The sequence below is a fragment of the Hydractinia symbiolongicarpus genome, chromosome 3, assembly GCF_029227915.1.
Source record: "Hydractinia symbiolongicarpus strain clone_291-10 chromosome 3, HSymV2.1, whole genome shotgun sequence".
Lineage (NCBI taxonomy): Eukaryota > Metazoa > Cnidaria > Hydrozoa > Anthoathecata > Hydractiniidae > Hydractinia > Hydractinia symbiolongicarpus.
Genome location: NC_079877.1, coordinates 22,113,308 through 22,249,913, shown reverse-complemented (window position 1 = coordinate 22,249,913; position 136,606 = coordinate 22,113,308). Strand labels below are relative to the sequence as shown.

General features: G+C 33.2%; 9 protein-coding genes across 26 annotated transcripts in view; 4 read left to right on the top strand and 5 right to left on the bottom strand.

Moving 5' to 3' along the window:
• The first annotated feature begins 4,230 nt into the window (after positions 1–4,230).
• Positions 4,231–12,524, top strand: LOC130636217 (alpha-(1,6)-fucosyltransferase-like). Its single transcript, XM_057445871.1, has 3 exons — positions 4,231–4,726; positions 8,824–9,738; positions 10,519–12,524. Exons 2-3 carry the CDS (start codon positions 8,853–8,855, stop codon positions 11,169–11,171), a joined length of 1,539 nt encoding a protein of 512 aa, XP_057301854.1. The 5' UTR covers positions 4,231–4,726; positions 8,824–8,852; the 3' UTR covers positions 11,172–12,524.
• Positions 12,525–18,780: 6,256 nt separating this feature from the next.
• Positions 18,781–33,586, bottom strand: LOC130636210 (uncharacterized). Its single transcript, XM_057445855.1, has 9 exons — positions 33,431–33,586; positions 32,927–33,277; positions 27,711–28,001; positions 27,333–27,617; positions 26,778–27,029; positions 26,291–26,410; positions 22,936–22,957; positions 22,028–22,067; positions 18,781–21,640 (listed from the first exon to the last, which is right to left on the bottom strand). Exons 1-9 carry the CDS (start codon positions 33,474–33,476, stop codon positions 21,056–21,058), a joined length of 1,992 nt encoding a protein of 663 aa, XP_057301838.1. The 5' UTR covers positions 33,477–33,586; the 3' UTR covers positions 18,781–21,055.
• Positions 33,587–35,383: 1,797 nt separating this feature from the next.
• Positions 35,384–98,384, bottom strand: LOC130636213 (uncharacterized). Of its 2 annotated transcripts, XM_057445869.1 has the most exons (8): positions 98,017–98,384; positions 52,536–52,626; positions 52,042–52,392; positions 49,406–49,696; positions 49,023–49,307; positions 44,605–44,895; positions 44,408–44,497; positions 35,384–35,875 (listed from the first exon to the last, which is right to left on the bottom strand). In XM_057445869.1, exons 2-8 carry the CDS (start codon positions 52,579–52,581, stop codon positions 35,631–35,633), a joined length of 1,599 nt encoding a protein of 532 aa, XP_057301852.1. In that variant the 5' UTR covers positions 52,582–52,626; positions 98,017–98,384; the 3' UTR covers positions 35,384–35,630. The 2 variants fall into 2 exon arrangements, with proteins under 2 accessions (XP_057301852.1, XP_057301851.1); XM_057445868.1 differs by lacking the exon at positions 49,023–49,307.
• Positions 38,175–100,684, bottom strand: LOC130636211 (uncharacterized). 16 transcript variants are annotated; one of them, XM_057445859.1, is made up of 10 exons: positions 100,543–100,671; positions 98,378–98,488; positions 71,450–71,571; positions 70,764–70,854; positions 70,337–70,678; positions 68,241–68,531; positions 67,863–68,147; positions 60,909–61,199; positions 60,712–60,801; positions 54,089–55,144 (listed from the first exon to the last, which is right to left on the bottom strand). In XM_057445859.1, exons 4-10 carry the CDS (start codon positions 70,837–70,839, stop codon positions 54,900–54,902), a joined length of 1,620 nt encoding a protein of 539 aa, XP_057301842.1. In that variant the 5' UTR covers positions 70,840–70,854; positions 71,450–71,571; positions 98,378–98,488; positions 100,543–100,671; the 3' UTR covers positions 54,089–54,899. The 16 variants fall into 16 exon arrangements, 11 of the variants coding, with proteins under 11 accessions (XP_057301848.1, XP_057301842.1, XP_057301840.1 ...); XM_057445857.1 differs by lacking the exon at positions 98,378–98,488 and having other exon boundaries at positions 100,543–100,675; XM_057445860.1 differs by lacking the exons at positions 98,378–98,488; positions 100,543–100,671 and adding an exon at positions 96,780–96,874.
• A 1,211-nt stretch (positions 100,685–101,895) lies between these two features.
• Positions 101,896–116,872, bottom strand: LOC130636214 (ATP synthase mitochondrial F1 complex assembly factor 2-like). The gene is made up of 9 exons (XM_057445870.1): positions 116,753–116,872; positions 106,276–106,345; positions 105,866–105,913; positions 105,423–105,568; positions 104,852–104,949; positions 104,210–104,290; positions 102,898–103,010; positions 102,638–102,753; positions 101,896–102,268 (listed from the first exon to the last, which is right to left on the bottom strand). The coding sequence occupies exons 1-9, from the start codon at positions 116,855–116,857 to the stop codon at positions 102,143–102,145; spliced, it is 903 nt and encodes a 300-aa protein (XP_057301853.1). The 5' UTR covers positions 116,858–116,872; the 3' UTR covers positions 101,896–102,142.
• A 3,472-nt stretch (positions 116,873–120,344) lies between these two features.
• Positions 120,345–127,306, top strand: LOC130636207 (double zinc ribbon and ankyrin repeat-containing protein 1-like). The gene is made up of 2 exons (XM_057445851.1): positions 120,345–120,450; positions 122,967–127,306. Exon 2 carries the CDS (start codon positions 122,989–122,991, stop codon positions 125,164–125,166), a length of 2,178 nt encoding a protein of 725 aa, XP_057301834.1. The 5' UTR covers positions 120,345–120,450; positions 122,967–122,988; the 3' UTR covers positions 125,167–127,306.
• LOC130636208 (actin-related protein 8-like) lies at positions 126,807–135,053 on the top strand. Of its 2 annotated transcripts, XM_057445853.1 has the most exons (14): positions 126,807–126,936; positions 129,064–129,161; positions 129,267–129,443; positions 129,613–129,723; positions 129,875–129,979; positions 130,131–130,415; positions 130,602–130,717; positions 130,999–131,059; positions 131,391–131,483; positions 131,924–132,028; positions 132,163–132,276; positions 132,632–132,797; positions 133,849–134,012; positions 134,313–135,053. In XM_057445853.1, the coding sequence occupies exons 2-14, from the start codon at positions 129,108–129,110 to the stop codon at positions 134,475–134,477; spliced, it is 1,716 nt and encodes a 571-aa protein (XP_057301836.1). In that variant the 5' UTR covers positions 126,807–126,936; positions 129,064–129,107; the 3' UTR covers positions 134,478–135,053. The 2 variants fall into 2 exon arrangements, with proteins under 2 accessions (XP_057301836.1, XP_057301835.1); XM_057445852.1 differs by lacking the exon at positions 126,807–126,936 and having other exon boundaries at positions 128,965–129,161.
• On the top strand, positions 127,456–128,497 carry LOC130636209 (uncharacterized). The gene has a single exon (XM_057445854.1). The coding sequence runs from the start codon at positions 127,822–127,824 to the stop codon at positions 128,287–128,289; it is 468 nt and encodes a 155-aa protein (XP_057301837.1). The 5' UTR covers positions 127,456–127,821; the 3' UTR covers positions 128,290–128,497.
• Positions 135,054–136,433: 1,380 nt separating the features above from the next.
• LOC130636205 (uncharacterized) overlaps positions 136,434–136,606 on the bottom strand; it is a 2,963-nt gene continuing 2,790 nt past the window's right edge. Inside the window, exon 1 of the mRNA XM_057445848.1 lies at positions 136,434–136,606. This exon is cut by the window's right edge and continues 2,790 nt beyond it. The gene's annotated coding sequence lies outside the window, so the exon portion shown is untranslated.

Here is a 136,606-nt window from a genome sequence, read left to right as displayed (position 1 = left end):
GTACGCATTCCCTCGTTGTATTTAAAAAAAAAGTTCTTTTTCTAAGTTTTTACCCTTTTTTGACTGGATTTATTAAACTAGTTTGTCTCAAAATAATCACAAAAGTACATTGCAAAACTTTTACTTTTTTGTTTGAATGGTTTTTAGGAGTAGCGTCACACACTTCAAGTAAGCTAAACGCTCGTGCCTAGGACTGTTTTGTCTTTTTAATAACAGAAAAAGAACAGAAAAATACATACATTGAAATCATAACTGTTCTCGGACTGCGGATCGAATCCCGCTCACTGCTTGGCAGTATGTTAGTGATGAACAAAGTAGTTCTTCTTCGATATGACTTACACGCAAAATGAAAATTTATTACATATACTTTAATTTCTCCAACTACCTCTTGGACTCCCTTTACCTTTCAACCGCCCCACCCACCCTTGGTGAGATTATTACTGTGCGATATACTGAGCATGAAGTTAGTACTTCGCTATTTCTAAAATAAATTTCTTTTTATGACTATAAAAAATTACGAATTGGTCAACGAGGCAGTGCAAGAGCTTCTTGATACAGGTCGAATTGAGGAAGAGTCTTCTACTTTTAGTCAGTCCAAAAGGAGGGAAAAAAATAAGTTTGAGAATTGGAAAGTAGTAAGGGAATTTCTAACTTCGCAAGGTTACATGTTTAAAATTTATATTATATAATCACATAGATATTTCAGAAGCACATCAGAAATTCCTAGGGTTTTCATAAGTCACGAGGAATGGAAAAGTACTTTGTTTTTACAGTTTTACCGTTTTACCATTTGATCTTTTACCAGCCTCTTTACAAAAACAACAGGTGTTCTTATAAAACATCGGAGAGAAAATCTATTCAAAATTGCGATACTTATTGAAGATGGTTTTCACACTTATAAAAAAGCAAAACAAGATGCCCTATTTGGTCGGAAGTAATTAAAACTTTCAGGTTTTGTAGAAAATGCAGAAAAATCAGTGTGGAAACCTAAACAGATGGAAAGTATAAACAGATGTTTTATAATAATTTGAACCAACTGTGGGGTCCTTTTACTGTTGACATATTTTCTGATAACTACAACAAAAATATAAACCGGCATTATTCAAAGTTTCATTGTACCATAAGAAGGAGTAAATGCGCTAAATTACGACTGGAAAGGCGAAAACAACTATTAAGTATCTCCAACAAGGATTAAGAAAAGTGTTGACACATGAAATTGTCGAAAATGCAAAAAAGTGGCTGTTTTACCTTAATGGCCTTCTGCTTATTCCTGGCCTTCTGCTTATTTCTGGCCTTTTTTCAGAAAAAAACTGCAATTGACGATCAAAAAGTCTGTGTAACACAGCTGTCTATTTCAATTTCAGTTAAAAATGTTATAGAACCAAGGTGTCTGCTGAAACTATGAATATTTCAAGCAATATACCACAGGATTTGATTACTTGACAACTGGAACTAATTTGAGTAGAATTAATTGTTAAACTTTCTCTTTTTTTAGAATTGATCACAAAAGAATTGAAATGCAACAGTAAAAATGAATCTTTAAAACATTTGGCTATTGAGTTACTGAACATATATGTCATTCTGTAGAGAGGGGAATACTCTGAAAACGTATCAATCGCCGTTCAATCTTTTGGAACGTTAGTGCACGTGTTTTGAGGTATCAACTACGCCAGTCAAGCCAACATCTGTTGCGCTGTTTATATAATCAAATTGGTCTTTGTTAAAAATCAGAGGTGTTTATTATGCTATAAAGTTTTTTGTTCATCTTTTCGGAGGGTACGAAAACTCATGTGAGAATTCTGTTGTAAGTGAAATGCTTGAGGCTTCTAAAATAAATATTTCGACCAAGAAAATTAGAAAACAGTCTATTACAGTTAAACATTTAAAATTATTGCATACAACACTTCATAGAGTAAAAACATTTACAATATGTCAGAGACGGTAATTCGACTTTTATTAGTAAGACTGAAAACGAATTATATGTCAATTTAAAAACCTAAGTAAATACTTGGAACTTACAAAGTTAACGGTTTGGAGGAATTTGTTTTAGAGCATTTACTGTGACAAAATCTAATCCGCTTGGAAGTTTGAGAAAATGAAAGAGATTATCATACACATGAGTAAAAGTAATACGCTTAGAAAAGTTTGGCCTACCGTATTTATTCTAATTTAACGCGCCGGTAAAAATAATTATTTTAACCGCCCCGCGAAAAAAATTAGAAGCGATAGATTATAAACTTTTGAGCATGGTCAACCTGCGTTAATAATTAGAGGCAAATAAACTAATCCGCTCAAAAAAAAGAAACATTTCTTTGAAAATTTTCCTTAATTTTTTTTTTCAAAATAATTTTTTTACAAACCTATTTCTTCTTGTTCTTGTTTCCCTTTGTTGCACGTTCCCTTGCATCTTTGTACTTATTAAGAGCTTTCGCAACAACGCCCGGTAATTTTGAATGCATCTCTGAATTCGTCGACTTGAATATGTGCAAGACTGGGAGCTCCATTCTTCCTTGAGAAAGGTCTTTTGAAAATTTCCTCTTCCCAGTTATTCTCACTAAAAGCTTACCGCCATTCTTTATGTAAAAGTACGTAATTTGTGACCAAGAACTTTGGTACGTGCCCCACAGTTACACCGCTGTATTTCAACGCCATTGCGTACTTATCTTCGACAAGTGCACCAGGTCGTGAAATTCACTATTCTTGCACTATTCTGTTAGTGGCAGCTTTGCCAAAACTGCAGGGGTATTTGATATCAATGAGTCAACAGTCCGAGGAATGGTCAATACTCGCCTGCTACCTGATAACAAAAAGCTATCCAGCAAATGTAATCTTCCTGGAGCTGGTAAACCGTTAACTTATCCTGCTGAATAAGAAGATCAACTGTTAAAGTGAGTTTTTGTTTTACGGGATTTGCATTTTCCAGTTTCAGTAAAAAGCTTTCAAGAGAAAGCAAAGCACGTCATCCAACCTCACAATCCATCATTCACTGCCAGCAGAGGTTGGGCTCAAAGATCTTTCAAGCGACACAACCTTTTGCTTCGTGCTCGTACTTTGATCAGTCAGAAACTTCTAAATCAGTTGGAAAACGTCCTTAGCATATTTTATCAGGATGTTGCGCGTTTAATGCAGATTGGAAAATACCCTTTGACCCTAGTTGGTAACATGGACGAAACACCGGCGTTCTTCGACATGGTTCCAGCCAAGTGCATTTCGAAAAAAAGAGAGAAGGAGTGCGTAGTTCTTCAGGAAGTGAGAAAAACATTTGACGGTCGTCCTATCAGCTATGGGAGATGGCAAAATGCTCCCACCTATGATTATCTTTAAAGGTAAAAGTGAAAAAACTATCCGTGATTTAGAAATTCCTGCTGGATTTGTTGTCGAAACGCAGAGTAAAATCTGGATGGATGATGAATTGATGAAGATCTGGGTTGAAGAGATTTAGCTAAAGCATGTACCCTAAATGTAAAAAGCTTGGTATCAAAAATTCCTTGTTATCATTTGATGCTTTCTCCGCTCATTTAACTGACGGAGTCAAGGCCCAATTATTGGAAAATAATTCTGATATTCTCCAGATACCAGCAAGTTGTACTTCAAAATGTCAACCAATGGACGTTTGCCTTAACAAGCTATTTAAGTCCGTTTTGAGAAAGTGTTGGGTCAATTACGTTGCAACCGTCGTTAAAAGTTTCCCTGATGGAAATAGCAGTAGCAGCAAAATCCCCGTACCAACTCGCCAGCAGATGATTGGGTGGATAAAGGAAGGATATGACTACCTTGCTCAGGACAATGAAATGGTGAAACGATCATATGAAGTGTTTGGTATTACTTCCTCAGATCCAGTGATGATCCGCAATGGAGCATTTTACCAAAAATTTATGGAAAAAGCACAGGACGAGCTTGACATGGACGAAGACAAAAATGATGATCCCTTCGCTTGATCTCAGTATCATAATATATCGAAATATATATGTTCATTTAATCTAAACCACTGCTTGTTTGTTTTTTTTTAAAAAATACGATCAGTGTTAAATTAGAGGAAAATAAAACACGCCAAATTTTCGACCCGCGTTAATAATTAGAAGCGATAAGCGATAAATTACAAACATTTGGCCATTTTGTCCGTCCGCGTTAGAAGCAGCGTTATATTAGAATAATTACGGTACATAGCCTAAGATCCGGCGATACAACCGCGGCGGCACATGGCAGAGTCGCAAACAGGTTATTTAAAAGACACGGGGGTTGGAAAACGGAATCAGCAAAATATGGAAAAGTGCAAGTTGATCTTAACTTGTTACTTTTGGTCTCAAAAATATTAGGTTCTAATATGATATAAAAATCTTAGTTTTAAAATCATAATACGTAATACGACTACGCTACATTACCCTACTTTTAAGTAAAAAGCTAAGACGACCCCCCTCTCAAAACAACTTGTTTGCCAAGTCTGTCTAACGGAAAATAAAAAAGTTTAGATTCGCTTTAACAAAGTTATCGCTACTCCGGCACCATTTTGCTCAAAGGCTGACAAAACACGGGTATTATCAATACAGAGATAAAGATTTCTTTTTATTTGACATAATGCAATAACTACTATAGGGTACAATTAAGTTATTGTGCCATTGTGTGCAACATTTTTTATAAAGCTTTTTTTTGTTACGTGTCCTATAGTTTCTAAATTATGATTTGAAATAACACATAGTTTGTTATGGTTTTTTAATGCACATAAAATGTAAGTAAATATTTTATTTGCGTAGTTTCGAGGAATACGTAGCATTTGTTTGTGTTTGTTTTTTTTTCATTTACTATACTATCATGGAAATGTAATCTTGCTGTGAGTTAGCATAAAAAGGAGTTAAGTAAACAAGTGAATGTTTTTTCTTGTTTAAATTTATAAGGAATCAAAATTTAATGAAACAATATGATGCAATATATTTTCTTTTTTTTTATATACTAATTTAAACAACACAGATACTTTGCCTAATTAATTCATTTTATGCATGTGAAATCAAAAATTTTTAGCTTTCGGATAACTAGGGATATCTTTTAATTAGGCTGTAAATACCGTAAGCAGGATATTGAAAGATGTAAACTTTTTTTATTAAAAATTTCTTAACTTTTTCTGAATTATTTTTATTTTGTGTTTTACTGACATCAAGAACAAAGAATCCCGGTACACAAAATTTATTGTTTGCTTGATTAGTGCTGTGTATTGTATAATTAGCTTGTAATTATAACATATTAAATATGACTCATGATCGCACTTGTAAAGAGAGTGACAATGCAAGGTATTAAACAAACGAGTGGTGAGAAAGGAAACAAGATATTAATTCGTATTCGTATAATCTATGTTATACGGTAACTTTCAGATTTTTTCCTTCAAATTCTAACACTGAAATTTTTCCGGCCAAACAAGCTCTTGTAAATAATTACTAAGGCCTTCATCTAATTCCCAGCTAAATTTTATTAACATAATCACCTTTTCCAGATTAATTTTTTGAAAAAAATGAAGGAAAACGGGTTTTTTTGCTTCAAAGCAAACAAAATTTTTAAAATAAAAATGGCTGATACATTTTTGTTCTCCTTGTGTAAATTTGTTAAGTGAAAAACTCTTTTTATAACAGCTCAACACTGAAACTGAAAGCATGCAAGTTTTCTATTTTTGACGCATTGTCATTCTTAATTTACTAAAAAAGAAATAGCAAAAATTGGCGAAAAGTCCAAAAAAAAATTTTGGACAGTAAAAAATATATTAGTCACTGAGCCAAAATTTGTTCAACTTTCACCAGCAAGGTAGGAGACTTTGTTTCGTTGAGACAATTGATTTAATTCTCACAGAAAACCAAGTGATGGAGAACCACGTGACGCCACTTCCTCCATGTATATCTCGCCACCTTAATTTGAAAAAGAGAAAATAAGTCGTGGGAGCTAGGTTGCTTCCCATGCTAACGTACTGGTTTTAAATGTTGCTTCAGTGTTTTGGACGCCATAGCAATACCGTGCCATTCTTGTAAATCCAGGTATCTGAGCATTATTTAATTGAACTTTAATGATTTCCTAATCTTAGCAAAAGCACGTGTTTTTTTTAATTCTGTTTACGCTTTTTGAAATGGAAAATAGTGGATAGCTGTTAGATTCTTACGTTTCGAAATTCTAGGAGAGCTTCAGTCTCGATCCCCAGTAACTATACACGAGTATGCAAGTTCGGGTTCATTAAATGCCGAGTAAAGTGCAAGACAAGTACGAGTAATCGGCGAGTATACTACTCCATACCCTCGAGTATAGCCTCTTGCGCATGCGAGTACAGTAAGTGAATGGTTTGTGAGTACATGTGCGAGTATAAGATAACAACGGGAATTCGTCGTAGCGTAATTTTTATCGATAGCTCACATTTGTCTGCTACCTTACACATTGTGAAAACTTTAACTTCGTATTCGCGTCGTAAGAAATAACATTTTATTTTACATATTTTTTTTATGTTGCAACAAATTCTCTTTAGTTTACATAAAAAATGTATACGTTGCTGTAATGGCTCTTTATAACTTTGAATTTATATAATTAATTTCTTACCGACGAGGAAACCCTTTGCTATTTACATCTGTTATCTAAATGCTTTTTTCTCCTAGCTAAATGTTTTGTTGCTACATTCAAACATTATTCCTTTTTCTTCACAAGCATGAATTAAAGAATGAGACTAAATTAAGCCAATCGCATTTAATTTTAGTGTTTTGTAATTAACCAAAAGTAAAAACGTGCCCAGCAGGGAAATCCTGGATCCAGTTGGAATGATGTGCACCCGAATTTTGAGTGAGTTCCCTAATTACTTCAAAATGGGTTGTCATAAATTATAAGTAGCTTTCAAGTCTATCGTGTAGCTATCAGCATTTCGCCATTTTGAAAGTTTAAAGGAGCATTTCAGCACTAAATTTTAGCACTAAACTTTGTTTCTATGAAGCTTTATGTTCTTATGTAAAAAATATATTAAAAAATAACGTTGTCAAGGATATGCGACTTAGTTAAAATGCATAAAAATAAACAAAATAATGAATTATTACAGATCGTCTGTAAAAACGATGTACGGAAGATTCTTTCTCATGTTTTTATAATTTTATTATCCATTCTCATCTTACCAATCATAATGTGCATAATAAAATAAGCGGCAGTAATGGGGAGGACAAAGTTTTATGTGTCTTATTAATTGTATTTTTAATTTTTTTTACATTTTTTGTGGGCACCTGTTGTGTGAAAGTAGCGAATATAAAAAAGAAAAGAAAGAATGAATATCATTCAAACTAAATTGTGACATTTTTTACTGTTTTTTAACAGCATTTATCAATTTAGTCCTGGGCACTAGCTTGTGAAATAATGTCAATAACTTGTAAACACGATACCTGCTATGTTGTTCTATTACCAGAAGCAAATTATTTCAATATTCTCAATGTGATTGCAAAGATATAAATAGATTAGAATAACATTCAGCACAAAAGAAAAATTTATCTCCAGAATCGTATTTTAGAGGGAGTGAGGAGATCTTTATAACGCAGACAACTGAATTTCATTCGGTATTTTTAGAATTAAAAATCATTTTTCAGAAATCTGTCAAAATTGATATACCGTTAAAAATTACTTATCGGTGTCCCCAAAAATGCCTAAATTCAAAAACTGAGTAACTATGATGATAGGTTAATTAAGTTTTAGCTCAATTTAATAGAATCGATCTAAAACTATACCAAGTTTTAACTCGTTATTTTAAATTTTGAGAAGCTATAGGACAAAATTGAATTTGACACCGGGACTAATTGGTTATTTCACAATATTCGTTATTCCACAAGTGTCTTTGTTTGGAATAAATATACAGGCTGTCAAGCTTTACATATTCTAAATTGCTATACCAAGTTCATAATACACTTAAAAGCCTACGAAGGCACATCTCGGAGTGAAAAGCATAAGAATCACAAAAACAAGCAAGAATTATGTGGCTTGTTAGCTAGCTAGGTATTTTTACCTTCAAACAGAATATAAAATGAAAAATAAAGGTAGCTAAAATCACATTAAAAATTTGTTACAGTCAACTGTATTTGGCTACTTTTAGCCTAGGGTAGCTATAACAACCCACAGTTGCAGCTTGTAGAAAACAGAATTGGTGAGGATAACAGAAATAGAAATATTTCTGACTAGGATAATTTTTGTTAACAAACTGAATAATAATGTAGACTAGCTAGTTAGCTGGCTTTTTAGGATGCTTCCGAAAATCAACGTTTGTAGGGAAAATCTTAAAATTAATTAGTTAAAGATTTATACACGGATAAAAAACGTGTTATAATATTAATCCTAACATGTAAAAATATATACGAACTAGTCGTTAGCCCGTGGAAAAATCCACGGGTTCGCCCGTCGCAGCTAAGCTATCATTTTGCGTGACAGACAGACAGATGGACGGACCGACGTATGCGGACATTATAATATAGATTAAATATATACCAACACTACAAAACACTTTAGAAGGGAAATAGGTCCAAAAAAGCTTCAAAATGGCTACCGCTACAAACACCTTCTCTTATGCATCTCAAAATCGGCTAGAACTTTGTGCTGTTATCATCAACGGAATGGGCGAATAATATTTCAGGGGTAACTATTTTAAATTGTGTATGACAAGAATAGAGTTTCCGACTTAATAAACCCTCTGGTTTTAAGCTACCATTTTGGGTCACAGACATACAGACAACGAGTATTATAATAAAGATCAAGAACTAAGACTGTCATAGAATTTTAGCTGTCAAGGGTTTCTAACGGTTGAATTTATATTCAAAAACAACTTTATTTTTTTAGATATATAAATCTTTAAAACAGGAGGAAAGATGTTGGCTTCAATGCGCTCTGGAAAATTAGCCAGGTTATTTTTAAACCTGATATCAGTGTTTTGTTTGATAGAATTGCTGTATTTTCTAATGATAATGACCATCAACCAACCAGCGTATGATAATTGGAATGCTGATTTAAAAAACGAAATCATCGCATTGGAAGATCGAATGTCACGAAAAGAAGTATTGAAAGTAGAAAAAGTCGAAGAAGGGAAAGTTGGTCGTGAATATTTGGAGAATATGCTTAAAATTCCAGATCACATGGATGCAAAGACACGAAGGCTAAAAGACATTCACGATTTTATATACGAAACTTTAGATAAACTTCAAAATAAAGGCGATTGTGAGGAAAAAAAGATCGTCCAATGTCATAACTCTGTAATGAGTGGTTTTGGATCTACAATACATCGACATGTGATTTGCTTGCATATTGCATTTGCTTTAGGACGTGCCTTTTTTATCGAACACGATTACTCTTCTTTTAACGGGCTAGCTGCATTTACAAAAATGGAATCTGGTAAATGTGCTTATTTGAAAAACAAAATTCCAGAAATAAAAAGCAAATGTAATTTCAAAGATCCTAAATGCTACTTAAACAAAGACAATTTTGAAATCGATAATTCTTACAAGGTTTTAGAGTTTACGCACGAGGCAAACTTTCCTGCGCCGAAGTACATACCTGGCACACTTCCCAAAAATATGGAAAAGGAGCTGTACGATCTTGGCGTAAAGGAACCGTGGCATTGGTTTACATCTCAATTGCTGGGTTATATGATATTGAGACCAAACCATGCATTCAAAGAGAAATTGGCTCAGTCTTTAGATGTGATTCAATTTCAAAAACCGGTAATCAGCATGCATGTGAGGAGAGGTGATAAAATAGGTGAGAACTTTCCAAAGGGCGTTTTTCTTGTCGTGTGTACTTTCAGTAACCTCCGGATACTCTTACGTTATTCCGAAAAGTAAAACAAGACAATTCAGAAAATAACTTTGCACAATAACCATTTCATGCAAGTGGACACGCAAAACTAGAAGATAATTCCCAAATTCCTAAACATATACCATAAATAGGACAGCAAAATACTAAAAAAAGAAACATGCAATAACGGTATAAGGTTTAACGTAAACTAACTTTATGTTAACAAATAAGGAGGTGGAAAGCCTTAAATAAAAAAAATTGCAAGATGTTTTTTCTCTCAATGAAACAGCACGAGGCTTCTAGATCTTCGTATTTTATGGCTTGGTTGCACCAGATTTATTGTTGAAGATATCTCTCAAGCTAAATTTTGCTTCCAAAGTGACGTTAGCATTTAAAGCCCCATTTTTATATACATATATTTTTTTGTACAAACCTTGACTATTAATTATAGCCAGAAGTTCACTAGGCTACAAAGTTGAACTTGAATATAAAAGACAGAAAGAGCGCGATAAAGGAAAATTCTATCATTCCAGTCATACCAAAGGCTATAAAAGTGTGAATAAAATTCTCTCATCGTTTAGCATAAGGATGGGAATAATATATTAGGCGATTATCTAATTGAGCTGTTTTCCTCTCTCTGTATCAGTACTTTACATCCGTCACATAACCCATAATTTCAGATGTGATTTTAACAAACAATTTATTTTACTGCTATTTGTAATCCAAAATTTGTGTTTCTTTTAGGTTCAGAATCGCATTTTATAGATGAGTCTACCTTCGTTAAAGCTGCATTAGCAAAATCCAACCATACATACGCGGATTTGTATGTTGCTAGTGGAGAAAAATCTGCCATCATGAAAATAAAAAAGATGGTCACAGGGAAGTTTCGTGTTCGTCAATCGCCTGCTAATAAACTGAGCAGTATTTTGGTCAAACGAGACGATAAAAGCAAAAATACAATGGAAAACATCTTATTTGATTTATACATGTTGGCTCACGCTGATCACTCGATTGTTACGTTCAGTTCTAATGTTGGGCGACTGGTATGGGAATTAAAAACCGCCATGTATCCTTATGACGCGAAAGATACTGTGGTTTCGTTAGATTCTAGACTCTTTTATGGCTGGTATGATTACCACGCAAGGCAAACATATTATCTGTCAACTAAAGAAAACAAAGCCAGCTACCCAGTTGGGAAGGATAGCATTGTGATGGAATATAATGTCGGTGAATTATTTTTACATCATCATAAAAGACGAGTAACAGATGACCATGGGAAATTTGTTAACTTGTCTCTAGTCACCAGTCGTAGTAACCACAAATCAAAAGGTTACGTTCTGTCTGATGACTTTACAGAATGGCCTGGAAAGCCACATTATAAAAATGATATTGCTTAACTGATCTATTCATTTGCAATTTTACCACTCGTAGGTTTTTCAATCGTTAAATTCTAATATAGGCAAATTGAGAAGAGTGTTAAAATTTGCCAACATTATATTTTTAAACGTTACAATATTTACCATAGATCAAAAATAAGTCTTTTTCAAACATTGACAAAGCTTGCTTCTTCTTTTTGTGAGTGAAGCTTACTGATTGGTAAAATTTAGACTGTCCATCATATACAACTTTTAAAATGTTTTTCACTTGCATTTTCTGCGTTTTTAATAATAATAATTCCCATGTTTTTGTGTTATATTATCATAATTTTCATTTCATCCGCCGAAGATGCTTGTTAATTTTTAGCTCATGTTTATGACTATGATACTTGATGACGTTTTTGTATTTATTAATCCTGGAAGGATAGAAAACGTTTCTAGATGAGACACAACTTCTTTGTCAAATCATCAGTTACCACAAAATTTTCTTTATAAAGAAGTGGCGTAAGTAAGTTGTGTTATAATAGTTGAGGAAATTAGTTAATAATTTAGTACACAAAACAGCATACCTCAACCTTTTTATACCGAATTGTGATTAACTAGTGTATTGACAAGTTGCTATATTTGCTACATTGAATACAACCCTACCCTATTTCATGACCTTTACTTTTTAGGTATTTGGTCCTTAACATATATAATCCTTAAAATATAGCTAGTATTGACAGCAGGACAATAGTCATAATTATCCTTAAGGAGATTCTCCATTATTATTGATCAATTTAATCTAAATAATCCGAGTAACAGTGTGGAATAACAGATTTACGAGTTCAATTTACGAGTTCAAGTTTGAGATTGATGGACGGGCTGGACAATTGTCAATGGTAAGAGCAATTTTTCGATCATGTGTACGAAACGCTCAGTCGAGTTTACGGAACTACTTTTGAAAGATCTCACTATTCACCCAACTCTTGACTGAAACAAAAGCGGTTTCATGATTACAAACATGGGCGGTTTTCCTTCTGTTCCACCGTTCCACTTGCTGCTGTCATTTCTTGACTTTTCTTATCTTCCCCCATAAACGTTTTGCAAATTTAAGCGTCTTTTCTTAAAGCATTGGGCCATTAATCGGAAAGTTTTTCAACTATTTGAAAACATATTGTGTTCGCTTGTTTATACTAACAATATCTTTCCAAACCTTCAAACAGTTTATTTTCGTTTTTCATCCACATGGATATTGTGTTTTTTGGAACACCAAATTTTTATGATGTCTCCTTGTTGGTCATTCCCTTCTCAATTTGTCCAACGTTTTAACTCTTTTGTATATTTTATTTGCAGGCAAATTTTCAAACCCTTTGATTACATTTGAATACTGAACATTTTTGTTCTGTTTGCTACGTAAATTGAATAGGGAAATAGTTGCAATGGACCAAGGCTTTGGCTTGAGATACAGTAAAGTTTATTGTACTCTCGGATCCAACCCTGTTCGGTCCGGGTTTTTTTCGAACATATTATGACCGGAGTGAGGGGAGCCCCCCTTCCCTCACTCCGGTGATTCCGCCTCATGCATAACTTTTGATAGGCTTGTCCAAATTACAACAAACTTTGCACACTTATGGTATGCCATGAAAGGAACATGTTAGCAGCTAAAATATTTTGCTTATGTCACCTTTTTCTGACGTCATTGGAGACTTGGAACTTGTCCAAAATACCACTATCTGCCTAAAATTTAAATTACTTTAATTCTACAGCGAATTTTTACATTCTGTTTAAAGTTTGTGACAGTTAAAAAAAAGTTATGTAACATATATTCTGGTTTTTTACATAATTCGCATGAAAAAATTCCAAAAAGTGCCGGAAAATCCTATTTTTCCAAGTATTCGGGTAAAATCCGAAAAAAAAGTCAAGCAAAAAAGTGAATTGCATTTAGCTCAGGAAATATATAGCCAAACATTGATCCCAGAGCTTGTACGGATAAATATAATGAGAGATTTTCATAACATTTTCAACGATAATCTTAAATCTAAATAGCAAGTAAAAAGATTTTGTGCCTCGGACCTCATAGCATTGCAGTCTTAATGAAGTGAGGAAGATAAAGAGTCCGAGAAATTCAATCGCAGTTTTCAAAAGTCTCATAAAACAGGGTCTCACTTAACGCGAGTATACTGTATTAGGAAGGAAATTACCTTAACGAATTGCACCTTAATTTATCGACGAGATAACCTTAATATTAGAAATCCAAAAACAGTAATTCATAACGGTTTTCTATTTGAGAATGGTGGCAAAGCTAGTAGATATAAATTTTCTGATGATAGAAATCACTGGGGTTAAAAACTACTTGTCGGTTATTTCCCTACCCTCAATAGGGTTCTAACCCTTATCCTGGATGGACAATGACCTACAAGTCGCGGTGTTACAACAAGTTCTTTAATCTCGAATATTTTGATGTGAAAGACTATTTAAGGAGTAGCTGAGAAGATTCTTAAAATACGAAAGCAAAAATATCTTCGATGAACTTTTTAACAGCCTGGTTGAAACTATTGATGATATTTTGATGATGATATAAGAATCAGTATAATTTTTCCTGAAGCTGCTTGTTTTTAATTTCCGAGAATTTCAAATTCATTTGCTCTTATTGAAGTTATTATTTCGGCTTGTCTATTTAATATTCATGTTATTGTGGAAAGTTTATCGTTTCTTGAGCATGATAGTTTAGTAGGTGAAGTTTCGGGAGATCCTTTTCCCATCATTGGGTCAAGAAATAATATACTTTTTACAAAAATTATTTATTCCTATTTTATTCCTTATAGTAGGAACACGTCTTCAGAATTAATTTTATTTTGTTCTGATATGGGGCAAAAACCTGCGGGTCGTGGTATAAAATTGTTCTTATAAAGAAAGCGTGTGTCTTGAAAGAGAGCTAAATAAGAATTCACATTCAGCATTGTTCTTATTTTATGACAAATTTCAGACTCGGGTCTAACACTTCGTACTTTCTTTAATGAGATCGCGGAAAGTAAATTTAACACGATTCGACTGGTAATGCTTATTTCCATGCATGTTGTATTATAGATTAATATTTTACCCTATGTTATAAATAAGCAGTGAAACAACTTATTTTTGTGTACTTGCCCCTATATTGTTTATAATAAAGGATTTAATATACCGTTGAAATGATGTTTTTTGAGAGTATCAAGAAACAGAGTTTGCGAAAAAGTCATAAAATTCGACAAAGTTTCTCTCGTTTTTACGAAAGTGCAGTAGCTTTGTACTTATTTCAAACTAGGTAAATTATCAATTTCCTTGACTATACGTGACATAACAAAATTAACATTTATTTGAAATTCTGCTAAAGTAACTTATGAACGCATATTTGACTAAAAATCGAGTTGTAACCTACATGCTTCTGACGTAAGAGTCCCATATCTCATATGCAACTCTTATACAATCTCGGAAAAATTGAGTCATGTGTCCATCAAATCAAACGTCATGCACCACATCAAGGGCTTAACTTCACTTTCTTTTTACCTAAATAGTTTCAAGAAAAAAATGTTATTGTATTTGGATGATTCCTGCAAACGATCCATCTTCCTATAATTTGAACTAAACTATAATTTTTCCGGTAAACGTGCGTTTGCACATTTCCTTCTCATTTTTATATTTTTATTTATATCCAAGACGACTACAGCAGTGTCTTTCATGCTGGCTTTATGAATGAATAGCTGATAAATAATGAGCATAATCAGAATGAGAATTCCACAGCCACAGAATTCAATGAAATAGGAGTTTTTTTCAATTACTGATTTATTAATTATCGAATTATTATCAATTAGAAAAAGATAAATGAATAGATGCTAATTCTTTATTAACATTATACATACCGAAGTTAGTCTATATTCTAATTTTTAGTTATTAGATTCGATATATCAAAATATAACGGACAGTTTTAACTAGAACTTTAAACAGCAATGGAGGTGAGAAATAACCTGTCAATAGCTCGGCTGAAATCTTCCATTTTTCCGAATAGATACGATTCTTTCGAAGTATATAAAAAAATTGAAGAAATATACAACCGCATTGTGCCAATTGATCAAGAAATTCTTATCTTGCGAGCACCAAAAAGAATAAACTACCATGGCGTCGATTATTTTATAACAGACTTTATTTTTAAATCCAGTAACTGCAGCACATCAAAGATTTCATTTTTGTTTTTCTTTGTAAACACGAACTGCGATACATCAAAAAAGTGGCAAATGTATGCAATTTTATCCCACCACCACAGCATTCTTGTCTGGAAACGTTTACTGGACTATTATGGCGATATAGAATTTGGTAGGGAGTTCGCCATTGCAATTTTAGATCCAAGCAGTATTGCAGAAATTAATGGTGCGTGCGTAAATGGAAAGAATGTTGGGGAATTTTATTTTAGATCGGATAAAGAATCATTCTCTTCCACTGAGTTATTTCAAAATTACTGTTTGTTCAAAAGAATGAAAGCAAAAGCATCACCTACAAAAACCATACTGCAGAATCAAATTGTGGAAGTTTTGTCATCAGAAGTGAAGTTAAAAGTTCAGTTGATAGTTGAAAAAGACATGTCGACAATTGATCTCATTTCAACCATATTTAAAACCATGGAATGCAACAAACTGCAAGATTTTGACCCTAGGTGGAAATTTCTTTTATATAAAACAATCGTAGAAGAGAACGAAGTACATATGCTAGATGACGAATTAAAAAAAGACATGCAACAAGCTTATCAATCAACAACATCAAATCATTTCTTTGATCAAGACGACTACTTAATCATCTCAAATGCATACTCGGCGCAGAACTTGATGCGTATTAAAATGATTTATCCTTCAAATGACAAGCTTCGTGTTGTTGACCTTCAAGAAAGAGTTTTCATCAAAGATATCTTCAACAATCTAAGGCAAGGGAACGTAACTTGTCCTGTTTCTGACGTTCAGATAAAATTTGAACACATGGATTCACAACAACAAACGCCTCTTTACCATTGTATTAAAGCTAAAATCCTAAAAAAAGATGAATCCGGTAATATATCATTGTACTACCATTATGGTCCACACTGGTATAAAGTGGCTTTAGAGCCAATGGCAGAGGTTTACTATAACTTTATAAATATTGTACAACGGACATTGATGGCTGGCAAAATCAACGGTAAGGAGAATCAGTATGTAAATATTTCTCCGGAAATCTTACCATGGTGCACGACACAAAGTCCATCATTTGAATGGAAAGATCTTTTGAATTTTCTTCAATATGACGATTCCATGGGATTGCTTCAAAAGATACTAACAAAAACCATTAAAGCTCCTTCTGATTATACGAACGTATATGACAGAAATGTTTTGAGCCAACATCATGATGTTTTCCACTTAGATGGATACATTCATAAAATTGAAACCAGGGTTCAATATCCATGTCTGATACAAAACTCGGATGGTACTTTCCAAGTACGAAGGCCATATTTAACTGATTATATTGTGGAAAAGATTCAACAAGAGAAACTAAAATTCTGTCCATTAAGGCTGCTTCAGTTTCTTCTCACATATATTGTGAACGGTAAACAGCAGTACAAAAGTTTATATTCCCTCTCAAACTGTAAATGCAGAAGCGATGGATGGTGTTATTTTGTAAAGGAAAACGCAAATCAGACAGAAGGCGCGTCTATGCCTTTTGACATCATGGCGTATAATGCTAAAAGAAAAGAGACACACGCTATATTTGTGATTGAAGAATCAACCGAAGAGAGTTATCAAAGAGTGTGTTCAGAAATATATTTAGCTGCACGCAAAGTGGCAAATGAAACGAAGAAGTGCTGTAAAACGAAATCACCCGATGCTGAAATGGAAAATTTAATTGCAAAAACCAGCCTGGAATTCTATAGTGATCTCACAAGAAAGCAAGCCAATTTATTTTTTTGGCTGGCTGCATGCAATGATTCAATGAATAGTTTTGGCTCAATCTGTCGAAGCAACGTAAAGTACAGTTTCACGGAAAGAGACTTTGATGATGGTAAATGGGAAGGAAAAAGTTGTTTTAACATTCTAAAAAAGACGGGCATTCTTCATAATGAATTAAACACAATCACGTCGAAATTTTTCAACACAGAGGATTACTTTATGAATTTGTTGAAAGAAAACAGATGTAAGCCGTCGGGAGCAGAATATATGTATGATAAGATCAAAGAGAAAACACGCACATTAACCATTGCTGCAGACGACTACGCAGTTATGATGCCAGTTATTGAGCTGTATCAAAATTTTAAGGAGAGCATGGCAAGCAAGAGAGTTCACTTCCGAATAATGGACATCGAAAAAGTATAACATTCAAGGAAAATATAATTGAACTTCCCTGTTATCATGATTGCTTTATGCTGCTACATATAATACACCTCAGAAATCCTAAATCATCACTTATCAATAGAGATGAAATTTCTTTCATAACATTTTCTTGTGAGGAGGATATAAGCAGTAACTAAAGTAGCCATTTAAAGGAATTTCTAAACTCTGTCAACATTAACCCGCCGGAGGGCCGAAGGAGGGGTGGGGATATTTTAGCCTCACTCCCAACATTTTTGTATTACTTCTGAAGCGTATCGTTGTATGGGGTTGAAAGTTGGTGACTTATCATTCTTAGTAAACATCAGGCTAGTCAAAATAAGTTTGGTGTGACGTTACATCTGTTGCCATGGTAACTCATTGGTTAACAGGTGATCAAAAAAAATTTGGAAATATTCTTATCAACACTTCAAAACATTTAATTTCTCTTATTCCGCATTTTTTGGTCTATTTTTGCTTCAGATACGATGACGTCATTTGTGACTGGATTTTTTTATTGCAATTGTCCTCTAAATGTGCTAACAAATACCTGTCCCAAGTTTTATGGCAATACAATGTCTCCTTTATAACTTTGGGAGTCTAAAAAGCATCCACCCTCCCGAATTCTCAGATCCCCAAAAAGATCGGCTTAAAAATAAAACTAGCAAAATGGCCAGTCACTTCAGACTTTCCACCATCGCTTCTTACTTATTAAAAAAGCACTATCCATTGATTTATTGCACGTGTTTTAAGGTTTGTAAGATTTGGTAAATATATAAATTGAAACGTATCTCTATTACTGATCATTTTCGTTATATCTTTTTCTCATATTAGCTATATTTGCCTGATTATCTGTTACATGAAGGTTTTTGTACTATAGGAAATGAATAGATGAGTGCGGTGGGTGGGTGTTTGGGAAGTACTAGATTTGTTACGATGCGTATATATGCAGGGGTTGAGGGGATGGGGGTAGTAAAAATAACGAATTGGTGTTTTACGTAATTATTGAATTGACCTCTTTAAAGATCTAAGATGTTCTCAAACAAACTTTTAGAATGAATGTTGCTTTTTGTTTGATGCTTGTACGGACGCCATGTTGCCCAAACTACATTTTCGTCGTGTTCGTCATCGCTGGCGGAAGGCATATTAAACAAAAATAGAAACAAACAAAAAAAAAACAGGAAATACTTCTTTTACTATTCGTACAGAAGCGAGTGCCTTAATTCAATGTGGAATATTTCAACATAATTCTGGAAGGGTCGGATTACATCAAACACAGCAACAGAAAATCAACCAAGATTAACAAGATATTTGCTACTAACTACTACACGTTACATAATAATTAAACAACGACTCTACATACAAGGAAGTTTGCCATTGACTAAAACGTCAATAAATGATTGGATTGGCAAATACCGAAAAATGTATTTAACAGGCACAAACTAAACGAATTTATGTCTAAAATTTGCCTTGCTTTTTGTCTTGCATTAGGAACTTGCAACTTTCAACTGCGATTTAAAAAATAATATCGGAACATTTCTTCTCCAGCAAAAACAGGCAGTTGAGATCGAAGCATGTTAAGGAGATATAAAATTTCGTAATGATTGTTGCGGCAAAATCTTATTAAAAGAAGATTATTAAAATTATAAATAAAATCTCTTTTTATTTTTTCTTCTTACTTGAAATGAAGTCTTATATAATTCAGAATCAGAATTACTAAAAAAAGATTTCATATATCGTTACGTTCTTTGAGAAAACTAAACAAGCCTGATCATCCGTTTGTTGATAAAAATTATGTGTTTGTGCTATATACAAAACCAAAAATATGTCGTTTAATATAATAACCCCGTAACCTTACACATAAAAGTATTCTAGATAAATATCACATACACCCTTTTAAAGGAAAAGTGTGATGTTCACAGCATATATTCTATATACAGGTGTACATGTGTTTATGTGAGCCCACGCGTTTTTTCTACACGAAACATTTAGGAAATATAAAAATTTACTGACAAGTGTGTTTCTATTAAAAAAAATGTGCAAGTGCAAAAAAAAAAAAAAAAAAAACGATAGATGTTTATATATATTTCAAAGCGATAGGTTTGGGAAAATATTTAACAACAGGGTAAAATATTTTATGTGACACCACAACACAAAATAAAAAAGAAGCAGATCTAACTTGCTATAATCAATAAAGACAAATTCGAACGGTAAATTCTAACGTTGCTAAACATTAAATAACTATATTATGTATTAAAACGACTCGTTGTGCAAATATCTACAACAGCCATGTTAATTCTTTTAAAGGAACAATATTTGACTTTCCCAAAAGATACATCAGATATATCATTAAATGTTAGTTACTAGTCTGCAACACAACAGAAAATATCGTTCAATAAATAAATAAAAACAACAAAAAAACAAAATGGGTAAAATTTACTGAAATGTTTGATGCTTGGAAAAATATGTCAACAACAGCTACTTTATCAACAAGACGTTTAAATGGCCCACACACCCCTTCACAGTAACGTTGCAAACTATTTCTACTGTTATAAAAATATGCAACTATTATTCTGAACTTCCAAAATTTGTTTTGTTGTTTATGAAGAGAAATAACGTACAATTAACTAGCTATTTTAAACCATTACCTCTCGCTTATTAAAAGTTATGTGTCGATTTTAATTACGCCCTTGATTCTTTTTTGATAAACACATTGTTGCTTACGTTTCCAGTGAATACCTGGTATCGGTGATTGAAACAGCTTTCAATCATCGATACCAGGTTAAAACATCGACATATAAAATCACTTCAATTTAAATCAGCATAATAAAAATTCGGCTCGTTTGGGCAAGATTTAATGAATTAAAGTAGCTTAAAAAAAGACAGAAACTGATCTGGCGTCAATATGTATCAGTCTACTGGCAGTTTAACTTTTACGTACAATTAAAATACTAGAATTAAACAGTTTTAAACTTACGTCAAATGTAAACCAGACTTTTGCAATAGTTGCATAAAAGGTGGCAGTAAAACTTTCAAATTCGAATTTTTTTTAACATATTCTTTTACTAAATGTTATTTCTAGGCTTCTTATCCATATATTTCCTCATAAAACATTGCTATCAAGACTTTCTAGTTATTATTATTTACTAAAATTTGGATAATAATTCAAAATAAATTTCACGTCTTAAGGTCCATATTTTCAAGAAAAAAATGCTTTTATAAGCGACATTAGGCTCATATATTTTAATAACGAACAACTTATAAATAACAACTAAACCGAAGAAGTAATTAAGAAAAAGAAAAACGACACAATCATGGATTATAAAAAACAGAATTAGTTTTTGACATTTTACCTTTTTCTTCATACGATGAAAAACGTGATACAACCTGAAGTTTGAAACATATAAAGTAGATAGTCAATAAGCAACAATCTGAAAGTTAAACATTATTAATACTCAGCCAAAATTTCGTATTTCTAAAAGTGCAGCAAACAAATTTGCATATATAAAACAAGAAAATGGTGCCGCTCTTTGGATAGCTACGAAATGATGACTGCCACCACAATCACTTTTTTTGTTTCTTGCTTTTATCTATCTGTGCGTACATCTGCTGTATATGCGCCGGCACTTCAGGAGGGTCACAAACTTTGTCATAATGCTGAGGCTGATATTTCTCGCCTTTACTCGGTTGCTTCCTATCTTTCTCAACTTGAGCGTATAAGTTCGGGTTCGCTGCTCCAGATTTTCCAGCGCCCAAAGGTTGTTCGGGAGATGTCTGTCTTTCAGGTTCTGAGTATAAATTTTGATTCGTTGATTTTCCGGCGAGCGGATTCACTCCATTATAATCACCCGTGTTTCTCGGTCGTGAATAAGCATATACTTCCGGTTTTTTCGGTTGTTTATCGACAGCATTCGCAGCAGAATCGTAAGTTTTCATGTTATTAGGTGGATTAGCCTTAGCAGCAGCATTATCAACGCTAGCTCCGTTCTTGATGTAGGGATTGTCGTTCATTACTTCGAGTTGGTCGTAAGTTCCGTCATCTAATTGTGCTAAACTTATTCCTTCTGTGTTATTTTTTCTTTCTACATTATTTTCTATAAGATCATCAGCAATCGCATATCCATCAGCATCAGAACGCTGTGGGAATGGCTAAAATATCAAATGTCAATTGATAGACATTGATGAACATTAAATTTACAGCTGATAAAAGAGACATAGAACGAAGTAGTCTCTGAAGATAATATTATTAAAGATAGCTACGTCAAAAAATATTTGAAATTTGAAAATATAAATTATGTTACAATCCGATAGTGTTTTTTACTTGAAATTTCTTTAGAAAGAATTTTCAGATAGCAAATAAGAAGCTTGAACTTTTACACAAGTTAAAAATTTGGTTCCCTGTTTTTTTTACATCAAAATCTTCATTATAGCTAGGTTATCCAACAAGATTTTCAAATGCAAAATATTTCGTTAGTACATTGGGAACACAAATGAAGGACATGGTAATGAATTATACATGAAATAGTATCAACTTACAGTTTCTTCATTCAATGGCCTCCTTCCGCTTCCTGTGCTTCTAAAGAAAATGATACTTCCTTGCATTCGTGAATTGACAAAAAAAATTCCATGGTCTTTAAATTCCAAATTAGTTTATTTCTTATGCTTTTTCGTTTTTACTATACACAAAACGCGTAGATAATAGATATTATTCGTAAAATCCATAGTATCATTACTAACAAACAAAGTTTGAAATAAATCGTTTTTGAGTAGGTTGAAATATACGAATAAAATTTCCAAAAAGTCTGTACTTTTTAACCGGAACAGTTTACTTTATTTCACATCATAATAAAAAAGCCATGTGATTACTTTGAGAGCAGTAAGTACAAAAAGGTACTTAGCCAATCTTAAATCTACCATACATAGTCCCTTTTAAAAATAATACTGAAAATATAATACAAGTCCTGCAGGGCTAATTGTTGTGAAATATTTTACTTATAAATGTAGGTCCAAAAAAGATAAAAATATAATTATTTTAATCCACAAGCTTTGGTCCATATAAAGATAGACAGGTCAAAATTCTTACTTCGGCTTCTTCTTAACAAAAGCAAATGAAACACAATTATTTATTTGATAATATCAAACGGTTTTTTAAAACAGTATTTCCGTATTAGTCAACGATTAGTTTGTCAAAGCTATGTCACGCTCTTTTTCTATGTTATGCACTCTGTACTGTGCTGTTATACCAATTTTCCATAAAATGTAATTATCATTTTAAAATTTAATCCACATATCTCTCGTTCATCGCAAAACTGTATGTCACATTTTACAGCGACTGGTTATTACGTGAAATTCCTGTTATCGTTGCCAAAAACGCAGCAAGGGTACAACAGGAGTATTATGCTACTGTGCAATGAAAGAAGTGTAGTGCAAGGTAACATTCTTACTGTTTCTCAGAATCTTTCTCACCTGAAATATAAAATAAAAAATAAAAATTGGTTCTCTTCAAATGGAAATTCAGAGAAACAAAAAAACAAAAGAAAGACAAGACAGCAAAATATAGAATAATACATATTTTTACCTGATAGAATATTTTAAATGATGGAGAGATCTGATCTAGAGAGATTAAACTGGAGCTTCTTTTATCTACTTTAACTGACGTCGAGTAGAAGTGATTAATGTCGTTAGTATTAATTTTAACATGTTATATTTCATTGTTTTCTAGTAATATTTCATTGATTTAAAATGTTAGGTGAAGTTACGTCTGAGTGATGTCTATAGTTGTGGTGTCGTGTGATCGTTAGAAATTATACAGAAGTGGACGGAGTATGACAAATATAACTACGATGATTATATAATTTCCTGAGCTTAACAATAAAAGAAAAGCTCCTATTATGGTACGTCACAAAAGAAACAAAATGGCAGCAATAAATTTTTGCTTGCGTCAGCACATTTTTTGTGGCGTCATCAAAAGCTGGGAATTTGTTCAAAATGACACTCTTCTACTTAAAAAAGTTATTTAACATATTTTCCGATTTTTCTAAAATTGCCCGAAAATCTAGTTTTTATTTTTTATTTTTGGGTCAAATTAAAAAAAATAGGAAATCGGATTATTCATGTGTCCAAAACATGCACAATGATGAAACAAAGTTGCGTTGTAAGTTTTAAGTTCTAAGGATAATCCTAACAAGAGTTATTGTATTTTCCCCATTATAAGGATTTCATAGAGATTTAAAGTTATGGGACCTAAAAATTTGGCATGCAGGTGTCAAATAGATAAATATTGAAACTCAGTAATTAATATAGCCATGCAACATAACATTAGGGAGTTATTAAACTATTTTGAGCTTCAACTTTTTTGGCACAAATAACATTCTTATTAAAAGTGTCTTATTAGTACAATACTAGTCGATAAGGCCAGTGGAAAAATCCACTGAGGCAGGACAGAAATTTTGATGACGTCAGTAACCCATCCACTAAAAAAATATAGAATTTTGTTTTCACGCCGCCTCTATTGTGAAGAGCTTAAAGCGCTGATCAAAAAAATATATATGATCATGTGCTATTGATCAGCGGTTAATAAGATATAAAGGTTTAAAATATTTGCTGACGTCAGCAATGGCCCCGTCAAAACCAAAAAATGTTTTTTTAGAAATTTGTATATCTGCTGCCTTCATGGTATAGATCTTGAAACGCTGATCAAGAAAATGTATAGGATTATGTACTTTTGACAAACGGTTGCAAAGATATTAAGGTTTGAAGGTCTTTTGGTGACGTCATCAACCCGTCCATTCCGAAACGGATTTGGGGATCCAGGTTTGGGAAACTTACCCAAATTGGTAATGGCTTCATTAATTTAATATAGGATATTGACGTTAAAGTAATGTTTGTTATTGACGTCGCGCCGTAACGTCAGAAAATTTAACATATTAGACATGCATTTTTCGGCGACATCAAAGAAAAATAAGCATATCAACTTTGCCTGTTACAGACACACGGAACTGGCGTATTATTACATAGACTAGTCAATAAGGCCCGTGGAAAAATCCACTTAGGCAGGATAACAGAGAAAAACAACCGTCATTTAAATTTTGCTGACATCAGCACTGACCCGTCTAAACCGACCAAATTTTTTTTTTAGAAATTTTTATACCTGTTGCCTTCATCGTATAGATTTTGAAACGCTGATTAAGAAAATGTATAGGATCATGTACTTTTGATAAACGGTTGCAGAAAAGTTATTTGGCCTCAAATTTTTAAGTGCACTGTAACGGCTTCATTAATTTAATATATAGGATACTAGTCGATAAGGCCCGTGGTGAAATCCACTTAGGCAGATGGGCAATAGAAAAATAGGTTGTTTTAGATGTTTTGCTGACGTCAGCAGTGAAGATCCCAAAAAAGTTAGAGAAATTTATTTTATTATTTTATTGTAATGTGTAGAGGTTGAATCACGCTGATCAAAATAATGTGTAGGATGATATGTTTTCGAGGAACGCAAAAAGAGATATAAGTGTTTAAAAATTGTGCTGACGTCAGCAAAGGCCCGTGAAAACACAAAAAATTTTTTTTCAGAAATTCATGTACCTGTTGCCTCCCTCGTATAGATCTTGAAACGCTGATCAAGAAAATGTATAGGATCATGTACTTTTGACCAACGATTACGGAAATATTGTGGTTTAAAGGTTTTTTGATGACGTCATAAACCCGTTCATTCCGAAACGGATTTGGGGACCCAGGTTTGGAAAATTACCCAAATTGGTCCCAGGTGGTCCCTAGTTACCCACGCGGTTAAAAAACATTGACGTCACCAACTCGTTTCCAAGTTATTTGGCCTCAAAATTTTAGGTGCACTGTAATGGCTTCACTAATCTTAATTAACTTTCCTTTGACGTCAATACTATTTTAGCGTTAAAGTTTGGTAAATTACAGAACAATTTTATAGGCGATGTTTTATAGAATTTGTTAAAGAAAATTGTGAAGAATATAATCCACTTTGCAAAGGTCACAGACAGACAGAATTGGCGTATTATTATATAGATTGACGTTAAAGTAGTGCTATTGACGTCACGCCGTAACGTCAGAAAATTTAACATATTAGACATGCATTTTTCGGTTACTTCAAAGAAAATTTCGCTAAGATCAAAGGAAAATGAACATATCCACTTTGCCTGTTACAGACACACAGAACTGGCGTATTATTATATAGACAATACAATTTAATGATTATGTGTTTTAAAAAAAATCGGCTGTTACTATAAATACTCTTGATCATGTGTAATTCAATTGCAAATTTACTAAGTACTAATCCAATGACGTAGACAAGGAGTTCAACATTAAAAAAACACATGTAAAAAAAGTTGGAAAGCAAATTTCAGAACAAAACAACTAGGAAATGCAAAAAAAGTCATCATTCATAAAACTACCATAACTGGATAATATTAATCCCAAATCTCCAGTATTTTATGGAAAAATAACGTTAAAAAATCTAAGGAGAAAATTTAAGGCGGGAATTTTTGAACAATAACACATTCTCAACATCATTGTTTCTGACAACGTAAGTTTATAAATCTTTACCATAGGGTCAATTGGAATGGGTAGGATTGGCTAAGTTATAATTATAGTAGTATATGAAAAAGAAAGAAAATTTCTGTTTATTATGATTCTCTGCTCAGAAATAAGTTAACCGAATCATATAACAAAATAGCGTTGTAATGGTGACCTAAATCATTAAATGTTCCTGATTATCTTATTCACGTTTGTTAATTATTAAAATGTTTTTAAAAGCTAACTAAATCTTACTGTTTCTTTTATAGTGGTACACAGCGAATGCTACTACAATGATTATTACAACAACCACAGCAACAACAATTCCAACAATTACGGCAACCGTATTTCCAGATGTTTCACCATCGCCATCACCTAAAACGACACAGCACATCTTTAAAAAGTTTACCGAATCATTGTATTATTTATAAGAAAACTATTTTTCCTACTTTACTGTCACAAATTTTTGAAATTCTTGCGAATTATAAAAATTTGCAAACAACGGAAAATAAAATTGCAAGTTTGAAAAATTTTTGACGAAATGGCCATTTCATAACGGAATATTTTTTAATGTTACGTTAAAATGTTACGTTAAAATTGAGGTGGAATAAATTATGCTGTCGCAAAGATGATAATTGATAGCAGTAGTATTTTGGGGGGAGAATTTATTTCCACAAGTACGCCAAAATTCGCAAAAATATTTAACTAAACTAATTCTACCACATAATATACTTTTCATTACCTGGCTCCACTCTCGTATCATTTGATACGGCTGTGACTCGTACTGATATAGTATTAGATACAACTTTTGTGTCACACGATTCTGCTTTTAGTTCTTTGTTATGAAACACCTTAGAATGAATTGTTACATTGTTGCTGTCTAAATAATCCACTTTGTATGATACATCACATTCACCAGTGTTTGGAGCACTCCAGTTTGTATCTATACAGCTACCTACTTTTCTCATCGTGCTGTTTATTGGAATAGGAGATACTAAAATGTACAGTTTAATTTTCATGTCAATAGTTTTAAAATCAAATTTCATGAATTCTTCAGAAATGGTTAAGCCTCAACATTTAAGTTAACTTTTAACTTTTATGTATGTCCTTAACCATATAATGAAGGTACATCTGTAACCAATAACATAGGATAAAAAATAATTCAGTCTTGGTCATGAATATTTGCACCCGCGTGCGGTGGTACATAGGAAAAATATAATTGATGTATAGGTTACTAAAGTAAGTATAATTGTTAACATATACAAATACAAAACTCTTTGCAGTAAAAGAAACTTACATTTGTATTTTAGCACAATTCTACTGGTTCCTTCACCTTTATTGTTTTTAGCAGTAACGATAAGCTTTTTTCCACATCTACTCGGTAAAAGGTACGGTGTTAAATTTACAGTGTATTTGTATTTATCCTTTTCTGCATCTAGGACGGCAGCAACAGGTTCACCATCAAATTCCATAGAGACAGTGGGAATTGGATTACCACATACACGTGTAGTAAACATAGCAGAGGCGATATCAGCGAATTCAATTACTTCTTTCACAGCAGTGTCACATAATGTTGGAGAATCTTTAAAATTTATAATACCGTTTAAAATTTAAGAAAATCTATATCCAGTCTGAGCAGAATGACTAATTTTTAATATTTTTAGTCTATACTTACACGTAACATTTAGCTTTGTACTTCCAACAACTTTGTTATCATTATAACCAACTGCTTTATAACTGAGAACTTTTCCATTCATTTCTCTCGTGATCATTGGTATAGTAAGAATGTATTTGTATTTTCTCTTTTTTTCATCAATTGTTTCCATCCTTACATTCTCATTTCCATCAAATTCCCAAGTAACTTGTGGTTTTGGATGTCCTTGTAAAATGATAGGTACCTTGTAATTTGTTGTATTTTCCTCTACGGTATAGGTTGATGAGAAGTTTGATATTATGCTTGGACCACCTAGGGTAAAGCAAGGAGTACGTTAAATACCTTAAATAACCCAAGTGTGAAGAACAATAGGTATTAAAGAATGGGTTTTTAGTTTATTGTACTTTACATTGATTTAAAAGGTTAGTGTTATGTGTAGAGGGATCGCGAGATAAGAACTGCATGTTTTATGTTCGTGTTGCTTATTCACGATCTTCAGATAACTTTTTTTAAACAACAAGTGTATCGATACATATATACTAAAGGCAAGCGAGGCAAGTCTCACTTTTCCATACAACATTAGCCGCTTTTTTTAAACGATGCATACTTTTGAGCACATAATCATTAAATTGTATTCTAAAGAAAATCACACATTTCTCACACCGAGTTTAACATTAAACCACACAAACACCAATTAATTTGCCAACATATAACAATAATACGAACAATTCCGAATTAGGATAAAATCTTGAATTTATTATCATGGTGGAGCAAGTTCTTGGTAACTAAGGATACAAAAAATGCTAAACCGAGGCTCTTTCGAAAAGTATCGTCCAACTTGGCACGTTCAGTATTAAATCCTAGACCACAAGACTTTGTATCGTGTTACAATTCGCGAGTTTTGAATCAAAACAAGATTTTAGAAATTTAAAAGGGAAGTTAACCCAAGAATTATTTTTTGATAGGTGGTAAAACTATTCCATTAAATCATAAAAATATATAAAATTAAAAAAATATATAACTTAGTTCCTGAATGTTGTGTTTTCATAGTAAACTAGCTGCTGTTTCGCCATGAAAAATTGTTTTTTTGCGGAATGGGTTTTATAAGGATGGTCTTGAACGGAACAACAATGACGTAACTGCATTCAGAAACAAAATTTCAAGGCACGCGTAGAGGTAAAAGGCATAGAGTGGAATAGGGTTCTGCTTTCATATTTATTACTATCTCGCCTGCGAGGATAGTATGGGTTTCCAACTCCTAACTAACAAACTAACTAACTATGTCCCAAATGGCCAATTGCAAAGTCATCAACGAGCTTTTTGTACGCTATTCTTTTTTTAGAAAAATTGCCTGCGGGTGGATTCGAACCCACAACCTATGGGTTCAAATCGGTTTTAAAAGTGAAACGATTGACCGTGATACGTGAGTAAAATGTTTTGAATTTTAGCGTAATAACTGTGCCCGCGCAAGCGCAATAATAACCTGGACAAGTTAAGTATTAGATTTAAAGTCTAGAGGTTTTGCTCCTCTAAAGAATGTGCTTCTAAAAAGACACAATTCTTCCTTTTTCCAAGGAGCCAATTCTTTCCCATGAAATGTGAAGTTTTGATCGATTTTCCTATTACCTGCATGAACCGTTCAATTGCGCCATTAGCCTGTGGATGAAGATCAAAATAGGAAGAATGTTGAACAATGTATAAATTCTCTCAATTGTTATATCATGGTTAAGAAAGAGATGTATCTTAGGTCAAGTAAGTAAAGATCAGATGATGTGAGCGGCTTATTAAAATAGTTATTCACTTCAAGATGAATTCATTTCTAGAAAGTGACATATCGGTACAAGTTTCTCAAATTTTTGTGCACATCAAGACCCCAAAACTCAGTATCCCAATCTATCTTAACTAATTCTTTATCCAGTTTTTTCCAAATGATTGAATCATGAAAATAATTAAATTTTTTAAAAGTTGTATTCAAAAACTTTTCATTAGGTAGAGAGGAACATAAAGGGATGTAGCGTAGTTTTACTTCTAATAAACGAGGAGGTTGTTTCGCGTAAAAGTTTTATACACCGTGTATTTTCTTTGACTTTTTTAATTTTTTTTATAGAAAATACTTGGCGTTGATTAAATTTGGAATTTGGAAAATGTTATCAACAAAAACAAAAATAATAATTTATTAATTCATTTGACTTTTGTGTTTGTGGGAAGTTAGGTATTTACTGTTTAACGTTACAAACAAGTTTAATAACAACAAATATATCCTAATCAATATAGCTATATAAACTCAAACATCACCTGTAATAAAAAATGTGTCTGATCAATAGCTGCTTTGTGTGTTTGCAAAAGAACAAAAATCTTTGAGCCATTGATCATATATTTAGAACTAAATCAGTTCAACAGTTAATATAGCCTTAATTATTAGACATATTTACGAACTTTTTTGACTAAATATGTTTTTTTAAAAAGAATTAAAAAGAGCATAATACTTTACTTAAAAACAAACAGCTTTCTTATTTCTGTCAAATGATTGCATTTACTTATTATAAAATTTAACACAGAAAATGATTACATTAGCAGAAAAATATCGAGTTTAGGCTTTTTTTTGTAATGCAAGTAGGAAATTCGACATACATTAATAATACCATTTTTTCAGATCTTCATCAAGCACATTTTAAGGCCGTGGCCATCTACACATTCTGGAAGCACTTGCCTTGCATCCAAATGTTATTTCACTCCATTTTTTTAAGCCTGGTTTTCACCATTGCGCTTATTGATAAACATATGTCTTTTTTAAAGTTTTAAAGTTAAACTTATAGCTGGGAATGCTAAAAATAAACGCAGGACGATTTTACATGCAATAAACATATGTTTATTGCATGCGTTTAATATCAAAAAGTTTTGATATTAAAATCATGCGTTTAATGAGTTTATTCAACAACAAAAACATCTTTTGTTTTTACCGCTAATGCTCAAAGTGAGAGTGGCTTTCATGAGAGCATTGCACGAGTAGAAAAAATGACAGTGGCAAAAAACGAAACTAATATGTGACGAAATCTAAAATAGGAATAGTAGCAGAGAAAGCACTGTCCGAGCTGTCTTTAAGCTGATAATGGATATAAGGAAATAGTCAGATAAGAGAATTCTTGGAGAGAGGGAGATTAAAACTAGGGTATCGACAAGGTTTAGTGTTTATTTTTTTTAAAAAAGAATTAGTTTTTGTGAAAAGTTTAAATTTCCTCAGCCATAATTAAAAGTCACAGATCTTAAATTTCGTTCAAAAATTAAGTTTCAGTGTGAACGCATTATCTAACTGCATAATTAATTAGATGAAAATAAACTTCTTCATGAGTTTAGTAATAAACATGTTAAATAATAAACGCATTTGGTGGGAACTAGGCTTTAGAAAAACCGCTTTCGGGTGGATTCGAATCCACGACCTATGGGTTCAAGTTACGATGCCTTAGCTAACAGAGTTACTACACCTTGAGTAAAAAAAAATATTTGACGGCTTTTATATTAATCATTTGTGATACCGGTTCGAAGACTGGCGAATTACCGCAAAATGATTTATTAAGACAAAATACAAAAGCTTTTTAAAATCTTTTACACGAAATGATTCCTCTCAACGAAATAAAGTTGTTTTGCGACTTTCAAGTTGAAAGAATAATCCTAATTAATTTCCCCATTATAAGGATTTCATAAGAATTTTTGAGCGGTATTTTTCAGAAATAGCCAAAGGCTCTCAGAGGTATGAAACCTAAAAATTTCACATGCAGGTGTCTAATAGATAAATATAAAATGTCAATAAGTATTATAGGCATGCATCATATCCCTTACGCCACGAAACAGTAAATCAATATTTAGGTTTTGTGAAATGACCCCGTTAATAAATTAAAAATATATTGTTGCAGTGATGTGTAATTGACATTGACATAAATTATACCTGGGATATATACTCATTTTGAGTACAACAGCGAAAAAATCATAATACTATAATAATGTAAAAAAATCATGCAACCAAACTGAATGATACTGGAATAATTCAAGGGCAAATTAAGCGGAGTCAATTAAGAAAACATTTTTTTCGAAAATGTATTTAAAATGCTAAGCTTTCCTTCTCTTGAAGTTTATTTACTGCCAAATATTTTTTAAAACTTTCCGAAGCATGTTTTTATTTCTCACATGTGTAGAATTATAGCAGTAGTTGTGTATATATTTGTGTGTATATATATATATATATATATTTAAAAAAACGATGCGACGAACACAGTCATAAAACTAGATCTTTAAAAGCGTTCACATTTTATGTTTGTTCACATAATGAAAGAAAAGTTAAGATGTTTGCGTCCTGTCAAGTGTCAATTAAATATAAAAAAAAAATTACTAAGTTTAATACCCAACACATGAAAAATCAACTAACTCTCTATGTATAATATCTTTTTAACTTAATAAAAGAACAGAGAAGTTTAAATGTGCACCCAGAACAATCATTAAATGTAGATTTAGGAGAAACGTCTAGAATGTGTGTTTATTCAGACTGAACTTTACAGCTTTCTGCGTCCGGGAAGAAGTTTTAATACATTTAATGATAACTCAGGCTCGATCCAGCTTTTTTTACTTTCAAGGGGTCGAGATTTTTACCGAAATAAGAAAAGTCTTTTAGGTTTTCTGGTTGGAAGTATAAAATGAAACAGAAAATTCAGAACTTGTTGTCTGTTCCACGAAATATCGAAAAATAATTTTTGGTTTAACTTTCCCTTTAACATACGATGTCCACACACTAATAAGCAAAACAGCCAAGGACATCTGTAACTTTCTTAAAAGAGTCTCTAAATTTTAGCACTTTTTATAGGTTTTGCTACCGAGAACAGAGTTTCCAACTTGGATGCGCAGGCAATAACATTCTTCTCATTAAAAAATTTGTGAGATTAAAAATTAATGTTATGATGATAAAAATAGTGCATCGATGTAAGTCATAAGTTTAAGTTCCAGGTTGATCCAAGATATTTATTCTTCCACTCTGAAGCATTCACATAAAGAAGTGCCATTGTATTATCTTCTGTTCCTAGTTCTTTTTCAATTTTTACTGTTTTGTTTCAGCTTTTACATGCATTGCAGTGGGAGTGTGTGTGACAATTCATTTCACATTGTATAGAAATTTTCACTTTTTGCTCAGTTACATCTTTATAACAACAAAAAGTAAAAAACAAGTATTATAACCAGCAAACTAAACTTACCATAAATAATCAAATTCGTAGTGCTATTCGCTTTAAAATTTGGGTCAAAAATTCTGATTTCTGCGAAGAATAATCCAGTATCGTTATATTTTAAATTATCTATAAACAGACTATACTCCTTTTGATTTTGTAACGTTGTAGATGTACGTAGTCGATTACCAAATGGTGTGGGAGGAGTTTTATCAAACAATCTATCAGTACCTTCAGCAATCCGAGAGTCATTATATTTAATTCTAAAATTTACAACAACATTATCAGCAACATCAGTAATATCAGTAACATATGTAATGGTAACAGATCTACCAACAACTTCTTCAATTATAGCAGGAGAGGTGAGAGATAAACAGGACACTAGAATAAATAGAAGTCAGTTAGAAAAAAAGAATCTACAGATATATAAACAATGCTTGTTAATGCAACATAAAAAAAAAAGCAAAGGTAAGTTTTTCCCAAATAATTTTACACCTTTTTAAACGGAAAATTTGTATTGGCGTCAACACTTACCATAATTTACATAATAGCTCAAACACAGTATTGCAATGTTCAGCATATTTTCATCATTTGGTATTAACAATTTAATTCTATTAGTTAAGATCTAAAAACGTAAAATGAATCATATAAAGGAAGTAAGCATCTACATTTTTTCAGGCCCTAAATTTAAAGAATTTAAAAAAATATCACTTTTCATGAAATTATCAACTAACAAAAATTTCAGGACAGTAAATTAAAGTAGTTGTTCCCTTTCCGTATTAGTTATGCTAGTTTCGCTGTTTTTACTTATTAGAATATTATTTTGTATTATTCCAGTATTCATGTAAACCAAACTTCTTTAATGTGAGATTGTGTCACGAAAATAATGACCTGCAGAAATTCAGTAAATTGTGAATTTTAAAATTAAAAAACCTTTTTGGGCCTTAGTTTTTCACTCGTAAGTTAAACAATGCTTGTTTTCCAAATTCCAAATTTTTAAAAACCAATATCATACATTGTTTATAAGGACAGTAAGACTGGAAAATAAAAGCAAAACAAAAACTGAAATTTTAATGACATATTTTAATTTGTCCTGAAAAATAAACAGAACAAACATAAGGAAATACATTTTTCAAGGCAGAATTTTACTAATATTTTATTTTTTTATTAAAGACACACAAAAACATGGAAAAATACAACTCTCAATGGATAACTTTTCCACAAATACTCATAAATTTAAAAATATATTTTTAAGTATAGCAAAATAAATAAAAAGAACAAATTCAGGCTGGATATGTCAAAAACTGAGTGTAAGATACCTTAAATCACACTTATACACTGATGTAGCTGACACAAACTGGTTAACAAAAGAGTAGGGATTTTTCTTGGCTTCTTACTTAGAAACTTGTGCAGGTTTGTAAAGCCCCTTTTGATAAATTTTTAACTTGAATTGCATTATTACAGCACTAAAAAGCAGAAAAAATTTCAAGTACTACTTAAAAACCATAAAGTTTCATTACAACATACATTAGATCTGTTGCAATAAAACTTATTACGATTTTAACAGACAATGGATATTGGAAAATATAAAATATATGCACAAAAAATAACTTTAAATCTACTAAAATTATACGTGTAAAAAAACACTTTTATTATATTGAAACCTATCTCTTATAATAACACAGTTACTGTGTGAAGGGCAAATTCGATTATATTTTCTACAATTTTCTACAATATTCTCTATTTTATAAAACTTTTGTTTAGATATTTAATCATGAGAACTGTATCTTGTGCTAACTTAAATTTACCCGTGACGAGTTTTGAAATCACAGGAAATATGATTTAAAATAATGTACGGATAACGTCACAGACAATTTAAACATTTGTTGAGTGGATTTATAAATTTAAAAAAGTAGTAATTTTGAATGTGGTCATAAAAGCCAGGTTTCATTATTTTTATAAAAAATCCCTTTAACAGGTTACATGTGCACTAAATATAAAAAAAACCCATCAAAAGGCGAAAAAATAAAACAGATACCCTACTGCTCTCCCTTTTCAGCTAGGCGTTTTCTTTGAAAATAACAAAAACATGAGATTTTTTGAAAAAACGGTAACTTTACCAACTTTGAAATATGCACTAAAACCATTAATATGAACTAAAGTTACTATTTTTTCAAACACAAAAATAGAGAGTTTTGTTAAAAGCATTTGTAGTGATTTGCAAAAACTTGATCATGTTTAAAAGTGTACAAAATGGCGCAAATATTAAGACACAGGTTTTGCTTTGCAAGAATTAATGCTCTATGTGTTTCACTTTAACAAAAAAAATCAAACACCAATAATATTAACGGCAAATTTAATGTATTAAAACAATAGCTCAAAATGTGTGTCACAGAAACAGAAAATATCATATACCTTCATCAAAATTTGAAAAAAAAATGTTTCAGGATTAACACTTCTAAGCTGTTAACAATTAAAAGACAGTGATAAAGAAGTATATATTTAATGCCATTCAAAATAATAAACTATTCACTCAAGAGAGCTCAAAACTCTTGATTCCAAGAGAAACTACTGTTAGGTTTATATTAAAAAAGTACTGTCTAATCGACAATGAGGGTAAATAAAGGCTACATTAATTTTTTAAAATGTCTATAATGAACTTGAAGTATACTTTGTCTGGGTTAACTGCTTAAGTTCTACGATCTTGACGAACATTTAAAAACTTTGTACCCATTTACGTATCATTATTAAGATCAGTATATATATTTTCTGTGATATCTTTCTTCTTCAAATCTTCATAATGACTTTCTTCAGGTGTCTTTGTTAGACCTGTGTATAAATCATGTTGAACATTTATAATGTTCAGTTCTGAATATTCTGCATTTAAGTTTGCTACGTTGTAATATGTGTCATTAGGATCTGCTTGGCCAGAGTTTTCCCCTGAAAAGGTCTCCTGCTTTCTACAACCACAATGCTTCCCTAAAATGAAAATAAGATGCGTAAAAATTAATACGTGCAGAAATCAAAACTTTAGGACCTTGTTAGAATTTACCTCATAAACATAATTTTTAGGCATTTGTGTAAAATAAAATATAAAAAAATACACTTCACTGTTACTACACTGATTTATTATAACAAACTCTTTTTAAAGTTTTTTTAAAGTTCTAACCCCTTTATTAATAGTTTTTAAAAATTCACTAGCACATTTTATAATCCAGACATTTTAAAGGGATTACAAAACAAACGTTTATGAACAAAACGTTTTAATCAATTCAAATGTTATATTCGACACCCTAAATAAATGAAAACAAAAAAAGTTTTCTATTTCATTTTAAAGGCCACTACTGATGGTTTTAATGGACTGTTGACAACTAAGTCTTGTATAGGGATGGAATGGGGGAGATATTCGTGTTATATTCTGTTGCAAAGGTGGAAATAGAAGTATTTAAAATATAAACTGAGCAATCTTTCTTTTTTATTTTTTTTATTTTATTTATATTTTGTTTCTTAGTTACTTTGTGGTTGCTCTTTTTAGTTTCAAAATCTTGCTTGTTTCTCTCATAGGCATTTTGCGATGAAAACAAGCTCTTGAAAAAGTAGATTACCACATATCGATGTATCAATTTTTAACAAAACACAGTCTGTTTTTATATGTAACTCCTTTGTTATGTTTAAATTTTTAATTTATAGAGAAAGCACAACCTTAAGGTAATCCATGCAGCCGTAGTACTTTTATCCCCTTCCTAACTGTCAGCTTTCTTTCCATCTGGTTTGGTGGCACCTGTTATACAATATGCAAACAACATAGTTTATCGCAAAGGTTTGTGCATTGAGCACAACACAACATAATGTGTAACGTCCGTCCAAAACTATGTGTGTATCTGTTTCGATTATCTGTCAGAATGATTCCAGTTGTTTTATTGAATCTTTTCTATGCGAACCTAAAATTATGCAAAGTTTTTCAACGTTATTAACATCACGTGTACTGCAATAATTACAAAATTCATCTGCACATCCCTTTCAGATTTCTTTTAGCTTCAAACTTACGACACCACCCATACCAACCACCGATCAAAGTGTAGAAAGCATTTGATTCTTCCATAAGCTGCTTTTATCCAAGCTCTGCAATATATCTTGTTAGTGGGCACTCGAGGACTTTTTCTGGTGTTTTAACTTTGTCGAAACGTAGTGCATAATTGTGCTATTTTTATGTTTGTTTGTCTGTCTTTCTTATGCCAATCCAGTTGAAATCTTTTGTCTTTGAGTAATTAATATCATACAGCAGTCATACAAGTATATAAAAATATACAAAAATTATTTACAAACGAGTTCTGTGGCTTAAACAAAAATAAATGGAAAAGTTAAAAACTTGTGTGCTAGGAGTGACGGAATAAAAGCACAAGGGTACATATGGAAAAGTATGCAGAAGAAGTTAAAGAGTAAGAGGAAAGGGACAGTAACTGCACAAAGTAATCAAAGGTTAGGTTTAGTTAGGAATAATGCTGACTAGTGTAATTATCATGAGACATCAAAACGTTTTCTTTTCCGATGTTTTTATGCAGTGGGTTATATATAGTTTGGCGCCAAAAAAAAATATTTTGGCAGACGCATTGACCTACCGGAATTGCATGTGTTCTGCCAAGTTTCCATAGTTACAAAGTTATTTGGGAAATTTCCTGGTACTATACGAATAAAGCGTGATGAGATGACTTTAGCAGCTCTGTGATCTATTGATGCCAGCCTGCGCTTTTGCATCTGAGTGAGTGAAAAAAAGACTGATGGAAAATACGTCAGAACAGGTAAAACTAACATCATGTAAATTAAGTTGTCTGTTTTCAAGGTTAACAAGAAACACATCTTTGAGATTAGCTTCAAATGCCCTGAAGATATTTTGTAGGCATTCTCAAAATGATACGTAAGTATTTATGTTTACTTGTTTTATTGACCAATATTCTATGGGAAAAAACATCTAAATTTTTATTTGGCAAATTTTCTGGTTTTTTCTTTTTGCATGCTCGATATATACCAGATCTTTATTAAAAGCTTTTCAATTTGTTCCTTATCTTTTGATGAAACAAAGATACTAATATCCATCAGTATAGCTTAGGATTTAACAATTCTTATATATTATACCATAGTCGTCCAATTTTGATAGATTACCACTTTAATAAATTCAATGTAAACAACAGCTGTTGGTTCGCCTTCATCCATTATCTTTCTAATGCGATAGAGAATAACAGCTTGCTCAGTTGACCGTGAGGAACAGAAACCACACCGATATGTTAATAATAATTTTTTTGTTTCTATGTAAGTCAGTTATACATGTACACACTTTTCCAGTCCATTGGATAAAGAGACAATAATTTTTGTCGTGATTAGATTAGCTACCAACTTAGATGTGAGTGTGACTATTGCAATTTTAAAGCCACTAGGTATAACACCTGTCGACAGCAGCATATTGATGGGATGTGTGACTGATTTTGCAATGACAGAGTATGTCCTTCAAAAATCCAGGCGGTATGATGTCTAGTGCATTTGTTGCCCTTGTGTCCATGAAGATGACGCTAAACTTTGCTAACAGCAGACTGGTCTGAAAAAAAACAACCAAAGTTTTGAGTACTTACCATTTGATGCACGGCTCCGTGTTTATGTTTGTTCACCAAATTTTTCTGGAGGTCCAAAATTTTTAAACGGAGAAGACGTGTTCACTGTCTTTTTCATTAAAAACACCTCCCTGTTTATTTCAAAAACTTTATTTGAGTTACTGGTAAGCACTTAATTCAAAGATCAACCTTCTGGTTCATATGATTTGCGAGCTATCTGTAAAGGGCTGTCTCAATTGCTCATTTTATCCAAGGTAACTATCAACCCATTGAGTAACGTCTTTTTGCAAGATTTACATTTTACGCTCTCAGTAATAACATTTGAAAGATACTCAGATTTAAAAACTACTAAAAAATCGTTTACACTTTAAAAATTTTTTGAAATTCTGAATCTTATAACCAAAATTTTGTTTCCTCCAGGAAAGACAAGAATAATTAACAAGCAAAATTATAAATTAATACGGGACCTGGGTAATATAATATTCCCTCACTCACCCCGACCACCATAGAAAATTTCAAGACAACTTGCTGCTCTATGTTGTGTATTGTTGAATATCCAAAAAAATTGTTAATGACACTGTTTTAAGACCTGGCTTGATAACACTGATTAATCCCTATTGTAAAAATCAGCTTTTTGCGGAACGTCTAAAAAGTAGTGTAAAATTCATACACATAACGCATTCCCATCTAAACTATAATTTAAGAATAGATAAAACATAAATTTATATAGCTTTCAGCTCGCACCACTTAACAACATACTTGCTCATGTAAAGATTCAGGCATTTTCTATCGAGCCAGATTGGAAAGGAGAGAACAGAAACAGAAAAAGAATCTGATAGAGCAGTCACAAAAAAGTGCGCATCTAAAATAACAACATTTATCATTTGTGATTCCCAGATTTGCTTCTGGTTTAGATGCCTTACTAAGAAAAACGCAGGTTTTCGAAAAATTGCATAACTACCTTATTCCATAAAATTAACAAGTCAAGAAATTAACGCGAATTAAATTACCAGCCATGAAATTAACGCGGTTCAATAAAATTATTTTGAAAAAGGCATTTAATTAACTCGGTGGAGCAAGGTTTTTTTCAAAAATGCATTTAATTAACGTGAATTTGAGAATACGCGATATCACACAAAGTAAAAATTACGGCAACAGTCGAATCCATGGTAGTGAATAGGTCTCCTCTGTTACAAAGCGGTTTGGAAATTTAAATAAAAGTTTTTGTTGTTTGAAAGACAATGTTAAATATTTAAAAATCATCATCATCATCATCATTCTCGGCTTAACGTCCGTTTTCCATGCTAGCATGGGTTGGACGGGGTATATTAATGACCCTCTTCCAATCTGATCTAGACTGTGTTAGATCTAAACTCAACTTCCTCTCTATCAAGTCTGTCCTTATAACCTCCTGCCAAGTCTTTCTCGGTCTGCCTCTGGGCATTGCCCCAGGAACTATCAAGTCTCTACACTTTCTTACCCAATTATCCTCCTCCATTCTTTCCAAGTGCCCCAGCCAATTCAATCTTCTTATCTGGATAACATCTTTAATTCTACAGAGACTTAGCCTGCTTCTTAGCTCATCTGAACTCTTTCTGTCTCTCAGACTGGCATTACACATCCACCTAACCATTCTCATATCATTCCTTTCTAAACGCTCAAGATCTTCCTGCTTCACTGCCCATGTCTCACTACCGTACAACATAACACTTCTTACACAGGCCTCATACAACCTACCTTTTACCTCAATTGACAGGACTCTGCTAGTCAATAAAGGAAGTAACTCTCTAAACTTTTTCCAAGCAGAACCTATCCTGCAAGTAACACTTCTTCCAACACCCCCTTCACTGCCCAACATATCACCTAAGTAACAGAAGTTCTTAACTATCTCTAACGAGCCACTGTTGTACATCATTAAAGCTGGAAATACTTCATTCTCTATAATCTCACCTTTGCAACGCTTGCATACAAACTGTATGCCAGCTCTTAACCTTCCACTAATACTACTGCACTTCTTATGTACCCAATGCTTGCAAGTCTGACAAAAAATTGAGTTACTACCAACCCCTTTCCTGCAAACTCCACAAGGCCACTTTCCAACTACAAGGTCACACTTGGCTGCAATGCTACTTATCATGACTTTAGACTTTGCTGTGTTTACCTTCAGCCCTTTTTCTTCTAGTCCTTTCTTCCACTTCTCAAACTTTTCAACTAATTCTTCCATCGACTCTGCTATGAGAACCAAATCATCTGCATACAATAACTCCCATGGGCAACCTGTTCTGAACTCCATCGACAGCGCTTCTAAGACTAGAATAAACAACAAAGGACTAAGTACAGAACCCTGATGTACACCAACATTTACACTAAATTCATCACTAAGTGAATCGTTAATCCTGACACGACTTCTAGCATTGCTGTACATAGACTGAACCATCGTAACTAGCCACTCATCCACACCTAATTTTCTCATAGCCCACCAAATAACTTTACGTGGCACTCTATCAAAAGCTTTCTCTAAATCTACAAAGGCAAAATAGAGATTCTTTTTCTTTCCTAAATACTTTTCCTGAAGCTGTCTGAGTAAAAATATTGCATCTGTAGTGCCACGCCCTGGAACAAAACCAAATTGCATCTTATCTATATCAATTCTTTCTCTAAGTAACTTATCAATCACTCTTTCAATAACTTTCATTACTTGATCAACCAACTTCAAACCTCTATAGTTACCCCTTTCTAATGCATCACCCTTGCCCTTGAAACAATTCACTATTACACTCGACTGCCACTCACTCGGAATAGCACCATCCTTTATAATCTGGTTAGCAAGACTTGTAATAAGCTTAACTCCAATATATCCAGATGCTTTTACCATCTCTGCAACAATACCTGATACTCCTGCAGCCTTGCCAATCTTCATTTTCCTAATAGCCTCCACTACCCATTCTGTCTTGATCTGCATGGCTGGCCCTTCTACGACATCATCATCAGACAAATTACCCTCGTCCCAATCAAACTCAGTGTTAAGCAACCTCTGATAATGATTCTTCCAAGCTACCCTTTTCTCCTCCTCTGTGCTAGCCAAAACACCTTCATCATTACGTATACACTTCTCACCTACAATATCTTGATTAGTCTTCTTCATTTGCTTTGCTATCTTGAATACCTCATTGCGCTGGTCTTCCCTTCTTAACACATCTGCAAATCTGTTTCTCTCTGCTTCTGATTTTGCCTTATACACTGCTGTACGAGCTCGACGCTTAGCTTCTAAGTAAATATTTTTACTACCACCTGACTTCCACTCTTTCCAAAGTTTCCTCTTTTCCTTTATACACTGGTCAACCTCATTATTCCACCACCAGGTCTGTCTATGTCTAGCTGGTCCTTTCGTCCACCCACAGGTATCATCAGAAGCTTCTAGAAGACAATTCTTCAAAGTAGTCCAAGTACTTTCAACATTGTCACTATCACATTGACTATTGTAGGCTAACTGCTGAACTTTTGCACTAAACTGTCTTGCTACAATCTCTTCCTTCAGCTTCCAGACTTTTCGACGGGGCCTGTACTTTCCCTTGGCTTCTCTGACACTCTTCAAGATAATATCACAAACCAGCAACCTATGCTGGGAAACACACTCTTCCCCCGATATAACTTTCACGTCCTTCACCACTTTCTTGTCTGACTTTCTAACCAAAAAGTAATCTATCTGTGTCTTACAACCACCTGACAACCACCTGATTCTGGAAGAAAAAGTGTATTCAGTTAATTTTCCACTTTGGACCAGAGTATGGTTAAATTGGTTATTATTGGTTAAAAATATGTCAGACTTTTATTTCCTCATTAAAATAATTCGTCGGTAAAAATTTCGTCACCTGGCCGAAATTTCCTCACTTTTAACTGACGAAATGTTTTACCTGAGAAGAAAAAAATTTTTATTTCAAATTATTTACTTAAAATAACGTCTTTGTCCACTATTCTCGCTGTTAATTTGTTACTAGTATGTGTTTAACATCCTCTTCCACTCTATCCACATCTCCTACTGTGATGTCGAGATCAATATCACACTCTTCATCTGATGAACTCACGTCATCGTGAATTATTCCCAAAAAGTCAAATGAACAAAAATCTTCGATGAATTTTCTCATTTGATCTCAAACCCATTTTCAGGGACATGAAAAGTTTAACAGTAATGGAACCTCAACAAGTTCAACGATGTTAGAGTATCTCTCAAACTGACCGATTTGAAGCCCCTTCACACCAAGTGGATCGTAGACGCGTACAACCACCTCAAAAAGCAAAAGGATTCAATAATCAATGGCTTTGATTCTGCTGGCATTTCTGAGGCAATCAAATCGGCGAACGATGTTTTTGCCAAAGCTGAAAATCCTTTTCGAGAGGAAATAACCTCCTGTGTGATTATTTTATTTTTTTGTGGAAGAAAACTAAATAAATTAATTCAAAACGCAAAATTTGATTTTGGTGTTATTATTTCATCTACCCTGCCGCAAATCGCACATAAAATCGCTAATTTTAATTAAAAAACAATTTAGGTATGGTAGGTAAATTTCCATGGACTTCCCCCATGGGCTAACAAGTATTAAACAATGCTTTAATAACACAGACGTCCAGAAGTTCACGTTCCCATTAAGTTAACGTTAGGCCGAGAATCACGTGATGACGACTTGTTCGTTTTTATAATCTGAATTGGTTCTTTTTTGATCAGCATAAAGTTTCATAGGCAATAGTAATCATCAGTGTGAAAACCATCTTTAATAATATATGACCAGAAATAAATTTTTGGTGTCCCAATCTCTCATTTTTATTAAAGTTCAAGTTCAAACTCGAAATTTCAAATGTTAGAATAATGTATGTACCTGTCTATACATGCAACATTGCAGTTCTGATACACACTGATATGAATTAGTGTGTAAATTTTACATTTGCTGGTGATGAATTAATGGTAAATGAAATTTTATAAAAATAAAAAAATTTTGTTAATGTGCAGTGCCAGATCTAGCCAATTTCTCAGTGTCAGTCTTGGACATTGCCAGACTCCGATATAGCTGAGAATAAAGCTATTCCAAACACCACTAATACCGCCACAACCAATTATTATTACTAGTATTTTAAGAGAAGTAAATAAAATGCCATTAGTCTACAACATTTTAAAAACGTTGAGGATAGCTTATAAGCCAGAAACAAATGTCAAATGTAAAGCAAGAAAATGGCTTACATGTTGTTCTGCCCTAAAATATTTTTTATTGTTGACTATCGCACAAAATTCGGATTCAACAAAATTGTTTAGTAGAAGCTATCGCACATATTCAAAAGGCTTTTTGATAATAAGGTGTTTTTATTGTTTTTGGCAATATCAAAACGTATTGTCACACACTCTAATAAGTGTAGTATTTGTATCTCATACCTATGGCTGAAATAGTATGGGAAAGAGTAATAATAGGAAACATCACAAGAACATTATAAATGTTTCTGTATCCAAGGATAACCATCAAGTAATTAAAATAGTATCTGGTCCCGCAGTCTTAAATGTTTAAAACAAGTTTGAATAACTTTTTAGGCAAAGTTAAGAGTAAGAACAACATTCTACGTGAGGTAAAAGTTTCATTTTTGGTTTTTCTGTCTCACACAATCATTTAAAACTTATTTTTCCCTACCGACTCCCTATTGTTCAGTATCAGCATTTGTAATCAAAGCTAACGCAATACCATAACCTGGATTCAAAAAATCTTAGATAACACTAATAGCACTGAGACTTGGTTCCCAAAATATGCAACTCTTTCCAGATGCACGTAATAACTACTAACTTTCGAGATTTCTTATATACTTGTGCAAATATTATTATTTTGCACAAATTACTACGAATTAGAAGATAGTATTCGATTACACTTACTTTTAATCACAACAAGCACAACTAATAATATTGATATTAAAACAGCTGCAACAATACCAATTCTTATTCCTATGCCTGCACTGTCATTATCTAAATAGTAGTACAAAATAGTGATCACAACAGAATTAACACATTTTCCTGCAGCCTGGGTAATTTTATGTAGCGGTTAATTCCCTAAAGAACAAAATCAGGCTCACCTGTTGGTTTATCAATTTTGACAATCGTTCCATTACCTTGCATTTTAAATATACTGTTGGGTACTGCTATAATTCGCAAATTGTTTACCTTTGAAATGATAATTTCGTCACACATTGATGCAGTATATATACCCTCTGACATATTTTGTGAAAACAAAACCAAACCTCTGCTATCAAAATAATCTATTCTGTATGATACAGCACATTCACCAGTATTGACTTTCTCCCATGTAGTATATATACATCCATCCTTTTCTGTCGAATTAACATTTTTCACACTTTCAGGAGTCACTAAAACAATAAGTCCATATAATTACATTTTTACAACTATTCTATAACAATGAATACAATGGACAAAATACCATAATGGGAAACAAGACTATATTAGGTAACAAATGTGTAATAATGAGCAATGAAACTAAGGTAAGAAATACTCTATGGTCAGCCAAAAGGGTCTAAGGAGTCATTCGCAGTTTAAATTTATTTTTAGATAAAAACAATTTAAATGGTCTACTTTACTACGAGCAATGGCCACTTATATCAATGTTATGTTTTTGAATTTCATTCTAGACAATGTGTGTTTAGCACAGAAAAATCGTCATCAAGAAAAATGGCAGCTTTAAATTGTAAAAAAGCAGGAATAACAAGTTTTAAAAAGCATTGGAAATGGTTATTTATCTAACTCCTACAATACATTTATTGATAAAAACATTTTTATAGGGTAGAAACAACAAAAACGTCAAGTTTAACTGTTAAAATAACCAGATTCAGCAACATTCTGTCTGGATGCTTTTTCACCATGGCTAGTTATATAACTACATCGTCCATTAAAAACGATGATCTAATATCCAGTTTTATCAAAAATACTAAATACAGGACGACTAAAATATAACAAATACTTCTCCTCCCATTTTCAGACTCGTTCCTTCAGCTTTTTGGTTACTCAATCAATATAGACCTCGTTAAAGCGCATGTTATTCTTGGCTAGCTAGCGTAGCTAGTTAAAAAAATTGCTTCAATATTCGCTGTAACTAGATTTTAGTTGCACATTCAACTTTTCACATCCTTCTGTTAGTGTCGAACGTAATGTTTTCTTTACAAAGATTTATTCTATAGGGACTTACGAATTCTACATAGAATGTTTGTTTTTAGACAGGACTGTTTGGAATTTTGACTTCGAGTGTAAACGAAAGTAGTGCTAGTGGATTATATTATTATAAGAATATTAAGCCAAAATTCTTCTTTTTTTATCTAACTTAGACGGTTAACAGATACAATAATTACCGATTACCCAGTGCTGTACCGAAAATATCGCCCTCAGTCATTGCACCGACCTTGCAAGCTCGGTTGGCACTCAGACCTTGGGTGATATTTTGTGGTACAGCCCAGGGTAATCGGTTATTATTGTATTAATATACTGTTAAAACAACCAACAATATAACAATGTATTGATAAAAGCTTATAATGGTTCGCAATATTCTGCAATATTTTTTAAATCAAACTGAGAACTTTTTTTCTGTAAATAGATTTCGATGGTTTTATTGAAATAAAAACAAAAGAATTAGCAGAGCAAAACAAAATGTTTGGCAATGTGATCAGCATTCAGCAACAATTTACAATATATTGAAAAATATTGCTGCCAATATATTCCTGTAATATGAAAAGGCCTTAAAACATGTTAATTCTTAAAATCTGTTTAATGAAGTTAAGGAAACAGGTCTGTTAACGTATACATTTGTTAAGCTGTTACTTCTGTTGTGATGTTGAAATGCTGATTAAAGTAATGAATAGAATAATGTGCTTACAACGAACAGTTAAAGATTCATTTAACATTTTTTTTAATGATGGTACCAGTTCGCTCAAAACGGATTGGGTGAACCAGGTTTGAAAAACTTACTAAACTTGGTCCCAGGTAGTCCCTAGTTTCGTACACTAGAGATGACGTCAGTTATTTCCACCTGTTTCCAAGCCATATGGCCTCAAACTTAAACAGGCAATGCATTGGCTTCTTTGACCGTATGCCGTGACGTCAGTAAAATGCTAAACCAAAGTTGTCAGTGTAGTGGAAGATTCCACTTACCAAAATCTCCAGCATTTCTTTATTTCGTCTTTATTTCTTTAAATGTAAAAAAAAACAATCATTTAAACGCTAAAAATTTTATAGGGGATGTTTTATGCACAAAACAACTATATTATTATAAAACATTATTATACACTTTCGATATCCTTTAAACGTTTAAGTTCGATCTTCGTGGGTACTAGTTCAGGCCAAAAGTATGACTTTGAAAACAAAAAGTCAGTTCGCAAATATCTCCAGATTGTAGAAAAAAACCTCTTTGCAGCTGTTGTTTGGGATAGTTTTAATCGATCCCTTCATAATTATCATAGAAACAGGTATTACAAAAGATTGATAAGAAAATGGGATTTACAATTTTAAAATTTCCTTCATAGAATGATTCGCAAAGGCAGCATTTCCATTTTTTAATTTTGTGAACTGCAAATTTGTACCCTGGATTTAATCATAAGTTTAACACAATAATTTCAGAATTAAAACACATTTGATATATTATCCTCTAAACAGACTTTAGTTTCATTGCTTCAAAAAAAAACAAAAAAAAATTGACCCAAAAAAAGATTTTAAAGGATGCAATAAATAATTAATGCCTGCAATCTCTATAAAACCGTAAAATGGTATGTCTGATATAACCTTCAAATAATAAAAAAACAGGTACATCTCTGCTGGGATGAGAGAGGGTTTCCAAAGTTATCGAAAACAGCCAGACAGTGTCTGGAGACACAATCACACCATCCAGATCTAAAACTTTTATTAATAAATTAGCATAATAATAAATAATAAATAATAAATTAGCAATTTAAATCTAACTTTCGTATCTATTTTTGTATTACTCTTGAAACCAGACCTTTACAGTGAAGGTACTGGCCAATGTAGCAAAATGGGCTGGATTATGCTATACTGATCCCATTCTGCTTAACAAAGTTCTAAGGAAGGTTTAATAGAAGAGGCTAAAAAGGTTGATTTTTAAAACACCAGCAGCACAGCCAGAACTGGTACCCAAGTATGTTACAATTATTTATCATGACGCCTCTTCTTCCAATCAGAAATATATTATTGAGAAATCTTGGTGGTCAAAGTCCCCCCCCCCCCCTTAGTGGAAAAGAAAACATTGCATTCTGTATCTTATCGACCTAGACTAGCTGGTGGTAATTGGCAGGTTGATTGATTTTGATGTGATTTAAAATTTATTCTTTACTTCTTAGCTGTCTTGATTAATTCAGATGTATAAGGGTATATTATACAGATATACTTTCCAGTTTGTCATTAACAGTTGGTCAAAACCTTTAGTGCGCTTCCTCTTATAAAGCAATGTGTTGCAAACCACCATGGGTATTGCCATTTAAACTTACGTAAGTTCTCCCTATCCTTATTCCTGCTCCTACACCTGTAGCCCCTATGCAAGCAAACCTGTATAACCTTTAGAAGACTTCCTAACACAATCAGAAAAGTCATGGCCTAGTACAACAGGTTATCTCCAAACTTATGATGTAACTGCTATTCAGTTATAGTCTAACAGAACGGAAAACATAAACTGACAAAAAAGGGACAAATCTATCAAATTACTACAATACAATCATTGACACATATAACATCTATTATACGCAACGAATATGCCAACTCCATATCAATCACTAATACCAATCCAAAAAAGCTTATACCTTGGTATTCTAACTTCCACAAACCTATAGCTAAAATAAAATCAAAAGTTTCTATTTAATCCAACTGTATTATTTCAAAAACATTTTTTAAACAACTGATGACTTCTAGGGAAGGGCAAGAAATGTTTCATTGAGCAGCATGAACAGGTCCTTTGGTTGTGTATAGCTTAGCCTTACAAACCATATATCTGGTCACGCACCTTGAAAAGCCGAATTTGATGTCAGAACATTTAATTAGTCCAAGGTCTGGCTATATAACTTACATAGTCCAATGTCTGGCTATATAACTTACAAGGGTACACATGTTGTCACAGTACTTTAAGGGAAAAATCTTTATGGAAAAAAACTTCCACGGTATCAAAAGAAATTGCAGACTTTTGAGGAATTTTCAAGGCGTGAGTATACAAAAAAGGTGTGATATTTAAAAATGCTTTTAATTCACCAAAACTTTATATTGATATATTAATGTATATATTTTTAGAAAGCCTATATGATTACCTATATAATGGTATAACAATTATTAAGAAAAAATAAAATTTGAAGGTTTAACAAACACGGAAAAAAATGGCCCCTCTCCTACAAATGCGATCTCTTTTACAAAACTACTAATTTCCCAAGTGTGCTAGTAAGTATAATTGTTAACATATACAAATACAAAACTCTTTGCAGTAAAAGAAACTTACATTTGTATTTTAGCACAATTCTACTGGTTCCTTCACCTTTATTGTTTTTAGCAGTAACGATAAGCTTTTTTCCACATCTACTTGGCAAAAGGTACGGTGTTAAATTTACAGTGTATTTGTATTTATCCTTTTCTGCAAGTAGGACGGTAGCAACAGAATGACCACCAAATTCCATAGAGACAGTGGGCATAGGATTACCACATACATGTGTAGTAAACATAGCAGAGGCGACATTAGCGAATTCAATAAATTCTTTCACAATAGCGCCACAGAATGTTGGAGAATTTATAATTTAAAATTTATAATACCAATGAAAGTTTAAGAAAATCTATATTCAATCTGAGCACAATGACTAATTTTTAATATTTTTAGTCTATACTTACACGTAACATTTAGCTTTGTACTTCCAACAACTTTGTTGTCGTTATAACCAACTGCTTTATAACTGAGTACTTTTCCATTCATTTCTCTCGTGATAATTGGTATAGTAAGAATGTATTTGTATTTTCTATTTTTATCATCAATTGTCTCCATCCTTACATTCTTGTTTCCAACAAATTCCCAAGTAACTTGTGGTTTTGGATGTCCTTGTAAAATTATAGGTAATTTGTAATCTGTTGTATTTTCCTCTACGGTATAGGTGGATGACAAGTTTGATATTATGGTTGGACCACCTAAATAAAGCAAGGAGTACGTTAAATATCCTTAATAACCCAAGTGTGAAGAACAATAGGTATTAAACAATGGGTATTTAGTTTATTGTACTTTACATTGATTTAAAAGGTTAGTGTTATGTGTAGAGGGATCGCGAGATAAGAACTACATATGTTTTATGTTTGTGTTGCTTATTCACAATCTTCGGATAACTTTTTTATACAACAAGTGTATCGATACATATATACTAAAGGCAAACAAGGCAAATCTCGCTTTTCCATACAACATTAGCTGCTTTTTTAAACGACGCATACTTTTAAGCACATAATCATTAAATTGTATTCTAAAGAAAATCACACATTTCTCCACCGAGTTTAAAATTTAACCACACAAACACCAATGAATTGACCAACATATAAAAATAGTACGAACATTTCGGAATTAGGACACCATCTTGAACTTATTATCATGGTGGAGCCAGTTCTTGGTAACAATGTATACAAAAGATGCTAAACAGTAGAGACATGTTCTTGTTTACTTTTGTGCATCAGTATTATATCCTAGACCATGAGACTTTGTATCATGTTATAATTCGCGAATTTTGCATCAAAACAAGATTTTAGAAACTTTAAAGGGAAGTTACCCAAAAACTATTTTTTGATAATTGATACAACTAGTCCATAAATTCATGAAAATATATAACTTATTTCCTGAAGGTTGTGTTTTCTTTGTAAATCAGCTGCTGTTTTGCCTTGAAAAATTGTCTTTTTTTACGAAAAGGGTTTTATACCGATGGTCTGGACTTGAACAACAAAAACAAAATTTCAAAATTTCAGAGCACGCATAGACTGCAATTAGGTTCTGCTGTCATCTTTATCATTTCTTCCAAACATCATACGCGGTAAATAAATCTTATAAATTATACCTGGCATATATACTTATTTTGAGTACAACAGCGACAACTTAATAAGGTTAAAATAATGTTAAAAAGTCAAGTAACCAAACTGAAAGGCCACTGGAACAATTCAAGGGAAATTAAGCTAAGTCAATTAAACAAAAAACAATATTTTTTTGAAAATGTATTTTCTTGTATGTACATAAACAGATCTGCTTTCTTTCTCTTTTAAGTTTGTTTACTGCCAAAAATGCTTGTATTATCACCACAATAAGACAACAATTAGTATAGAATTTTAGCGCTCAAACATGCTTGTGTTTAAAATACATCTTGTCTATTGTGAAACTAGCATGTTTGTTATTTAATTTATCTTATTGAGAGAACGAGACGAACAACAAATTGTACAGCTAACGAGAAGAAAAACTATCACAACTAAAACCGGTTGTTTTTGAGCAATAAATAAAAATACGAAAAATCTTGTTTCATATTGTTAATATGTCAAACTTAACGAAAAAGTTTTTTTTATTTCTCCCATTTTTAAAATTATAGCAGTAGCTCTCAACTTCTTTTTTAGGATATCATTTTTGGAGTTTGTTTAGACGTATTTGGCACGTTTCTTAAAAAATGATAGCGACGAACAAAGAAAAGTTTGAAAACCAGTAAGTAAAATGATTGACTTCTACCAAGTATCAATCAAACATAAAGAAAAAAATATTTGAAAAGAAAAAAAAAGCTAGATACACAACACATGAAAAAGAAAGTAACTTACTTCATATAATTTCTTATTAACTTAATAAAAGGTTAGAAAAGTTTAAATATGCACTCGGGACAATCACTGAATGTAGATTTAGGAGAAACGTCTAGAATTATTGTGTTTATTTAGACAACTTTTTGAATACATTGACATGGTAATCCGTGTTCGATCCAGCTTTTTTTACTTTTAAGGGGTCGAGATTTTGACCGAAATTGTTGAAGAAAATAAAACGAAACCGCAATTTTTTAAGTTGTTGACTTTCGTTTCATGATATTAACTTCCTGTTTAAAATACGATGCTTATACACTAATAAAAATCCTATGGAAATCTGTAACTTTTTTAAAAGAGTCTCTAAATTTTAAATGCTACTGAGAACAGAGTTGCAAATTTAGATGCTAAAGGAATAACGTTTTTCTCATTAAACCATTTTGTGAGATTAGAAATTAATGTAATACAGTACATTAAAGTAATTTACAACATTAAGTTCCAGGCTGATCTAAGAGTTCCATTTTGAAACACATTCATATCAAAAAGCTCGATTGTGCTATCTTCTGTCCCTCGTTTTTTTATTTTTAATTTTTTGTTTCAGTTTTAAATGTATTGTTTGACCATACATTCCACATTGTTGAAATTTCCACTTCTTACTCAGTTACATCTTTAAAACCGCAAAACGTAAAGACCAAGTGTTATAACCTGCAAAGTAATAACGATCTTACCATAAATAATCAACTTCGTAGTGCTATTCGCTTTAAGATTTGGGTCAAAAATTCTGATTTCTGCGAAGTATAATCCAGTATCGTTATATTTTAAATTTTCTATATGCAGGCTATACTTCTTTTGATTTTGTAACGATGTAGATGTACGTAGTCGATTACCAAATGGTGTGGGAGGAGTTTTATCAAACAATCTATTAGTACCTTCAGCAATCTGAGAGTCATTATAAATAATTCTAAAATTTACAACAACATTATTAGCAGCATCAGCAAAATCAGTAACATATGTAATAGTAACAGATCTACCAACAACTTCTTCACTTATAGCAGGAGAGGTGAGAGATAAACAGGACACTAGAATAAATTAAAGTCAGGTAGAAATAAACAATCTATAAACAATGCTTGTCAATGTAACATAAATAAAAAGCAAACGTAAGTTTTTCCAAATAATTTAACACCTTTTTAAACGGAAAATTTGTATTGGCGTAAACACTTACCACAATTTACATAATAGCTCAAACACAGTATTGCAATGTTCAGCATATTTTCATCATTTGGTATTAACAATTTAATTCTATTAGTTAAGATCTAAAAACGTAAAATGAATCATATAAAGGAAGTAAGCATCTACATTTTTTCAGGCCCTAAATTTTAAGAATTTAAGAAAATATCACTGTTCATGAAATTATCAACTAACAAAAATTCCAGGACAGTAAATTAAAGTAGTTGTTCCCTTTCCGTATTAGTTCTGCTAGTTTCGCTGTTTTTACTTATTAGAATATTACTTTGTAAACCAGTATTCATGTAAACCAAACTTTTTTAATGTGAGATTGTGTCACGAAAATAATGATCTGCGAAATTCAGTACATTGTAAATTTTAAAATTAAAAACCTTTTTGGGCCTTAGTGAAAGAATTTTTTTCACTCGTAAGTTAAACAATGCTTGTTTACCAAATTCCAAATTTTTAAAAACCAATACCATACATTGTTTATAAGGACAGTAAGGCTGGAAAATGAAAGCAAAACAAAAACTAAAATTTTAATGTATTTTAATTTGTCCTGAAAAATAAACAGAATAAACATAAGGAAATACATTTTTCAAGGCAGAAATTTTACTAATATTTTATTTTTTTTTACTAAAGACTCACAAAAACATGGAAAAATACAACTCTCAATGGATAACTTTTCCACGAATACACATAGATTTAAAAATATTTTTAAAGTATAGTTAAATAAATAAAAAGACATACTGAGTCTAAAACTGAGTGTAAAACTGAGTCAAAAACTAAGTGTAAAATACCTTAAATCACACTTATACACTGATGTAGCTAACACAAACTGCTTAACAAAGGAGTAGGGATTATTTTTGGTTTCTTACTTAGAAACATGTGCAGGTATGTAAAGCCCCTTTTCTTAAATTTTCAACTGGAACTGGATTATTACAGAATTAAAAAGCAGAAAAAATTCCAAGTATTACTTAAAAACAATAAAGTTTCATTACAACATACATTAGATCTGTTGTAATGAAACTTATCACGATTTTAAAAGACAATGGCTATTGGAAAATATAAAACAAATATATGCACAAAAAATAACTTTAAATCTACTAAAATTATATGTGTAAAAAAACACTTTTATTATATTGAAACTCATCTCCATAATAATAGCCGTCGTCTGTCTGTTCGTGCGTCTGTTTGTCTTTTTGTTACGGAAACACGAAATGCGATATATAAAGGACGGGCGACCTTGTGGATTTTTCCACGGTCTAAGGACTAGTCTCCTATAATAACACAGTAACTGTGTGACTGTCCGTCTGTGACGGGCAAATTCGAATATATTTTTTACATTTTCTACAATATTCTGTATTTTATAAAACTTTTGTTTAGATATTTAATCATGACAACAATCTCTTGCGCTAACTTAAATTAACCGTGACGAGTTTTGCAATCACAGGAAATATGATTACTTTGTTTTAAAATAATGTACGGGTCACAGACAATTTAAACATTTGTTGAGTGGATTTATGAATTTAAAAAAGTAGTAATTCTGAATGTGGTCATAAAAGCCAGGTTTCATTATTTTTATAAAAAATCCCTTTAACAGGTTACATGTTCACTAAATATACAAAAATCCCATCAGAAGGTGAAAAAAATAAAACAGATACCCTACTGCTCTCCCTTTTCAGCTAGGCGTTTTCTTTGAAAATATAACAAAAACATGAGATTTTTTGAAGAAGCGTTAACTTTACCAACCTTGAAATATGCACTAAAACCATTAATATGAACTAAAGTTACTATTTTTTCAAACACAAAAATAGAGAGTTTTGTTAAAAGCATTTGTAGTGATTTGCAAAAACTTGATCATGTTTAAAAGTGTACAAAATGGCGCAAATATTAAGACACAGGTTTTGCTTTGCAAGAATTAATGCTCTATGTGTTTCACTTTAACAAAAAAAATCAAACACCAATAATATTAACGGCAAATTTAATGTATTAAAACAATAGCTCAAAATGTGTGTCACAGAAACAGAAAATATCATATACCTTCATCAAAATTTGAAAAAAAAATGTTTCAGGATTAACACTTCTAAGCTGTTAACAATTAAAAGACAGTGATAAAGAAGTATATATTTAATGCCATTCAAAATAATAAACTATTCACTCAAGAGAGCTCAAAACTCTTGATTCCAAGAGAAACTACTGTTAGGTTTATATTAAAAAAGTACTGTCTAATCGACAATGAGGGTAAATAAAGGCTACATTAATTTTTTAAAATGTCTATAATGAACTTGAAGTATACTTTGTCTGGGTTAACTGCTTAAGTTCTACGATCTTGACGAACATTTAAAAACTTTGTACCCATTTACGTATCATTATTAAGATCAGTATATATATTTTCTGTGATATCTTTCTTCTTCAAATCTTCATAATGACTTTCTTCAGGTGTCTTTGTTAGACCTGTGTATAAATCATGTTGAACATTTATAATGTTCAGTTCTGAATATTCTGCATTTAAGTTTGCTACGTTGTAATATGTGTCATTAGGATCTGCTTGGCCAGAGTTTTCCCCTGAAAAGGTCTCCTGCTTTCTACAACCACAATGCTTCCCTAAAATGAAAATAAGATGCGTAAAAATTAATACGTGCAGAAATCAAAACTTTAGGACCTTGTTAGAATTTACCTCATAAACATAATTTTTAGGCATTTGTGTAAAATAAAATATAAAAAAATACACTTCACTGTTACTACACTGATTTATTATAACAAACTCTTTTTAAAGTTTTTTTAAAGTTCTAACCCCTTTATTAATAGTTTTTAAAAATTCACTAGCACATTTTATAATCCAGACATTTTAAAGGGATTACAAAACAAACGTTTATGAACAAAACGTTTTAATCAATTCAAATGTTATATTCGACACCCTAAATAAATGAAAACAAAAAAAGTTTTCTATTTCATTTTAAAGGCCACTACTGATGGTTTTAATGGACTGTTGACAACTAAGTCTTGTATAGGGATGGAATGGGGGAGATATTCGTGTTATATTCTGTTGCAAAGGTGGAAATAGAAGTATTTAAAATATAAACTGAGCAATCTTTCTTTTTTATTTTTTTTATTTTATTTATATTTTGTTTCTTAGTTACTTTGTGGTTGCTCTTTTTAGTTTCAAAATCTTGCTTGTTTCTCTCATAGGCATTTTGCGATGAAAACAAGCTCTTGAAAAAGTAGATTACCACATATCGATGTATCAATTTTTAACAAAACACAGTCTGTTTTTATATGTAACTCCTTTGTTATGTTTAAATTTTTAATTTATAGAGAAAGCACAACCTTAAGGTAATCCATGCAGCCGTAGTACTTTTATCCCCTTCCTAACTGTCAGCTTTCTTTCCATCTGGTTTGGTGGCACCTGTTATACAATATGCAAACAACATAGTTTATCGCAAAGGTTGGTGCATTGAGCACAACACAACATAATGTAAGCGTCCTAACGTCCATCCAAAACTATTTGTGTATCTGTTTCGATTATCTGTCAGAATGATATATTTTGTTAGTGGCCACTCAGGGACTTCTTCTGGTGTTTTAACTTTAGTAGTCCAGAACTGTGTTAATTTTTTATGTTTGTTTGTCTGTCTTTCTTTTGCCAATCCAGTTGAAATCTTTTGTCTTTGAGTAATTAATATCATACAGCAGTCATACAAGTATATAAAAATATACAAAAATGTTTTACGAACGAGTTCTGTGGCATAGACAGAAATAAAATATAGAAAAAAAATAAATGGAAAAGTTAAAAGCTTGTGTGCTAGGAGTGACGGGATAAAAGCACAAGGGTACATATGGAAAAGTATGCAGAAGAAGTTAAAGAGTAAGAGGAAAGGGACAGTAACTGCACAAAGTAATCAAAGGTTAGGTTTAGTTAGGAATAATGCTGACTAGTGTAATTATCATGAAACATCAAAAAATTTTCTTTCTCGATGTTTATATGCAGTAAGTTATATAGTTTGGCGCCCAAAAAAAATATTTTGGCAGACGCATTGACGTACTGGAATTGCAGGTGTTCTGCCAAGTTTCCATAGTTACAAAGTTACTTTGGAAATTTCCTGGTATATTTTTAATACACTGATGAACCAGTACTTCAGCCTTCTTAGCGTGTTAATTGTAAACGGAACTTTACGAACAAAGCATGATGATATGACTTTAGCAGCTCTGTGATCTATTGATGTCAGCCTACGCTTTTGCATCTGAGTGAGTGAAAAGAAGACTGATGGAAAATATGTCAGAACTAGTACAACTAACATCATGTAAATTAATTTGTCTGTTTTCAAGGTTAACAAGGAACACGTCTTTGAGATTAAAGCTGTTTTGTAGGCATTCTCGAAATAATACGGTGTACATCTAAATGTTTATTTGGCAAATTTTCTGGGTTTTTCCTTTTTTCGTGCTCGATATATACCAGATCTTCATTCAAAAGCTTTTTAACTTGTTCCTTATCTTTTGATGAAACAAAGATACTAATATCATCAGTATAGCTTAGGATTTAACAATTCTTATCACATTTGTGAATGCCGTCAGCATAGGTCAGGATTTTACAGATTTTAAGATAGGCAAGTAGCGGTCCTAGAAGTGAAAGTTATCCTTAACGTTCACTTCTAGGACCGCTACTTCACAATATGCGAATTTATTATTTGACAACTTGGGACTACACTGCATGTGTTACTTTCGCCCAAAGAAGTAGTTTGTGAACCATCCTTTGTGGTCGCCTTTAATGCCATAGTCGCCTAATTTTGATACTTAGATTACCACTTAAATAAATTCAATGTAACCAATACCTGTTGGTTTGCCTTCATCCATCCATCCTTTCTAATGTGATCGAGAATAGCAGCTTGCTCAGTTGACCGTGAGGAACAGAAAACACACCGATAATTTAATAATAATTTTTTTGTTTTTATGTAAGTCAGTTATACATATACACACTTTTCACGTCCATTGGATAAAGAGACAATAATTTTTGTCGTGATTAGAGCTACCAGATTTGATTATCAGTGTGACTATTGCAACGTTAAAGCCACTAGGTATAACACCTGTCGAAAGCAGCATCTTGATGGGATGTGTGACTGATTGTGTAATGACAGAGTATGTCCTTCAAAAATCCAGACAGTATAATGTCTAGCTTAGTTCATTTGTTGCCCTTTAGTCCATGAAAATGACACTAAACTTTCCTAACAGCAGACTGGTCTGAAAAAAAAACCCAAAGTTTTGAGTACTCACCAATTGATGCACCGCTCCATGTTTATGTTCGTTCACCAAATTTTTCTGGAGGTGTTGGCACCATGAATTTTGAACAAAGAAGATGCGTTCACTGTCTTTTTCATTGAAAACACCTTCCTGTTTTTTTCAAAATCTTTTAAAAATTATTTGAGTTACTGCCAAGCACTAATTCAAAGATCAACCTTCTGGTTCATATGATTTGCGAGCTATCTTTAAAGGGCTGTCTCGATTGCTCATTTTATCCAAGGAAACTATCAAGCCATTGAGTAATGTCTTTTTGCAAGATTTACATTTCACACTCTCGGTAATAACATTCGAAAAATACTCAGATTTGAAAACTACTAAAAAATCGTTTACACTTTAAAAATGTTTTGAAATTCTGAATCTTATAACCAAAATTTTGTTTCCTACAGAAAAGACAAGAGTAGTTAATAAGCAAAATTATAATTCTACATAGAATGTTTGTTTTTAGATAGAATTTTGACCTCGAGTGTTAACAAAAGTAGTGCTAGTCGATTATATTATTATAAGAACATTAAACTGAAATTCTCCTTTTTATTTTTATCTAACTTAGACGGTTAAAAAATATAATAATAACCGACTGCCCTGTGATGTACCGAAAATATCGCCATAGTCATTGCACCGACCGAGCTTGCGAGGTCGGTGCAATGACTATGGCGATATGTTCGGTACAGCCAAGGGTAATCGGTTATTATATAACAATATAACAATGTATTGATAAAAGATTATAATGGTTCGCAATATTCTGCAATATATTTAAAATCAAACTGAGAACTTTTTCTCACACAAAAGAATTAGCAGAGCAAAACAAAATGTTTGGCAATGTGATCAGTATTCAGTAACATTTTACAATATATTGCAAAATATTGCTGCTAATATATTCCTGTAATATGAAAAGGCCTTAAAACATGTTAATTCTTAAAATATGTTTAAAGTAGAAGATGCAACAAAGAAAAAAAGGCTAATTTGTTGGTGAACAAATGAGGCATAGAAAACATCTTCTTTGCAAGTCCGAATCCGAAAGACAAGAATAGTTAATAAGCAAAATTATAAATTAATAAAGGACCTGAGTAATATAATATTCCCTCACTCAATCAGACCACTATACAAAATTTCAAGAAAATTTGCTGCTCTATGTTGTGTAATGTTGAATATCCAAAAAAATTGTTAATGACACTGTTACAAGACCTGGCTTAATAACACTGATTGATTCCTATTGTAAATTTTAACTTTCCACAGAACGTTTAAAAGGTGATAGTGTAAAATTCATACACATAACGCATTCCCATCTAAACTATAATATAAAATAGATGAAACATAAATTTATGTAGCTTTCAGTTCGCACCACTTGACAACATACTTGCTCATGTAAAGATTCAGGCATTTTCTATCGAGGAAGAAAAAGAAAAAGAATCTGATAGAACAGTCACGAAAAGCTGCGCATCTACAATAAGAACATTTATCATTTGTGATTTCAAGATTTGCTAGTGGTTTAGATGCCATACTAAGAAAAACGCAGGTTTTAGAAAAATTGCATAATTACCTTATTTCATGAAATTAACGAGTCAAGAAATTAACGTGAGTTAAATTAACGGTCACAAAATTAACGCGGTTCAATGAAATTATTTTGAGAATTTTATTTTAATTATACTTATTGATAACCACTCAGCGTTATCATCCAGCTACAATGGCATATTTTTATAATTTGAATTGGTTCTTTTTTGATCAGCATAAAGTTTCATAGGCAATAGTAATCATCAGTGTGAAATCTATCTTTAATAATATCTGACCAGAAATAATTTTTTGGTGTCTCAATCTCTCATTTTTATTAAAGTTCAAGTCCAACCTCGAATTTTTAAATGTTAGAATGACGTTATGTACCTGTCTATATAAGCAACATTGAAGTTCTGATACACACTGATATGAATTAGTGTGTAAATTTTAAATTTGCTGATTGAATTGATGGTGAATGAAATTTTATAAGAATAAAATTATTCGTTAATGTGCAGAGGCAGATCTAGCCAATTTCTCAGTGTCAGTCTTGGACATTGCCAGACTCCGATATAGCTGATAATAAAGCTATTGCAAACACCACTAATACCGCCACAACCAATTATTATTACTAGTATTTTAGGAGAAGTAAATAAAATGCCATGAGTCTACAACATTTCGAAAATGTTATTGGGTATACACTGTTGGGGATAGCTTATAAGCCAGAAACCACTGTCAAATGTGAAGCAAGAAAATGGCTTTACATGTTGTTCTGCCTTAAAATAATTTTTATTGTTGACTATCGTACAAAATTCGGATTCAACAAAATTGTTTAGTAGAAGCTATCGCACATATTCAAAAGGCTTTTTGATAATAAGGTGTTTTTATTGTTTTTGTCAATATCAAAACGTCACACACTCTACATAAGGGTAGTATTTGTTATCTTATACCTCTGGCTGAAATAGTACGGGAAAGAAAAATAAAAGGAAACATCACAAGAACATTAGAAATGTTTCTGTATCTGTATGTATATCTGCTCCCTTAGTCTTTAAATGTTTAAAACAAGTTTAAATAACTTTTTAGGCAAAGTTAAGAGTAAGAACAACATTCTACGAAAAGAGTACACATAAACGATAAGATAGCTCAAATGTGAAGCAAAAGTTTCATTTTTGGTTTTTCTGTTGCACACAATCGATCAAAACTTATTTTTCCCTACCGACTCCTTATTGTTTAGTATCAGCATTTGTAATCAAAGCTAAAGCAATATTATAACCTGGATTAAAAAAAATCCTAAATAACACGTAATAACTACTAACTTTTTTATATACTTGTGCAAATATTACTATTTTGCACAAATTACTACGAATTAGAAGAAAGTATTGGATTACACTTACTTTTAATCAAAACAAGCACAACTAATAATATTGATATTAAAACAGCTGCAATAATACCAATTATTATTTCTATGTCTGCACTGTCATTATCTAAATAGTAGTACAAAATAGTGATTACACCAGAACTAATACATTTTCCTGCAGCCTGGATAATTTTATGTAGCGGTTAATTCGCTAAAGAACAAAATCAGGCTCACCTGTTGGTTTATCAATTTTGACAATCGTTCCATTACCTTGCACTTTAAATATACTGTGAGATATTGCTATAATTCGCAAATTGTTTACCTTTGAAATGATAATTTCGTCACACATTGATGCAGTATATATACCCTCTGACATATTTTGTGAAAACAAAACCAAGCCTTTACTATCAAAATAATCTATTCTGTACAATACAGCACATTCACCAGTATTGACTTTCTCCCATTTAGTATATATGCATCCATCCTTTTCTATCGAATTAACATTTTTCACACGTTCAGGAGTCACTAAAACAATAAGTCCATATATTTACATTTTACAATTATTTTAAAACAATGAATAAAATGGGCAAAATACCATAGTGGGAAACAAGACCATATTAGGTCAACAAATGTGTAAATAATAAGCAATAATGAAACTAAGGTAAGAAATACTCTCTGGTCAGCCAAAATAGCGTAAGAAGTCATCAGCAATTTAAATTTATTTTTAGATAAAAACAATTTAAATGGTCTACTTTACTACGAGCAATGGCCACTTATATCAATGTTATGTTTTTGAATTTCATTCTAGGCAATGTGTATTTAGCACAGAAAAATCGTTGTCAAGAAAAATGGCAGCTTAAAATGTAAAAAAGCACGAATAACAAGTTTTAAGAAGCATTGGAAATGGTTATTTATCTAACTCCTACAATACATTTATTGATAAAAACATTTTTATAGGGTAGAAACAACAAAAACGTCAAACATTCTGTATGCATGCTTTTTCACCATGGCTAGTTATATAACTACATCGTCCATTAAAAACGATGATCTAATATCCAGTTTTATCAAAAATACTAAATACAGGACGACTAAAATATAACAAATACCTCTCCTCCCATTTTCAGACTCGTTCCTTCAGCTTTTTGGTTACTCAATCAATATAGACCTCGTTAAAGCGCATGTTATTCTTGGCTAGCTAGTGCAGCTAGTTAAAAAATTTTAATTCAATATTCGCTGTAACTAAATTTTAGTTGCACATTCAACTTTTCACATCCTTCTGTTAGTGTCAAACATTGTAATATAATAATAACCGTTTGCCCTGTACTGTACCGAAAATATCGCCATAGTCATTGCACCGACCTTGCAAGCTCAGTCGGCACTTAGACCTTGGGTGATATTTTGCGGTACAGCTAAGGGTAATCGGTTATTATTGTATTAATACAGTGTTAAAACAACCAACAATATAACAATGTATTGTTAAAAGGTTATAATGGTTCGCAATATTCTGCAATATTTTTAAAATCAAACTGAGAACTTTTTCTTCTGTAAATAGATTTTGATGGTTTTATTGAAATAAAAACAAAAGAATTTGTAAAACAAAATGTTTGGCAATATATTGTGAGCAGCATTCAGTAACATTCTATAATATATCGCAAAATATTGCTGCCAATATATTCCTGTAATATGAAAAGGCCTTAAAACATGTTAATTCTTAAAATATGTTTAAAGTAGAAGATGCAACAAAGAAAAAAAGGCTAATTTGTTGGTGAACAAATGAGACATAGAAAACATCTTCTTTGCAAGTCATAGTCACACAGCCAGACGGAAGTACAGTACTAGTACATTAGATTAGTTGAACAGCCTGTAGAATTATCCACTTGATTAGCACACAATTAAATATCACTATATCATAAAGCTTGAAGCGCCGACCAATATAATGTAAAAAATGTGGTTTTAATGAGCAAGGAGTTAAGGAAACTCCTTGCTCATAAAACTCATTAAAAGAAAGATCCGTTAATGTACACATTTGTTAAGCTATTACTTCTGTTGTGATGTTGAAATGCTGATCAAAAAAATGTATAGGATAATGTGCTTACAACGACCAGTTAAATATTCATTTACCATTTTTTTAATGATGGAACCAGTACGCTTAAAACGGATTGGGTAAAGCAGGTTTGGAACACTTACTAAATTTGGTCCCAGGTGGTCCCTAGTTTCCTACACTAGAGATGACGTCAGCCATTTCCACCTGTTTCCAAGCCATATGGCTTCAAACTTAAAAATGCAATGCATTGGCTTCTTTGACTTTATGACGTGACGTCAGTATAATGCCAAACCAAAGTTGTCAGTGTAGTGGAAGATTCCTCATTTCTTTATTTCGTTGCAATTTCTTTAAATACAAAAAAAAGTCTTTTATCGGGGATGATTTATGCACAAAACAAATATATTATTATGAGAGATTATTATACACTTCCGATATCCTTTCAAGGTTTAAGTTCGATCTTCGTGGGTACTAGTTCAGGCCAAAAGTATGACTTTGATCACAAAAAGTCAGCTCGCAAATATCGCCAGATTGTACAGAAAAAAACCTCTTCGCAGCTGTTGTTTGAGACATGTGCAATTTTTATTTATTTTTCAATTCTCTAGTGCAAAAAGCTAATATTTTTTTCCTGATTGGTTGAGTAAAGCTATTGTTTTCTTAAAAAACAAGAACTTGTCTGGAAATTTATTCCAAATTTACTTAAATAAAATATAATTTTTATTAAAAAAGAACATAAATATTCACAGTTTAATAGTTCTTTTGTTCATACTTAGTCATTGAAGGGTCCTAAGAAAGCCAGTGGTCCCCATCACTTGAGGATGTTTATTTCACAAATAACTTCAGAAAAATTTATAAAACGTTGAAGGTGACTGGCTTTAATTTGATTATTCAAAATAAGGAAATTTATCATGAATTAAATTACACAATCACATAATATTGGAATAACTTTATTCGCTTGTAAAACAAAGATCTTTATGAACCATGACTGAAATTCGACAATAATCTGCCGAATATACAAAATACAATGGTTTATGCTTGGTTTATTGGGTTAGACATTTAGTGGCTTAACTACACTTGTTTACAATGACTCTGTCTTCGGTAAAGGGATCACAAGTTACTTTTACAAGTTGGACTTACTTGTAAGATTTGCATAAGAAATTTTCAATGATATATTCTCTTTTTGTTAAAACTTTGTGTGAGTCCAGATATAGTTCTTCAATTATTTGTTATTCTTGCTGCCTAGACTGCCACTAAAAACTTATTCTTCATTAAAACTTTCGAACTAACTGCAGTCCTTTTTGTAGCATGTGGCCCAGTTACGTAATATGTCAGGTCTGCTTCAATTATTACTGACTGTTATAGCTAAAACAAATGCTTTCTTACAGCAAAATGAAACCAAAGTTCTCTACAAACAATTATTTTAAAAAATTAATTCCTCATCAATGTTCATGTGACCCAGTAACGTATTATGTCAGGTCCGCTTTAATTATTACTGACTGCCATAGCTAAAAAAAATTCCTCATCAATGTTAACCACATAGCTAAGTAATCAAACGAAAAATTAAATACATGTACAAGACACGGTTTGTGAGATTTACTGGTTGTTCACCATGTCACGCATTTGTCTATGATTTTTATTTTTCAAAATAATTAATTTTAAAAGACAAGTTGTGAAATTTATTGATGGTACATGCCACACTGCGCTGCATATAATTGCTCAGTTAAGTATGAAAAAAAAAATCAATATTTTATGATGACTTATTACAGAGCACTAGTTGCTAACCCGTATGGAAAGTTCAGGAGATTTTTTCCATCATAGCTATTTGCAATTACTATCTATAGGTCCTTTCGTTGTGTAAAGCTTAGCCTTACAAACCATATATCTGGTCACGCGCCTTGAAAAGCTGAATTTGATTTCAGAACATTTTTAATTTGTCCCATGTCTGGTTATATAACTTACATGGGTACACACTGTTGTCACAGTACTTTAAGGGAAAAATCTTCATAGAAAAAACTTCGGTGGTATCAAAACAACTGCAGTCTTTTGAGGAATTTTTAAGTTAGGCAACTTATACATGTTTCACCAAACACTTTCGCCAAAAATGCAGTTAAAGTTCTCCAAGTTTTCTCTTTTCCTTTGTCAATAAGGGTCAGATTTGTGGCATGGTTCAAAACCGTCTTCCTTCTTTTGTTTGAGTATCAGTAATACACCAGCCGAGCATAATAGAGGGCAGCATTAAGTGCAGTTGACATTAATGTTCCATGCTATTAAAAGCTCTTATTACGACAGTGCAGTGCAGTTGAGAAGCAAAGGGCCTAGGGGCTTGGTTGGCATACTCAAAATTTGAAACTGCTATATCGCATCTTTGTATCTAAATAATGTTACAACAAAACATGCAGCATTGATGTTTGTGCCACATACACGCTTTAGTATTTAAGATTTGGCAAAATATGAGGTTGAAGTATTCTTAATGTATTCTTATTTTTCAGAGTAAAGTTTCTGTAACATGTATGCACAAGAACAACTATTTTGCGTCAGCTGAATATGTTTCTTTTGAATGAGATGTTCACACATATTTTTTAGTATACTGTTACGCATTTACAGCATGTTTATGTTTTTCTTCCCAGAGATATTAATCAAACCAAATATAACAGCTTAAAGATTTGTCTCATTTTGATTTCCCTAATTTTTTGGTTAACTAACAATTTTATTTTGAGCAAACTCACCCTGGAAATATTCTTACAAATTAGGCAATTTTCACCCTGATATTCTTATAATTCTTATAAAAAAAGGAAGCGTGTATTGGAAAAATATCATATGAAATGAAAGTAAATAATTTGAGCGGAGCCGTAAATCTTAGGTAAAAAGGTGTCAATTGCCACAAAAAAGATTAAATCTAGTGTGAAGATCTATAACAAATAAGGTTGAAGCTGTGGTCAAGCGGGAAGAAAAATAAATATTTAAAAAAATATCTGCACCTACATGAATTACATGAACAAAACGTTAAACTGTTATTAAAAATTACAGTGTTTCAGGTAAGTCCATCTTGTCAATGTACCTCTGGATCCCTTTAATTCTCGCAAACTCTTATTCACTCTGGCATTTCTTTTGTGGGATTTCTTTTATAATACTTTAATCTTTATTTTAACAATCTGTTAATCAACTCTTCGAAGTGATTCAAAATCATGTTTTTTATCATTGATAACATTTTATCGTAACTTTATATACTATTTGAAGACCTCCTTGAATATATAAAATCAACAGCTATGTCTATTGTGAAAGTTAATTTTCTAAACAATCATTGAAATGGCGATTTAAAAAAAATTTTCTTGCAAAAGATTTTAAAAGGGGCCTTCGTGAAAGTTATTTCCCTTGATTTTAGGACTTTTCTGACTTGCAAAGGTTTCTTATTTTAAGTAGCTGAAAACGTCTTTATTTAATGACTTTCTGTAAAACTGAAACACTTTCATTGGCCTTCCATTTCGAATGAGGTAGTTGGTCGTATGACATTTGTCTCCCCTCTAACTGATCCTACTTCAGTACATCAAGGTAGATATTGTGCTCATGGCCTTTCTTAGAAACCCTTGTTTCAGACACAGTAACCTGTGTACAAAAGCAGTGTCTTTGCAAACATTCACCAAGAACCTTTTTGCTTGCTTTTGTGCTAATATTTATTTTATTTCTTTCAATAGATATTTAAAGGGATTCCTGCCTCAAAAATGATTTTTTTATGTTGTGGAGAATAAAAAGTTGTTGATCAAGTTTTTTAGAATATTTAAAAAATCCTTTTTTTCTTATTCTAAAGGAAATCACACTTTTCTCACTGACTTTAACATATAACCACACAAACGTCAATGAATTAACCAACATATAAAAACAGTACAAACATTTCGAAATTAGGACACCATCTTGAATTTATTATCATGGTGGAACAAGTTCTTGGTAACAAAACATATAGAAACATGCTCGTATTACTAGCACAAGACAACAGTCTTTTTAATTCACGTTGGCACACGGTAAATACCCAGGTTTAATGCCAAGGTGATTTAAAAAAAATTCATGTTGGCAAAATTTTGCCCCAATATAATTAAAGTAGTTTAAATGTGAACATTGGCTTGCAAGAAAAGCTTGAATTTAAAAGACAGTTTACCAAAGTCACACACCAAAATAAAAGTTTATGTAACTGTTTTTGCTTACTTGAAATTCTGGATTGTTAAGGCGAATGATAAAAACAAAATTCATGTCGACATTTTTTTGCCCACGTAAAATAGGTAAATGTCGAGGCGAAACAGGGAAAAAATTTCTCACATGAAAAAATTGAATTAGAGACAACCTATCAGCATAAAATTTCAGCGTTCAAACATGATCGTGTTCGGAATACATCTGGCGTATTGTGAAACTTGTAGGTGCTTATTATTTCATTTCTCTTACCAACAACAAATTGCAACAGATGGAACAAATTATGCTGTTGCAAAGATGATAATTGATAGCAGAGAAGTACTAAACACTTAACACTTTATTTTTAAGTAGTATTTTGGAGGTAGAATTTATTTCCACGAGTACGCCAAAATTCGCAAAAATATTTGATACTAAAGTAATTCTACCACATAATATACTTTTTAATCTTACATTACAATATTTTTGGCCCTAATATCTTAACTGACCTAACTTTCGTATCATTTGATACGGCTGTGACTCGTACTGATATAGTATTAGATACAACATTCTCATTACATGAAGATGCTTGTAGTTCTTTGTTATAAAACACTTTCGAATGAATTGTTACATTGTTGCTGTCTAAAAAATGCACTTTGTATGATACATCACAGTCACCAGTGTTTGGAGCACTCCAGTTTGTATCTATACAACTACCTATCTTTCTCATCATGCTGTTTATTTGAATAGGAGACACTAAAATGTACAGTTTAATTTTCATGTCAATAGTTTTAAAATCAAATTTCATGAATTCTTCAGAAATGGTTAAGCCCCAACAACGAATTCTTAAGAATGTATGTCCTTAACCATATAATGAAGGTACATCTGAACCAATAACATAGGATAAAATATAATTGATGTATAGATTGATAAAGTAAGTATATTTGTTAATATATACAAATACAAAACTCTTTGCAGTAAAAGAAACTTACATTTGTATTTTAGCACAATTCTACTGATTCTTTCACCTTTATTGTTTTTAGCAGTAACAATAAGTTTTTTTCCACATCTATTTGGTATAAGGTACGGTGTTAAATTTACAGTGTATTTGTATTTCTCTTTTTCTGCAAGTAGGACGGTAGCAACAGATTGACCACCAAAATCCATAGAGACAGTGGGCATAGGATTACCACATACATGTGTAGTAAACACAGCAGAGGCAACTTCTGCGAATTCAATTACTTCTATCACAGCAGTGTCACAGAATGTTGGAGAATCTTTAAAATTTATAATACCGATTAAAATTTAAGAAAATCTATATCTAGTTTGAGCACAATGAATAATTTTTAATACTTTTAGTCTATACTTACACGTAACATTTAGCTTTGTACTTCCAACAACTTCGTTATCATTATAACCAACTGCTTTATAACTGAGAACTTTTCCATTCATTTCTCTCGTAATCATTGGTATAGTAAGAATGTATTTGTATTTTCTCTTTTTTTCATCAATTGTTTCTACCCTTACATTCTTGTTTCCAGCAAATTCCCAAGTAACTTGTGGTTTTGGATGTCCTTGTAAAATGATAGGTACCTTGTAATTTGTTGTATTTTCCTCTACAGTATAGGTTGATGATAAGTTTGATATTATACTTGGACCACCTAGGGTAAGGCAAGGAGTATGTTAAATATCCTAAATAACCAGAGTGTAAAAAAAAATAGGTATTAAAGAATGGATTTGTAGTTTCGAGTTAATAGGTTAGCGGCATATATACTTCTGAGCACATAATCATTAAATTGTATTCTAAAGAAAATCACACATTTTTTACACCGAGTTTTATATTTAAGCACACACACATCAATTTACTAAATAGATCCCTCTACACAAACACTAACCTTTTAAAACAATGTAAAGTACAATAAAATAGTACAAACATTTCGGAATTAGGACGCCATCTTGAATTTATTATCATGGTGGAGCAAATATTTATCACCCAATTTGGCACGTTTTTGTTTACTTTTGAGCATCACTATTATATCCTAGCCAACGAGACCTTCTATGGTGTTATAATTCGCAAACTTTGCAGCAAAACAAGATTTTAGAAACTTAAAAGGGAAGTTAACCCAAAAACTATTTTTTGATAATTGATACAACTAGTCCAAAAAATTATGAAAATATATAACTTATTTCCTGAATGTTGTGTTTTCTTTGTCAACTAGCTGCTGTTTTGCATCGAAAAATTGTCTTTCTTCACGGAAAGGTTTTTATAACGATGGTCTGGGACCGAACAACAATGATGATGTAATTGCATTCAGAAACAAAATTTCAAAGCAAGCATATAGGTAAAAGGCATAGACTGGAATAAGGTTCTGCCTGTCATATTTATTATTTGTTCCAAATATCATACGCGGTTTTAAATGTTATAAATCATACCTGGCATATATACTCATTTAGTGTACATTTTTTCCTATTTTCAGAATTATAGGAGTAGCTATAACCTTTTTTTCAGGATATCATTTTTTGAATTTGTTTAGGCATATTCAGCATGTTTCTTAAAAAATGATGCAAAGAACAAAGAGAAGTTTGAAAACCAACTGTTCGATTGTGTTTTGTACACATATTGGAAGAAAAGCTAAGTAAGATGATTGGGTCATATTAAGTGTCAATCAAACATAACAAAAATTGGACTACATACACAACACATGAAAAATGAAGTACCTCACTTTATATAATATCTTATTAACTTAATAAAAGGACAGAGAAGTTTATAAATGCACCCAGAACAATCATCGAATATAGATTTATGAGGAAGGTGTAGACTTTGTGTTTATTCAGACTGAACGGCTTTTTGTTTTCGGAAACAACATTCTTTCTAACACATTGACATGGTAACCCGCATTCGATTACTTCAAGGGGTTGAGATTTTGACCAGAATTGTAGAAGAAAAGTTTTTTGGGTTTTCTTGTTAGAAGTATTAAATGGAACTGAAATTCGGAACTTGTTGTCTGTTCTATGAAATATCAAAAAAAAAAATTGTTTTAACTTCCCCTTTAAAATACAATGCCTGCACACTAATAAGCGAAACATCCCAAGGTAAATTGAAACTTTCTCAAAATAATCTCTAAATTTTAGCACTTTCTATAGCTTTTGCTATGATATCAGAGTTTTCAACTTAGATGCAAAAGCTACATTCTTCTCATTAAACCATTTTGTGAGATTAATGCTATACAGTACATGAAAGTAATTCATTAAGTTCCAGGCTGATCCAAGAAATCCATTCTTAAACACATTCATATCAAAAAGCGCGATTGTTCTGTTTCTTGTTAGGTGCATTGAAGTGGAAGTGTGTGTGTGACCATACATTCCACATTGTATGGAAATTTTCACTTTTACTCAGTCAGACTTTTATAACCATAAAAGTAAATAACAAGTGTTATAACCTGCAAAGTAATACCATAAATCTTACCATAAATAATCAACTTTGTAGTGCTATTCATTTTAAGTTTTAAGTCAAAAAAATTGATTTTTGCAAAGAATAATCCAGTATCGTTATATTTTAGATTATCTATATGCAGACTGTAATTCTTTTGATTTTGTAACGATAAAGATGCACGCAGTCGATTACCAAATGGTTTGGAAGAAGTTTCCGCTAACACTGACTTAGTACCACTAGCAATCAGGGAGTCATTATAATAAATTTCAAAAATAAAAATAACATTATCAGCAGCATCAGTAACGTATGTAATGGTAACAGATCTATTAACAACTTCTTCTATTATAGCAGGAGAGGTGAGAGATAAACTGGACACTAGAATATATAGAAATCAGTTAAAAACTATAAGTTTTTCCCAAATAGTTATAAATGGAAAATCTGTATTGGCTTCAACACTTACCATAATTTATGTAACAGCTTAAAAACAGTATTGCGATGTTCAGCATATTCCCCTCATTTGGTATTAACAAGTTCATTCTATTAGTTAAGGTCTAAAAACGTAAAACAAGATCATGTAAAGAAAGTTAGCATATATATTCTGATAAAACTAGTACTTCAAACATTTACATTATAAGAATTATAAAAAATATTACTGTTCATGAAATTATTAATCTGAAATTAACGACTAAAAAAATGCCAGGACAGTAAATTAAAACAGTTTTTAGTTTGTCATAAAATTAATGACATGCAAAAATTGCAGTAGTAACATTGTAAATTTTAAAATCAAAAAACTTTTTTTGGCCTTAAGGTTACTGTAAAAGAAAAAACTCCCTTGATGAGTAGTCTCAGAAAAACCCTTATAATTTATCAATGCTTTTAAATTTTTTTGTTATGTTTTTTTGTTTCTGAATGCTTGATGAAAGACTTTTTTGATGGTGCTATTTCCGTGAGATGGTAATTTTCCAAAAAGAAAATACAATGAAATAAACACACACCAAAGGTAAAGGAACTGGACCCTACCCAGGTCTTGATTATTAATGGTTGCATATAAGAACCCAACATCCCACACTGCACAAGTTCTTCAGATGTACCTTACAGGTAACAGTTACCCACCCTCCCACCCTTTTATAGACTGATTTTCTTTACCTATTTCTTTTTTATTTTATGTCATCAACACGCCTACTAATGGTGGATGAGATACCAATTCAATCATCGTGTTGCAATGGACTCGAGTCGAAATGGAAATATCATTAACGTCTCCAATGCAACTAAAGACAACCACATCACAAATGTTATGTGAGCATGCAGCACAACATAACCAGACAAATTGCTTCTGCCTGTTTCCCTGACATTTCTTTTGGCTCATGTTATGTCAGGGTTTTAGTCCAGAGGTAGAAACAACAAGTAGGGAGCCTCTAATTTAATTGGTGGGTGTGTTGGGCCTCCTTCGTCAGCCGTTTAGGCAAGTAATGTGTTGATAAAAGTCATTGTAGAATAAGAACACAAGTAATTAGCATGTGCCTGACGCTCAGGACATGTCGATGCGCCTGACGCCCAGGGCATCTCTAGTGTAGTCATCATGTGAATAAGAAACATGCGCCTGACGCTCAGGGCATGATGAAGCCCCTGACGCTCAGGGCATCTCTCATACACCTGACGCTCAGGGTATGAATAAAAACACCAGTAATTAGCATGTGCCTGACGCTCAGGACATGTCGATGCACCTGACGCTCAGGGCATCTCTAGTGTAGTCATTATGTGTATAGGAAACATGCGCCTTACGCTCAGGGCATGTTGAAGCCCCTGACGCTCAGGGCATCTCTCATACACCTAATGCTCAGGGTATGGAAGAGAACACCATAATTAGCATGTGCCTGACGCTCAGGACATGTCGATGCATCTGACGCTCAGTGCATCTCATCTGTCTCATGCACCTGACGCTCAGGGCATGAAACGCCTATAACGCAAAACCTGACGCTCAGGTTATGCATTATATATTTGTGCATATGACGGAGCACGAAGGAGGCACCTTCATTCCTACCCATTCCCCAAAAATGTCTACGCATACTGAATGTGTTGTTTCTACTAATTCCAACAGAAATACATTGTTTCTATCAATTTGTGTTATTATTCTGGAACCCAAAGCAATTAAATGCATATTTTTTTCTTTCTGTCGTCATAATTCGCTAATGAGTAATTTATACAAAAAAATCCTGGAACCTTTTGTCCATAATTTATTCAGCTTTCATTACTGAAAATTTCGATGAGCCAATAGGAAGCTTTCGGAAAAAGAGACCACAAACGTAAAGGCGTGTATGCGAAAATTTACTAACAAGATATTTGTTTTTAAATATTTTCATAGGTGTTATAAAAATGTGTGAACTGAGTATGCAGAAAGATGATAGAAGTGCGAACTTTTTCTTTTTGCTGAATATGCGTGCACGCGCTCAGAATCATTAATAGACAGAAGTCAGGTTTATAAGACACTTTGATTATTTTTTTTAATTCGATAGTGAAAGTAAACTATCTAAAAAATATTATTATGCATACTTTTATACGGGAGTTCCATATTATGCATAATGTTTACAAAAAATATGCCTAACTCATTTTGCACATATTTTTTCAGGTGTGAAGGATATAACAGCTCTAAAAGGCTTTTTCCAGAAAAAAAGGATGTTCCAGATATTTTCATAAACTATAAAATATGTCATTGGAAAGAGAATTTTTTTCTATATGTCATGAATTTTTTGCAAAAAACCTAAAAAAAAAAAATTGTTTCCCTTACAGTAACCTTAATGAAGGAATTTTCTTAAAGTTTAAATAATGCTTGTTTTTTAAATTCCAAAATTTTAAAAACCAATATATACATTAAGTTGTTTATAAGAACAGCGAGGCTGGGAATGGCTAAAAATAAGAACAGAACAAAGATAAGGCTGAGATTTTAATAATATTCTATTCATTGCATAAAAAAAGGTTCAAAGTAAAGAACAATTTCAGGCTGAAAATGTAAAAAAATAAGATTATACCTTAACTCATTCGCTACGGCAAGCCGCTCACAGTGGCTCGGAGATTTTCTGTAGCGTATGGCAAGCCGCTGAAAGCGGCTTGTCAATCACATGTAATTTATTCTAAATATGCATAACCTATGCATATAATTATCGTTGTAATCAACAGCTAATATATTTAGTTTCAATTTTATAATTATACATAAGAAGTGCAGTAGGATTGGTGGAAGGTTAAGAGCTGACATTCAGTTTGTATGCAAGCGTTGCAAAGGTGAGATTATAGAGATTGAAGTATTTCCAGCTTTAATGATGTAAAACAGTGGCTCGTTAGAGATAGTTGAGAACTTCTGTTACTTAGGTGATATGTTGGGCAGTGAGGGGGTGGTGGAAGAAGTGTTACTTGCATGATAGGTTCTGTTTGGAAAAAGTTCAGAGAGTTACTTCCTTTGTCGACTAGCAGAGTCTTGTCAATTGAGGTAAAAGGTAGGTTGTATGAGGCCTGTGTAAGAAGTGTTATGTTGTACGGTAGTGAGACATGGGCAGTGAAGCAGGAAGATCTTGACCGTTTAGAAAGGAATATGAGAATGGTTAGGTGGATGTGCAACGCCAGTCTGAGAGACAGAAAGAGTTCAGATGAGCTAAGAAGCAGGCTAAGTCTCCGTAGAATTAAAGATGTTATCCAGATAAGAAGATTGAATTGGCTGGGGCACTTGGAAAGAATGGAGGAGGATAATTGGGTAAGAAAGTGTAAAGACTTGATAGTTCCTGGGGCAAAGCCTAGAGGCAGACCGAGAAAGACTTGGCATGAGTTTATAAGGACAGACTTGACACAGAGGAAGTTGAGTTTAGATCTAACACAGTCTAGATCAGATTGGAAGAGGGTCATTAATATACCACATCCAACCAATGCTAACATGGAAAACGGACGTTAGGCCGAGAATGATATGATGATGAATTTCCCGTTTCAATTTAGTTATATCTCCGTCATATACAGCCACAAGTTTAGATTTAAAAAAAAATAATGGCAAGTCGAAAAGTGTATACACCTGAAGAGGCTGCCAATATAATCAACAACTTGATCAATGAAAGTGATAGTGACACTGACACTGATGCTAACAACGATACATATCTTTCAGAAAGTGACTCTGAATATTTGCTAACTGAAGGTGAAGAAGATATAGATGTAAACGAAAGTGATTCTGATGTTGACCACGAGCCTCCTATAGCTACAGCAGGAGCAGCCAACACCAGCTAAAAAGGAAAGTCGTCACCAGAAAGAAAAAGGCTCTTCCCTCACAACCTTCTGAGGATTAGTTTTTACTGGGGATGATGATGATGATCATAGAACACACAACTTCCGGTTTATACCAAGTAAAACTCCAGGAGTTAAAGGTAACTTTGAAGAGAAAAACACTCCAATTGATTACTTTTTTGAATTATTTCCTCTTGAAGGTCAAATAAACTTAGTTGATATGATCAATGAATTTGATGTTGCTAAAGTTATAGCTAATAACCAAGCCAAAAAGACTTCTATCTATGGCAAGTGGAAGCCAATTAATCGGTACAAGCTAATCAAACTTCTTGCTGTTGTCATTGCAATGGGATTAGACAAGAAACCATCAATCAAAGATTACTGTTCAATGAATTCCTCAATGTATACACCATGGTTCCACCACAGATTTTAATCTATAATGCACACAATTCTTCATGTTTCCCCAGCCATAGCACAAACCAAAGCCAAAATTGAACCATTTATAAATGAAATTGTCAAAAACTTTCAAACGTCATACTATCCTTATCAAGATGTTTTTATCGACGAAATGGTAATCAAATGGAAAGGACAATCAAAATACAAAATGTATAACACTTTTGGTTTATGTTGTGCTACTACTGGCTATGCGTACCATATCTTACCATATTTTGGTGCCGAAACTGATTATGCCGCAAACATGTTAGAGTCCGGAATGTCAGAAAAAAATCTTTGAATATTATTACATCCACTTGGCCCTGGGCATCATATATTTGGTGATAGATATTATACTACAAAAGTTCTAGTTGAGGCACAGGCACAAATACTTTTTCATATTGTTTTTCTTTGCAAACTTCTCCAAATTATCATAAAAAAAATCTACAAACATCAAAACAAAAATCTATTCATAGCATATTTCTTTCAATTATATATGTTTTAATTTCAAAAGTTATTTTTATCTCTTGTTGTAGACAATTTATTCTTCTTCCTAATGGTGTATTGCATTAAATCTGAAACATAATACTTCTTTAGTTATGGAAATTTTTAATATACCAATAAAAAATTTGATATCATAAAAGAAATTAATTCCAGCCAGAGCGGTTTTTAATTCTGTAGCAAATAAGTTAAATCGCCCTTATACACTGATGTAGCTACTGATAAGACACTAATGCTTGAAGGGAACCCAAGGTATAAAATGATGTTGGACTTATATTGTATAGAGCTTAAAAAGTTGGCTAACAAGTCTTTTTAAATTTTTTAAAAAGCTCTTTTCGTTCTTAAGATATTCACATTTAAAGAACTTCAGATTTAAATTATGCTGCATAAATTATGATGTCATATTTAAGTAATGGTAAATTTTTCATCAGTAATTTTAGACTTGATAAGGGATGTGCATTCAAACTTTATCAATTCATAGATATTATAAACTAATTTAAGCTTAGGAAAACATACAAAAAAAGAAAATAGTGCTGCGTTAGTTTCTCATAAAATACATATAACAATAATCATCACATTTTTACTGGTGGATCTGGGTTAAGATGTTAACACCTTTTAAAACATAAAATTTGAAGTTTTTATAACCCTTTTAACTATTGCATTTATTTAAAAGCATATTGAGACCAAATTTAGCAAAAAATAAGCACATCCAAAATTAAGACAGCCAAAATTAAGATGTTTTTATAAAAAACACAGTAAATTTGATTAAATATTAAACAAAGTTCACAAAATATATTCCGAATTGATATTTAGTAAATATAAAATAATCTTTATTTTATCACAATTTTAATAAGAAATGGCGCAAGTTTTGTAAAATCATGCAAAAAACAAAATGAAAATAAAATTTTAAAATAGTGTAGTAGAAAGATGAGCTTAAGAGCTTAAAGGCATGTAATCATCCTTATCAAAAAAAATTAACATTTACATTTTTTTTATTTATTTCAAAGTTCAGTTCAGTGCATAGATATTATAAAGGTAAATTTTGCCAAAATGACACTAGTTTGCTTGTTCCAGGCCTCTTAATTTTTTTCCAATGACCCAATAACTTAGGATCTACAATTTAGTTTGCAATAAAATTTTCTCAATAAGCTTGCATAGACCGTACATGTTTATTCAAAGTTTGATTGCAAAACGGTGTACAGATTCCAAGTTTATGGGATCTACACGTATCTGCGTAGTCTAACATCATTTTCTACCTTAAGTTCCCTTTGAGCTGTGCACAGCCATTTTGAACACACAGCTTATTGCCATTAATAAATAAACTAGTCTGTAGCCTGTGGAAAAATCCACAAGTCCGCCGATCCATCCATCGTACAATTTCCTACATCAGTATTTTGTGCATAAAAATTACTCTTTAAGGGCTGCAGTCTTTTTGAACAGAATACAGCTATTTTTATAGAGAAGTCATACTGTAATTAGTTCCAACTAAGTGAGGTTTTAGTTTCACACCAGCCTATTTAGTCATATTTGCAAACTTTTATACAGTTGTTAAATGCAATGATTATTTTTAAAATGCCACATTTTTATTTTAAAAGTATTTATTATGGAAAACAAATAAAAGTTAGCAAAATTAACAAAATTAACAAAATATCCAGGTGTAACTATAGGCTCATAAGAAACCTCCTCAGCACAAAGGGTTAAGGGCAGTCGCAGCCTTCTTTGTAATTCGAGACACTTGGCATTTGTAACGTGATGGCCAACGTATTTTTTAAACCCATAACCTTGTGTCTGCAATTATTTGTTGTAATAAAATTACACATAAGTCTGTAGGACTTGCACAATCACGTGTGCAGAAAGACTAATTAAGAACAAGTCATTAGGTGAAGTGAGAGCGCTATAAATGTGTCGCTAAAAAAATGTGTGAAGGCATAAATTGCTGATAAAAGTAGTGTAGTCTGATACTTTTCCCTTTAGACAAGATATTAACTAATTAAAGTAATAACAAATCATAGCTGTGGAGGAGCTTGAGTTATACCAGTGATATTGTTTAATGGTTACATTGGAGAACATTGTTAATTGCTAATCGTCGTGTTAATGATATTAATAGTGGTGTTATTGAGAGTTAATTAATTGTTTGTTTTCACTTGGATTATTTGACTGGAGAAATTGTTTTCTGTTCAAGGTAACTAACATTTAATACTAATTTTCATGGTAGCAGAGAAAAATGGCAACGTCGGTGTCATACAATAAAGCTCCTCCTCTGCTATCCCAAAGTAAGAACTATGATGATTGGAAGAAATTAATTGGAATTTGGACGGAGCTTACAACACTAGATAAAAAGAAACAAGGACCGTCCCTTGTACTTACTCTTGATGGGAAATCACAGGAAGCTGCATTGGAACTTCCATCTGAACAAATATCATCTGAAGACGGAGTTAAGAATATCTTAAAGAGGCTCGATAAGATATATGCAAAGGATAAACTGACAGAAAAATTTGATGCAATTGAAAAATTTGAGACTTATAAACGAACAAAAGAGAAGAAGATTCGAGATTTCTTAACAGAGTTTGAAAAGAGGTACTATAAGATAAAGGCTTACATCAATTACCCAGATGACCTGCTAGCCTATAGATTATTAAAGGCTGCTAATCTTGACAGTTCTCATAAAAAGACTCATAAAAGCAACAATAACAAACTTAGTTTATGATGATGTGAGACAGAAATTGATAAAAGTATTTGCCGAAGAATCAATTGATGGTGACTTAGACAGTAGTATGTCCTCCATCAAAATCAAAGCAGAACCATCGTTTTATGCTAATGAAGCATACCCAGACGAGTGTCAACAATCATCATCAGATGAAGAAGGGATATATTACACCAAACGTAATCTAAATCAAAGATTTGCATCATCATCATCAAGATACAACAAAAAAGGGAATACATGGCGCCAAGATAAACATGCTTCTCGACCCAAAGCAGATGGCACAAGAAAACCTACTAAAAACCCACTTGACAGGAATGGTCGTGTATCTCGATGTGCGATATGCGAAAGTGTTTTTCATTGGCAACAAGACTGTCCGGAAAAGCAAAATGATACATACATGGTTCATGAAATCGTCCTTCTCAACGAAAGCGATAAACCAGGTCAACTCAAACATCTAGTATCAGAAACATGGAATTGTGGCCTACTCGATTGCGGTGCCAGTAAAACCGTTTGTGGGGATGTTTGGTTAGATCAATACATAAGCTCTCTATCTGATGAAGAAAAGAGGGAAGTAAAACATCACCATAGCAAAAGTTTATATCGCTTCGGAGACGGTGAACAAGTCCAAGCTTGTGGAAAAGCATCTATTCCTGCTATCATTGGCAACACAAAGGTAAAAATAAATACAGATGTGATACCAAAAGTCCTACCCCTGTTACTATCAAAATCATTTATGAAAAGGGCCGATATGATTCTTGACTTCCAGAGTGACACTGCAAAAGCATTGGGAGAAACTGTTCACTTGGCCACAACCTCAAGTGGACATTATACCATTCCTTTGACTCGACCGCGTCAAGTAATTGCATCAATCGACAAACCTTATGAATGCAATTTTGTTTTTATCTCAAGGGAAGACAACAACATGACTGCAATCGCTGAAAAACTTCACCGACAGTTTGCTCACCCATCTCTCAATCAACTCATGTCATTGATCAATAAGGCAGGACCACCATGGAACAACAATAAAGAATTGATATCAGAAGTAAAAAGAATTGATAAAGAATGTACAACATGCCAAATCTACCGACGATCACCACCTCGCCCTGTAGTAGGATTACCCATGGGATCTAAGTTCCTTGAAACCGTTGCGATGGATCTAAAATTCTACGACAAGAAAATCATCCTTCACCTAATCGATCTCTGTACTCGCCTATCTGCTGCAACAATAAAAAAGGACAAAAACCCGACAACTGTTATTGAAGCAATACTAAAGACATGGATATCTGTTTATGGCTCGTGTGATAAATTTTTAGTCGACAATGGCGGTGAATTTGCTAACGAAGAGCTCATCAATCTAGCAGAACAATTTGGCATCACAATTAAGACAACTGCCGCGGAATCCCCTTGGTCAAATGGTATTGTTGAGAGACACAACCAAACACTATCCAACATGCTAGACAAGGTGCTCAATGATACAAGTTGCAGCTTGAATATTGCTCTTTATTGGTGTGTAAATGCAAAGAATTCACTACATAATGCACACGGTTTTACACCATATCAATTAGCAATTGGAACGAATCCACGTCTACCATCACTAATGGATGACAAACCACCAGCTCTGTCAGGAAAACCAGCAACGCAGTTAATGAGAGAGAATCTGGAAGCCCTTCACAAGGCTCGAGAAGCATTTATTGCAAGTGAGCACTCAGAAAGAATCAGAAGGGCACTATCTCACAACATTAGATCTTCAGGAGAAACCAAATATCTTACAGGTGATAATGTTTACTATAAACGGAACGATAGCAACGAATGGAAAGGTCCTGGTACTGTGCTTGGTCAGGACGGCCAACAAATTTTGATCAAACATGGAAGCTATTACGTTCGGGTCCATCCTTGTCGTGTAAAATTGGTACATGACGGCGGCTGTGGTTCATCAGAAAAAACGACAGAGGCAGGGGACAACACCTTCACTGAGGAACAACCACCTAGATTTCAAGAATCAGAATCAGAATCAGGATCTGGCAATGAAAATGAAGATCATTCGTCTGAAAAATCAGAAAATGAAGATCAATCGTCTGAAAAATCAGAGCCTTTAAACAATGATGCACCAGCTCATCAAACACAGCCAATTTCTGCTGAAGCACATAGCATGCTGCCGAGGGAGAAGCCGAAATTAAGACCGAATCTTTGTCTAAAGTATAAGGACAAAGGTGGGGAATGGAAAAAGGCTAAAATCATATCAAGAGCAGGGAAAGTTGGAGGCAAGCATGATGGCTGGTTTAATGTAGAAACAGAAACTGGTATGAAGAGAGCGGTAAACTTTGCAAACATCAAGGATATTGAAATCAATGATGACCCTTCAGAAGTCACTCTGATCACCAACAGCAGTGAAGTACTGTCAGCAAAGTCAAAAGAACTACAGTCATGGATTAACAATTCAGTCTACATCGAGATACCTAATGAAGGACAAGAAACTATGAGTCTACGATGGGTTGTAACACCAAAGATTATTGATGGCCAACCTTCAGTTAAGGCACGACTTGTGGCACGTGGTTTTAAAGAAGTCCAAAATTTTAAAACAGACAGTCCAACGTGCTCTAAGGAAGGATTGAGATTAGCATTGACGATAATTTCATCCAAAAATTGGATGTTGAATTCTCTGGACATCAAAACAGCATTCCTTCAAGGAAAGAAGATTGACAGAGAAGTCATTGTTCTGCCGCCGAAGGAGGCTAATACCAAAAACCTTTGGAAGTTGTCAAAAACGGTGTATGGTCTTGCTGACGCAAGTCGTAGCTGGTACCTAAAACTGCGAAGTGAATTAATTCAACTCGGTGGAAAGCCTATTGAACTAGATCAAGGAATATTCATCTGGTCTTCAAATACATTGATTTTCGGAATATTGGTATGTTTCGTTGATGACGTGATTTGGGCAGGAAGTTCTACCTTCGTTAATGTGGTATCAAAGTTGAAGAGTATCTTCAAGACCAGTAGTGAACATATACGACACTTCAAATATATTGGTATTGACCTCGATCAAAATGAAGATGGAACAATCACCATCAAACAAGCCGATTATATCAATGAGCTAGAGCCAATCACTCTCAGTATGGAGAGAATAAAATGCTCTAAGGATGAACCAATCAATGAAGTTGAAAGATCTAAAATGAGACAATCAATTGGGAAGCTCAATTGGTTGGCATGTATGTCAAGACCAGAAATTAGCTTCACCGTAAGCGATGTGTCATCAAGAGTAACAACAGCTACTCTAGCTGATATTAAACTCATCAATAAGACGATAAAGTTCTTGAAATCTCAAGATTGCCACATTACTGTGCCAAAACTTACCTTGAATAACCTAAGCATCAAGGTTTTCACTGATGCCAGCTTCAACAATCTCGAAGGAGGTCAAAGTCAAGGTGGTCATATCGCCTTCTTAACTGATGGTTCAGGAAAATCATCACCAATTTCCTGGAGCTCAAATAAAGTTCGTCGTGTAGTACGTTCAACTCTTTCAGCGGAGTCACTAGCTTCTGTAGATGGAGCTGACACAGCATTCTTCTTGGCTAAAATGATTGAAGAGTCTTTAGCCGAAAAACCTGAAGTTGTATGTTTAACTGATAGTAGATCACTCTTCGAATGTGCTGGTTCAACCAAGACAGTATCAGACAAACGACTCCGAGTGGAAATAAAAGGGCAAATTGCAAATTTATGTTATAATTGCTCATAGAAATTTGTTATTGAAAAGACGTTGATTTTCGTTGATAGACATCTCGTTGATAGATTGTTGTAAAAGGGACATTGAGATTGACATTCATTTTCGGGAGATAGCTAACCATGAGACTATGGCCTGATACTGTGAATGCAATTGATACGAATTTACAATCAACGAAAAGAAGAAAAGAAGGGAGATTGATACTTTTCCCTTTAGACAAGATATTAACTAATTAAAGTAATAACAAATCATAGCTGTGGAGGAGCTTGAGTTATACCAGTGATATTGTTTAATGGTTACATTGGAGAACATTGTTAATTGCTAATCGTCGTGTTAATGATATTAATAGTGGTGTTATTGAGAGTTAATTAATTGTTTGTTTTCACTTGGATTATTTGACTGGAGAAATTGTTTTCTGTTCAAGGTAACTAACATTTAATACTAATTTTCATAGTCGACAGGTTTTATTAAGTTAAAAAATTACATCAGCTGAATTTTGATGTGTACAAAACTGCCACAGTATTCTAATAAGTGCAGTAATTGTGATGGCAGTTATTTGCCAGCTCTCAAAATGCAGAAGTACAAGAACTGCGGTTGACATTAATGCTCCATGCATGCATTTGAAATCTGTTATTATGGAAGTACAGTGCAGCTGAGAAGCAAAAGGCCTGGGGCGAGGTTGACATACTCTAAATTTAAAACTGCTTGCGTCACAATTTTGTATCTAAACGCTCTTACGACACGTTGGATTTATATAACATGTTAGAAAAATATCATAAAAAAAAATTTAATAATTGTCTTTTTACTTTATCGTGGGATGTATTGAAGCAGTTATCTTTAAAATGCTTCAAACTTGCTTTGGCAGTTCTTTTCTATATGTCGTTGGGAATTTCTCATCAAAATCTTTCAGGTAAGACTAACTTGCAAAAGTACCTTGGGATTCCTTTAAGGAATGGCTTACTTATAACGTAATGAGTTCCCTGCTACTTTTACATTCTTTCAAAATAATATCACTTGTCTATGTATAATGAAGAAATAGTACATGCACATATTTTTTTAAATAACTTTTTTAAGCATACTAAGCTGGGAAGTTTATAAAAAAGTAATAAAGCATATAAGGCCGTCATCAAATATGTTGCATTCTTGAAAAATATTGTATTTATTGTTCACTGTTCATAGCCTTCACACATAGCTTTAAAATTGCAAGCATTGACTTGAAAATGCTGCTAATTTTGAGGGCTGAAATTCAAAACAAAAGAAAAAATTGGCACCAAAACTTAGAAGAAATCTGATTACTTTTTATTTTTCTGTGTTTTTTTCAGACCTAGTAGGTAAACGTATAAAGTTTTGGGTTCTTAATACCGCAAGTGAGTGGGTCTGAGGAGGCGGTAATAACATATTTTCAATGGCTGCCTAAAATTAAATTATGGTTTCAGCCTACACTTTTTAGGCTTAATAATTTCAACCTGATGGGGAAAATACCAATTTTTTAATGTTATTTTTACAACAACACAAATTTAATAATCAACATTGATTTCAACTGCTTGAGCATTCTGGCCATAATGTAGCCTACATGGGCTCAGGGTACACAATTTTGACATTCAATGCAACTGCATGTTCAATTGACTTTTTTGTGTGAAGGTTTGAGCAAATTTAAAATTTCCCGAATGATGTTGGACCAATTAAAAACCAATTAAAATTGTTCAACAAAAATATCTTTTTCCTAAAAGTTGCTGTATTTCGTGCTATAATGACAAGAACACGTTCCTTTAAAGCTTAAATATCGCCGTATTTTGTTGTAATTTTGAAAACACGACGCTACAAAACTTAATGTTGCAGTCTTTCTTTTTAAATTAAAAAGAACGTAACGTTTTTCTTTAAAGTGAGAAAACGTACCTACAAAGGTTAAATATCACCATGATTTGTTCTGTAGTGTCAAGAAAATGTCCCTACCAAGCTTAAATATTGTAGTATTTCATTTTATAATGACAAGAAAACAACCTGACAAAGATTAAATATCCACGTAATTCTTTATGTAATGACAAGATGTCCCTAGGAAGCTTAAATATTGCTGTAATTTGTCCTGTAATAACAAGATGTCCCTACCAAGTTTAAATATCGCTGTACTTCATTATAAAATGACAAAAAAAACCTACAAAGCTTAAAAATCGTCATATTCTGTTCTGAAAAAACAAAAAATCTCCCTTCGAAGCTTAAAAATCATTTGTTCTAAAATGATGAGAAACCTTCCTACGATGCTTAAATATCGCCGTATTTCGTTCTATAATGACGAAAAACACACTACAAAGCTTAAATGTCGGCATATTTTGTTATTTAAACTCAACCAATAAGAAGTTGTGCATAGCGTCAGTTCTGTTACAAAAGTGACTATAATATACAAACTACAAACATATAAATGAAAATAGACAGTCTCTTACAAGCTTGGATAAATACAAGAACGAAGGCTCATAAAACAAAGTAAAGGCTATATAATACGTAAAAACATCTGTGTTATATAGAAGAGTATAATCTACTGAATGATAAAACGCAACAACGCTGAGGACTGTATAGAAGACTAAAGCAAAAACTGCATAAAAAGACTAAAAACGATTGAATAGCATAATTCTAGGCAATAGTGGAAGTGTCAATCCAAAGTGAATAGGTGTGGAAAAAAGAATTAAAAATTAAGCTAAATGAGATGCAATAACAGGCCTTGCCATGAGTCGCGTAAATGCTCGTTACCCGAGCATTCTATTGCTTGTGTAAATATTAACATTTTGAGATAAGTGTAAATGTTTTTCTCATGAATTGATTGGTCTTTTAAGTGAAATTCCTGCACGAACATCAACCTGAAACTGAAAAGATATTTGGTGTATTTATTTTCCACCCATCGTGCAACAGTTCATACTAACGACGAAGAGGCCAGGCAAAAGAGATTTATGTCTACGTAGTATTTTAACTAAGTCAGGAGTTGGTGAATTAGCTAGGATGGTCAGGTTGGCTATGAATAGGCTTGCTCGTGGATTAAAAGGACCAGGACTATTCAATATTTCTGAGATCTAAAAGTGTCCGACCAAGACGGAAATCTATTGGACGTTTTAACTGACGAAAGTTCGAAACGAGCTACTGACATACTGACGATTTATGTGTGTGCCAAGGCGCACGCCTCTCCTGAAAAAGATGCCCTGAGAGACTAAATGTAAAGTTTTTTAGCGAATAAAAATATGGCGAGAAAAATTGCTCGCGTAGACAGTCTGACGCGAGTAATTAATTGCTTGGGAGGTTATTTGCTTATGGCAAGGCCTGAATAACCTGTTGGGCGAACACGCGCTGAACCAGGGGCATATATGTAGGTAAAGATACAAGGCATCGGACTTCCAATCACCCAAAAGTGAGATGACATCAAAAGAAAGCGCCGCTTCTAATGCAAAGGTAGCACCACAACGCCAGAATGAGTGGGTCCCATACTGAGAAGCAGGAATGCCTAACTCTAAAAGTACCTGCTTCATACAAGACATAAATGACTTTTATGTAAAAACGCAGAGCTTAGGGCCAGAGGCAAAAAGCCTGGCTATTGGGTAGGCTGCTGTGGTAAAAGAAAATGCATGTTGGACAGCTGTAACAGGACATAATGAGGAGCCTGGGACAGCCACCAATGGAACAGCAACTGTACACTGACCAAGTTGAATTGTTTTGCTCCATTGAACCGATAATGTAATACCTGTACTAGAATACACAAAGGTTGATGCAAAACTATATGATGAAGACTGTAAGAGAATCCTGGATCAAATTGAACAGGACTGTGAAACATGCAAGAAGTTTAAACGGACACCACCTAGACCAGTGGTCTCACTGCCATCAGCTTCTGATTTCAATCAGTGTGTTGTAATGGATCTTAAAGAATGGGTAAAAAGTAAAATATGGTTGTTTTACCTCATTGATGCAGCTACTCGATTCACTTTAGCTACAGTAATTCGAAGCAAATTACCTTCTGTTATTATTGACAAAACCATGCAGTTGTGGATTGGCAATGGATTTGGTGTTCCTGGACGCTTATTAGCAGACAATGGAGGAGAATTTGCTAATGAAGAGTACCGGGATATGTGTGATAACCTAAATATTGAAGTTTTAAACACAGCAGCTTGTAGTCCATGGCAAAATGGATTGTGTGAAAGGAACCATGCAATTGTAGATGATTGTTTGAGAAAGATTCTTGATGAAAGCCCAAAATTATTGTTGGAAGTTGGTTTGGTCTGGGCACTTAATGCCAAGAATTCCTTGCATATGAATTCTGGTTAAAGTTCTTATCAATTAGTTTTCGGACGGAATCCGAATTTGCCATCAGTGTTAAATGCAAATCCACCAGCTTTAGAGGGTGTAACCGTATCACGTGTTTGCAAAGCATATTAATGCCCTTCATAATGCACGTAAAGCATTTATTGAAGCTGAAGCTTCAGAAAGAGTTAGAAGAGCTTTGCGTCATCAGATTCGAAGTACTAACACACAGTATTACACGGAGAGAAAGTCTACTATAAACGTGATGATTCACCAAAGTGGAGGAGTCCTGCTAAAGTTATTGGTCAAGACGGCAAGGTTGTTTTTGTTCGGCAAGGCAGTGTGTATGTCAGAGTCCCACCTTGTCGATTAGTTAAAGTGGGTCAAGATTTTTCTGGCTCTAATCAGAACAAACTTGACAATACAGATCTTAAAGAGAACAAAGATGTAGGTGATCATCAATCAGAAGTAGTGATTGATTTAGAGGTTGAAGAGTAAAATGCTACACCTGTGCAACAAGAACAACGTAACAGAAGTGAACATGAGGAAAATGTTTCAGATGTACCCCAAGCAGAAATGAATTTAGAAGGAGAACAACAGGTGTCTGTTCGAAAAGAGCATGATTTTCCCAAAGTTAACGACCATGTTGAAGTGAAAATGAAAGATGTACCAGAATGGTTTTCAGCAAAAGTGATAAATAGAGGTGGAAAAGCTACAGGGAAGTACAGTAGTTGGTACAACATAAGGAAAGAAGGTACAAATGATGAAATGTGCCTAGATTGTAAGGATGTTGGAGATTGGAAAAAAGGTGAAAATGATCAATGAAGGTAAAGTTTCTGTTCGATGAATACCTGCATCATTACAATTGTCAGATGGAATGACCAAGCGAGAAGCATCCTTGCAGCGGTTGATGAATGTTTTATCACAGAGCGCTATCTCTCCTAAAAGAGGGGAGAATGTTTAAGATGTTTACTATGTTTACTACTGTTATATTTTAGATTGGTTTATAATTGTGTTGTATGACTGGGGATTTTATCTATCTCAGTAAATAAATTGATGTTAACATAAATTGTTGCTTAGGATCAAACAAGGCATCAGAATGAGGAAGTAAATGTGGCTTACGAAACAACCCAAAAAAGGCCACAAAGCAAATAGCCCAAAAGGAGATTGCAATTTAAATTAAGACAAGACCGCATACGAATAAGCAAATCAGACAAAATAGGCAACTTTGGCTGTGGAGGTTACCAAGTGTACGTTTAATACCCTTGAGGACTGTTGATAAAATCTAGTTATGGGAAAGTGGATTTGGAAAACCCATCTAACGATGCAAGAGCCCAAGAAAATTGAAATACTGACAGACAGATTGTGGCAACAAGAACCTGGCAAGATAGGCTGCATATAAACACAAAACTATTTAAGGCGGGTACTAGTGACATCGACATGACACGCAAAACTTCCTGTAGGTGGCATAATGCGTACAGTAACTACTTTTTGTGGCAAAAGAATTTTTAAATGTAAAAAACTAAAAACAAAGACACAAGATTAGCTATACACATCTATTGTTTAATATTTTTAATGTTATTCACGATCTATCGCGACAATCACGATTAATAGTGACGATTGGGATAGCATCGTTATTTTTTTATACATCGCAACTATCGCGAAGCTCTTCGTTAACATTTTTTTTATCGCGATGGTCACGATAGAATCGTGAATCGTGCGAGACGCGCATGATATGCGATCCACGATGTTAAGTGTCTTGATGCCAGTACTGTAACTTGACGAAAAACAGAACATCTGACATCAATCCAAGGTAAACTGGTCCAAGCCTAAACAGTAATGGAAAACTTATTCAGTAACAAAAAGTAGCTGAACAATGACATGTGATTAAGGGGCGAAGGCTCAAACTAGGTCTTGTTATACAGGCTTCTCATTTTGTAAACATGTGCTTACGTGATCAATCGTGTTTTGCAGACTTGATTCATCCGTTCACATCTGCATTAGTTAGGAACCGCATGGCTGGATTTCTTGTGCAAGACCTGGTTACCAACAACAAAGGGGCCAGGCAAAAGAGATTTATGTCTACGTAGTGATTTTAACTAAGTCAGGAGTCGGTGAATTAGCTAGGATGGTCAGGTTGGCTATGAATAAGCTTGCTCGTGGATTTAAAGGACCAGGATTATTTATTAATTCTCAGATCTAAAAGTAATCTGTCAATGGAGGTACGCGGTTCTTCCCGTACCTCACATAATTCAGGTACGCCATAGGGCATAGGAATGTGTAGGGTCATGTAGATGACACATGATCAAGAACTGAAAAAGAATGGGATGAAAAATCATGGCCTATATATAGGTAAAACTGCAAACCTAGTGGTAAGCAGTTCTAAGGGGTCAGCAGTAGGAGCTAACCAAAACAAATGAGCTGCAGTGCTGTGTGAGGACTTCATACTAACTGAATTCAAAACCTCATAAAACTTATGAGGAACAAAAAGACGAGAGAATGACTCCACAAAGATTAAATATCGCCGTAAATATCCATTCAATTATATACTTGATGGATAATTATTTTATTTACTAGTCTTTAACACCCTGAAGCAATTTTGAAACGATATCAAATGTTGAATCAAAATTTTGTTGTGCAAAACGATCCTACATAAACATAAACGATTTCTATGTGATATAAAGCGATTTCATTAAAAAATGTTATTTTAAAATCGTTTTAAATTTGTATGGTAAGTCGTTAATTAAGAAATGAAACAGTATGAAATGATTATTTTTAGATGATGTTGAAGACCCTAAGCGAAATGCAAAGAACTAAGAAATACCCTAAGAAATGCAAACGTCTACAAATTGATACTAAAGTCCAGCCAAAATTAATACCAATGGTTAAAATTTTAGCATCTCAAGAAATTACTCACCCACTCAATACCAACATTTTAACCCTAATTTGGGAAAAAAACGTTTGGTGTGTTGTCCCTGAATAAATAAAACTCTTATAAAGTACCTAGCACATACGTTTTAGCAGTTTTTTATGGGCTGCTCTGAAAACTCAGTTGAATCTGAAGTTTAACTCACTCCATTTGTATAAAAATATCCATAACAGCAAGCTACTGTAATTTTGGAAAATGCTTTATCTCCATAACCTTGGTTGAATGATGCTTGGCTATCTTTTGTCTTTTCTCAAACCGCGGGCACTTTTGACACCAGGAAAAAGTGGCGGCAACGTGGGCTTCTTTCACTTTCGTTTTTTCCCTGAACCCTGTAACGCCCGAAACCCACGGAAGACCGGGGGGATATCGTGTATGGTTCTATAAAGACTGGGAAGATAAAAGTAACACACTTTTTGAGAATGTTTCTAATATTCTACGTAAAATCTCCAAGATACGAAATTACACTCTAAGATTTGATTTCGCGGCGTTTATTCTTGGGTCTGCTGCAAGAATAAAGGCCCTGGAATGTTGCATTCCAATTCCTAAACTTTAGTTTTTTGATATTACTTGGTGGTGGTAGAAGGTAGACCTTCACCTATTTTTACACGTTTTTATGTTTACTAAGCATGTCATACCCAGTATACTAAGCATGTCACACTACTCGTATATTAATCATGTCACACTCCGTATACTAAGCATGTCATACTACTCCGTATACTAAGCATGTCACACTCCGTATTCTAAGTCTGTCACACTCCGTATAGCATACTTCGTATATGAAGCCTGTCACACTCCGTATAGCTACTACTTCGTACGTTTACGATGGATAAAAAATTAGGAAAATCATGGCTTGTCTTTTTAACTTGTTCTTTATGGTGATTATTTTTTATTTTTTTCGGGAATAGTTTTAAACAGTCATATATTGCAATATTTCACTTTAAGAACATTCGTTGGCAGACTCCGTTAGCTAAACCAAACTCCGTATAGCAGCTATACGGAGTATTACTACGTATAGAAACCACACTCCGTAAACAGATAAAATATGAAGCACGGTAGAGAATTCAGAGCATCGTATGTAGCGAAATTATGTTGTGTGACCTAAGAAACAAAGGTTTAATCCGACGCGCAGGCCCTTCTTATATCGTTTTCTGTTTACGTAGTGATATTGATCCATAATGAAATTAAAGCTAACTGACCTGTTTTTAGCTCTTGCAATGTGCAACTTTAACTGCTAATAAGATCCAATCCAAAGATAAAAATATCATGTTTACCATAAGGGGACACCGTAGTTAACATTGAACAGTTACCCTTGGACAGTTTCAAACGATACGTCTTGTTCACAGCTGAGGGAATACTTCAGGCAGAAACTTTCGCGGGTAGAGATTTTCGCGTGTTTACCCTTTTTCGCGAAAGTTTTTGCCTTTGGAAATTTAAAAACAGCAAAACGCAAAAGTTTTTTTCACGCGAAAAATCTTTTTTAAGGCCCCTTCATGAAATTCGTTGTTATCAAAAAATCAATGACACATGGATGGATATTATTAATATGTATACAATCTTTCCTTTTTTTAGTCTATCAATCTATTACTATAACTTTCTTTTTCTTTCCCTTTACCACGCTAAATATTTCCCTGAGCTTTCTTCTTTTTTTTTTATTTTGCGCTGGAAAAGGTGGAGTGTTTACGACTAGGGGTAAAGTTAAAAAGGTTGCCAAAGGCTCTGTCTTGGATGGAGGAACCGATGAGGAAACTGAGTGGGAAAAGTTAGTTCTATTTTTTTTTACCTTATAATCCTAATTTTTGCTCATCCACGAAAGTTTTTTTACTAGAAAAAAACCTTTTTCTTCGATTTGCAAATTTTTTTCCCTAAAATTTATTCCAAACACCGCGAAACGCAAAAGTTTAGCATAAATTTTGGCGGGTTTTTTGATACGCGAAAGTTTCTGCCTGCGAAAGCTTCTGCCCGCGAAAATATATGGACGTAGTAAACTTTTAGTATAAAAGCTTTGGAAAGAGAATGCTTTGTTAAAATTGGCACACTACCTTCGTGTCTTTAGATTTAATCACCGATGGTGTGATACACATACTGCATTTTTCAAAAATGTACGTATACGCATACGTATAGAGTAAAGGAGGTTTTGAATTTGAATGACGAGCAGCAACAAACCATAAAGAGTCGTTATACCTTATCTAGTTAACTAGTTCATTAAAAATACAGTATTTTTTCCCGAGAAACCATAACAACCAAACTATTGTAAATCAAATAGCATCAACTTGTTTCGTCTGGCACACAAGCAAGTAAACAAGAAAAGTGCGTTGACCAGAAAACTTTCTGTCTACATAAAACATTCTGTGGACATTCTGTTATTATTTATAATCTGTATTTTTATTAACTAAAAGTTAAAATGAAACATTATCATTTCATGGCAATGTTTTCCGGGGCATAGGGAAAATGTTTTAGCCTTGGCATATCAACCCTTGTTATACGTTCTACATCGTCTCACTACCTCTATCTCTCTATGTTTCTTTAAAAATTCGCTAAATTAAAATCCGCGAAATATCAGGTATTTTTTGCAAACTGCGAGAATAAATTCGGCGGAACTTTTTAAAGTCTTGAACCTCGTAATTTTATTTTGTAAAAACAACAAAGTTGAACGCGGAAATTAATAAGATCGACCCTGCGCAGCCTATGGCATCCAGTAATACTGAGCTGTACTTATATTTACATTATGTTCGGAAGTTTGGTTTCCTATGGACAATAAGCAACGAACCTGGAATCATGAAATTTTCACTCTCTTAAAGCAAAGTAATGATATAGATATATACGCATGTTTAGTAGCTATGTGTGGTAGACATGTGTTGATAAATTATTTGGCTGCGGTTTTTAGATTCCATAATCACGTGAAAAACTTTGGATTATTGCATCTTGTCTGTATACATATTTTATACCCATTTCAACACAAATAACCAGCTGTCTGCGCTAATAATAAACTTTTATTTTCAATATACTTGCTTTTTCTTGCCAGTTTTTTCATTGCTTTGCCAATAAATAGTTCCTTGTCTGTAGACATGCATTTAAAATATGTATACAGCGTATTGTTGTATACATTATCGGACAAAAATATGTCACAGAAAATGTTCATTTAGCTAACAACATTTATCGCTGGACATTAGTCAACTAAAGAAAGTTTCGTCACTTTTTTATTTTGAACTTTTCTGTTTACGTTTTTTTCCTCCACTTTCTTATGTAGATAGTAAAAGATATTAACTACGCTGTACCTTTTAAGTGAGCATTCTAATATTTCGACGGGCAAGATTATTCGCCAGGCAAACTTTTCGTCACCTTTTTTTTCGACAGTTTTTTGTGTGATAAGGTGTAGATTCGCTTAATATCTCATTCTATTCGTAATGTAGCATTGTTATGTTTCCTATTCGCCTCTTTGTGATATAGCATATTTGTAAACCCTTTTTTCTAACCTTATTCCTAACTATTAAATTATTTACCATAGATTTCTTAACACTTTTGTAACTGTATATATAGGTAAGCTTGTAATGCTTGTTTGTGCTGGACATATACTGTTGAAACCTGTAACAACACGAAAGTCTCTGTTTCAATGGAAATTCCATCATAAAGAACACAATCTTTTGGAACAATTTGTATAATATATACCTATCATATATGTAACAGAATTGTTTTTCAATATGCACATTTGATTTTCAATCTGCATATACAAAGTGTCTATCCAGAAATGAAAAATGTCACATTCCATATTGTCTGAAATCAAATTCTGCAACCTCCCCTACAAAAGTTCATTTGCAGTATGGATTGACTTTTATATTAAATAAATCGTTTAAGTGTACAAACCTTATTTATACGAAAGACGCAGACGCTTCCATGAGATACGTCTTAAGGGTAAGGTTGGAAACACACGCATTTGGTTTGGGTCTCCCCGATACCGAGCCTGACATCCTCCACCTTTCTCCTCGTCACAAGCTTCTCCACTCCTCCGACAACCGCCAGTAATATCCTTTACTGCTGCGGTGTGCCAAACAACTGTTCAACCAACTGTGGCAACAGCAACAGTAACCATAAAAACTTCTGAACCAAGTCGCCTGGAGAATAGCGTATCTGGACTTGTGATAATAACGACACAACAACCAACCACAATTGATGTTAGTGCGATAATACGATCAGAAGTGGCACGTTATTTCGAGAACACGGTCGGAGTTGTTTCTGTGCCTCAAGAACTTAGTACGACTCGCCCTGCAGCTTTGAAATCAGGTGATTTTAATACTAACTTTAATACCACAGCTAATTTTTATAACGAACATATTTCTATAGACAACGTAGATAGAACTGGATGTATTTCTCGCGCGTTTCGACCAAGTCTTTCACAGGCAACTCCAGCATGCGCGGCGTCCTTGCCAGCTTTGCCAATGTCAATTTTGACCAATTGCTTCCTTCCACGGTCCCATCTGCTGATGAACTTACCCTGGAGGTCTCTGGTGGGTCTACTTGCTCTGTCACCTTGGTGCCACAACAAAACCATTGTCCTAAGGTTAGTGATTTTTCCTCATGGATGTTTGCCTGGAATAATTTTATTCAGACCTTTGGTTCCTTTTTTCCTCACCGGGTATCCGCACTTTTACAATATCAGGCATTCATGTGCAAATTTGCTGCCCAGTATACATTTTTCGGCTGGTCCACATACGATCGGATGTTTAGGTAACAAATGGCCTTTAATTCTACCCTTTCTTGGAATCGGGTCGATGACGATTTATACAACTGCTACTTGCGGAACACTCCACTTCAAGCGCTCTGCTATCGCTGTAGGAAATATGGACATCTATCATCCTCATGCTCTCTACGTGGTGCAGTGGCACAGACAAGTCCACAGGCCTCAACTCCATCTTTCTGGCTAAAGTGGACATAAGGCATGCGTTTAGGCTTTGTCCTGTTAGACAGGACAATGGGGTTTAATAGGTTACTGTTGGCAGAGATATTATTTTATTGATCCACGTCTTCCTTTTGGTAGCCGTTCATCTCCCATCATGTTCAACACAGTCGCAGACGTCTTATGTTGGATTTTTTATCGTGGTCTTAGGGATTCCTTTTGTCCTACACTATCTTGATGTTTTTTTGTCTGTGGGAAATCAAGAGAAGAGGTTGAGACACATCTCTATGCTATCCAGTCTCTTTGTTCTGAGTTAGGAGTGCCTTTAGCCGAAGACAAAACAGTGGGGCCTGCACAGTCACTTACATATCTAGGAATTGAGATCGATATATCTCAACAAATCATTCGGCTACCCACAGAGAAGTATACAGAGTTGCAGGATAATCTGCTAAGCTGGCACAACAAGAAAAAGTACACCAAACGCGAGCTTCTCTCTTTAATTGGGTCTTTATCCTTCGCATTGAAGGTTGTTAAACCGGCAGAATGTTTTTGGGTTGATTAATTTGTCCACTTTAGTCTCTTGCTTGAACCACCACATTTATTTCAATGCCAAAACTCGGGCGGGCATTAGGTGGTGGTTGGAATTTCTTTCTGAATGGAATGGGGTATGCCTCATTCAAAAAGAGCCGGTTACAGCAGCCTCTTTATGTCTGTATACAGATGCCTCAGGTTTAGGTTTTAGAGCAGTGTATAAGCACTGCTGGTTTTCTTCACCCTGGCCGAAGTTACCTTGTCATTTTCACATAAACGTTCAGGAACTTTTTGCCATTGTAGCAGCTGTCATGACCTGGGGTTCTGAATGGCGTAACCAACAAGTAATATTCTATACCGACAATGCATCTATAGCCCAAGTGTGGAAAACTGATATTTGTAGGGACAGGGGCATAATGACCCTGATATATATATGTTCTTTTTCACTGCTCAACAAATTGTTAATATCTTGCTGTATCTTGCTATATCGGTGGCGTTTCAGCCGCTGCGTCAGCTGGTATTCCCCACAGCACTATACAGATTCTAGGTAGGTGGTCAAGCGACGCCTATCGCCGTTACCTTCATTTGGATAGGAAGACACACACTACTCTCCCGAAGGATGTGTATGACTCAGGCCCCAACTCGAGGCTGGGATCAATCCACCTCGTCATCATTTCAGGTTTAATAATTTTCACTGTATGCCGTTTGGGGAAATTTAGAGGTGTGCGGCGTGTAGCAACATAAGGGATATATTTAGTCCTTAGTTTTCTTCATACAACTAATGTCCTTGTTGACAGTTTGTGTTTTTAAGCTGTCTTTATTGACAGTTTGTTTTAAGCTGTCTTGGTGGACAGTTTGTTGCAAGCTATAGGTTTCAGCTGTGTTTGTTGACGGTTAACTTGAGCTATCGTCTAAGCAGACTTTATCTTATCATTCAATACACGCACGCATTCCTCGATTTCCAACATTCCGCCATACAATGCTGTTTTTATTGTGTTGATTACGGTATTACGCCAGCGATTAACTTTTAGTTTCTTTCGGCATATCAATCTTATGATGTCTATGCGAGGCGCTTTTAGATATCTCTTACGTTTATACAATCCAAGAAGGTGTAACTGTCTCTCCCGGTCTGTACAAAATGTCCTCATTTTTATCCGAATTAAAGTTAGGTGCATACTCATACGCGTGCGAATACTAAATAAGTACTATAGTATAGCTTGTAGTAAATATAAAAGCACAGTGGGTCATTCCATATCAACGAAATCCATATTACTTTAGCAACAGAGTTATTGTTGAGCTCGTTTATAGTACTGTATTCGTTCTTCATGAATGAGTAAATAAAACTTGTATTGCTGAATATAAAAGCAGGTAGTTAATGATAATAGAAGTTATTAAGTTTAATAAAAGATATTTAAACAGCTTGATATTTTCCATAGAGTGTCTGCACTACATCTTTTTTATAATCTAATATCAAAATCCCAACCAGGATGGTGATTATCCTTATTCTCCTATTGTTTCAAACAATAGACAAAATATCATTATTCTAGGGGTGTTTTATTAAATTTCGTCTACAATTCTAGATAGCTAAAAAAAATTGAAATTGCTATGTCTAATTATTTTGACATTCAGACTGATATGTATATTTAAAGTTGAAAAATATAACAATTTAAATTATACACTTTCTTTAAATAAACTACAATAACACCTCACAAGTACCTTCCACCTTAAGACGCTTCCCTGTTAAAAAAATTAGTTGCAAATGAAATGGTTGACATTGCCATGGGATATTTTCCAAAACTCAATCTTTTTTGCGAAGATTTTAGATAGCTCTCAATGACTACTAACATTTTCTCAATGTTTCTTGTTTTTCGAGGTTATGTGTCGAACCAAAACCATGTAGTTTACAGTAGTTTTTAGGCCCTATGCCTCTTAATCTAACGATTCAACTGAGGAAGTTTTAATGCGTTAAAGGAACGCCCTAATGCTGATCATGCAAGAATTTATTGCTGCGTTACCATGGCCACATCTCTCTTTATGGATTTTTCAACAGATTAGCGACTACTCTCATAATAATAGCCGCATTTTATCAGTTTAAAGTGGTTGTGCGTAGCTTCAATTCGAACCTACTACAGAATAATTCAATTCTGCTAGGAACGCATGAAATAGTGTTGTGGTGTATAAGTGCAACTGGCGAATACCTATGGATTTTTCTACGGGCCAAAATTAGTATAATTTACTCACGCCAAATCATGCAAATGATTTTTCACAACATCATATCCCTCAATTTCATGCCACTATCATGGAAAATGATCAAACAAATCAAATAAGAAAAAACGTAGTTAAAAATATTAATCTAAAGAAATAGAAAAAGTGAAATTGTAATAAACAACACATATGAAAATATATATATAAACAACGAAACTTACGGTTTCTGTAATCTGTTGGACGACGTACAAGTAATATGAATTCATCTAAATTACTAATATGACCATTCTCTGACATTACGAAAACGTAATTAAGGAGTAATTAAAAAAAAAACTACGTAATTTCAAGCTGTCAAAATGAGACACTCTCCTCTGGTAAGTTATCCTATTTCAAACGAATAAAGAAGAAGAAGAAGTTTGCTTTAGTCCTCAGATGAAGCTTAAAATGATATTCCCAAAAATTAAAAACTTTGGAGAAAATACAACCTGATTTGGTTCTCTAGTGAAAACATAGCCATACAAAACAGTTTATCACTATGGTGGAGATCGTCTCTGAAATGTGAGCTTGATAGTAATACAAAAGGAAACGAAAATAGGAAGTGTGACGTACCAATGTCAAGCGGGTCAAAGAGAAGCTCTGGAAACTTTCAGCTTCTATTAGGCGTTTAAAAAATTTACTCCAATTAACGCACCTGTTTAACCAAGTTAACGCCAAACGAAGCCGAAAATTAGAGAATCGTTCAAAAAAATCGCATCTCGCAAATGTAATAGGTTTTACCCATGCTCCCCTCCAGATCTCTTTGAGATTAAAACCTCGAAAGTAGCTCTGGGGTCGAGAATGGGTTTTACCATCACATATAGATGTAGCTAAACTTTTCGAAAGTGTTCGCTATTTTTTCGAAATGTTTTGCACCAATTTCAATCTCGTGATTTTTCTTATCGAAAAAGGGAAAGAAAGGAGAACGTGTTTTATCAAACTCAGTTTGTAGAAAATCGATCGGGGGACTTGTTTCCTAGTTGTTAAGAAATGTCCTGGGAGAAAGTTTGGTATTATTTACCACATTTAAGACAAATATAGTGGTGCAGTAGCAGATACGCTCTCACGAAGTTTGTTGTACATATTAACTATATAACTTTTACCATCCTGTGAAGTTCTATATACAAGCGAGTATTAAAAACTCCGCAACTTTCGATTCTTTCTTAGTAGTTTTACGCTTAAAACTCTTTTCTTGAAAAGCATTTTCATAATAATAATAATAATAATAATTACTTACTACGCCATAGTAGTGACAAGAAATTGTTAACCTAGTATTGTGCAGCTTAATACTTTATGAAGCATTCATTTTATGTCTTCATGAGATGTATAACTTCTGTGCTTGTCATATCTCAAAGTTTCTATCGTGTTTATCAAAGCAATATTCATTTCAGTTTAGCTAAGCCTGTTATTAGTTTCGATGTATTTTATATATACGACAGACAGTATATATCCTCTGTTTGCATAAAATATCTTTACCAAGGACAAGTTAATTATATTTTCATAGGTATGTTTCTTTGTCGATCAAGTAGTCCATCTAAAGATGTCACAGTACTTATTTACATTTTTTAAATTAAAGAAAGTTGTGTTATTTTACATACCTAGTAGAAACCAGGTCGCAATTATATTTGATACACAACCTGACTATTTTTTATACGCTGCTTGTATAAATACAGGCCGAACATAGTAAAGGAGCATGCGAGTTCTTGTTTCTAGAAGAAAAAGAAATTAAAGCATATGATGAAAGCTGAGGAGGTCCTTAGCTGAAAGATGATACAAATTAGTATCGCTACGCCACCATGTAGGCCGTCACATTGTTTTTTATAATTATTCAAGCTTTAGCATCTGAATGAATTAGTTAACTTCGTTTCCAAGGCTTTTCTACCCCAACGACTCCAGTCAGCGTACCCCAGGCATAAAATAGTTAAATCGTAGTTGGGTATTACCTAATCTTGTCTAAATAAATGTTAAATCGATTGGTCAAAGAGATTAAACAGAGTTATTTATTATTACCAAACCCAGGAAGGGGATTAAAAGAGAATTACGAACCAACCGTGTTATTTGTGTTTATTATGTGAATGTGTAAGAATCTACACGAGCAAACAATAAAAATATGAACTTTTATAGAAGTGAGAATAACTAACAACTTCTTATGCTGACGCAAGTTTTTATTTTGTTTCCCTTCTGTCAATTTATTTCTCTCGTATGAAAACAGATTCCTGAATGACGTTGGTTTAGCATGTTTTTTTTATCAGTTTCTCTTAACCTCGAAGTAAATTCAATAACGTCATTCTTTATTCTTAACTCTTTTACACGGAAAAAAGAGAGCTTGATCAAATAATACGTTGTATTCAACATAATACACCAATCTTTTTGGCAGTTAACTCATATTTCTTTTTTCCTGTTTTGAAAATCTAATCTCTTTCAGTTGTTTCTTATTTTCCTCTCTGTTGAAATTAAGGAATATTTATGTCTTATCCCGCTTATTGAAAGCTGAGGATAGAATCCCAATACGTAAATAAAAAAAACTTCAAATATGTTTTAATATGCGTAAATAATGTTGAACATTCCAAAAGCACGCATCTTGCCGATGGCGATAACATATTTTAAGAAATTAAATTAATTGTTTTATCGATTAAATGCATTCTGTTACAAAAACTATTAACAACGAACAAAAAACACATCGAAAGAGAATCAGTTAAAAATATATTACCACCTAACCTAACTCATAAAGCTAAATTTACGAATCTGACAAAAGCTAATTGTTTTAACACGCAAACAGTATTTTCAAAATCGATAGTCACAAGTTGATATCATAAGTTTCTATACAACTAATGTTTTTGTTTGATTTGTTGATAGTTTCGCTATCACTTATGTCACTACAAAATGACATTAATTAGTTTTTATGTCTTTAGTTTTGACTTAAAATAAATAAATAAACAGTTACACTTAAATTCTCGAAAAAAAATTCCAACTTGTGTTGATTTATAAGTGATACTGATATATCTAGCAACCTTTGAGAAAATTTCGTATTAATAATTCTAAAGCAACTTTCCTTCTTGTTTAAATGTTTGATTAGTCTAGGTTAAAATACGTATTTTAATTTTTTGTTTTTCTTTTATAGAATGTGCCCTGGGTTTTCACTGACTTAATGGGCTTCGTTTCCGACTTCGACAAAATTGAGCATAGTAAGCAAAAAAGCTGCCGAAAAAAATGCTAGTTGAAAGGCTTTGTTTTTTGATAAAAAGTGTCAAAAATGCATACCGACGTTAAAATCTCGATTTTTCGTCACATTGTTACTGTTTTAAGCAAGAAAGTGGTCCAAAATTTAGAACTTCTTTCTTATCTAAAAAATTTGGTACACTAAATAATAAAATTTATCCATTTTTAGGCCAAATGGGTAAATAACTAATAATTCATATTTTTTAAATTTTGGAAATTTTTCTACAGTTCTCTCACAATTTCGTTTTTTATAAAATCCGTAATTTTTCAGGCCGCCTCTTGTTTGTTTTGATTTAACTGTCGTACTTTATTTATAGAGTTCTTTCTGTCAAACTGTCGTACTTTCTCGCAGAAGCGAAATACTTCATAAAAAGCATAAAAAAATCTTGGAACCAATTCCAGCCAACGCCCCTATCCGCAACCTTTTTTAAAAATAGTGTTTAAACTCATATTGATAAAGGAGGGGTTACACTTGACTAGAATTTTTAGTTCGCTCTATTAAAAGAATGAACGAAGTCCAGCTAAAAAACAAACAAACGCTTACCTTCTTATTATTACCACGAAAAGTTTAAAAGCATCACAAAGCAAAATATTTTCTCTGTAGAAAACTTTTTTTTCTTGCATATTATCATTTTCAATCTTATTTTAAATATTTATTTTCTTTCTTAAACCTATTGTTGACTTTGAGTTGGATTCAATACAACTTTATTTTTAAATAAACAATCCAAATTTATTTGGAAAGAAAATGAATATCACGTGTTCATGACGTAGATACGGAATTTATTAAGGCTTTGTGCAATCAGTACAGAGAATAAAAACCTTACGAACCAGTTATACAAAGCTTTTGCAAATGACAAAACAGAATGGGTGGTACTAAGCGTGCACTCGCCTTTTAGTTTGCGCGCATGATTTTTTCATATTTTATGAGCTAATGCCGGCCACAGGAACGCGACCTAAATCATTTCTTTAATATATTTTACTTTTACCTATCCAATCTTGTTACCTTCAGGTCAAAGTTGAGCTTCTAACTAGTGATGAAACAATTCGAAGATGTTACAAATGTCAGGTTGTTACAATATTGCTTCGTTAACGAATAGGTTGAAAAAACCGTGTGTTTACTTTTAAAAATTTCCTTGTTGTTGTTGTTTTTCTGTTATTTCACAAATAAGCGATTGAAAACCTGAAAATTGGGAAGAAATTTATACATTATTTGTCAGTGTGAATTACCATTTAGGTCGGTTCCCAAAAATTGTTGAGCAAAATGTTGTACAAGAGTAGTCGTTACGACTTTATTGGAAACACGTCGTACACACAGCAACAAAAGATATGTTTTACAACATATGTTGTGCAGATTTTATACTGATTTTAATGAAACCGTTTTTTTTTAAATTCCAATTTTTCAGACTGAAGTCTCAACTTCACTTGCATTATCCAAATAGTGAAAACAAATCAATATTATTACCTGAAGGGTACGAATTTTTTGCGCTAGAATTTTTTTCGGATACAACAAACGGAACATTTTGCGGAAGATATCATGGCGATTGACTGATATTTATACTTTTGCGGAACTTATTTTTGCGGATTTTTGAAAAAAAAAAGGTTTCGCAAAAATTTTTAATCTTAAGGCATTTGATGGCAGAAAAAGTCCTATTAAATATCCTTCTGAAGGGACCACATAAATTTTCTCGATGAAGCCGTGTATAATAGATTGATGTTATTACGACACACTATTACGCCAATTATACGCGGCGTGACTCCGTTGATGGTTAGTTTTGCGGTTTGACAATGTTTTTGTATAGCTTATTTTTTAGTAGACACAGGGCGACCCATATTTAATATATATTATAATAGTAAATACTTACAAAATGTCACCCTTATTACATTCAAACAAAAGTTGAAAAGTTCTGTCATCGAGGTATATAGACAAAACACAAAATATTGTCACGACATTCTGGCGTCGTTATTTCGTGAAATAGGTAGGGCTGGAAGACAGAAAAACAAATTACGTTTTTTTTCTTTTTATTTTTTTAACAGTTAGAAAATTTGATCGGCTGGTACCAAGAATTTAATGCTAACTGTTACTGATTATTTCATCAATTTGGCTGGATTTTTTTTCAGTTTACTGGTTAAGTTTAACACAGCTATCAAGGAAGTTCTTCAACTAATGTGCTCTGCGACAGGTGGAAAACCAATACAGCTGTCGTTAAAAGTGATTGTTGATTATATCTGTCTATGTCGTGAGCATATTCAACATTTCCCCATTTCTCGATCTAAAAGGTAAAGACAAAGAAACGTCACAACATCATATTAACACATATAAATTCATGTGCAATCTGATATAGAATCTCCTTTACCACTTCACGTTAAGCTGTATATTAACTAGATAGCATGAGTTAAAATGACAGCGATGTTTTTCTACTACACTGTAATTACACTGCCAGGTCGCACAATTTCAAGATTTAGATTTTTTTTTAATTTCGTGTACCTGACTACACACTAAGCTTTAAAAGTTAATTCAAAAATTCTATTTCATCTTAACATGAAGGAAAGAAAAGCACAAAAATCTTAATAAAATACGTCTACAACGTTAATATAGTCTAAAAAAATAAAAAGGTTAATTATATTTCATAACTGCTTACTTGAAATTCTAATTCCAATCTCGACAAATACAGTGCCTCTTCAATAGAGATATGTTTTTCAATAACACATAATGGTAAAATAAACGATTTAATACTATCCACAGCTGCTTGTACACCTGTTTCGTAAAAACAAAACAGGATTTAATACAATACAATTGGTGCAAAATCAAAACAGATAATTCTCCAAGCTGCGGAATGGTGTGTTTACAATTGGAGACTTCTGATTTTGTGGTACAAAATTTGAAAAGAAATTCGCGTACCGCAAAGTTGCCATCTGTTTAGTTTCATTAGAAAGTTTTTCATTGTTGATATTGCATGATCAGGTTGATATAAACAGAACAAATCGGATGAAGCATTCACTTCTACGTTGAATCTGTCAAAAAAATAACATCATTATATTCTTTGTCATTGACACAACGGAGTTTTACCGACGTTATCAAACGTGTTCTTTCATAGCTGTAAGGCGAGCAAATTCGCTATAGTAAGAAGACAGTTGATAAGTAGAGCTGTGAATAATCTATTATCCGCATCTAATCGCATCTCATTTCTTTTTGAAAACCAGTACTCGCCAATCATTTTTGCGAATACTATGCGCAGTCAGTGCAATTAAGGTTGGTTTCCAATTGTGTGAATTGGACCGGATTGGTTTTTATCTGCGCCTGCGTTGATGGACATTTTAAATGTCCTGCTCCCAACAACCTTTCCCATATGGTATTTCATGTGTCGCTTATAATTCTACCAACTGTTGTAGGTCCCATGCGATAACTGCTTGCTATGGTATATTTTGCATCTCTAGTCACTAGATATTTTAAAGTTATGCACAGACGTTGATCAACAGATATGCTTTCACGTTTTAGATTGGATTTAAAAATCAATGGTGCAACATAAGATACAAGTTTTTCGTAATTTCTAAGTAACATGCGAAATTATTTAAAGAAATACTCGAAGTCAAAAAGACGTAGATCTTAAATTAATAGATGGTATTCTCCTTTCTGCTTTCTTTCTTGAAAAATTATCAAAAGTAGCAAGGTTCTAATGTTTATTGCAGCCATATTTGTTTAGTTTTTTAAATAAAATTCGCGCTCTTTTAGAAGTGGAAATCTGTACATGGACCTGGATCGGATTATAATTCCATCCCATCTTGGTCTGCTCCGGTCTAATTCAGACAATTGGAAACCAGCCTTTAATGGTGACATATCATGACTGTCAAAATCGACTAACGCCTTATAAAAAAAATTCTGAATATAGTTTTGCTAATAAATTTGAAGAATTTAAGGAGTTAATTATCACCTTCTTTGTAACAAAAATCAACGAGTTCAAAGCAGTACGGATTTTTAATCATATCAGAAACAAAGACGTAACCACATGTAATTTCCAAGTAATTTGTTTTGACATCAGGAAAACATTTTGTTTGTGCACCAGCAATACATACGAAGCGTGTACATATACGAGGAGACAAAAAATTACTTTTTAATTAAACCATTAAACGAAGCCAAATTGTTAGGTAAAATTCGTTTAAATCTATTTCGTTTAACCAATTCTTTCGTATACTTGTCATGAAGAAGTACTCACTTTTTTGAAAACCATTCGTGAATTGGTGTCCACTTTTCTTTCTGTAACCACATCAGTGCTTCTGGTTCCTCAGCAAGCGCACTGAAAATGTTCATTAATATGTTAAACTTATAAACTAAACACGTTAAAATTAATTAGAACTATCACATAACAAATAAAGCGTGTAACATCGCCTATAATTTTTACCCATGCTCAGAATAATTTGATCATTGTCAGATTTTACTCTCTGTTGAAACAGATTTTCTACAATTTTTTTAGATCACAATATATATCATACTGATAGCATTTGAAAATAGTAGAAATTTTTAGGTCCCATTTTAAAGCAGTTTTAACTAAAAGCTATCTTCTTCTCAAAAATTGTTTAAAAAGTGTTTACATGGCTTTAAACACATGTTTGATTTGTTATGCATCATCATCTTCTGAAGTAAACACAATTTTCAAGAAGTGTTTTTACTGATACAAAAGATGGTGTGTAACTATTTTGTTCACTTGTTTGCATGAATTTGCATGATGGAAGAAAACCACAGGCACCTATTGTAATTCATGAAATGGGAAAAAAGACAATTCTCTCTTCCTTCTAACACAACTGTTACTTGTTTATTCTGTTTGCTTTAAAAAATATCTGATGTAACAACAACATGCCATATCGTATCTGTGTGGAAGAAATTTAAAATTTCGTCAGCCAATTCTTCTTGCGTTATATTAGTTGGATTGTCAATCGCTGTGTTGCATATTGCAGTCTAAATACAATTTGATACTTTAGTGGTGAAGCTACGTAAACTTCGGTGCCAAACATTTGAAAGAAAACTGGCTAAAAAAAGAAATTGTTTTTATTATAAAAGTACTCGATTAAAATATTGATAAAAGCAAGACTTTCTTTAGCGTTATTATGGGAGATTAAAATAGAAGAAATTTGCTACTTGTATGAACATGAATAATTCACCCCTTCATGTAACGTGATGCTTTTATGCAATAAATAAATTAAGTCCAGGAGGCTCCAGTTAATACAGTATTGATAATCATGATCTGTCAGCACTAATAGTAACTGAAATCACGATTACGTAAATCAAGACACGAAACTCTTGTAAACTTTTGTATACACTTTCGTTCACTATCAATGCAACGAATAAAAGACAATTGTAGTCAGGTAAAACAAAAACAAAAAATACACAAGTCTTGGCAAACTTCTTTTTTTATTTTCATTTTTACTCACCAATGGCATATTGTGTTGATCGATTACTTCAGTCTGCATAAACCATTCGTTTGCAACAGCAACAGCTAATCGCTTCGTTGGAACACACAGCTGATTCAATAATGGTGTTTTTATAGTTCTATTGTCTAACTGGATCAAGTAGCCATCTTTAGTATAAAACAGTAACATTAAAAAAGTTGAACATTCCTTAGCTCTAAACTTGTGTTTTGTCGACAGCATTATAACCTAATGCTTTTATGTGATTGAAAATTGGGTGTCACGTTAAATGCTCAGGTATTTTCCAAGGGGTTATTTTCTTAACGAAATGCATGGCTTTGGGAAAAACTATCAATCGCGCATAATGCTTTTACGACGCCCTAAATAACTGTTAGGTTTAAAACATGGCAGCAACCTTACCATTTTTAAGGACTTAAAATTTGTGTAGGGAGTAATATCTCACTTACTTTTGTCAGGATGAATATCGACATTTTTGTAAAATCTTATCTTGTTCGCTAAAAAACAAATTTATTTCTTTACTATATCTACCCCGTGAAGATTTGTATCTTTTTCTACTTAAATGACGAATATTTGAATATTGGAAATCAAATAGGAAACTATACTCACACATTTTTTCTTTCTTAGATGCAAAATATACACAGTTTTCTAATTTAAAACTCTGTTTATGATTGAAATAATCAAACATTGTCAAGCTATTGTGGGCACAATGTAATGCCATAATGAAGAAAAGGCATTTTGAATCTAGCACATTTAACGATCTTTCTTAATCCATAAAATTGGTTCTTAAGAACTTTATTAACTTAGTTTTTCTCATTTTAAGTGATTTGATATAAATTTATAATGAATTTAACCAAACCTTTTAAGTACGACATCATTCTTTGGTTCACCACGACCGACAAAAATCGCTTCCTGAAATAATTATTCATCTAAAGAATATATAAATGTAATGAATGTTGATAAATAAATAATCTGCTTTAATACAAAGGTAAAAAAAACAATGTAAAAAAAACTTTTAGAAAAGTTACTCCTTACTTTCTTTAACTGTCCCTCTTAATAAACCATACCCATGGTAACAATTTAAATGTTAAAAAAAGTATTTTTGAAATAAAACTGAATCTTTACAAATCATCACTTATTGATAATCTCAGGTTGTAGTGGATGAAATGTTAAGGGTTCCAAAAGGCATATACATTTTTATAAACAGGATTTTCTGATGAAAATGACTTTAAAAAATATCAGTTTTTTTATCTAACATCTCAAACAGAACTGCATTAAATCACACACATTTTTTGTACCCAGTCATTCTGGAAAGTAACTTTGTTAAATTGGAAACACTGAAAGACTATTTTTAATTGTCAACTGTCTCTGCTTAGTGGCAAGAATCCATATACCGACCATTCTGTTAAATGGTCGGTATATGGATTACACATTTTTGTATACACATTTTTGTATACACATTTTTGTATGAAATACATACTTTTTAAGTTCAGCCTGGATATTTCTCAACTGTAAAGGAGATTTTCTGGAAATTGATAAAAGTGCCTATTTTATATACCTTTAAAAATTTTTTAACCAGAGACCTACCAATGTATCAAATAAGACATGTGTGATGTGTGTATACTGTATTAGCTAACTTGCATTTCAGGAGTACATATCTGAGTCTTCTTTTCTTTTCACAATACTATTTTAAACGAAATCTTTTAGTTTTAACATTTCCGAAGAAAAAACATTGATGCCACATTTCCCTCTAGTAAAAGGATTAAATTGGAGTTTCAGGAAAAATTCATATTCCCATAGATGCCCACTGGTTGGCTGTGCGAATGTGAGGCTCTATGCCTAACAATGGCACCTCGACAAATTCCTTACCAGATGATGGTTGAGACACCATGGATGACGATCCTTGTGCACTAGGTCTGCAGCTTAATAATTTGGAGTCTTTTCTGACCACTTGTTTATTTTTAAGTGCCAAGATTCTGATCTAGTATCTCGCTAGTTGGTAGGAAGAACATTTGAGGTTACAAAATCTTCAGCTTTAACCGTTGTTGATAAATCCAAAATTGGAAAGGACAATGTACAGGTATTTATAGTCTTGTCCTAATAAGTGAGGCATCTCAGCTGTCTGATACCTGAGAACAAGCAGGTAGGCCAGGCAACACTCCTATCATGTATTGAGGCCAGGCAACACTCCTATCATGTATTAACCAATATGGCCCCAAGTGAAGCTCCTTGTAAAGTTATAACTTAAGCCCTCACGCCCCTTTATCTGATCCTAAGAACATTAGTACACAATAAGTAGCACAGAAATTAGTACAGAAAAATTACTGCAGTCACCACAATTAACATGAGCTAAATCTTCATTTAGCTTTATTTAAAGTGGCACCTTTGTTCAAGCAAAGTTTAATGTACTTTGCTTTGCGGGATTGTAGATTATACATCAAAAGCTTTTGGATCAGCTAAATAGGGTACAAACAGACTACTTAAGGTATGCGCAACCATATTAAAAAAATCCCCTCCAACCATGGCACAAAACAAATGAGCCGTATCATAGCACATGCATTCTTAGATCAAAAAGAATTAAATGCTGTATCTTCTGACAGAAGTGACAGGCATAGTGGATGTGTTCATTTTCGTCGTTGAAATTTTCTTCGAAGTCGTAGAAAAAATGTCCAGTTTGCCAGAAATAAGACTGCGGATTTACTTTGTTTACGTCACGTGATAAAAACTAATCAATTTAAGTTGCTTAAATAATTTTAACAGCGGACTTTCTAACATAGTGTTACCCTCGCACAAAAACAAATGAACGGTCCCTTTGTCTTAAAAAAAGTGCAAAAAAGTGAAAAAGTGAAGTGAAGAAGTAGAAGTAGAAAAGTGAAGTTAAAAGCCTTGAGAAGTTACTTTGAAAATGAAGAGAAGTGCTAGAAGTAACAAAGTAAAGTTAGAAGTAGAGAATGAAGGCAAGAGTTTGAAGAGGATTGGAAGTCAGTAAAAGTAAGAATTTTGCTATTTTTAGACGTTCAGTTTTTATACCTCCAGACGTTTTATTTTTTTGTCAAGCAAAATTCCATTCCCAGAAAAAAGACAAGGACTAAATTCTTTATGTTTAATATTTCACCGTGTTTCTTATAAAATAAAAAAGCTAGCATATTTGTGCACATTTTTGGCATTTTAGCGCGTAACTAATATATCGTAAAATTTAAAGTACTACATTAAACTGTAAGCTGGCTACAAAACAAATTTGCTAGTAAAACAAGGAGCATTGGTTTGTTGAACCTACTGCAAATGTCTTAATTTTTCTATTATTATTGTTTCTCAATACATGTGTTTTACTAGGCATAAATAACCAGCAAGCTAGCTATATACGCCTCACCAGTTTAACTATATTTAACTGGGTGTCTTTGCTACTGTATGTAATGTTAATATCAAGCTCCATAGATAGCTAGCTAACCCAGGAGTTTTGTCGTTATTTCTCTTTTTTAGCTATTTTTGAACACAAATTATGATGTAACAACTTGCAAAATCTTTCAAAGACTTTTAGGATAGTATGTCCATAGAGTATAATTTATCTCACGCTTCTGCAAACTTTATACTTGGGTCACTTGCAATATGATAAGAGGAGATTTTTGTAAAATTTAAAGTGTATGCATTAATTGGGGTTAATTTTATTTATTTGTTTTTGAAATCCGGTTAAATTCGAGATTCAGCATGTAAATTACCAGGTTATTTTTACAAGGGTTGATATTTACAAAGGTGTTGACATATTGGGGGGAAATTTACGTGGGTTTATGCCATGTTTAGTTAAAATTTTTAGGAGAGGATGGAATGGTTGTTCATTTATATTATTCATATTGCAAACTCCTGTTTTTGAAATTTTGTGGATACTTTCGTGGAAATAGACAACATGTAATATACTTAAAGAACAGATTTTTGTAGAATTAGACTTCACTGTGAGCTGTTGTGTAAGCTGATGTCTTTTTATCTTTCGTGTTATAAACATAAAATTTTTGCTAGAGGAAAATTTCATGGGTCAAGGTTTTTTGTTTTTGTTGAGAAATTCACAAAATTTTAAATAAATATTTGGTGATGATAAGTAATTATATATCTGCTGAATGTTTTGACTGAAACTGTTTTTGACATTCTATGTTCAACTTTTGTAAGAGGTCCTCTCTTACAAGGGTTGAACTTAGTATATATAAATATGCAAATATTATATACTAAAAGAAAGAATTCGCAAATATATAATAATATTCTTCACCTTCCTTTCCAAGTTTTTTTTTATACTTTGTAATCTAATGGACAAGAACTGTATGCGCTGAAATGGCTATTTTTTCTATAATTTAATGTAGATTTCGTAGATTTAATGGGTGAATATATTATATTATATTAGAACATGCCAAATGAAATGATTTTGTTGATTTTAATTTGCTCCTCAGAAACCGTTCGACTGTACATTTATGTATTGTTATGTTATATTTTAGATACTGTACTAACAATAACTGGTGAGTGTTTAATATATTACTAACACAATCAACGTGTGTTTATTCCTGTTTTACATGACAGAAGAGGGTTAGAAATGAGTGGATACAAAAACCCGCCAGTGTTTAGTAAAGACAAGCCGTATGATCGATATGTGGAAGAGATTCCTGCATGGTGTATAGTAACATATCTTGATATAACGAAACAAGGGGTAGCTATAGCCAAGTGGAGTACGTGATAAAGTATTTAATGAACTGAAATTAGAAACTATTAATGGCAATGATGGCGTGGAGAAATTGATTACGTATTTGGACAAGTTATTTAAAAAGAACAATCTGAGTGAAGTTTATGACAAAACACAACATTTGATAGATATGTTTGTGATGTTAGTCAGAAAAATAGAGGACTTTATACTTGAATTTGAGAGAAGATATAACAGCATAATGCAAAAGGAAACCTTCTTCTGTTTTGTCATTTAAATTGCTGGATGCCACAAAATTAACACATAAAAACAGCCAGTTGGTTTTGACAGCTGTTAATTACACGAAAAAGGAAGAACTTTTTGAGCAGATGAAGACCACTTTTCAAAAATTTTATGGAGGACAAGCAATTCCTTCTGTTGACAATAGGTACGCTATAAAATTGCAACCATCATCAGAAAGTGAGAGAGCAGAAACCAAGATTGCAGCCAAGGTCATTTAAACGAAATTACGATAGCGTGAAAAGCAAGCAAGAAGATAAAAAGCCCAGACAGTATGGACAGAAAGGTAATCCTATACATTTTAACGGGAAACCTATGAAATGCAAGATTTGTGGATCAATATTACATTTTATGAGGGATTGCCCTCATAAATGTTCATGTCAGAAAAAGAAAAAATCACTCTGCTTACTGCTTCTAGTGATAATGAGATGTGTTTATTTACAAGTGAAGCTCGAAATGCAGCTGTGCTTGATTCTGGATGCCATCAACAGTTACTGGGTAATTGTGGTTGAAATGTTATCTTGAAACCTTGCACCCAGATCAAGTGAATATGGTGAAATATCATGATAGTACAAGAGTGTTTAAATTTGGTGGAGGCGAAACAAAAATCTCTCAAGGATGTGTGGTGATCCCTTGCAAATTAGCTGGTAGAAGTATAATGGTGAGAACTGACATAGTTAACGGTGACATTTCTTTGCTGTTAAGCAAGTCAACAATGAAGAAAGCAAAGATTAAGCTTGACCTTGAGAACGATTGTGCTGAAATTTGGGGAAACGTTGTTGATCTTCATTGTACATCACCCGGCCACTATTGTGTTTCATTAATTCAAGAAGAAGTCTTGGGAGTAGTTAGCCTCAGCCCTGATGTTTCATTCAAGGAAAAAGAAAAGATCTTTTCAAAGATGCACAAGCAGTTTGCTCACCCATCTAAAGAGAAGCTAAAAGCCTTGATGATTGATGCAAAAGTGTGGGATGAAGACTTCGAAACTATTGCAACTACTGTTTATTCATCTTCTGATATCTGTCTAAAATTTCACAAGACACCATCAAGACCCATAGTTTGTCTGCCATTAACAAACTGTTTTAACGATGCAGTGGCTATGGATCTCAAGAAATGGAACCAGAACATTCACATTTTGTACCTGATTGATATGTATAGCCGATTTACCACTGCCACAGTAATCAAAGACAAGAGACCATCGACAATCATTGATAAAGTCATGCAGATGTGGATAGGTTCAGGTTTTAATGCACCTAAAAGTTTCTAGTAGACAACGGTGGGGAATTCGGAAATGACCAATACAAAGACATGTGTGGAAATGTGACAGTCCTTGGCAAAATGGTTTATGCGAAAGAAATCATGCTGTTGTAGATAGATGCTTGAAGAAAATACTGGAAGATAATTCTAATTTGACCGTGGAAAAAGCCTTACCGTGGGCCATTAATACGAAGAACTGTCTCCAGATGTGGAATGGGTTTTCCTCATATCAATTGTGTTTGGCCAAAACCCAAACTTGCCAAATATAATGACAGATTCACCTCCAGCAATGGAATGCTCAGCCATACCTTTGCCAATCCTCTCAGTGCCTTGCACTCAGCAAGGCAAGCCTACATCGAAGCTGAGTCATCATTAATTCTTAACACTTTGACACTGGTTGCAAGGTGTACTACAAGCAAGATGACTCTATCAAATGGAGAGGTCCAGGTGTTGTTATCAGTCAAGATAGAAAGATAGAAAAATTGTTTTCATCCACCATAGTAAAGTGTATGTATGTGTGTCAACAAATCGATTGGTGAAATGTGGTCAAGAATTAGCAAATGCTGAAAAGGCTGCTATTTCTGAAAATCAGACAGCTTCAGATTTCAGAAAAGAAAAGCCAGATGACTGTGAAGAAGATGAGATTCACACACCTTCTACAGAAGAGAATCAAATCGATGATCCTAATGGCAATCAAGAACACAATGTTGATGTGACTTCACAACAATCTATCAAAAAGCAAGTGTAGATACCAAAACAGAACGAGCAGGTTAGATACAAACTCACAGATTCTGATCATTGGATTGAAGTTAAAGTACTAGGACGTGCAGGAAAGGCCACTGGCAAATATTCATCATGGATGAACATACAAAATGTCAATAAAGAGGAGCCCATTTGTCTTGACTTTGAACAAGTGAGCCAGTGGGAAAAATTGAATTACGACAAAGAACAAATGGAAGAGGTAAATGTTGCTTTTGTGCCTTTTGAACAACATGACAAAGAAAATGTCATTGCTGCAGACCTGGAAAAATTTTTCTGTGTTTAAGGAAGCGCCTGACAATGGGCAAAAAGCAATATAAACAACTCAGGTGATCACTGAGAAAACAGTTGAAAACAAGTGTTTCATTAAAGCCAGACTCCTTGCCCTTGAATTCGAGGAGGATCAATCATCACAAGTGGACTCACATACAGTTCTCAAAAGCACCCTACACATATTGCTGGCTGTTGCTGATATTAAAGGGTAGCATTGTAAAACAACTGATGTTATGGTTGCTTTCCTTCAAGGTTCAGAAATCGGACGAGATGTTTACTTAGTACCACCTGTTGAAGCTAGCAACTCAAATTGCCTCTGGAAAATAAAAAACATGCTGCATGCCACTGGTTCTTTAGTTTGAAGCAAGAAATTGAAGACCTGGGTGGTGTTCAATCAAAATTTGATTTGCAAGAAATCGTTGTTATACACGTGGATGATTTTATTCACGCCAGATGTGCTTCTTTTGAAAACTGTGTTATCTTAAAACTGTGGGAGAGTTTTGAGATTGGTAAAACTGAAAACACTGCCTCAAATCAATGGATTAAACATACAACACAGAAAATGGTACGACAATGTGTCAAACAGAATTCGTATCAGTCATGCAGCCCATTTCTCTCTCTGCTATTTGAGAGAAATATTGTGTGAATTATTACAACTTGGCGTGATGGAAATACCTGTGGAAGCTAATATCGACAACAAGAATTTACACGGACTAATCCGTTCAACAAAGGTTATTAATGAGAATAGATTACAAAATGAAGTTGCAGCTATCAAAGAAATGTTGTCCCGTAAAAAGATAACAACAATCAGCACTGAAGGACAATTAGCTGATGGATTAACCAAACAAGGATCAAGCTGCCAGAAGCTACGAGAAGCTATAACCTGTGCCAAGCTGGATACTGACTAGATGTGACCATAGTTTATTTTACACTGTTGACTAGATATCGCTCAGTCGAAGTTGCATTATCTTTTACTTTATCGAAGTTATGTTATTTACGAACATTTCCATATGGACACTCACACAGAAGAAGAAAAATGGAGGAGTGTGTACATTTATGTTTGTTGTGTTATATTTTAGATACTGTAATAACAATAACTGGTGGGTGTTTAATATATTATCAGGTTTTTCAGTAGTTCGTTTCAGGCGTGTGATTAATCGCACGCCTGAAAAATAAATATTGAGTTTTAAAAATCAACCTATAAAATCCATTTTGTAGCGTGCAATGGCAGCCCTTGAAATAATTTTTGGAGACTCGTAAGACAAAATGTCCACCACATTTCCAGTTCAGTCGGAAATTTCCGTAACTCGTTTCGAACTTTTCTCAGACAAAACGTCCGATAGATTTCCGTCTTGGTGAGACACTTTTAAATCTCAGAATTATTGAACAGTTCTGGTCCTTTTAATCCACGAGCTATTCATAGCCAACCTGACCATCCTAGCTAATTTACTGACTCCTGATTTAGTTAAAAGAACTACATAGACATTCTTTTGCCTAGCCCCTTCGTTGTTGGTAACCAGGTCTTACACAAAAAATTCAGCCATGCGGTTCTTAACTAATGCGGAGGTGAACGCCGACGGAGCATGGATAAGCAGGTCTGCTTCATTTGACAAAACAATTAAAAACCATCATTGTGTTTGGGGTTCACAATTCAAAACGTCCCCCCCTTTTCTATCTCAAAATGAATGCGCAACAAAGATTAACCTCGGAGCCCGTATCGAATGTGTAACATCCTTTGCATGTGCGTTTTACATTACACATGTTACTTAATTTGCACATGCGAATTATCGCACACCTACTCAAATATTCCTGAAAAAGACTGTATATATTATTAATACAATCAACATGTGTTTATTCCTGCTTTACACGTGGGTATGGCAATCACCATACATTGTGCAGTGGTTGTAAAGTTTTCCAGATCAGATTTTGATCCTTAGGCATTATATTTTCATTGTTTAGTGTTGTTTTCTGGTTTTAAATAATTTAACTGTCCCTTATTGCTGATCTACATTTATACTAATCATATTTAATCAATTATGAGAGACATTCAAAAAACAATATTGGAATTTACACAGAACCTGGCGAATGTTAAGTCTTCAGAGGTCTGTTGTAATAATAGTCAGGGTGCTAAGTTAATTTATTTGGAAATTCGGGAGAACCTCTGATATTCACACAGCACAATCGCATATATAAAAGCATTCAAAAAACCTTTACTGGCCTTCTTCAATTTTCTTGCCTGTCCTATTTTTAGAAATGACTTCACAGCATAAAAAAGCTAACATAGCCACATGAAACCCAACAAAAAACAGATCGGAAGAGCTGGAAGAGCTTGACCAACACCGTCTCGAATGTTGATTACACAAGATTCGTTTCCGTCCACCCAAACTGATCTTTAGATAATTGTTGATTTCAATTTTATTTTCAAAATTAACAACACATATGACAATGTCACTGTCCCCAGTTACAATGCATGCATTATCAACACAGATCACGCTTGGGTGGTTGCAACAACAAAAATACCTTGGTGTCTGCCTCTTCTTTGTGGATTTCCAAAGATTCTTCTTTACAACATATATTGATGACATATGATAATATATTTTAAAAAATTTTGAGAAAGAATTGAAGTACAAATCAACTTTCATTGGACCAGTCGTTTAATAAAAAATGAGTGATTTTCTTTTGTTTTCGTCATGGCGCATGCATATACTTCTTTAATTGAGATAGCTTTTTTTTTATCTCTTTGGAGTGTCACAACATTTTGTTTACGAATAAGAATACAGGGTTGTTTTCTTTATTCAGATCTGTTTATTCATATCTGTTATTACAAAAGCATTATATATTTAAAAGAATAAAATATTGGAAATTGCGACAATGGGTAATAAAATGTAATGTTTATGAATTATTTTTATATTTACCCCTGTGAAATTATTCAATTTGGAATAAAAAATGTCTTGCAACATTCGATTTCATAAAAATATGGTGGTGAAAAGCCAAAGAAAAACATTGTTTAAACATGTTTAAACATGTTTAATTTTTTCTGGTTTTGGAATGTATGCAAGTAGAATAAAGAACGCCAGTAGGTAAAATCGTTTATATATAGTAAGTATTTATCTATCATCTGGTAAAGTTTTTGTAAGTTCCCATTTGCACGAACTTCTTTAACTTTCAGAACTCAGCGCCCTGACTATGAGAAAAGGGCATATGAGATGTGTAATTTAATTAAGAGTCCTGTTACGCGGCATAAAGTTAACAATTGTTTTGCTAGTAAAAAACCAGTACGGTAGTATAAGCGTATGCCATTTTAGGTAAATTTTACTGATATGTTTGCGAACTTATATGACATATATTTGCAAATGGACACCAACCATGTGTTTTTAAATAACATAAAAATCAGTTGTTTTGGGGTCTTTGATTTTGCAAGGAGAGGATAAGAAGTCAACTTTGACGTAAGTCAATGTTGGATATTTAACAATATAATAAAAGATTGTATAAAAATATTGTTTCCATTTTCCCCAGCCAAAGTGCTGAACGACTAGATAGATAGATAGATGGATGTGCATATTTTACATGGCTAGCCTCACAAATATCGAGGGATATAGCTACCCTGTCTATTATTTCCAGGAGGGGCCATGGCGTAGATGGAGAGTCCTAGAGTATTTAATGCTCATTTTGAGCTACGCAGACCCAATTAGAGCCCGCGCTCTACTAGACAACTCCCGGCAACATCCAACGGCCCACACAGTGTGCCATCTTCCCAATTTCCCTCACATGGCTTGGATTAACCCGGGGCTATGGTAACATTCACTCGCCCATGTTGAATCGCTGTCAAGAGTAATATAGGATACTATATGTATAAATAGGTAGAAAAGAACTAATTTTATTAGCTACAAGACTGGGCTCATGTTTTTTCACTGTTTTTGAAATTTGACTAATATATATTTTTTTGCCCAAAACAGATGGGTCAAGTATCAATTCACAAGGACGTTTTCTATGATAAGTGACATACCGATGATATTCCTATAAAATTCTAGATCACTAAGAAAAAAATAACTTATCTAGCTAATGACCACAATAATTTACACTGGCTAACCTTCGTTTTTGTTTGTAAAACAATTCTCATCAGATCGGTTTCTGTTTCGATTTTACTTTGTTGTGCCGTGTGGGAGAATACACGAACATAATCATAATGCGGCATGTAAGAAAAATAAGACCCCATACCCAAAGTGATTCCCGATACCCACCCTGGACATCAATACCCCCATACCCAAAACCCAGTACCCTCTGGTCCCGATACTGGAGGCACGAGGCACGAGACCTGGTGGAATTTTAAAGATTTATTCGTCGTGATCAGAAAATACGAATTAAATGAAAACTGTATAAACCAGTTCTTTAGATACTACAAAGTTAACTATACAAGAAAAAAAATCAATATTTAATATTCTTCTGTGTCAGTTATCCATAAAAAGTTCTCTGTAATATTTGAAAAACACTCTCCAAAACAAGACGGTAAACTTTTTATCTAAATCCCCGGGTGGTAAAATATATGACGATAGCGATAAATAGTATTACTCCTAATGATTAAAATGGTAAACTATGCTGCTGTAGGGTGTACAAATATTCAAACGATAATTCAGAATTGAGTTTCCATAAAATTTCATCTAAGACGAAAAAAATACAACAGAAAAAGTGACTCCAACGTATACTACGTGATGGCATTCTTCCAAAGGACCAAAGTTTTTATATCTGCTCCAATTATTCTGAAAAGGATTATTTCGAAGAAAATTTCATTAAGACGGGGTATAGTCCCAATGTTTTATTACCTATGTTCTTTTGGTAGGCTAAATTGATAGGACAGAAACGAAGAAGATTTTTAACAGACGATGCTGTCCCAATAAATTTTATGTTTTGTATGGAGTTGGATGGGTTCTAACTGCTGTGAACAGAGCTGAGGAACATCAAAATAATAAGTGTGTGGGGACGAAGGTTGAATGTGTAGACGAAGCCGTTGGTAACCATATGTGTTACAAATCAGTGAGATCCCAACACAATGCGATAGATAGTTATTCAGCAACTGAAAAATTTGATCCTCAAACCACAACTAGGCCCATACTCCAGGTTAAAATAAAATACATACAAGCACCAATACAGAACAGTCATTTCCCATTCATAAAAATGCGCACATCCCTGCTAAGACAATGCAGATCCAAATCACCAATTCGCCAAAAAAAAAACGCTGCAAGTGGTAAATATTCAAGTTTTGTTTTGGAGGAAAGTGAAGAGCAGACCACGGAAGAAGAAAGTGACAGCGACATTGAAGAGGAGAAAGTAAACATGGAACATATCTCTCCAACGCCTTGCGCAGGTTCATATTTATAGTTGTTTTTGACTTGTTTGCTACAGTTATTCAAACACTGTTTTGTTTGTTGCTGGTCACTTCTTATTGTAACTTCGTGTCTTAAGCATAATCGACACGTTTGGAGGTCACAGTCCTTAGTAAACTGCATAGGAGCGAGCAACCTACTTTTAGCATCAGCAATTCTTTTCTCCGGTAACACGTATACACGTATATTTGAAATGCTGAAAATGATAAACATTTTATGGGAATCAGAAAGAAATAGTATTTCCAGTTTTAAATCGCGTCAACAAAACATACAGAGGCAATATCTTGAATCAATGTGCATCAAACAATGAGAATATTTTAATCAGAGTTGGCGCTGTGCCTCGCTAGGCTATAGCGCAAAATGTGGGACATATACTTTTATGAGTTCTGTCATTGATGTTGTTCCAGTCGAAACTGTTGAAAAACGTTAAAGTTAAGTCAGTAGCAACAGATCGCCGTATTTAAATTCGCGCATTTATGAAAAAGGGAAAACCAGAAATTAGCCATTAATTTGGCGTTTGGCATTTTGCACTTAACAAGCTCACATTTTAAAACACCATATAACTTTTTTATTTTGCACTTAACAAGCTCACGTTTTGTTGCACACACAAAAATTTAATCGAAAGCGTTAAACAAGTTTAAAAATTAAAATTGAAAAGTCCACTTGGATCTAACAACACTTAGATTTGTTGAATAATTGAATCATGTATCATTGCCTTAATAGTTTAAGAGTATTGGTAAACAACTTTACCAACAGCAAAGTATTGTGTGCTACCTTAGGAATACAAAATGTTTGAGGAATAATTTTTTTAGGAATTATTTGGGGGATTTTGAACCAAAATTAAGTCTCACTATTTGGAGCTCATCTGTTCAAAAAACGCTTTTTATTTGACACATACTTCAATGTTTTTTTTGCTTAGAAAATATTACAAAAATAATACGACGACAATTGACATTTTTCAGCTAAACGAACTGTAATAAAAAATGCTATGTATGGAAATATTATAAATTCCAAATATACGTTTTCCCCAGACGGATATTCGCTTTTATTGCTCAAACGACACAGGACGGAATAACTCTTCGTACACCTTTTCCAAGTCTGCTGTGTATCCACCAGATAAATTGTATGTATCCTACGCTTCTAAACTTAGAAACAATATAATTATAAAAAACATACTGATAAAAAGACGTGTCTATCGCATACTCATTTCTTAACTCTATATTGTCGCCCCTTAGGTCATTTATAGCAGCCAATGCCGTTTCCAAGACTACGCACTCGTCAAACAAACCATTTTAAATGCTGCAGATTCCGTCACGCATCTATTCTCCGAAAAATAATTGAACTTTTTTATAAAGATTGACACCCGTCTAACAAATTTACCCCTAAGACATGTTGCTGAATATGATTTTGTGAGTTCATTTCAATAAAATACCATCGCAGTTGACTATGTAAGAATTCTAATACTGTTTGTCATTAAAACTTCGAAACAGCACAGAGAAGAAGAACAAAAGTGTTTGGTAACAAGAATAACATATCTGCGTGGAAAAAGTTTAAGAAGATAACGAAAACCTTCCAATAATTCATCTGGAATTTCATTAAATTCTCGACAGCACCAACTCTCTTGCTCAGTTTACATGGCTTGGCATTCATTGCAATCACACCAAGTGGTTTTACCAATTTGTCGATTTTAGGACAGGCCCAAATTCTCAGGAACTTCTTACTCGGTTGTATTATGAGTTCGACGACATCAAATATTCGAATTCATATGGCTGCAACCTCGCTAAGCTTTGGTGTGAAAGAAAATCATTAGGCTCGTGGAGTCAAGACTATTAGTGTTGTGAGTCATTACGAGGTAGTAAAAATTTTCAACCTACACCTCCACGGTTCACGTTTTTTCTGAAAGTTATGATGTTATATGTTTTATTCGCTCCAAGCCTCTTCAATTTTACGCGACCACGATAGATTTCTTGAAAAAAACGGCTTTTATAAATGTTGATAATATACGTTTTAAATAACATGTATTAGTTTATAATTGTTTTGAAAATATTTTTGATCTTAACTTAAAGTTACCCTTTAAAAGCTTGTACTTTATTTAATTATAAACAATACTTTATATCACAAAGATACACTCGTCGCTCTCAAAATTCGAATATGTTGCTGAATTGAAAAAAAGTCTGTTGAGACTGCAATAAAACTAGCATCAAAAAATTGGTTCAGTCTGGACAAAAACAAGCATGGTGTTCTGAAATGATAATATTCGTTTTTAAATTCATAATGGTAACAGCTAGCTACGCCGGAACCCGTGAAGATTTCATGTTTCCTTTACATGACTTTTAGTTGAGTTTTGATAACAGTTGTTACGGAAAACAAACTTGAATTGAATGGATGTTGACAGTTGAGTTGAGTGGTATGTATTAACTAGTTATATAGCCATTATAGTTATTTATGTGAATCATTCCTTGTTTTATCAGTCAGGGCCAGTCGGGGACAATTTCAAATTAGTATAGTCTAAACAAGCTAGCTATTAGCTAGTCACTCTTCTCTCCCATCATATTGCATAAGTTGTGACATTTTTTCTTTCTAAAATCATTCTAGCTATCTCATGTAATGATCTCATGTCTACAGTACCGCTCGAATGTAACTTTACATGTACACGATAGTTATCACCAACAGAAGTTCCACAATGCCACTTTACAACTGCAAGGTCACACTTGGCTTCAATGCTACTAATCATGACTTTAGAGACTTTGCTGCATTTACTCTTAACCCTTACTCTTCTAGTCCTTCCCTCCACTTCTCAAACTTTTTAACTAATCCTTCCATTGACTTTACTATAAGAACCAAATCACCTGCATACAATAATTTTTAAAGACAACCTGTTCTGAACTCCATTGACAGCTCTTCTTAGACTAAAACAAACAACAAAGAAATAAGTACAGAACCCTGATGTGCACTTACATTTTCACTAAATTTAGCACTAAGTGAATCGTTAATCCTGACACAACCTCTAGCATTCCTGTACATAGACTGTACCATCTTAACTAGCCACTCATCCACACCTAATTTTCTCATCGTTCACCAAATAACTTACGTGACACTTTATCAATTATTAATTGGTGTTCAAGTATTTAAAATAATGTTACAATTATATAGATGTTGAAAATACAATGCTTTTTTCACTTTTTTATCTTTGTTACTTTTAAACAACAGGTGACCACTTAAATATATATATATAATAAACCAATTAACTAAAAATATGATAATAACAAACAAGCATCTATATCCTCTCCATTGCTGCAATTCATTTTAGCCAGGGGCTGATCCAGGTCAATTTAGACATCATTGGTATACCAATTTTGGGGATAGACAGGTAATTTTAAAATGCTTGAGAATCGCTTATTTCTCATTTCTGGATATTTTTAATCACAGAGAGGATATATATATATATATACTTTCATAAAGAAACTATATACGTTCTATACTAAAAAAAAAGACGATGCATATGCTAAAGCCATGTATTTTTGTTGTCCTATTTTTGTAAATACTTACAAGTATGATAAAATGTTTATTCCTTAAAAGAGTTATGAAAAAATGGGGGCCATCATTTATAAATTTTGTATTTTGGCTGGGAAAAAACTGGTTTGTAGAGACATTTTGAGTTTCTAATTGCCGGTTAAGCTGTTTTAGACAATGTAGAGATCCCTAGGCCCCTGTTAGCCTACACACTGTGATTGCTGAGATAAAAATTATAAAAACATCAGAAAAAAACTTCTGTACATCGTTGTTACAGACAATCCATAATAAATATTAAATTCTGTTTTAATAAGATATTCTAATTTTTACTTTGTTAAAATAACTATTACAATCTTTGTATACAAACCATTTTTAATGTTCTGAAAATAAACTTAAAGTAAAAGTAGTGTGTTGACAAATTTTACATTGACACGTTGATAACTTTACCTACTTAACAGCATTTATGTACAAGAAATAGATAATTCAGCTTTTTTGAAAGTATTTATATAAGACCAATTTTACAAAAATTGAAACTTTTCCCCCACAAATTCCACAGCTACTAAAAAGTGCATTGTTTTTCTTTATGCTACAAACTATAGAAAGAAAAAAAGATGTTTACATACATTCAATACATCACAGTACACCTAGACTGCCCATTGAGATCATCAAACACTGGTGACAAGCAGTAAAGGATATATAACAGTTTAAAAAAATTTGCTGACGTCAGCAATGAGTTGCTGATACACAATTTTTTTTATCAGAAACTATAACTTCGCCACTGTAGAGCTTGAAACGCTTATTAAGAAAATGTATAGGATCATGTATTTTTGATGAACCGTTACATAGGTATTGGGGTTTAATGGTTTTTTAAAAATGTCATAAACCTGTCTGTTAGAAACAGTTGTGTTGACCCAGCTTTGGAAAATGGGCCTAATTTTGGTCTCTTTCTAGTTACCCACACGGGAGATGATTATTTCCACTCGTTTTCAAATTATTTGGCCTTCAAGTTATAAGTGCATTCTAATGGCTTTATTACTTCAAATGTATTGACATTAAATTAATGTTATTGAACTCATGACGTTTAGTTTGTTGATTAGCATTTAAGGCAAACAAGCATTTTTACACCTCCACTATGCCTGTTACAGACATAGCACGTTATTATATAAGATCATTGTTATCATTAGTGATAACAGTGGATGAACGTACCTGCATATGTTCATTGATTTTTTAATCCTTAAGTGTAGATGTTTTCTTTAAGGCACATAATGAACTGTAGAAACATGCACCTGTCCTTCCCATCCTAATACTCAATGATGGATGATGCAATTTTTAAAGCATTTAAATTTTACTTGTGTTTCCCTTACTTTGGATTTATTATTTTAACTATAACTTTTTATCTTTCATTTTCAGTGGCTTATAAACAATAAACAAGATGAGTGCTGGTATGGTTTCAGTACCTGTTATAATTCCTTTAAAAGCACCAGGAAGTGGTACGACTGGTTCTCGTAAATGGATGATTGATGCGTCAACATTAGTGGAAGTGCATTCAAATACTAAAGACTGTCTGTTATTTTATACACTAAATGGTAGCAAGCCTGATCCATTCAAAAAAATTGGAGACAGGACAACATACCAGTATTCTAAACCTTTCACCTTGAATCCAGGCAAGAGAACAGTAAAAGCAATAGCTGTGCTTAAAGATGGAACTAAGGAGAGTTCGATAAACACAAAAGTATTTCAAGTTGATCCGGTGGAGGAGAAAAGCGATGAAGAAACTGACCAAAAATTAAATACAACTTGGGAGGAGCAAGCACTACCAAGGGATTTAGAAGATTCTAACAAGATTGAACGAAATATGTTTAAGAAAGTTATACGTAAAGAACATTTTAAGAAAACGCCACCACAAGTTGCTGGTGAAGTTGTAAAGAAAGTACTAACTGATTCACCATCTGTACGTGAAATAGAAAAGTCAAATGATGATTATGACAATGCAATGCGTTGTCTTCGTTGCAATACACTAAGACCAGCAGACCCTTATGCAAGGTTCTGTAATGGCTGTGGATCCAACCTTCCACCTGCGCCTGGGCGCATAAGAAGTCCACCTGTCCCACCTTCCTTCGAAACCTTTCCATGTGCTAATTGTGGTTCAATAATTCCCTCTGAGCTGTCATTTTGCACTGTGTGTGATATTGCAATAAAAACAAATTCGAAAACACAATGTAAAAATGAGCATAAGTGTGCAAATTGTGGAACAACAAATCCCCCAGATGCAGTAGAATGTTTGGTTTGTGATGAAAAATTAAAAATTAAATCATCTCCACGTATCTCGAAAACTCCAAGACCATCTAGTGATTATGTTGTTTGCCCATTTTGTAGCAGAGTAAACAGTGCTGATGCACGCTTTTGTGACTGGTGTAGAGAGAAACCTCAACCACCAACAGCTACTACCGCATGTCAGCTTTGTTTTACAGAAAACGGCTTATACTCTCAGTATTGCTGCTCATGTGGTAAGGTTTTACCTGCTCCACTCCAAAAAGATTTTGAAGAAATCCTAGAAAATGGCGAGCTGTCAGTAAAACACCAGATGGGATCAGCATCAGAAATGCTTCATGATCTAGCTAAAGGTGAGAGTCCTAACTGGCGAAAAGTACCATTCCAACCAACATCTAAGAAGAGGTCTAAAAATGCATCAACTCAAGCAGGTGATGGTGTATTATCAAATGTGGATAAGTTTTCTGGAATAAATGCAAAGCCTAGTCCAGGCAAAGGATTTTGGCGTCAACAAGTTGAGCATGTTAATCACCATTTGAAAGTTTATACACAAAATAATTTAGAGTTTCGAGAGTCTTTTAGCAAACATATTATATCTCGTCTGATAACTGCTTCTGTTGAAGAATCCACTGAAGATTCAGAGCTTGTTTTAACTGTAAGATTTGGTTTAAGAGCTGAAGATGTAAACAAGATTGCCAAAAAAGGCTTGAAAAATGTTCAGTCTGGCCAAACCCTCATAAATGCAATGACAACTAGCTCTAATGCAAAGTCTGGGGCGTCTGGATCTCGGCCATCATCTGGTAGACAGCGACCTGGCTCTGCTAATTCAAGACCAAATTCAGCCAGAAAAAAGAAAACACATAAAGCCATTGAAAAGGAAAAGATTGCAGTTAAACTCTCAAAATTATCTGAAGACAACTTAAAACTTTTAAACATGATCAAATCTACAAAAACATTAGACCAGGACAAAGTACAAGAATTGCTGGATCTTGAAGATGTCAATCCTAATACAAAAGACGAAAATAATATTCCTTTGTTGAAGCTCTGTATTTTACAGAAACATTTTGATATTATTCAAATACTTATTAAAGCAGGAGCGTATATAAACGAGACTTCCGGAATGAAGGAAACAACTGCATTGCATGAAGCAGTTTTACTTGGTATTACTGGAAAAGATGCTGTAGCAATTCTGCTGGAGAATGATGCTTCGCCAGATGTGAAAGATAAAAAAGGAAGAACTCCTTATGAGTTAGCATTAGACTCTGGTACAGAAATTTTAATTGATAAGTTTACAAAACATTCATCACAAGACTTGTTAAAAGATGTTATGAAAATTTAGTAGTTTTTACTGCTTTTTACAAGCTGTGTGGAAAAAATTTGAATCTTGTTGAAATAGCTTTGATTAATTTTTTAAAACTCTTTTTAAAATAGTGTTTATATTAAATTTTTTTGTCATTGTGTTGTTGAAATTTGTTACAACTGTCAATGTCGAAATTTTAATATTTTTGTTAATTAATTTGTTGATTTTTAAGAAAATATGTTACATTGTTAAAAGTAACCCTTGAAAATCTAGAAAGAAATTTCTTTAGTGGAATTAAATGACCACTCTCATACTATTTAGATTATATAATAATGAAGATTGTGTGATAATGTATAAAGTGGATTAAAACCAATTAATTTTTAAAAATTTTGTTCATTGTAACATTTTCTACTTCAAAATGCTTGCTGTTTTTTTAATTTTGAATCGGCTAAATAATTACTTTTAAGGATTTTAATTTTCATCAACTTGCAATCTTTTCAGGGTTTTATTTTCACCAGTCATCTGAATATTACAAAAAACACCTTTTTGTTCTTTTTTATTCTAATTCAGTTTATTATATTTTACTAGTTTTAGATGAAGGTAGAAGGAGACACAAATGGAGGGAGCTAAATAAATAATTTTTAGAAACACAATGTTTTTATATCAATAAACATCACATCCCTTCCTGTTTCATTATCCTTATCTAACATTAAATGTTTAACGTATTCCCTACCTTTTCTGTGAGGGGGAGAGGGGAGGCTAAAGAAAGAAAGAGGTTTTAATGTTTGAGTCTGCATGGGAGGAAGGCTATTAGAAAAATTTTAAAAATAAATGTTAACAAGAGCTTATTTCAAAACAAATTTCTTGTATTACTATCATTTTTTAAATTGATTATTTTTTTAAGAGAATGCCTTGCAACATTTTACTCTTTTGTAATGTGAAATCCTTTAGGTGCAGTGAAACCAAAGTATACATTTACATGTTTGGTGTATTAAGGATGCATAAATTAATTACTAAAATTTGGGACAATGTTAATTTTGGACAAAACACATTTTTCCTCAAATCATAATGCCCCAAAATTCTTGTTGTCTGGAAATCGTCTGAAATTTCGAATGAATGCAATATTTTTCTTACATTAAAAGCAGACATTAAATGTTAAAATTTTTTTTTTTCTGTAGAATTAGTAAACCTCACTCACAAGAAGATATAATTGTTCAAATGACAAACATCTTCCCATTGGAGGATCGTTTTATCAGGGAGCCCATTTAAAGCTAAATCACTTTTTATGTTGTGTATTAGGCTAATGTATTTTCTTACATATAAATATGTTGACTATAAGTAGTCTTTCATCTCAAATTGTGTTTATCTCAATTATTTGGGTCCCTAAGTTTTTGATAATGTATTCCTTCTGAGCACGAACTATTCTGTTCCCAACTGTCATTTGAAGTAAAACAGCTTCTTGATTATTATTCACAAAACCCTGTTTTTTTATTTATCTTACTTTTATCTTTAGGACGTAATATCTAGAGAGTTTTATTTTAATTGTTGTTGAAGTTTTAAAGCTATACTGTATACTGTCATTAAATATAAAAAAATGATCACAATGTCAATTCTGTCACAAATGATTTTATCACAAAAATTATGAGTAAAGATAAAGTAAATTTTTTTGTACAATACAATTACAAAACTGTACATAACAGATGTCTTCACAGTAGTTAACCCTTAAAAGACTGGTCCAAAAAATATACGGTCAAAAACAGTGCCACAGTTGGACCACAAAAACTTCTGAGGACTGGTTTGTCATAAAAGGTATGTGTGTTAGGATGAATTGGGCTACCTAATGTTACTAAACATGAACCGTCTAGGCCTTGTCCTCAGCCACCAATCACGCTTCAAGTTTTGGGAAGCTGATTATGTCCATCCTTAATTAAGGGTTAAAAAAGGATTGAAATTAATTTTATCATATTTAATGTAGTATTTACTGTAGCATAGTTAAAAAGTGTATATATCATTAATATTTTAACTTGTTTATAGAATGTGTCAAATATTGATGTGAATACTTTTTTGTGGATTTATTATGGATTATATTGATTTTTTACTTGTTATATATGTAATCTGGTATGGAGAGTTGCATACATCAATCTTTTTTGACAAAAACAACAACTTAGTTTTCTTTTAAGTTGTCATTTTCTATGATATAAATTATTGCTTGCAATTTGTAATTTGCATGACCCTTGAACAACATACGGACTACTGTTTCAATGCACCTAATGCAACTTAAATCCATATCCATATTTAGATTAATCAAACCTCAATCAAATCCTTCCAATTGACAACAGATAAATGTGAAAGAATTGTTAAATCATAACCCCTTAAGAAAAAAAGCAAACAAAAATGATAGACATTAAGTTTGCTTTGTATTCACAAACTGATATCGAACAGATGTTATATTATTTCTCACCTCAATCTTTGTCTAACTTAAACCTTACTGTCTAAGAATTGGTGCTCTGTCTGTTTGCTAATTTTTTTAGTATTTCTGATTATTGAAACCGTTGTTGAAATAATTGAGAATGTACTGTGATAACCCTTTGAAAAACATGCTACTTTATTTTCTTAACAACATGCACAGGTAACAACACTGTCATTAAGAAATTAACAAATGGCAGCACTAATTATGATGTTTTAAATCCCTGGATGGAGAATTATATTTGCAGTCACAATGATGAGGAACAAAGAAAAGTTGCAACTATGCACAACTTTGAATTGACTGTTGACAGTTCAAAGAATTTTTACCAAACATTGCGGGAAGCATCAAAGATATTAAAAGAGCAAAAGAAAGTTTGTCTCAGTGGTGTTGGTTGTGACGTAACAAGAACTATTAACGTTGCGGAAGACTTAAAATCACAATTCAGTCTTTATCAACATAATGTAGCACACTTTGTAGAATATACGGATAAATGGATACCAAAAATTAAAGAAAGTGGAATGGATAGTCTGGAAGTAACACGTCATGTTCCAGCTATTAAAGTGCTGTTATCAAAAGCAAAAGTAGACAATGCAGTCGCCTTTGATCAGGAAGATGTTTTAAATCATAATATGATTAAGCTGCTTCAAAAAGAGGCTAGGTCACTCAATCAAACAAGGATGTCCAATAGAAATTAATTCCTTGCAAGGTTTTTAATGTAAATGGATTTTATTCATGAAAAATTGGAAATTATATATTTTACAGAATATCTATTTGTGTAGTATTTTAGGCATCGACATTGCCATTAATTTTTTTTTACATTTTACAAGAGTATTTTCCACTTCAAGAAAATTTTCTGTGGAACAGAATAAAAAGGAACAGATAAGCTTCCGGGTATGCGTACATTTACATCAAATGAACGGAACATTTTCTTGTCCGTTTCATTTCAGGCAAAGTAGAATCAGTTCAACTTTTTATGTTCTGTGCGGAAACAACAGGTAGATAATTAGTTAGCCAATCTGATTATTCTATTTCGTAAGATTTATGGAGAGGTTGTATACTTCTTGTATTAAAATGTGCGCAATAATATGAAGTGGAAATTGCTAGCAGAAAATTTTCTGTTCTATTTTTGGAAAATTTTTTAGAAGTGGAAAACAGACTTTAAGTTTACATAATTTAAAATTATTTTTAGTTGGAAATTAGCTAATGCACATTTTATGTTAACAGAAAAGAAAACCTCTAGTACAAAATGATTTTGTTTTAAACATTAGGCCAGTTAATTGATATCAAGCAAAATTTGTTATTGTTGTTTTAAACGGTGGACAACGGGACAATTAATTTTACCTTTTTAAATCTTAAGTCATTTTGCTTTATATCAAACAAAAAAAATGAGAGTGTTGATTGTATGTGATTGGTTTGATAACTGTTAAGTTCGAATTTATATAAGATATAAATTAGTATAATCATCCTAGGACTTGCTTCTTCAAAACATTCATAATGAAAGTAGTATAGCAGTATGCCACGACCAGTGAAACCCGATCGTCCTGTAATAGCTGAACCTGTTGTTGAGGTATAAGTCCAGTGTGGTATTTTTTATTTAAGTGCTTTAGAAGTATTTTAAATTATTAGAAGAAACTATAAATGTTTTGATAAGAAAAGAGTGTTTTTTTTTCAGCCAATCCAAGGAACAACTATCGTTGTAATTCATGCTGGATCATCTGTTCTTCGAATCGGTCGCACAACAGATCACTATCCACATTCCATTCCACATGTTATTGCAAGAAAAATCACTAGCAATGACCTTTTCTCTAAATACAGTGGAAAGAATCTCTTCATCAGAAAAGGTGGTCAGGTAATCACTAGTTCGTTATAACATTTTTATGTTGGTCCTTTTTTCTGAATTTATAAAATCCATAGATACTTAAGCAAAATAGGAAATTAGGAAAAAAGCAGGTAATAACGAAAAAAGTATCTAAAATTGACCAAATGTAACTGAACCCTGAGAGATACTTATACTTTAGCATGCTGAAAGCGATGATAAAAAAGCACATGGGTTAAGATCTGCAAAAACACTTATTCAAGCTATGAGGATTAGTGGTGGGCACAGAAAACCGAGAACAACACCTGCCGAGGTAAAGTTTAAAAATCTCTTTAAAACAATGCTGAATATGAATCTAAGACTTCTCATATATCTTTATGTTAGGGACTGCTAACTTAATTGTATTGGATGTAATACCTTTCTCTTTGCATTATTAACCTGAATGAAACATCTTCTGTTTTTAGGTGGCATCATACAATAGTCAGGTCCGTCCTGCTGCTGTAGATAATGATGGGTCGGTATCTTGGACGGATGTCAGTGCAATGCCAAATTTTTTTATTGGGGAACAGGTGCAATACTTAATTCCCGGACTTTATCTACTTTTATGTTTTTACCTGAAATTGTGTTCTTGATTTCTGGTTAAATTTTTCTCGCCAACAAGAAGCAAGTATTCTTAGGTAGCAACAACTGGTTTATAATTCTACTTCTTAATTTATTCAGGTATTAAGTCTTCCTTCATCCGCTCCATACTCTATTCGGTGGCCGATGGCTCATGGACAGTTAAACATACACAGCTCTGTTGGTGGTTCAGTAACTTCGATTGCTGCTGATTTGCAAACACTGTGGGGGAGTGCAATAGAAACGTATTTGGAAATACCTGTGAAAGATTTGAATTATTATAGAGCAGTATTGCTAATACCAGACATTTTTGAACGTGCACACGTTAAAGTTTTAGTGGATGTTTTATTGAATCGGCTGAAGTTCTCTTGTGTTATAGTTGGTCAGGTAGGCTTCTCATATACTGACTAGACTATTGATAGTACTTGAAAATTGATTTTTTTCTGGACATTTCTTAAGTGTCACGTTTAGTTCCATTCTGCAACTGAATTATTTCAATTTGAAAGAGTTAACGTATAATTAGATGGTATTTAACGAAGGTTATGATGTTGGATGTGGATGTTTTTATTTAAGGAATCAGTGTGTGGTGCATTTGGTAGTGGTCTTCCATCAGCTTGTGTTGTTGACGTAGGTGCAGAAAAAACAAGTATTTGTTGTGTCGAGGATGGGATATCGCTACCAAGCACCAGGTATGATGTGTTCTGTTTTAACAGAGATTGGTGTGTGCTGTCTCCGGAAACAGTTTCTGTATGTTTTTGTAGGAGTGTTAGTTTATGAGGATTTTCGAAAAACAATTTATGTATTAATTCAGTCTAACGTAAACATTGTTTATTTTCTGCAGTATCTATTGAAGCATGCAGGCAAGGGATTGTTTAGAAGTGTTCTTATAACCAGCTTTGTAAAAACTTAGGTAAAATAAACTTTTAAGATGACATAACATACTATCTTATTGAGACTATGATATTTTTAGAGTTACTTTAAATTATGGTGGCAATGATATAACCAGATGTTTTTACTGGCTTCTAAAAATGGTGAGGAATAGTTAGTCTTTGTATTTTTGTTTGTTAACAGTTGTTAGCAAATACTACCTTCTTGCGTGGAGAATAGTAGGATTTTATTATAAGAATCATCTATTATAAGAAACATGAAGTTACAAGTACTTAACTGCGAACGCGAAAAATATTGAAGAAATTAAAAAATTAATTATAAATATTAGCATGAATTTTGCTGAAAATTTAGATATGAAAAAAAAGGGTAAAGCTCTATAGACTTCCAAAGAAATCAGTTCAAAGTTAGGTACAATCAAGGCGAAACTCAAAAAGTTTTTTTTTTATCCATTCTGTACGAATCGTGTGTATTTAGGCAAATTTTCCCTACAGAAGCATTGACACAGAAGATCAATTCGATGCACAGTTACTGCAAGAACTGAAAGAAACGTTTTGTCATTTAAGCATGGTAAGACTTTGAGGCTTAACCAATGTTATCTTATTGGTGTGAAGTATATGATAGTGTAAAATATGCGATTGTGCGAGTTCTTTTGTTATCAAAGTTTATGTGTTTATGGAAGAAAACACGTGCTGCCTTCCAGCTTCCTGGGCTGGGACGCATCTTTCCTCAACGAGCGTGCGTATGTATTTATAAACGATGAAGAGAGTTGGTTTTTGTTGAGTCTCGTTTTCTTTATTAAAAGTCAGGAACAATCCTCGAAGGTCAAAGTTTTAAGATAGGATGATGAATTATCGGCTTCTTAGATATATGATTCATTACGAAATTATCAGATTGGTTAACAAAACGTTTTGGTGTACTTTTCTAACGTTTAAGCCGGGTACTTGATAAGATGTTAATACTTGTTAACAGATACTGGTAGATCAGTTTTATGTTTTTGTATTGTTTAGGAGATTCCTTCTGGCCACGTTCACGAGTTTCAAGTTGTTCGACCAAACGAAAATATTTTAGTATATAAATTGCGTTTGGGTGACGAACCCCTTCTTGCGCCAACGGTAAGTATTTCTTTCGTGCATGCTGTTGATTTTGTTGTTGTTGTTGTTGTTTTTAGGTTTTTATGATAACGTAGTTTCGCAATTTAGATTTAGACAAAGAAAACAGTATCTTTTTAGGACTTTTACCTTTATAGAGCATGTTTGTTCCTGATCTCTTCGGTATAGTTGATGAACCATTAATCAAAACCTTCCCCGAAATATTGGAATGTGATCCTGAAGATCTGATGGACCATCGGTACTTGCTTGAAGTAAGTAAACATAATGGGTTTTATTTGTTATTTTGTTTTTTGTGTTGTTTTTAATTACATACTAAATACTACAATATGTGCCTACGATATGTGCTTAGATGGGATGGATTCCGTGCCTATGATTGCGTCTTTGTACAATGGCTGAATGGGGGCGTTAAATAATTCTTCTGTACCAGGGTGGTCAACACTCCTGGAGAAAACTTGAAAGTGCAAAAAATGGAAAAATTCCAGGGAAATAATTTTTCTGAATGACAACCATATAGGTTATGTCGTTTAAATTGAAAAATCCTGAATTTTACTTTTACAAATAAATTGCCATCCTGCAAACGTTATATGTGGTAGTCGTGTTATTTAGAAAAGAGATGTGGATACGAAGAAAGCGAAAGGTGAAAATGAGAACGAATCTCAAGAATTTATAAGTTTGTCACATACAGCACCGATTGAACATGCGAAGCTCAAAGCGTTGCGTTTAGATGGCATGCCACTTGACGAAGCTATCATGTACAGCATTGAGCAATGCAGTATGTTATTTAGAAATTTGTTTCATAGTTCCTTATTAGTTATCTTTTCTTTTTATTACTTTTAACGTTGGGTTTTAAGCTAACAGTAAATCTCCTTTTTGTCCCCAGGCTTTTTTCAGTTCTGATACTGTTGCGATGGACTCAATAAAGTTCGATAGTTTTGTTTTCTCGTATATCTTCTTATAAATCGTCTCGTATTACATTCGTATCTTCATATAACTCTTCCCTCGTTAACTTAACTCTTGCTCGAATTCGAACGCTCATATATATTCCTAGCATAATGTTCTCGAATGTTCTATTCGAGAAGTTTCCCATTTTACAATATAAACAAATAACCTATTATCTATATTATGACGTCACATACTGAGTGTGAGTTCATTGTGCCGAATACGTATAAAAACTGTTCATATAAATGTTATTGAATTTTCTATTATTACGTCATGTTATAAGTTCGTGATATAGTTCACGACAGATACTCTTTGTTGTTCTAAAATTTTACGCATTTCTCCTGTTGCATTTGCGTGTAGCAGGATGGAATGTCAATGAAAAGTCACGTTAATTTGGTTTGATCTGAAAAATAATCATTGAAAACTCTTTTAAAAGAAAGCGGTGGAAAATGCCATAAAATTCTTTTTACATTAAAGATCTTTTTTTATGTTTTATGGCGTGCTAATGTTGTTAGTTGCTTTATTTTATATTCATGCATTCATGCGTTGTTTCAGTGGATTTAGTATCTTTTTTTTCGCTATGCCATAATGATCGCAAGAATATTATTTCATGTTAACCTGTTAACATTAAATATTTTACTGCGTTCAGTGGTTAGGAAGCCTGTAAAAATCATGGAATTGATTTAAAGTTTGCATGACCAGGCTGGTGTCTGCTTAGTGTTTCGTGGTTAGTTTTATTAGACTGTTCAAAATTTTTAAGTGTCTTTAGTGAAAATTAATTTCGGGTAGTGAAAGCATGTGAAATGATTAGTGAAGAAGGGTATAAGATGTTATATAAAAGACATTGTTTTGATGAAACTGTGTTCAAATTTTTTTATCGGCAGGTAATCAAGAAACGAAACGTAAAATGTACGGGACAGTGCTATTGATAGGTGGTGGGATGAACTTTAAAGGGACTGACGAATTTCTACTGAAGAGACTTCAATCGCAGTTGCCCCCGCATTACCATTTTATGAAGGAGCAGATGGAAGTGATAACGAGACCAAAAGTAAGAAATGTTTTAATATTTGCGGAAAAATATTTCTTGTTGCTTGCTGCAGTTTTTTTTGTGTAGAAATACACAAACTACACTTCTAGAAGATACATTTAATAAAGCTAATCTACACTTTGCGAGAATGATATAAATGATGGGCTAAATCAAAAATAAAAAAATAAAAAAAAAATAAAAAGAGTGTAAAAACGTCTTTCATTTCTGTGAAAGCGAATTAAACTTGCGAGTCAAACTACTATCCTTTTTAAATGTCAGCAAGATACAAAGATTGTCAGGTTTTACCACTTTCACTTTTAGGAGAATGACCCACGGACTGCAGGCTGGAAGGGTGGTACGGTTTTGAGTATTCTAGATAGTTCACAGGAGCTGTGGATATCCCGAAAAGAGTGGAATCAATATGGCGTGCGTATACTGAGAGAGCGGTGCGCTTTTCAATGGAGCACGAACATGGACAAACAATAACATCAACTGTGGAGTGTCAATCACGCAGATCGAACGGAGAGCATAACAGTAAAAGCTTTTAGCTGTTTACCCCCTGTGAAGGATAGCGAACGCGAAAACGGTATAGATGACATTTCTGGTAAAAAAGAAATAAAAGGGATGTATTTTTCGTAAAGTATGGAAGTTAAACTGCTTCAAAATGGTCGGACTTTCTCAACAGTCCGACAGAAAGTATACTGATCATAAAATTATAATTAAATATGAGCGATTATACTACAGAACATGCTGATGATCTCTTTTCTACGTCTGATCATTTCCTTCTTTTTTTATGCTTACATAGACAACGAACACGTCGACATAGTTTTTACATCAAAATGTGAAGGTAATCAGTGTCTACCATTTCTTGATGTCAATGTTAAACGTGAAAATAACAATTTTGTAACCCCGATTTATAGAAAACCTCCTTTTAGTGGCGTATATACAAATTTTGATAGTTTTGTACTCGACGAGTACTTGTTATGACATTGATTTGTAGAAATTTCAGAATTGTTAGCAATTTTTCAACTTTTTATTTTGAGAAAGAAAAGTTGAAACAAATCTCTTTAATAATAGCCGTCGTCTGTCTGTATGTCCGCGAAAGCGGCGCCCCGTAACGGAAACACGAAATTTTTAAAATGCGCACGAATATCAAATGCGATATATTTTTATCCACTTTGTTGCGACGGGTAAATTTAAAGGACGAGCGAACGCAACGGGCGACCCACGGGTTAACGACTAGTCAATATTATAATACCCGTATAGGTCTGTCTGTCTGTCTGTCACGCAAAATGGTAGCTTAGCTGCGCAATAGCGAGAAGCACGCAATGCGGTATAAAAAGAACGGGCGAACCCGTGGATTTTCCACATGCTAACGACTAGTATTATTAAAAAACGGCTACCCTTCCAGCTAAATCGATTAATCGTTGTATTAAGACATTTCTTGACAAATTGTTTCGAGTTAAAAAGGTCATATCAACTGTCTCTAAACGTGGACTTCTTGTAATATTGCCATTTTTGGGCAATGTATCACTTAGGCATCGCACACGTTTAGCAAACGTTTTTCAAGCATTAACTATCTTTTAAGGTTAAGGTTATGTGTTCGTCAGGTTTGAGAATTGGTGATTTGTTCCACTTTAAAAATAGACCCGTAAAAGCTTTACTTTTAAAAGTCGTCTGCAAGTTTAAGTGCGATAGCTGCAGTGATATCTATATAGGCAAGAATTATCGCATTTGAAAGTACGAGCAAGTGAGCATATGGGCATTTAACCAGAAAAGTCACCATAAATCCGCCTCTTTCCGCTGTGTCTGAACATGCTGCACACTGTCAGTCGAGGCTTCGTTTAAAGAATTCTTCGACACTCTCCACTTCTAGAAATAATTATGATTTAGAGCTGAAGAAAAGTTTATTACTTCATAGGGACAAACCTCTCAATAGAAACATAGCATCAGTTTCTTTATTCTTATTCGCTGATTAGTATATCGTACGATAATTGTATGGTAAAATCGAATTGTTTAAATAGTACCAAGTCATTTTTACACAATATACAAGTATATTGTGTAAAAATGACTGGATAATGGCTGAAACGTCGTCAAAAGAATAATAATAAAGTCACGAAACTGGTGTTACTTTTGTTTGAAACATTCAATCTCACACACAAATATTTCGTTTTGTGCAATGTTTCCAGTGTTTTTTGTATTAATCATTGGTATAAAATAATCGTAAAGAACGAAAAAAAGCCAGAACAACTTTGACAAATTCTGTTCACTTCTGACCGACTACATTTTTGAAATCCAGATACTATACTAATTTTTTTTTTATTTTTGCATGTCGATGGTGTCCGCTAATTAATGAGACTGCTGTTTTTCTCTTCTAATACACTAAGGCTGACGATTTCTTGTATCATGTGTTTTAATCAATTATTAATTGATCAATACATTTGCTCTGTATGAGATCACACGGCTGTTTCAGCGCGGAAAGTAAGACTGCGCATGCGCTGGTTGCTTGAGCACGTTGCGGGCGCAAAACAGTTTCGACAAATAAGTAGATACACTTTCCATATCGTTTTCGCGCACAATAAATCAACATCGACATACCAAAAACAGGTATCAAA

What these genes read in the sequence shown, in the direction of transcription:
- LOC130636217 (XM_057445871.1), top strand. Translation starts at nt 8,853, where the DNA reads ATGTTGGCTTCAATGCGCTCTGGAAAATTAGCCAGGTTATTTTTAAAC. An exon ending in GAGGAGAGGTGATAAAATAG is followed by an intron (nt 9,739 to 10,518) that starts GTGAGAACTTTC and finishes TGTTTCTTTTAG; the next exon opens with GTTCAGAATCGCATTTTATA.
- LOC130636210 (XM_057445855.1), bottom strand. Translation starts at nt 33,476, where the DNA reads ATGCTGAACATTGCAATACTGTGTTTGAGCTATTATGTAAATTATG. An exon ending in AATTGTGCTAAAATACAAAT is followed by an intron (nt 27,030 to 27,332) that starts GTAAGTTTCTTT and finishes TGTACATTTTAG; the next exon opens with TATCTCCTATTCCAATAAAC. An exon ending in GTACCACTATAAAAGAAACA is followed by an intron (nt 22,958 to 26,290) that starts GTAAGATTTAGT and finishes TTTATATTTCAG; the next exon opens with GTGAGAAAGATTCTGAGAAA.
- LOC130636213 (XM_057445869.1), bottom strand. Translation starts at nt 52,581, where the DNA reads ATGCTGAACATTGCAATACTGTGTTTGAGCTATTATGTAAATTGTG. An exon ending in AATTGTGCTAAAATACAAAT is followed by an intron (nt 44,896 to 49,022) that starts GTAAGTTTCTTT and finishes TTATTGTTTTAG; the next exon opens with TGACTCCTGAAAGTGTGAAA. An exon ending in TGTGCTTGTTGTGATTAAAA is followed by an intron (nt 35,876 to 44,407) that starts GTAAGTGTAATC and finishes TTTTCATTTTAG; the next exon opens with GGAAGCATTGTGGTTGTAGA.
- LOC130636211 (XM_057445856.1), bottom strand. Translation starts at nt 97,009, where the DNA reads ATGAATTCATATTACTTGTACGTCGTCCAACAGATTACAGAAACC. An exon ending in AATTGTGCTAAAATACAAAT is followed by an intron (nt 61,200 to 67,862) that starts GTAAGTTTCTTT and finishes TTATTGTTTTAG; the next exon opens with TGACTCCTGAACGTGTGAAA. An exon ending in TGTGCTTGTTTTGATTAAAA is followed by an intron (nt 55,145 to 60,711) that starts GTAAGTGTAATC and finishes TTTTCATTTTAG; the next exon opens with GGAAGCATTGTGGTTGTAGA.
- LOC130636214 (XM_057445870.1), bottom strand. Translation starts at nt 116,857, where the DNA reads ATGCCGCATTATGATTATGTTCGTGTATTCTCCCACACGGCACAACAA. An exon ending in AAACAGATGGCAACTTTGCG is followed by an intron (nt 102,754 to 102,897) that starts GTACGCGAATTT and finishes TTTACGAAACAG; the next exon opens with GTGTACAAGCAGCTGTGGAT. An exon ending in GATTGGAATTAGAATTTCAA is followed by an intron (nt 102,269 to 102,637) that starts GTAAGCAGTTAT and finishes TTTACCTTTTAG; the next exon opens with ATCGAGAAATGGGGAAATGT.
- LOC130636207 (XM_057445851.1), top strand. Translation starts at nt 122,989, where the DNA reads ATGAGTGCTGGTATGGTTTCAGTACCTGTTATAATTCCTTTAAAAGCA.
- LOC130636209 (XM_057445854.1), top strand. Translation starts at nt 127,822, where the DNA reads ATGGAGAATTATATTTGCAGTCACAATGATGAGGAACAAAGAAAAGTT.
- LOC130636208 (XM_057445853.1), top strand. Translation starts at nt 129,108, where the DNA reads ATGCCACGACCAGTGAAACCCGATCGTCCTGTAATAGCTGAACCTGTT. An exon ending in TAGCTGAACCTGTTGTTGAG is followed by an intron (nt 129,162 to 129,266) that starts GTATAAGTCCAG and finishes TTTTTTTTTCAG; the next exon opens with CCAATCCAAGGAACAACTAT. An exon ending in TCATCAGAAAAGGTGGTCAG is followed by an intron (nt 129,444 to 129,612) that starts GTAATCACTAGT and finishes CTTATACTTTAG; the next exon opens with CATGCTGAAAGCGATGATAA.